Consider the following 128604-nt stretch of genomic DNA (forward strand, 5'->3'; position numbering starts at 1 on the left):
AGTGAACAAAATAAACAAGGGCTACACGTTCATGAAACTTCTGATCTTAGAGAGAGAGAAATACGCCTGTACATACACATATACATAAACACATAGAGAGTAAACAAATGTATTATTTTGGTTCTATAAAGAAAATAAGCAGAAGGCAATATGAGAATGGCTATAGTGAAAGATACTAGGTTTTCCCTGAAGAAATGACATTAAAGCTGTGCCCTGAATAACAAAGAAGCCAGAAGTGCAAAAATTTGGGAGAAGAGGCTGAAAGCGGGAGAAACAACAAATATGGAAGCTCTGAGATGGGAAAAAGCTTGCCTGTTACAGAATCCAAAAAGAAAGCCAATGTGGCTATAGCACAGAATAAAGAAAGGAAGGTGGAAAGTGGTGTGATCAGAAGGGAACAAAAGATCTGGAAGACTCAGTAAAGAGTTTTCATCTCACTCTTAACTGCAGTGGAAAGCCACGGGGATCTTTTCAACAGGGAGGTGACTTGATATGACCTATACTTTTAAAAGATCACTCTAGTTACTCTGTATAAAGTAGATGATGGAGGGAAAGAGTTAAAAAATGAAGTAAGCAATTGGGAGGTACTGCAATTGTCCAAGCAGTGGAAAGGAAGCGATGCAATATACATGGTTTGAGATGGACATCAAGCTTTCCAAACTGATCTCTACATTACAGTCTCCTGGGATACAGATCATTTAGCATCTTCAAAACTCAGGTCACACCCCAGATCAATTAGATCACAATCCTGAGGGTAGGACACAGCTCTCAAAATTTGGTGCTCCCCAGCTGATTCCTATGTGTGGACAAGTTTAGGAACCACTGATACTGAAATGCAGAAAGAGAAGTATTAATGATACTGACAATTTCATAAGCAGTTTGGGGGGATGTTGGTGCTATTAAATGAAATTGGAAAGACCTAGTAAGGAATAGGTTTGGGATGGAGGCTGTTGGAATCAAAGGTTCAGTTTGGGATGTGGAAATTCTTGAGATGCCTGTTAGGCATTGTACTGTATACTTTGTATAAGTGAAGATCACACAGGCAAGGGAGAGGTCAAGGTTATAGTTTTGACTTCAATGTATGTACTTTAGACATTAGTATAGAGATAGCATCGAAGCCGTGAAACAAGATGAAACTACCTAGTGAGTATAGCCCGAGAAAAGAGAAGGAGGGGACTCTAAGGATTTAGAATTTACCATGACCTGCTGTCTGAATGTGCTCGTCTCCTTCACTTTGCCTCGATCCCTTGCCTGCAAAGGAGAATGGTGACTTCCTTTCTGCAACCCACTCTGCAGTGGGTTCCGCATTACCTCTTTCTTTAACCTAGCTACTGAATCTGGTTCTCAAGAGAACCCTTCCCTCTGTTTTCTGACTCCTTCTAATTAGCGTCTTGGGATAATTAGATATCTCAAGGCCTGACTCAACAACTTCCTACCTAACGAGACCCTAACTCTGCTTCACAATGTCCTATATAAAGTGCCGATGAGAACATCCAATGCTGGTCACTCTGCTGGGCAAGCTGAAGAATGAAAAAGCCTGACCTCCCCCAAGCTCTGCCAGCCTCCTGGTACATCACGACTGCCTCTCTCTCAACACATCAATGTGCAGATGATTTTAAGACTCATGAAACCATGTTGTCCCTGCTTCTTTGTGCTAAGCTCCTATGTAGAACTTATTTCTCGAGTTTCTATAGGGTCAAGTTAATGCTGCCATTTTATCACTTTGAATCAATGAAGTCTAGGCATTTGACTCTATTTTCTTAGTTTTCCTGAGAAGCTGCTATACCAATAGCTCTCAGCTCAGCTACAACTGCAGAGCCTGCCATGGGGACCGGCACCTGCCCTCTGTTTCCATTTTCCACTCATTGAATTCAGCTTAGCAGCTGCATCCATTTCCCAACTTTAAACTAATGAACCCATCAGCTATGGTTTCCCCCAGGGCAGCTTTCCAAGGTTACCTTATTACAACACAATATCTTTAATCATATTTAATCATACATTGAGACGGAAAAACAAATAACTCCCATCTGACTATAACGGGATCTCTTTCCATATTATATGTAGCTGTTTAAAGGTCTTCTTCAAAAAGCAATATACAAAGTGTCTCTAGTAGCTTGAGTAATAGTAGAATTATGATATGTAAGTGTTCAGGGGCCTTAGAGGTAGATCAAGAAGTTATTGATTTTCTCTAATTGGATGAATGAGCTAATAATCTATACCCTTGAGATCATCTTGAGGATCAGATTTTCTACTACAAAAAGTCTGGCTTGTTTGAGAGTCACTTCAGCTTTTGGGTAGGGAGAGAAAAGGGAAGAAAGTGAAAAGAATTTTTGTTAAAAAATTCAATCAGTGGGAAAGGTTAACTAATTTACTTAACCATTTTTCTTTTGGAAACAATCCTTCTCAGGATGTGAAAGTAAGAGAGGCCTTTTGAGGACATTTGGAGACCTTTGCAGTTTTCCAGCCAAAAGTCTCTACAATCCTCATCAGTTATAGAACAAATCCCAGTGTGATCCAAATAATCTAAACCTGATTTTTACAATTCCACATCCACGGCGGAGGTGGAAGGCTTAGAAGACTTGTCGGCACACTGGCTTTCCCAAGCCTGGCCTATGGATCAGAGCATGTGGAGATTAACTACACATGTTCTCCATCAGCAGAATCATGCTGCCGAGATGCCTGGCCCTCATCACAGGAGATCTGGTTAATAAAAACCGGTGTGATAAAAATAAGCAGTAAAGCAATATTTTGTTTTCCAGCCCAGCCTTCAATCTGAATGTGGGAGAGAGCATCCAGAGGGCTCTTTCTCCCCAAAACACACATGCAAAACTTTCATTAGTGTCAGTGAGACAAACACGTGTACAGGGAGGAAGACGCCGAGACCCCACAGTGAGCCGTACCAGAGCATAATCTTGGAAACTTGTGAACTGAGAACACGGGGCTAGTCTGATGGTTGTGTACATGGAGGAAATAATGAAACCAAGATTGCTTTACAGGGCTCTTTTATACGCTATCCACATGCATGTACTTATATGACAAATGCAGGGGAAGACCCACATATAAAATAGAAAGGAGAAAATGAATGTGCATTGAGGTGAAAAAAAGAGTGTGTGTGTGTGTGTGTGTGTGTGTGGTGTTTGTTCTCATACACTGCAGGATTATAAGTTTATCATATGTACAAAAAGTAAAGACAGCAATTAACATGATCTAATCCAAACATCTTGGATTTGACCAAGCAGAGGTGTTCCTTGCAAGGCTCATTTACCTACTCCAGAAGGGGAAAGTTGGAATACAGGATGCACTTTAGATTCTACCCAAGGTAGGCCCATGGACCCCTGGGTCAAGATTTGATCCCCTGAGTGACAGCCACTGAAAATGGCTATAGCCTGTAGGAGCCCTTCCCTTGTCTCTAAGCATGGTGTGCATGTGTGCCTAGTCCCTCAGTCATGTCCAGTTCTTTGTGAACCCATGGACTCTGTCCATGGGATTTCCCAGGCAAGAATACTGGAGTGGGTAGCCATTCCCTTCTCCAGGGATCTTCCTGGCCCAGGATTGAACCTTAGTCTGCACTGCAGGCAGATTCTTTACCGTCTGAGCCACCAGGGAGGTCCTCTAAGAATGGCAGGCACTTGCAAATAACGTTTTCATTTGTGCTTTCTCTACACAATGTTAACCGATAAGGCTACTAACAACTGGAGGGTCATGCTGTAATTTACAAATCAGAAAACACTTTGTGAACAGCCTTGACATCCATGCTCTATCAAGGAAAAGAAAAAGCAGCTCCTGTTTGGAGGATGATGAGCACAGACCTGTGTTATGGGAGGTCCTGGCACGTGGCAGGGTGCAGTTACTCAGCTGATGACAGGCATCCTTACAAGTCTGCAGCCCCGAGTTGCAGAAAGTACCCTTCTGCAAATATTAGCAGTCTGCAGTATTGAGGAATATAAGTGAGCTTTTGGAAATGCCTTTAATTCTGAGCTCAATGATCAATCTTGACACAATTCAAGAGAACAATATAGTTTTAAAGTTACACAGATGTGCCCAACAGTTACTTTCTGTTTCCATGTCATGAAATGCATTCTGACAGGGACAGGCAGGAGCTGACTCAACAATGTGCTGTGCACAGTCACTCACTCGTGTCCAACTCTTTGCAACCCCGTGGACTATAGCCCGCCAGGCTTCTCTGTCCACAGGGATCTCCAGGCAAGAATACTGGAGTGGATTGTCATTCCCTTCTCCAGGGGATCTTCCCAACCCAGGGATCAAACCGGTGTCTCTTACGCCTAACCTGCATTTGCAGGCGGGTTCTTTACCACTAGCGCCACGTGGGAAGTCTCAATAATGGTGTTCTCTAATTTGGTAAAGTTGGCAGTTATTAACAGGAAGCATCCCATCAGCTCGTTTTTGTGGTCACATGGGGAGGAGAAGGGAAAAGAAATATCAATAATACAACTGTTACCATTTCTATTGGAAAAGGGAATACCCACTACAGTATTCTTGCCTGGAGAATTCCATGGACAGAGGAGCCTCGTGGGCCCCAGTCCATGGGGTGGCAAAGAATCGGACACGACTGAATGACTGACATGTTCACTGCACTTCATGCATACCAGGCACTCAGCTAAGCACCTGACAGACATTACCTCAACCCATCCTTAGAGACCCACCTATGAGGCAAGTGATCTAACAGATGAGGAGAATGAGGTTTAAGGAGGCTTTGAGCAACTTGCCCAAGATGGCACAGCTAGGGAGTGCCAGATTTCGACCCAACTCTTCATCCACAAACCTATGTCTTTCAATCCTGCTCTGCTGCTTCTCCAATAGAGGAAAGATTCCCTCTCTTTGCTTGAAAGGAGAGAAAGTAAATTAGGTCCTGGGAAGCATTAACAGAATGTTAAATGCCCACACCAGGGAGAGATCCTTTTGCTTTCCTCAGTATTACTCATTCTCCTTAACAATGGATTGCACCTGGATGAAGTTAAAAGTCCTGAATAATTGAAAAGATGATAAATCAAAAATAAATTCAGTACATCGAACTCACTGAACACCATAGCTTAGCTTAGCTTGCCTTAAACCATGCTCAGAACACTTATATAAGCCTGCAGTTGGCGAATCATCTAACATAATACCTATTTTATAGGTAAGTGTTGAGTAAGCTCATGCAATGTATTGAGGACTGTGCTGAAAGTGAAAAACAGATGGCTGTCTGGGTACAGAGTGGTTGTAAGTGGATCAGTTGCTTACCCTTGTGATCCTGCGGCTGTTGCCACTGCCCAGGATCGCAAGACAGTATATGATTATATCATATGCTGCATATCACAAGTCTGGGGAAAAAATCAAAATTCCAAGTATGGTTTCTACTGAATGTGTATTGCTTTTGCATCTTCTTGAAGTCAGACTGCTTAAGTTGGGGACCCTCTGTAGGTGCTGTCTGTGCTCTACCCATAATCCCTCAGGCCTCGTTCCATGTATAAGCATACAAGTTGCTGCCAACACCTGCAACATCCCAGCTCCAACAACTGCAACTGTTTATCTGAAGGATGTCCTTAGGTTGAGGGAGCCTGCTTTGTTCCCACGGACAGCATGAAGTTCTTGGAAATGCACGTCCTCAGTAGGATAACCCTTAACTCATGACTGATGGGTCTGAAGACACCCATAGCCAGCTGGCCAGTCCCTGATAAAACACCAGTGTGTGATCTATACTGATCCAGACCCATTGCTGGATTGAGCCACAATCACCAAGTGAAACTTTCATCACTGGTGTACCCTTGTTTAGCCTCCTTTCCTTCCAAGTCCCACTCTCCTTGTCTCCTGAATTTCTCCATGTGCAACTGAAGTATGGGGAGGAGTTTGTTGTTGTTTAGTTGCTAGGTCATGTCAGACTTTTGTGACCCCATGGACTTAGCCTGCCAGCCTCCTCTGTCCATGAGAATTCCCGGGCAAAAATACTGGAGAGGGTTGCCATTTCCTTCTCCAGGGGATCATCCTGACCAAGGGATCGAACCTGTATCTCCTGCATTGCAGGCCAACTCTTTGCCACCGAGCCACCAGGGAAGCTGGGAGAAGTTTACCGGTAAGAAAAAGAATTAACAGATGACTTAAACCTTATCTTAGTTGAAAATGGTTGCTATTATCAGAAATATGCTATGTTTTTTTTTTTTATTTCAGTCTCAAAAGACTACCAATCAAAATAAATAAAGTAGTTGGGAAGAAAATCACAGCTAGATATAGAGAAGATTTCTTGATTACAAAGGTGACTGAACACTGAAACTGTCTCTCTTATCCTTAAAGACATTTCCAGAGGGAATGGACAGCTACCTAGATTGCCAGAGAGTAATTTTATATCACAATTGAGAGAATGAGTTGGGTTTGAGTCCATGAGTCTTCCCTGTATCTCAGTTTCTTAACCTATAAAGTGGGAGTAAAATGAGACATCTCACCTCATTGTTGTGAAGACTGGGTGAGATTTAACACACTTAGGTTGATAAGCATAACAAGGAATCCATAAGTGGTAGCCATTATTACTGATTTTTATATTTCTAGATGCAGAATGGCCCCTTGAAGTTATTTCAAGTCTATAATTTTATGCCCCTTCCCATTCTTCCCAAAGCTTGACACTGGAAGTAGAATGCCAGGTTCATTCCTATGAAAGTATGAAAAGTGTTAGCTGCTCAATTTGGTCTGACTCTTTGTGACCCCAAGGACTGTAGCCCCTCAGCCTCTTCTGTCCTTGGGGTTCTCCAGGCAAGAATACTGGAGTGGGTTGTCATTCCCTTCTCTAGTATATCTTTCCAACCCAACCCAGGAGTCTCCTGCATTGCAGGCAGATTCCTTACCGTCTGAGCCATCATCCCTACTAGGAAGAAAAAGAACCCAGGAGAGCTTGTGAAAGATGCAGCATCATCACTTCCCAGGAAAAGTGAAGGATTCTAAAGATGAGGGCATCATCAAAGGCAATTGCCAGCTACTGTTCAAGAGAGAGCATTGCCCTAGCAGCTCACCACTTGCAAAAAAATCAATACTCACAAAAGTTAGTAGAAAGGCTGCTGCTGCTGCTAAGTCACTTCAGTGTGTCCGACTCTGTGTGACCTCATAGACAGCAGCCCACCAGGCTCCCCCGTCCCTGGGATTCTCCAGGCAAGAACACTGGAGTGGGTTGCCATTTCCTTCTCCAATGCATGAAAGTGAAAAGTGAAAGTGAAGTCGCTCAGTCATGTCTGACTCTTAGTGACCCCGTGGGCTGCAGCCTACCAGGCTCCTCCATCCATGGGATTTTCCAGGCAGGAGTACTGGAGTGGGGTGCCATTGCCTTCTCCAGTAGAAAGGCAAGTTGCCTATAATCAGGATGCCAGCAATCTGGGGAGATGGTGGACTCAGTGTCACCTAGAAATCATCTCCCAAGATTCTGCTCAACCATGAAAGCTTTTATCTTTTCTTTCTTTTTTTTTTTTTTTTTTTTAGAAAATCGTTCTTTGTGTTGTGCTAATCTTGCAGTGACAAAGACAGAACTCCTAAGTTGTAATGACTTGCATAAGCATCAGAGATTAAAAGCAAATATAGAGTTCCTAGCTTGGAGTGGGCTTCATTTATAATGCCTTACATGGGACCTGACTGAATAAGATCACTTTACATTTGCATTTTCTTTTTTTTTTTTATCTTTTTATTTTTTTTTATTTTTTTTAATTAATTTTATTTTATTTTTAAACCTTACATAATTGTATTAGTTTTGCCAAATATCAAAATGAATCCACACCGGTATACATGTCGTCCCGGTGCACTGGGATGACCCAGAGGGATGGTATGGGGAGGGAGGAGGGAGGAGGGTTCAGGATGGGGAACACATGTACACATGTCAACCATGAAAGCTTTTAAAGGAAAACTAGGAATTAATCTCAGTTAGTCATTGAGATTCGGGTCAGAGCCATCACTATCCCCCACTAAGTACAGATTTGTCAACTTTCTTGTGAGTTTGTTCATGAGATTACTGAAGGGGAAGCTAGGGAAGAGAGCTGGTCATCTGTTAATTACTTTCATTTCTACTTCTTCGATCTATGGAAAGAACCAAGAGAGGAGGCGAGGTGTTGTGTGATCAAAAGATTTGAAAGATATGTTAGAGCCAAAAATAGTAGAGCATAGGGGTGCCTGGTTTAAGGTTGGTGGCAAGACATCCTGCAGAGAGCTCTTTTCCTGCCAAAAGCTGATTACACCTTTCAATAGTTTCACAAAATAAGATCCATTTACTAAGCTTTTACTATGTGCAAAGCATTGTACCAACCATTTCCTTTATGCTGCTTTATTTCATCCTCACGATAGTCATGGGAAGTAGGCATTATCCCTTTCATAGAGGAGAACACAAGCTCAGAAAAGTTAAATAACATTCTCAAGATCAAGTAGTGGGGCCAGACCCAGACCCAGGGCTCCATGACTCTAAACTTCCTTACACTTCATTCCTAGTGGAATTTCAGAGGATACATCACCAGTAAATTGTAATTCCTCTGCCCCATAAAAGCTGGTGTTGGGATGATGGACTATAATCATGTCAGTGTATGAAATATGTACTTCACCTTAAAGAGTAACAGTTATTCAAAAGATAAGAGTCAACTTCAAAAGGTCACTGAAGCCAAGAGATCATTTCTACCCAAGGATGGGCTTCTAAAATCCAAGTGGTCCCTTACCTTATTGTCTCAGCCCTTAATCTTGAAAGAGTCAACCTCAACTGGCAAAACAAAAGCTACCCAATGTTTCCAAATTATTTTTTTTAGAAACTGTTGAATTGCTTGAAAAGTCTGGGAGGAATGAGCCCACTGCAAGCCTCTTTGCATTCAGTCCTTGAATTTCTACAGACTGCTGGCAGATGACCTGAGAGACATGGCCATGTTTCAGGAGGCTTTCCAATTTTTCCAACTGTCCTCTACCCTAATGAGCCTTGAGAAAAATACTGAAAAGTCCATAAGGACACTCTAAGAAGGTCCCTCCCACACAACCCCCCTTCACCTGCCAAAAAAAATGTGTGTTCATGCCAGGACCAGTAAGCAGGAAGAGGGGACAGCCAGATGCCTCTGGCATGAAAACTGGTGCCACAAGTCATTTTCACTTTTACTTCCTGCTGAAATTCTGGAAAACTGGTGTGAGGGTGACCACTCACTTTTGTTAGTGCAGAGCTTGGGAAGAGGGCCAGCATTTCTCCACTGACTTTTTTTAGACCAGAAGTTCCCATAGGAGCCCCAGTGAGCCTCATGCAATTTGCACTAAAGAGGAAATGATACTTGAGAAAGAAGCTATATTCCATTTAAATGTTTTTGAGTAATGGTGGTGGGGATCTGGAAGGTGGGGGAGTGAAGCCTGAATTTGTGCTGAGAATAAGTGAGGGACATTTTAGTCTTTCCATTAAGACAAAGAACTAGTATTAAGACAAGTACAGTCAAATTCCCTGCCCTGTTAGGAATCCATTCTTTTTTACGATGCCATATGCATAGCTTGAGGTTATATTGGAATGCATAAATCTCTTGTGAGCCTCAAAACGTTAAGCTGCCATTGTCCTCATAATTTCATTATCTCAGTTTCTGCCCTAAAACGTTTAACACTAATTGAACACCCGAGGTTTTCCTGTGAAGTTTATTTTCTGAACATTATTGAAGTGCTGTTGATAAAAGTCAGAATTTATGGAGTCAGCACTCCTTAAAATGCCATGATAGATTTGAGTATGATTTTTTTTAGAGCAGGGATATTTTTATGAATTTGCCTGGAATTTCAGTCTTTCAATCATTCTACATAATAAAGCTTTCTATTTCAAAGTGTATTTTCCAAGAACCAATTTACTTTCCTGAACCTAATCTGTCCATCTCCAGGTTCTGGTTGGGCATACGTGGGTACCAGAATTATTTTATATTTCAGGTTGTCCCTTGATGTTTATTTTGTTCCTAATTAAAAATGCTTGACTTTTCCCCACCTATCTACATCCTTCATGCTCTGGTACAGACTGCCTTGAATAATGTAAATATTGATAGTCATCTCACTAATGACTGTTCATTCTTTTTCACTGAAAGAAATGTGTTTGCATGACTTAGAGCTATTAAGCATCCTTTAGTTCTCTAAGGGAAGGAACCAACCGTTTCCTGTAAGTTTCAAAAAATTATAATAAAGAGAAGCCATGTGTTAAATCTATCTCTTGGATATTGTTTGCATTTCAATTAATTTCACATGTCTGTCAGAAACTAACTCAAAGAAAAAGCTATGATAGGTGTCTCTTTTGGATTTGAATTAATATTTAGAATGCATATACATACGCAAACCACACACACACACAAACACACATAATGTATGGTATATACTGTTCAAAAGTGTCATCTTTACAAAGCATATGACTGCATTTTGGCTTCCGAAAATGAAGCAAAACCTTAGAGGTAAGTGTCCATTTCCTGTTTAAAAGAAGTAAGTTGTTCCTGGTTACTATAGTAACTGCCAACAGACTAGCATTTTTCTGTCATTATTATAATATGAAGAGAAAATAATCTATTTTAAATTATAAAGCATGGAGAGGCCTATTCGTCTAAAATGGGTCCTAAACTTACCGAAAAGCAGGAATAAGAGACGTTTGCTACACTTAGGATTGGAACTCCAATTTCTTTGACTGAAATATGGTTTCTGAAGGGCTAAGCAAAGGTAGATTGTTTATCCTGAGGCAGGAAGTACAATGACAAGAAAGAAAAATGACACGGTATTTCCAGCCTAGAAAATAAGTAAAAAATTCAAACCTCCTTTCACAAAGTGATACATAACTAAAAACCTGTTATTGTTTTTAGTATTCTAGAAATGTAGTCTGTCTCATTGTACATGTGCAGTGTCTGCCCTCTATTGCCATTTACTACCATCATCTACAAGGAGTAATTTATTTTACTCATAAAAGAAAAGACTTTCTCTCCCTTTCAATGAACTCTCCCTGTATTCACTCTCCACAACCCATTTAAAACCTTACTTCTGCACAGAAAGTTTGAAAATAAATAACCCAAAATATTAATGATGAGGGATGCTGTATGAATTTTACTTTATATTTTAATGTAAAATTAAAATTCTCTATAATGAATATGTACTTCTTTTATAATCTGAAAACTTTTAAACATGAAAAATGAGATAATGAGGAAGATACTTTTTGAATCACTTATGGGTCCAAAAGACTCTCTAAGAGCAATAAAATAATCTCCACATAACCCATACATAACCAAAACCATATATATCAAAATGTATATGCTATAGCTGGAAAGGTTCTTAGATTTATCACTGTAATATACGTCTGAATATAAAATGTGGAAATTAATGAGTTAGCAATCCATTTTTAAAGGATGAGTTACTGACAAAGGAAATCCCTATTTAGAAGAATCTCCTTCTGTAATAGTTCCCTCCTAGTATTTTCTTGTACACTGGTGAAATGCTGTGCATGAAGCTTTTCCCACACTGCTTTCCCTCCAAAGTTGTTCTCCCATCTGTCCTAGGAATAAGGGGCAGCTGAAGGCTTTCCTACATGGTCCACATTTATAGGGTCTCTCCATAGTGGAAGATCTCACACATTGCCAAAGATTAGAAAAAGGTTTACAGATGGTCTGGTAAGGTAGCAGAATATGCCATCCCAAAATATGTCACTCTGGCGTGAGGATTATTTTGAGCTAAAGGCAATTGAAAAGAAGCAGATATAAGACAATCTCTCTGTCCTCCCCTCCCCTGTTTACTTAAAATCAGAATGTAGATTTTCAAAGGTTTGACCCCTGTCCTCTCTACCAGGAAGGACAGAAGTTTATCACTGGACACTTTAGACCTTTATGAGCCCAGAGGTAACATCAGAGGAATCCACAAGACGACCTTGACTAACTAGCCCTTATCTTCCACCAGTTTTCCTGTACATTTATCTTCTCATATTTTACCACCCCAAGAAACTCAAAGTTCTCCTTTCAGTCACTCCGTTAAAAGCTCAGTGTTGTTTTGTTAAGAGGCTACATCAGCTCAAGTTCTATCCACCCATTTGAGATACTCCTCTCTGACTGCTCCCAAGCTTAAGCACAATTCACATGCTAATACATTTCCGCTTGTTTTTGTTTTGTTAATTTATCTTTGTTAGTCCAGTGTATAGTACCCATGCCAGGGAACCCAAAATGGCAATAGGAAAAAAGTTTTTCTCCTATAGTCTTGAATTCCGTATATTCATATGGTTTATCTATAGGATAACTTCTCACATACACAGTAAGATGTAAACCATTAGTGAAGGCTTCCCCCTGCTTCATATCTCTATACATTGTCTCTGATGTGAGTCCTCATGTGTCTTAGAGTATATAAGACAGGGGGTGGGAGGGAGGTTCAAGAGGGACGGGATATATGTATAATTATGGCTGATTCAAGTTGTCGTATGGAAGAAACCAATACAACATTGTAAAGCAATTATACTCCAATTAAAAATAAAAGTTTAAAAGTATTTAAAAATGTATGGAACAATGCCTTTGTTTCTTACAGTTGGATGATTTTTCTCCAATGTATATTCTCATGTGTGAATTTTGAAAACCCATTATTTTCCCTCAATTTTTCCATCCATGAGGCTTCTTCCCATTCTTAAATGTTGATTGAGGAACAATGTATTAGTTCTCTATTGCTGTATAAAAACATAACCACAAACTTTGCATCTGAGAACCACACACTTTTATTTTTTCACATTTTCTTTGAATCAAGAATCTGGGTGTGATTTACTGGGTCCTCTGCTCAGGGTCTCTCATAGCTGCAAGGAATCAGCCAGGTATCAGGTATCAGGTATCAGCCAGGCTGGGGTCTTATCTTCAGGCTCAGCTGAGGGAGGATCTACTAACAAACTCCTATGGTTGTTGTCAGGATTCGGTTCCTTGCAGGGTATTTGACTAAAGATCTCTGTTCTTGCTGACTATTGACTAGAGGCAGCCCTTAGTTTCTGGCCAACTTGGCCTCTTCAACATGTAAGCTTATTTCATTCAAGGTAGCAAAGGAGAGAGTCTGCTAGCAAGATAGAAGTCACAACCTTATGTAGCCAGATGCTATAGTCTGAATGTTTGTGGTCCCCCCAAATTTGTATGTTGAAATCCTAATCCCCACAGGTGATGGTATTAGGAGATGGGGTCTGGAAGGCTTAAGTCAGGAAGGTGAAAGCCTCATAAATGAGATTAGTGCCTTATAAGAAGAAAGGCTCCAGTAAGATCTGTAGCTCTCTGTCTTCTCCTTTCCACCATGTGAGGATACAATAAGAAGTCTGTGACCCAGAAGACTCACCCAACCATGCTGCACCCTGAACTTGGACTTCCAGCCTCCAGAACAATGAAAAATGAATTTTTTATAAGCTACCTAGTCTATAGTATTTTGTTATAGTAGTCAAAATAGACTAAAACACAGGACACAAAGATGATATTCCATTATCTTTGCTCTGTTCTATTGATAAATCTTTAGATCAGCCCAAATTCAAGAGAGGGTGACTCATTGATAAAGGATCCGCCTGCCAAGCAGGAGACCCGGTTTCAGTCCCTGAGTTGGGAAGATCTCCTGCAGAAGGAAATGGCAAATGACTCTTATATCTTTTCTGGGATAATCCCACGGACAGAGGAGCCAGTGGGCTACAATCCACGGAGTCACAAAAGAGTCAGACAAAACTTTGTGACTAAACAACAAATTCAAGAGAGGGAATTACCCAAAGATGTGAATACCAGGAAGTGGGGGTCCTTGGGGGACATCATAGAGTCTGCCTGCCACATATGAAGAATGACTAACGACTTCCCTACATTCTTTATTTTCATATATATTGAAATTTTCCATTGTGACCTCTGACGTGTACCCCAAAAGGATGAGGGACAATAGAAGGCTTTTCCACATTTAACATGCCTCTTCCTTATGAATACTCAGAGAAGTCCTTAAATATGAGAGACAATGGCAGGTTTGTCCATTCTTCTTAAACTGATAGCTTTTGTACCCAGGTGAGATCTGACATGATTCTCAAGAGAAAAATGATCCATAAAGGCATTTCCATACTTACTGAATTTATAGGATTTTACTCCAACAGAGGTACACTTTAACACAGCAAGATTTGGAAAGTAGCTAAAGTTTTTTTCCACATAGATTACATTCATTATATTCACAGAGGCTCTCCACCTTATGACTTTTTGAATATCTTCCTTGTACTTGTGCTGAGAATTCAATACAAGGACATAATAATATTCTTAGTTTTCTCTTAAAATGGAGACTCACTAATCATTCTTTGTGATTCTTTCTGTTTTCTGTTTATTGGACTTTTTTCTCCATGAATATTCTGCCAAACAACTGACTCATGGCTTTAAGTTGAATCACACAATCTATTGAGGCCAGATTCAAAGTATTTTCCTCCAGCATCACATCTCTGTAGCGATTCCTTTGGAGCAGGAGCCAGTAAAGCCTATTCCCTCTGGGTAAATTTCACGGCTATATCCTCAAAGACCACTAAGTCCACTTCCTGGCCCAAGCTTCTGGAGGTTTCTGTGAGCATCAGTCATAGAGTCCAAGAGGGAAGAGGAAAGAAGGTGAAATGGGGGCCACGTGGGGCAATTTGAAGCCAGATGGAAAACGTTTGGCAACAGAGCACTCAATTTCTTAGTTTGCAATCATGTGGTTATACTCAATTCTAAAACTTTTGATTGCAACTTAGATGATTTGCTTTTCTCTCTTTTTCCACTTTATTCCTCTCTTCTACCTACACCTTTTCTATATACTCCCTAGTGCCATTCTTTGGAGCTACAGAAAGTTATTACACTTAAAAGAATTCTGGTAAGACTTCCCATCCTTTATAGCAGGAATCATTGGCCAAATATGTGATCTCTTGTCCAAATAGGTGTCCATTTGGACAGTGGCCAAACCATATTTGCCGAGAGAACTCTGGCCCACAATCCCCGCAGCCATCAGTTGTGAAAGCTAAATATTAACTTGTGTAGCAACTGGCCGGGAAGAGTAAGGACTAGTCAGTGACTACTACCCACTCCCTGGGCTTCCCAGGTGGCTCGGTGGTAAAGCCAGTGGTAAAGAATTCCCATCTGCCAGTGGTAAAGCCAGTGGTAAAGAATCCCCATCTGCCAAACAGGAAATTCGGATCCGACTCCTGGGTCAGGAAAATCCCCTGGAGAAGGAAATGGCAACCCATTCCAGGACTCTCACCCAGGAAATCCCTTGGACAGAGGAGCCTGGCAGGCTACAGTTCACAGGGTCACCAAGAGTCAGACATGACTTAGCGACTAAACAAAAACAAGCAGTTCCCTATTTCTTGTCCATCCCCCCTTACCCCCACCATTCCAATTTAGAATCAACCAGAGAAAGCCAAATATGCTCCTAAACCAGTCACATAACATGTCCCACTTCCAGGTAGCCCACCTCCAGCTTCTCCATGTCAAAGACCTCAACCAGAATGTACTTGACGCCTTCCACTTTTTTCACTTTAAAGCTTTCCCACTCCCCTGTCTATTTTTTGAATCCCTAATAAAACACAACTGATGGTGACTGACTCCCTTGCTATACTACAGAGAAAGAAAGAGGGTGCTAAGTTGTGTCCAACTCTTTGTGACCCCATGGACTGTAGCCTGCCAGGCTCCTCTGTCCATGGGATTCTCCAGGCAAGAATACTGGAGTGGGTTGCCATTTCCTTCTCCAGGGGAACTTCCTGACCCAGGAATTGAACCCAGGTCTCTTGCATTGCAGGCATATTATAGAGATCTCTGACTAAACAGCCTCTGTTTGTTTATTTCCACAATTCTATCGTATATGTCTTTATTTTCATTATTTCAAACACTGGTTCAAAATACTTCAACCTCAGTTATCCCTCACAGATGAAGGAGACATTGAAATTCAGATTTAGGAAAATTACATTTGTTCTATAAAGTAACAGGACTCCATCATTTCATTACATTCACATGAGAAAACTTTTACTAGAAAAAGGAAGGAAAAGCTTTTCCTTACCTTACTTTCCTTCTGAAAGATCTTTACTGAAATGTATTTCACGTACCATACAACTCACACATTCAGGGTGTACAAGTCAATGTTTTTATTATATTCGCAGAGTTGCATAGTTACTGCCACATGCATGGAGAAGGAAACGGCAACCCACTCCAGTGTTCTTGCTTGGAGAATCCCAGGGATGGGGAAGCCTGGTGGGCTGCCGTCTATGGGGTCGCACAGAGTCAGACATGACTGAAGCGACTTAGCAGCAGCAGCAGCCACATGCATTGTTTTCCCTCCTGAGTTTCAGGATTTACTAGGTTCCATCAGTTCCAGACTGAATAAAATAGTAAAAGCTAACATTAATGGAGGACTGTGCTAAGTGCTTCACACACATTAGCCTGTGGAATTCTAGAGTCAACCCTGTGAAATAGGGACTGTTATTATCACATACATTCTATGGTGAGAACAGCAAAGCACGAAGAGGTTCAGTAACTTGCCTGGAGTCACAGAGCTGATAAGTATGAAATAGGGACTGGCAGTGAGACAGTCCCACTCCAGAACTTGGCCTTAATACCATGCTACAGGTCAACTGAATTGCAACACATTAAAAAAAATTAGTCAAAAATAGAATTTGTTGTGTCTGTGAGGAAGCGTTTTCTTTTCAATTTTATTTTTTCATATTCTTACTTCTAGACATCACCCCACCAATTCTCCTTAGCAGTTGGTCTCAGTGGAGTTCGGGTATTGATAAATGATGTAAATTTCTCCACATCTTCATGTTTTAAAATAGATTTATTCTATCATTTGATTGCTAATTTCATCCTTTTTCTCTTCTTACTCTCTCCTATTAATTTAAAAACAAAATCATTTCAATGATAGGACTCCTACATTACTATTTTCATAGTTATTTCCACTGAGATGACCATTGAACCATTTTTGTTTTAGAATGTTTTCACTTATCCTGACAATAACTAAAAGGCCTTGACTGCATCTGTAAATGACCAAGATAGTAATACAAACAGAAATACTAATCACTTGTATGTTTATGATTCTTTTAACATTTTCCAAACAGTTTTACTTCTGACCTCAAAAGTGTTCATCGTTAATCTAGATATTTCCAAATGGTTCCCATTTTAATGTTGTTTACAGTGAATGCTTCTCCTTAGATGTTACACTCTTAGAGAAAGATTTTGGGGATGGAGGGGCATGAGACACAGAGTGAGGCTTTTGTTATAAAAATGTTATATTCCTCCAACCAGGGCATCACTTCAAGAAGCAAAAATTTTGATGGATAAAAATTAAGATTTTTTGCTTTGTGCTGAGCTTCAAGAAAGGAGGGCCTTGAGAGTGGCCTGCAAGCCGTGTTCAGTGGAGCCTGGCTGAGCTCCGATTGGCATCTGTGCCTTGTTTGTTAAGACGGAGGACAGATGCCCTGCTTACTAACTTCACAGGAGGGGTTATTGGTTGGAAACTGGGTTGGCTGTTTCTCAGTGACTGAATGTGCCTTAGAAGCCTCCCCTTTTATGACTTGGACTAGTTTAGCTGCCAAACTAGCTGCTGAAATTGGCCTAGAGCACTGTGAAATTTGTTCAAACAGCAGCTAATATGCTCACAGGTCCCCTGCCTGCTCTGGACAAATCATAGAGGAATAGCCACGTCCTCTATGCAGTGGTGACTTGTAACGTCCTCTCCCTGGTCCCCACTCCATCAATGTGCAGGGGAGAAAACCATGTCAGCCCCCTCACATGTGCCAGCTGCACTAATCTTGCTGACAGAGAGTTTTGGTGGTAGGCAGGGCTAGGCAGGCAGTTAATTATACCCAGAGTTAATTGAGTGGTCATATTAACAGCCTAGTCTCCTGAGGTCTAAAAGAGGATTCGAAAAATTTCAGTGTGTCAGACCCTCAAGATGAAGTCGAATGAGACATCATGTTCTTTTTGACCTTCCCTTTCAATTTGGGATGATGATTTCATTAATCAGGATTCCTTCCCCACTGTCATTCGCTTCTAATTGACAGACGCTAATTAAAATAGCAAACAGGATCCTCACGGGCAGTTTCTTCTGTGTTTCTTCGGTGACCATTCTGTTCTTGACTGATTTAGAATGGCTCTTTCCCCTCAATTAACAGACAAGTTAAACTTTATATTCCCTTAAATTTTTATTACTCATAATTAGGAAGTGAAAAAAATCATTATGCATTTTACAACTTTAAAATGTAAAAGTAAATTGGGTACTCAAATAATGTGGGACTAATTGCCTAATTGGAGGTGAGTCAGAGTCAGGTGGCATGACAACAGTTTCTGCACCCTGAATCTGCAGAGCCCTTTTCTCCAGCAGCCCAGACCAAACCAACTTTCACAACAGGGAGATGTTTCAAGGGACTTGATTTTAAAATATACCTAATAGTAAAATTGATTCTAAACATAAAACCATTTTACAACAACAAAAATGCTGGCTTTTCTCTTTCTGACTTATGACATGCTGTATGACAGACTCTAGGTCTATCCACATCTCTACCAATGACCCAATTTCATTCCTGTTTATGGTTGAGTAATTGTACATATGTACCACATCTTCTTTATCCATTCATCTACCATTGGACATTTAGGTTGCTTCCATTAACTACTGTTAATAGTGCTGCAATGAACATTGGGATATGTGTGTCCTTTTGAATCATGATTGACCTAGATGTTTGGGATAGAGGGGTAGGAGGGAGGTCCAAGAGTGAGGAGATACATGTATCCATATAGCTGATTCAATTTATTGTATACCAGAGACTAACACAACATTTTAAAACAATTATACTCCAAAAGAAAATATTGGCTTTAATTTTAAAGTCTGCCATATTATTTCCATTTCTGCATTAGATAAACATGGATGTACTCATGATGGTCTAAGTTTCTTGGAGCCAAGCTATGTCTTATTCAGCTTTGTAATCCCATGTAGTCTGAGCTCAGCACACAGCACCCAGCACATACTCAATGACTCAAACTCCAATGAATGACTCAACTGAATCACCCCACTCTATCACTTCAGTTCAGTTGTTCAGTTGTGTCCAGTTCTTTGTGACCCCATGGACTGCAGCATGCCAGGGCATCCCTGTCCATGAACCAACTCCGAGAGCTTTCTCAAACTCATGTCCATTGAGTTCGTGATGCCATCCAGCCATCTCATCCTCTGTCATCCTCTTCTCCTCCTGCCTTCAATCTTGCCCAGCATCAGAGTCTTCCAATGAGTCAGTTCTCATCAGATGGCCCAAGTATTGGAGCTTCAGCTTCAGCATCAGTCCTTCCAATGAATATTCAGGACTGATTTGCTTTAGGATTGACTGGTTTGATCCCCTTGAAATTCAAAGGACTCTCAAGAGTCTTCTCCAATACCACAGTTCAAAAGCATCAATTCTTCAGTGCTCAGTTTTCTTTACGGTTCAACTCTCATATCCATACATGACTACTAGGAAAACCATAGCTTTGATTATATGGACCTTTGTTGGCAAAGTAATGTCTCTGCTTTTTAATATGCTGTCTAGGTTGGTCATAGTGAGAGAGTCATTTCCTAGGCAGGTTGATAAGGAGTCTGCTGCTGCTAAGTCGATTCAGTCATGTCCGACTCTGTGTGACCCCATAGACTGAAGCCCACCAGGCTCCCCTGTCCCTGGGATTCTCCAGGCAAGAACACTGGAGTGGGTTGCCATTACCTTCTCCAATGCATGAAAGTGAAAAGTGAAAGGGAAGTCGCTCAGTCATGTTCGACTCTTAGCGACCCCATGGACTGCAGCCTACCAGGCTCCTTCATCCATGGGATTTTCCAAGCAAGAGTACTGGAGTGGGGTGCCATTGCCTTCTCTGGATAAGGAGTCTAGGGGTCCCCAAGGAGAGAGGGGTCTGGAATTCTCAAGGAGGAAGAAAGGACAAAATTTTTTTCTTTCTCTTCATTCCTTAGGATTATATAACAATAATGTATCCTGCCTGAGGACAGTCTCTGGATTAAGGACAGTCTCTGGATTAAACCTTCTGTTATCTTAAAATGTAAATTATGGGAGTATACCTGGTCTTTACAAGGATGTATCCTGCCTGAGGACAGTCTCTGGATTAAACCTTCTGGCTAATTCTGTTATCTTAAAATGTAAATTATGGGAGTAGGTCTGGTGGGGTCTTTACAACCTCCAGACATTCTTTGGATTCATTGGAGAGTATATAACTTCATTGTTAACACGAGCAAGAGGGTACTCTTTCTGCCCCTTTCTGATGCCTATGTCAGAAGCTTTCTCTATCTCCTTTATACTTTAATAAAACTTTATTACACAAAAGCTCTGAGTGATCAAGCCTCGTCTCTGGCCCCGGATTGAATTCTTCTCCTCTGGGGGCCAAGAATCCCGGTGTCTTCGCGTGCAACAACAACCTTTCAATAGCTTTTCTTCCAAGGAGTAAATGTCTTTTAATTTCATGGCTGCGATCACCATCTGCAGTGATTTTGAAGCCCCCAGACAATAAAGTCTGTCACTTTTACCATTGTTTCCCCACCTATTTGCTATGAATTGATGGGACCAGATGCCATGATCTTAGTTTTTTGAATGTTGAGTTTTAAGCCAATCTTTTCACATGATTGTACTCTGCATATAAGTTAAACAAGCAGAGTGACAATATACAGCCTTGACATACTCCTTTCCCAGTTTAGAACCAGTCCGTTGTTCCATGTCCAGTTCTAACTGTTGCTTCTTGACCTGCATACAGATTTCTTAGGAGGTAGGTTAGGTGGTCTGGTATTCCCGTCTCTTGAAGAATTTTCCACAGTTTGTTGTAATCCACACAGTCAAATGCTTGGCTTAGTCAATGAAGCAGAAGTAGATGTTTTTCTGGAATACTCTTGCTTTTTTGATGATCCAATGGATGTTGGCAATTTATCTCTCATTCCTCTGCCTTTTCTAAATCCAGCCTAAACATCTGGAAGTTCTTGGTTCATATACTGATGTAGCCTAGCTTGGAGAATTTTGAGCATTACTTTGCTAGTATGTGAGATGAATGCAATTATGTGGTAGTTTAAACATTCTTTGGCATTGCCTTTCTTTGAGATTGGAATAAAAACTGACTTTTTCCAGTCCTGTGGTCACTGCTGAGTTTTCCAAATTTGCTGGCATACTGAATGCAGAACTTTCACAGAATCATCCTTTAGGATTTGAAATAGCTCAACTGGAATTCCATCACCTCTACTGGTTTTGTTTGTAGTGATGCTTCCTAAGGCCCACCTGACTTTGCATTCCAGGGTGTCTGGTTCTAGGTGAGTGATCACACCATCATGGTTATCTGAGTTATGAAGATCTTCTTTTGTATCGTTCTTCTGTGTTTTCTTGCCACCTCTTCTTAATATCTTCTGCTTCTGTTAGGTCCATACTGTTTCTGTCCTTTATTGAGCCCATCTTTGCATGAAATGTTCCCTTGGTATCTCTTTCTCGAAGAGATCTCCAGTCTATTGTTTTCCTCTATTTCTTTGCATTGATCACTTAGGAAGGTTTTCTTATCTCGCTTTGCTATTCTTTACTCTATCATTTACCCTTAACTTAATGTTTAGTGCTCTTACATCTGCTTTTAACATTCAGCTACACTTCACATCAGTAACTTGAGCACCAAGGATCAAGGTGGAGATGCTTATAATGGCTTTCCTTAAAAGTGTTGCCTTAGTCTAGTTCCATAAGAAGAAAGCAAAAGTATTAAGTCCTAATTACACCTTACCACAAAAACAAGAGGAAATTAGCCATAAATGAAAGGATTTACATTAAAACGAAATATGCTCAGTAATTGCCTTTAATGGCATTGATTTTTTTTAAAGAATTTTATTAAAATGGGATTTTCATTTCTTAGCCAATCCATAGACTTTTTTTCTCCTCTGATGGAAAATATCAGATTTCAACTGGTTACATTTTGACTCTTAACTATAACAATGCTCTTTGCCTCAGAAATGAGATTAAAAAATTACCTTTGTGGAATTACATATTTAGGAAGGAAAGGGAAGCAGGATGCTGGGGAGGAAAGTAGAATTTCTCATTCTTCATTCTTCCTCAGGAAAGGCCTTGTCATTAAATATCAACAATGATTTCCATATTACATTAGGAAAGATTGCAGTTGCCTGCAACCGCCATGCAGCTAAGGTTTTTCACAACCTTCTGAGAGAACTCAAATTTTCCAAGAACTAACAGGTATTTACACCCATGGGCAACACAAATGCATTCATGGGAATCACACCATTGTATAAATGTCTCAGGAGGCAAGAGAGTGAGTTATCCTGAAAATTGGCCCTGGCTCTAAACTAGCAGCAGGAAATCATTCTCTCCTCACCTAATTCATAGGTGTGTCAGAAGGGTACAGGCCCTGAGATCCTTCAGGACCAGGGGAAGTTTCCATGAGCATTTATACAACAGCTGGACAAGGGAGCAGCAAATATGTGTGAATATACAGCAGAAGTATTCTCTTCTGTGATGGCATCCCTAGAATAAAATTAAGGAGGTTGCCATTGTGGGATAGGGCTTCCCCGGTGGTTCAACAGTAAAGAAACTGCCTGCAATGCAAGAGCCACTGGAGACACAGGTTCAATCCCTGGGTGAGGAAGATCCCCTGGAGGTAGGGTATGGCAACCCACTCAAGTATTCTTGCCTGGAGAATCCCATGAACAGAGAAGCCTGGTGGGCTACAGTCCATAAGGTTGCAAAGAGTCAGACACAACTGAAAAGACTTAGCATGCACACACTCATTGTGGGATGATCCACAACCCCTACCAGTTTGCCTGGAACTGAGGTATTTCCCCAAAAGTGGAATGTAGAATGCCAAACCTGGCAGCCTTGTGCAAGCCAGGATGATTGCTCACCCTGCATTTGCTGATAAAAACTGTCTGTTTATGATTACATGTATTTTGCAGTCCACTGAGTTAGGGCTTTTTAGACACAAAGCAACTCTTCTGGTGCAGAAAGTGAGAGCATTCTTAGATACCACTTTTGGGAATTGGAGTTAGGAGCGGAAACCTCATCTGCTGGGATAAAAAAAGAATATTGTCAGTATTTCCAGGAGAAGAAAGAGTAAGCACTAGTTTTTGTTCTTTTTTTTTTTCCCAAAGTGTTAGTCACTCAGTCATGTCCAACTCTGCGATCCCATGGTCTGTAGCCCACCAGGCTCCTCTGTCCATGGAATTCTCTAGGCAAGAATACCAGAGGGGGTTCCCATTTCCTTCTCCAGGGGATCTTCCAACCCAGGGACTGAACCCGGGTTTCCTGCATTCCAGGCAGATTCTTTACCTTCTGAGCCACCAGGGAAACCAAAGGGCTATTTAAATACAATCAGCACATGAAGGAGCCTAGCGGGCTGCTGTCTATGGGGTCTGCACAGAGTCGGACACGACTGAAGCGACTTAGCAGCAGCAGCAACACATGAACTACCCCAGTGTTCCAGCCATGCCATCTCCTTATCCCAAGGAAAAAAGAAGATTCCCTTACCCCATTCTTCATCTATTTGTGTTAGGTTACATTTGTTTCCTGTAAGCTTGGTCTTAATGTCTATTCAAACTAAATCTCATATACAAATGTTGATGGAGGTACATCAGGTGATTGAAACCTTACCTAGTGAAAGTGGCTTTAGGACTCACCCTACATGAACTTCCCAGCACGCAGTTACCTGACATTGACTAGAGGAACAGCTTGGCAAGCAGATGGATTCAAAGGTTCTTGGTTTAAGATTCCATCCCCTTTGTTATTCTACCTTAGGCAATGACCTAGCCTACGGTCACCTTGATGTGCTTCAGCTGTGGAGCCAGGGTCATTTCTAAAGGCAACATTTTCAGCCTCACTGTATATGTTTCAGGGTTCTCATGTATAAAATGGGGATAATGATAGTAACTGTCCCAGGGTATATGGAGAGACTGCAGTAAGAATGCATGCAGAGGGCTTAGCATAGAGCCAGGTCCATGATGTTATCAATTTTATTACAGAGCATAAGGGACTGTTGCTCTCAACTCCAGGAAGCATTTGAAAAATACTAAGATCAGGGGCTGGGGTGAGGGAGAGATAAATAGGTAGAACACAGAGGATTTTTAGGACAATGAAAATTCTGATACTATAAAAGTGAATATATACATTTGTCCAAACTTGTAGAATATACAACACCAAGTATGTACCCTGGACCGGGTGATTTAATTTTTAGCTACATAATTTTCAGAATTAGTATTTTTAATGGTGTGCATATTTTGGTTCTTAAATTTTTTGCTTCTTAAACTAACAAGATCCTGATCAAACAATTTACTCCTCATTTTCTGTGGGTTACAACCCATGCATTCAAAGAGCAAAACTTTGATTCTAATTTTTACGTCATAGCTCTTCAGATAAAACATTCAATCACTTAAGCACTGCATAAGAACATTATAAAATTTTTATTTTCTAGTGTTCCTCTTACATAATTGTTGATATGGAGATGATCTATAATGTATACATAATATTTAAATCATGAATAATATTGATAATGCCATTTATCATGTTGTAAAAATAGTCCACAAAAACGTTGTCACCTTACATATTTATACCTCTCATACAGAGAGTGACAATGTGCAGCTCTTTTTTGGTTGGATGCCACATCCAAAGACTCACGGCAGTATGTTACATGACAGGTTAAAGCAAAATCCAACAAATAAAAAAACTGGTGAACTTTATTTGAAACTAAATTATATATTTGGTATATTATATACCAATTATATATTTGATATATAATATTTATATATTTTCTAGGAATTTGATATTTGGAGAGAAGAAAATACAGTCAACCCTTCATATCTGCATATCCATTGATTCAATTGAAGGATGGAAATATTTGAAAAAAAGATCCATGAAATTCCAAAGAACAAAACTTGAATTTGCCACTCATCTTCAACTATTTACATAGTACTTACATTATATTTGGGCTTCCCTGGTGGCTCAGACAGTAAATAATCTGCCTGCAATGCAGGAGACACAGGTTCGATCCATGGGTTGGGAAGATCCTCTGGAGAAGGAAATGGCCACCCACTCCAGTACTCTTGCCTTTAGAATTCCATGGACAGAGGAGCCTGGCTGGTTACAGTCCATGGGGTCGCAAAGAGTCAGACACAACTGAGCAACTAACACTACTAAGAATGTACCCTAATGTAAAGTATGGACTTTGAGTGATTATGCTGTGTCAATTTAGGTTAACTGATTGCAACAAATGTACCATTCTGATAGGGGATGTTGATAATGGGGGAGGCTATGCATGTTAGGGGAGTATATGGGAAATCTTTGCAACTTCCTCTCAGTTTTGCTGTAAACTTAAAACTGTTCTTAAAAATGTAATAAAAAAGTAAAATGGAAAAAAATCTACTAAGAGCTAGGTCTTCCCCTGGACCAGCTAAATTACAGTCATTGGAGAGTAGAGAGCCCAGGCTGTGATATGTTTTTAAAGCTCCATGGGTTGATTCTTAAGGGTAGTCAAGGCTAAGAACTACTGATTTTCAGACTCTGCTGGTTGTGGCTTATGTGTTGTTGTTCTGTTGCTAAGTAATGTCCAACTTTTTGTGACCCCATGGGTTGCAGCACGTCAGGCTCCCCTATTCTCCACCATCTCCAGGAGTCTGCTCAAATTCATGTCTGTTGAGCCATTGATGCTATCTAACTATCTCATCCTTTGCCACCCACTTCTGCTCCTGTCCTTAATCTTTCCCAACATCAGGGTCTTTTCCAGTGAGTCAGTTCTTTGCATCAGGTGATCAAAGTATTGGCATTTCAGCTTCAGCATCAGTCTTGCCAATGAATATTCAGGGTTGATATCCTTTGGATTGACTGCTTTGATCTCCTTGCAGTCCAAGTGTGATTTATGACCTAATAGAAATCGGCTGCTTTGTGATGACCAGCCACTGAGCCGCAGGTGATTCTACTAAGTCTGTCAGGCTATATAAATGCAGGTAGAGTTCCCTGACAATGCTTTTCCACTTGACTGCCATCTTAGGCAGGGAGCTTCTCAGTGGGAGTGTCACAGAGTAGGGTACAAAGGCTCCGTAAGGGTTGAGAAAATGTGGTAGCAAATAGGAGGGAATGCTTAGCTCTTCTCAAGTGTTTTCTCAGGTTCCCCTGTTCCTTTAGGAAACAAAGTATCAGGAAGCTGAGCATTCAGAGTTCTGAGTTAATGCTAAAACTGGCCTGGGGCAAAGAGGAGATGCCAACCTGTAAGATCAGACCAAAATTGTAAATAAGCAGTTGAAAAATTGGACACAAATTCAGCATATCTAGGGACTTCCTTGGTAGTCTAGTGCTTGAGAATCTGCCTTGCAATGCAGGGGATGTGGGTTTGATCTCTGATCTGGGAAATAAGATCCTACGTGCCAGGGGCTGGCAGGGGCAGCTAAGCCTGTGCTCCACAGCTACTGAGCCTGTGTGCTGCAATGGCAATCCGGATGATGCAACTAGGGCTCAATGCAGCCAAATAAATAAAATATTTTAAAAATCTTAGCATATCCAGCTGTGGAAGATGCTAGCACAGATTTCTCCTTTCTTGCCTCTAAAGCAGGGGGTGGTTCTGAGTTCTCTTATAAACTTAGAGGGCAATCTCAAGAATGATCACATAGCTTTGGGGGGCTGGCTTAGCCTATTTAGATTGACGAAGGTATTTGGCTTTGCATTAAGCTGTTATCTGCATGTGAAAGCAGTGGTATTTATTTAAGTCAGTCTCTGAGCTTCTGTTTCCCCAACTTTAAAATAGCAGCAGTAATACCTACCCCTTACTTTCCTCAAAGGGAATTTGTGATGATAAACAAATAATGTTCCACATACAACTCAGTTTGAGCTCCTAGAAAGAAATGAGCACAACTTAAATCAAGGTAATATTATTTTCATGAAAGAAGGTGCTGAAACAAGTTAATATTTTGATTCTTATCAAAGTACCATCTTTCTGGACAAAGCTCAAAGTTTCCCAGGAGATATTTCTCTCCAGTATTAGCCAGGAAATCCCAACATTCCATTCCTTCTAATGAGCCACACATTGAAACTTGCTGCCAAAACCCACAAAGCACCCAACAACAGTAAGGCAGCCAAAAAAAGTTCATGTTAACCTTAAAATGAGTTCCAATCTATATCCTGACATGTTTAATAATGTTTCCAGTCTCCTTCTCCACTTTGAAGTGAATGCCTCATTGAGGTGAGCAACCTGTGCTTTTCACACATTTGTGCTTGGTATTGTTTTTCAGGCCACTGACACTTTTCTTCAAGCCTAGTTTAACAGCCCTATGGGGTTGTTGATTATAGGAAATAACGTTGACTCTAGCCTCCCACATGAATCTTAAATACTTCTTTCTTTTCCATACTGGACTGTCCCAGTATTATTATACTGCAACCATCAGGAGGAAGAACTTTTCACATCTCTTTAAAATTTGCCTTTTTTTTCCCTACTTAAGTTCACTATTTCTTTTAACTAACTATTCTTTCCATAGACTCTTATTAGCATTTCAAGCCTGATAATATATTACAGCTCTAAGGCACATCAGATCTTTTGTACAGCCTGTCTTCCAAAATGTTCTCAAGAATTAAAACAGGAGAGCAAACAATGCACTCTAATTTGTTGTAAAATTCTGCTCCACAAAATTAAGACATGCAGTCTTGTTGCAGGAAGGGGAACCCCTTCCAGGGCCCGAAACTGGGTTTTTGTCTAACACTCAGAAATGAATTGTCCGAGGAGACACATGTGCTGACAAAGCAAGAGATTTTATTGGGAAAGGAAACCCGGGTGGAGAGCAGTAGGGTAAGAGAACCCAGGAGAACTGCTCTGCTGTATGGCTCGCAGTCTCAGGTTTTATGGTGATGGGATTAGTTTCTGGGTGGTCTTTGGCCAACCATTCTAATTCAGAGTCTTTCCTGGTGGCGCACGCATTGCTCAGCCAAGATGGATGCTGGCGAGAGGGATTCTGGGAAGTGGATAGACATGTGGTGTCTCCTTTTTACCTTTTCCAACCTCCTCTGGTTGGTGGTGGCTTATTAGTTCCATATTCCTTATCAGGATCTCCTGTCATAAAACAACTCATACAAATGGTTACTATGGTGCCTGACCAGGGTGGGCGGTTTCAATCAGTGTGCTTCCCCTAACAATCTGACTAAGAGCTGGAGGGGAGGGAGAGGCAGAACTGTGGGGGAAGAAATAAAACGTGGATATTTTTAAACAGTTGGGAAGACAGTTTCTGTTAGGTCCATACCATTTCTGTCCTTTATTGTGGACTTAACAGAAGCAGAAGGTATTAAGAAGAGGTGGCAAGAATACCCAGAAGAACTATACCAAAAGGATCTTCATGACCCAGATAATCACAATGGTGTGATCACTCACCTAGAACCAGACATCCTGGAATTTGAAGTCAAGGGGACCTTAGGAAGCATCACTATGAACAAAGATAGTGGAGGTGATGGAATTCCAGTTGACCTATTGCAAATCTTAAAAGATGATGCTGTGAAAGTGCTGCCCTCAATATGCCAACAAATTGGGAAAACTCAGCAGTGGCCACAGGACTGGAAAAGGTCAGTTTTCATTCCAATCCCAAAGAAAGGCAATGCCAAAGAATGCTCAAACTCCCACACAATTGCACTCATCTCACATGCTAGCAAAATAATGTTCAAAATTCTCCAAGCCAGGATTCAACAGTACGTGTACCGAGAACATCCAGATGTTCAAGCTGGATTTCGAAAGGGCAGAGGAGCCAGAGATAAATTGCCAACATCCGTTGGATCATCAAAAAAGCAAGAGTGTTCCAGAAAAGCATCTACTTCTGCTTTATTGACTATGCCAAACCACTGACTGTGTGGATCACAACAAACTGTGGAAAATTCTTAAAGGGATAGAAATACCAGACCACCTGACCTGCCTCCTGAGAAATCTGTATGCAGGTCAAGAAGCAACAGTTAGAACTGGACATGCAACAATAGACTGGTTGCAAATCAGGAAAGGAGTATGTCAAGGCTGTCCATCATCACCTTGCTTATTTAACTTATATGCAGAGTACCTCATGAGAAATGGTGGACTGGATGAAGCACAAGCTGGAATCAAGATTCCAGCCAATGCTGAAGTGGTAAAGAACTCTCCTGCCAATAAAGGAGGTATAAGAGATGCAGGTTCGATCCCTGGGTTGCAAGGATCCCCTGGAAGAGGGCATGGCAACCTACTCCAATATTCTCACCTGGAGAATCACATGGACAGAGGAGTTTAGAGGGCAATCCATAGGATCATAAAGAGTTGGACACGATTGAAGTGATTTAGCATGCATGCACACACAGTAACAAAATACTGTAAATTGGGTGGCTTAGTCTGAGATCATGATGTCAAGGATTTGTTACTTCTGAGGGTTCTGAAAAAAATCTGTTCATAATCCTCTCCTACCATTTGGTGGTTTGCTGGCAATCTCTGACCATTCTTGCCTGAGAGACACATCACCTTCATCTCTGCCCTCATATTGACACAGTCTTGCCTGTGTCCATACCTATGTCCAAATATTCCTTTCTATAGGGACAAGCTGGAATCAAGATTGCCAGGAGAAATATTAATAACATCAGATAAGCAGATGATACCATGCTTATGGCAGAAAGAGAAGAAGAACTAAAGAGGCTCTTGATGAAAGTGAAAGAGGAGAGTGAAAAAGTTGGCTTAAAACTAAACATTCAGAAAACTAAGATCATGGCATCTGGTCCCATCATTTCATGGCAAATAGATGGGGAAACAATGGAAACAGTGACAGACTTTATTTTGGGGGGCTCCAAAATCACTGCAGATGGTGACTTCAGCCATGAAATTAAAAGACGCTTACTCCTTGGAAGGAAAGTTATGACCAACCTAGACAACATATTAAAAAGCAGAGACATTACTTTGTCCACAAAGGTCCATATAGTCAAAGCTTTGATTTTTCCAGGAGTCACATATGGATGTGAGAGTTGGACTATAAAGAAAGCTGAACACCAAAGAATTGATGTTTTTGAACTGTGGTGTTGGAGAAGACTCTTGAGAGTCCCTTGGACAGCAAGAGGTCCAACCAGTCCATCCTAAAGGAAATCAGTCCTGGGTGTTCATTGGAAGGACTGATGTTGAAGCTGAAACTCCAATACTTTGGCCACCTGATGTGAAGAACTGACTCATTTGAAAAGACCCTGATGCTGGGAAAGATTGAAGGTGGGAGGAGAAGTGGACGACAGAGGATGAGATGGTTGGATGTCATCACTAACTCAACGATCATGAGTCTGAATAAACTCCAGGAGAGGTGATGGACAGGGAGGCCTGGTGTGCTGCAGTCCATGGGGTCACAAAGAGTCAGATACGACTGAGTGACTGGATTAACTGACTGGAAAGTCAGTGAGGGAGAAGACAGGCAGAGATATTCATACAAAGAGAGCCTAGACAATGACTGGTCTTCCCTGGTGGCTCAGACTGTAAAGAATTGGCAGTGCAGGAGATCCAGATTTAGATCCCTGAATCAGGAAAATCCCCTGGAGAGACAAATGGCTACCCACTCCAGTATTCTTGCCTGGAGAATCCCATGGACAGAGGAGCCTGTTGGACTATACAGTCCATAGGGTGGCAAAGAGTCAGATACAACTGAGTGACTGACACTTTCAGTTTTCTGACAATGATTATTTGGTGGACACAGTGCTGTTTTGCAGGGCTTCCCTGGTAGCTCAGTGGTAAACAATGTACCTGCAAGGCAGGAGACATGAGTTCAATCCCTGGGTTAGGAGGATTCCCCTGGAGGAGGAAATGGCAACCTTCTCCAGTATTCTTAATGGGAAAATACCATTGACAGAGGAGCCTGGTGTGCTACAGTCTATGGGTGGCAAAAAAGTCAGACATGACTGAGCACATCCTGCTTTAGTGGGGTGATTCAAATAATTACAGTATCATCATGCTCTTCGTGTATCCACTTGGGGGAATCTCCAATCAGCAGCTGGTGATCCACTGGTGGATGTCTAAGTTGCTGTTAATCACTGGAATCCTTCTGTCCTCTTGCTCTCCTGAATGCTTTACAGTTTCAGTAGGAAGGCAGTGGAAATGACAAAATGTCCACTAGAATGTACTCTCCTCAAGGAAAGTAGAATAGAATTCAATATCCATACATATGGTAACAGTATTTCAATATTCTTCTAAAGAGCCACTTCCTTCTGTAGATCCCGTGTTGTTTGGATGGGACTAGAACTAAATCCATCAAAGCTTTGCATTCCGCAGGAATGACTATATGGCCCGATGACAGCCAATGAGATACATGAGATTCTGCGTCTTTCCTGGAGGTTATGGTCAGTGGCAGGCATCATGCCCTACAAGATTCTTCCTTAAAAATGGTCAACATTTTGGAAAGCAGAGGTAAGAGATTAAAAAAAAAAAAAAATTAAGAGACAGAAGCTAGAGGGAATTCCCTGGAGGTCCAGTGATTAGGATTCCATGTTTCCACTGCAGGTGGCTGTGATTTGATCCAGGGACAGGGAACTTAAAAAAAAAAATCTGGGATCTGATTGACATCACCTGAAGACAGGTCAGCCAATGTCTTATATTGTTACGTGAACCATAAAGAGTCAATCTAATATAAAGAAAGTTCAGTTCAGTTCAGTTGCTCACTAATGTCCAACTCTTTGTGACACTGTGAACCACAGCATGCCAGGCCTCCCTGTCCATCACCAACTCCCGGAGTTTACCCAAATTCATGTCCATTTAGTCGGTGATGCCATCCAACCATCTCAACCTCTGTCGTCCCCTTCTCCTCCTGCCCTCAATCTTTCCCAGCATCAGGGTCTTTTCGAATGAGTCAGTGCTTCACATCAGGTGGCCAAAGTTTCAACTTCAACATCAGTCCTTCCAATGAACACCCAGGACTGATCTCCTTTAGGATGGACTGGTTGGACCTCCTTGCCATTCAAGGGACTCTCAACAGTCTTCTCCAACACCACAGTTCAATTCTTCGGTGCTCAGCTTTCTTCACAGTCCAATTCTCACATCCATACATGACCACTAGAAAAACCATAGCCTTACAAATTGTGAAATTATTTGTTCTAGCTCTGTGAAGAATACTGTTGGTAGCTTGATAGGGATTGCATTGAATCTATAAATTGCTTTGGGTAGTATACTCATTTTCACTATATTGATTCTTCCAATCCATGAACATGGTCTATTTCTCCATCTATTAGTGTCCTCTTTGATTTCTTTCACCAGTGTTTTATAGTTTTCTATATATAGGTCTTTAGTTTCTTTAGGTAGATATATTCCTAAGTATTTTATTCTTTCCGTTGCAATGGTGAATGGAATTGTTTCCTTAATTTCTCTTTCTGTTTTCTCATTATTAGTGTATAGGAATGCAAGGGATTTCTGTGTGTTGATTTTATATCCTGCAACTTTACTATAGTCATTGATTAGTTCTAGTAATTTTCTGGTGGAGTCTTTAGGGTTTTCTATGTAGAGGATCATGTCATCTGCAGATAGTGAGAGTTTTACTTTTTCTTTTCCAATTTGGATTCCTTTTATTTCTTTTTCTGCTCTGATTGCTGTGGCCAAAACTTCCAAAACTATGTTGAATAGTAATGGTGAAAGTGGGCACCCTTGTCTTGTTCCTGACTTTAGAGGAAATGCTTTCAATTTTTCACCATTGAGGATAATGTTTGCTGTGGGTTTGTCATATATAGCTTTTATTATGTTGAGGTATGTTCCTTCTATTCCTGCTTTCTGGAGGGTTTTTATCATGAATGGATGTTGAATTTTGTCAAAGGCTTTTTCTGCATCTATTGAGATAATCATATGGTTTTTATTTTTCAATTTGTTAATGTGGTGTATTACATTGATTGATTTGTGGATATTGAAGAATCCTTGCATCCCTGGGATAAATCCCACTTGGTCATGGTGTATGATCTTTTTAATGTGTTGTTGGATTCTGATTGCTAGAATTTTGTTAAGGATTTTTACATCTATGTTCATCAGTGATATTGGCCTGTAGTTTTCTTTTTTTATGGGATATTTGTCAGGTTTTGGTATTAGGGTGATGGTGGCCTCATAGAATGAGTTTGGAAGTTTACCTTCCTCTGCAATTTTCTGGAAGAGTTTGAGTAGGATAGGTGTTAGCTCTTCTCTAAATTTTTGGTAGAATTCAGCTGTGAAGCTGTCTGGACCTGGGCTTTTGTTTGCTGGAAGATTTTTGATTACAGTTTCAATTTCCGTGCTTGTGATGGGTATGTTAAGATTTTCTATTTCTTCCTGGTTGAGTTTTGGAAAGTTGTACTTTTCCAAGAATTTGTCCATTTCTTCCACGTTGTCCATTTTATTGGCATATAATTGTTGATAGTAGTCTCTTATGATCCTTTGTATTTCTGTGTTGTCTGTTGTGATCTCTCCAAAACCTCGAATAGCCAAAGCTATCTTGAGAAAGAAGAATGGCACTGGAGGAATCAACCTACCTGACTTCAGGCTCTATTACAAAGCCACAGTTATCAAGACAGTATGGTACTCGCACAAAGACAGAAATATTGATCAATGGAACAAAATAGAAAGCCCAGAGATCAATCCATGCACATATGGACACCTTATCTTTGACAAAGGAGGCAAGAATATACAATGGATTAAAGACAATCTTTTTAACAAGTGGTGCTGGGAAAACTGGTCAACCACTTGTAAAAGAATGAAACTAGAACACTTTCTAACACCATACACAAAAATAAACTCAAAGTGGATTAAAGATCTCAACGTAAGACCAGAAACTATAAAACTCCTAGAGGAGAACATAGGCAAAACACTCTCCGACATACATCACATCAGGATCCTCTATGACCCACCTCCCAGAATATTGGAAATAAAAGCAAAAATAAACAAATGGGACCTAATTAAACTTAAAAGCTTCTGCACAACAAAGGAAACTATTAGCAAGGTGAAAAGGCAGCCTTCAGAATGGGAGAAAATAATAGCAAATGAAGCAACGGACAAACAACTAATCTCAAAAATATACAAGCAACTCCTACAGCTCAACTCCAGAAAAATAAATGACCCAATCAAAAAATGGGCCAAAGAACTAAATAGACATTTCTCCAAAGAAGACATACAGATGGCTAACAAACACATGAAAAGATGCTCGACATCACTCATTATCAGAGAAATGCAAATCAAAACCACTATTAGGTATCATTTCACGCCAGTCAGAATGGCTGAGATCCAAAAGTCTACAAGCAATAAATGCTGGAGAGGGTGTGGAGAAAAGGGAACCCTCTTACACTGTTGGTGGGAATGCAAACTAGTACAGCCACTATGGAGAACAGTGTGGAGATTCCTTAAAAAACTGGAAATAGAACTGCCTTATGATCCAGCAATCCCACTGCTGGGCATACACACTGAGGAAACCAGAAGGGAAAGAGACATGTGTACCCCAATGTTCATCGCACCACTGTTTATAATAGCCAGGACATGGAAGCAACCTAGATGCCCATCAGCAGATGAATGGATAAGAAAACTGTGGTACATATACCCAATGGAGTATTACTCAGCCATTAAAAAGAATACATTTGAATCAGTTCTAATGAGGTGGATGAAACTAGAGCCTATTATACAGAGTGAAGTAAGCCAGAAAGAAAAACACCAATACAGTATACTAACACATATATATGGAATTTAGAAAGATGGTAACAATAACCCTGTGTATGAGACAGCAAAAGAGACACTGATGTATAGATCAGTCTTATGGACTCTGTGGGAGAGGGAGAGGGTGGGAAGATTTGGGAGAATGGCATTGAAACATGTATAATATCATGTATGAAACGAGTCGCCAGTCCAGGTTCGATGCACGATACTGGATGCTTGGGGCTGGTGCACTGGGATGACCCAAAGGGAGGGTATGGGGAGGGAGGAGGGAGGAGGGTTCAGGATGGGGAACACAGGTATACCTGTGGCGGATTCATTTCGATATTTGGCAAAACTAATACAATATTGTAAAGTTTAAAAATAAAATAAAATTAAAAAAAAAAAAGAATAGAAAAACCATAGCCTTGACTAGATGGACTGTTGTTGGCAAAGTAATGTCTCTGCTTTTGAATATGCTATCTAGGTTGGTCATAAGTTTCCTTCCAAGGAGTAAGCGTCTTTTAATTTCATGGCTGGAATCACCATCTGCAGTGATTTTGGAGCCCACAAAAATAGTCAGCCACTGTTTCCACTGTTTCCCCATCTATGTGCCATGAACTGACAGAACCAGATGCCATGATCTAAGTTTTCTGAATGTTGAGCTTTAAGCCAACTTTTTCACTCTCCTCTTTCACTTTCATCAAGAGACTCTTCAGTTTTCTTCACATTCTGCCATAAGGGTGGTGTCATCTGCATATCTGAGGTTATTGAGATTTCTTCCAGCAATCTTGATTCCAGCTTGTGCTTCTTCCAGCCCAGTGTTTCTCATGATGTACTCTGAATATAAGTTAAATAAGCACAGTGACAATATACAGCCTTGACATATTCATTTTCCTACTTGGAACCAGTCTGTTGTTCCATGTCCAGTTCTAACTATTGCGTCCTGACCTGCACAGGTTTCTCAAGAGGTAGATCAGGTGGCCTGGTATTCCCATCTCTTTTAGAATTTTCCACAGTTTATTGTGATCCATGTAGTCAAAGGCTTTGGCATAGTCAATAAAGCAGAAATAAATGTTTTTCTGGAACTTTCTTGCTTTTTCGATGATCCAGCAGATGTTGTCAATTTGATCTCTGGTTCCTCTGCCCTTTCTAAAACCAGCTTGAACATCTGGAAGTTCATGGTTCATGTATTGCTGAAGCCTGGCTTGGAGAATTTTGAGCATTATTTTACTAGCATGTGAGATGAGTGCAATTGTGTGGGAGTTTGAGCATTCTTTGACATTGCCTTTCTTTTGATTTGGAATGAAAACTGACCTTTTCCAGTCCTGTGGCCACTGCTGAGTTTTCCCAATTTGTTGGCATATTGAGTGCAGCACTTTCACAGCATCATCTTTCAGGATTTGAAATAGGTCAAATGGAATTCCATCACCTCCACTTGCTTTGTTCTTACTGACACTTCCTAAGGCCCACTTGACTTCACATTCCAGGATATCTGGCTCTAGGTGAGTGATCACACCATTGTGATTATCTGGGTTGTGAAGATCTTTTTTGTACAGTTCTGTGTATTCTTTTTAACATCTTCTGCTTCTGGTCCATACCATTTCTATCCTTTATTGTGCCCATCTTTGCATGAAATGTTCCCTTGGTATCTCTAATTTTCTTGAAGACATCTCTAGCCTTTCCCATTCTGTTGTTTTCCTCTATTTCTTTGCATTGATTGCTGAGGAAGGCTTTCTTACCTCTCCTTGCTATTCTTTGGAACACTACATTCAAATGGGTATATCTTTCCTTTTCCGCTTTGCTTTTTGCTTCTCTTCTTTTCACAGCTCTTTGTAAGGCTTCCTCAGACAGACATTTTGCTCTTTTGCATTTCTTTTTGTCAGGGATGGTCTTTAACCCTGTCACCTGTATAATGTCACAAACCTCTGTCCATGGTTCATCAGGCACTCTATCAGATCTAGTCCCTTGAATCTATTTCTTACTTCCACTGTATAATCATAAGGGATTTGATTTGGGTCATACCTGAATGGTCTAGTGGTTTTCCCCACTTTCTTCAATTTAAGTCTGAATTTGGCAATAAGGAGTTTGTGATCTGAGCCAAAGTCAGCTCCTGGTCTTGTTTTTGCTGATTGTATAGAGCTTCACCATCTTTGGCTGCAAAGAATACAATCAATCTGATTTCGGTGTTTGCCATTGGTAATGTCCATGTGTAGAGTCTTCTCTTGTGTTGTTGGAAGTGGGTGTTTGCTATGACCAGTGCATTCTCTTGGCAAAACTCTACTGGCCTTTGCCCTGCTTCATTCTGTACTCCAAGGCCAAATTTGCCTGTTCAGTTCAGTTCAGTTCAGTCGCTCAGTCGTGTCTGACTCTTTGCGACCCCATGAATCGCAGCATGCCAGGCCTCCCTGTCCATCACCAACTCCTGGAGTTCATTCAGACTCACATCCATTGAGTCAGTGATGCCATCCAGCCATTTCATCCTCTGTCCTCCCCTTCTCCTCCTGCCCCCAATCACTCCCAGCATCAGAGTCTTTTCCAATGAGTCAACTCTTCGCATGAGGTGGCCAAAGTACTAGAGTTTTAGCTTTAGCATCATTCCTTCCAAAGAAATCCCAGGGCTGATCTCCTTCAGAATGGACTGGTTGGGACTCTCAAGAGTCTTCTCCAACACCACAGTTCAAAAGCATCAATTCTTCAGCGCTCAGCTTTCTTTACAGTCCAATTCTCACATCCATACATGACCACTGGAAAAACCATAGCCTTGACTAGACGGACCTTTGTTGGCAAAGTAATGTCTCTGCTTTTGAATATGCTATCTAGGTTGGTCATAACTTTTCTTCCAAGGAGTAAGCGTCTTTTAATTTCATGGCTGCAGTCACCATCTGCAGTGATTTTGGAGCCCCAAAAACTAAAGTCTGACACTGTTTCCTCTGTTTCCCCATCTATTTCCCATGAAGTGATGGGACCAGATGCCATGATCTTCGTTTTCTGAAAGTTGAGCTTTAGCCAACTTTTTCACTCTCCTCTTTCACCTTCATCAAGAGGCTTTTTAGTTCCTCTTCACTTTCTGCCATAAGGGTGGTGTCATCTGCATATCTGAGGTTATTGATATTTCTCCTGGCAATCTTGATTCCAGCTTGTGCTTCTTCCAGCCCAGCGTTTCTCATGATGTACTCTGCGTATAAGTTAAATAAGTTTTTTGACTTCCTACTTTTGCATTCCAGTCCCCTATAACTAACACCTATCTTTTTTGGGTGTTAGTTTTAAAAGATCTTGTAGGTCTTTATGGGACCATTCAACTTCAGCTTCTTCAGCATTACTGGTTGGGGCATAGACTTGGATTACTGTGATATTGAATGGTTTGCCTTGAAAACGAACAGAGATCATTCTATCATTTCGGAGATTGCATCCAAGTAAGTACTGCATTTCAGACTCTTTTGTTGACTATGATGGCTACTCCATTTCTTCTAATGGATTTCTGCCCATGATAGTAGATATAATGGTCATCTGAGTTAAATTCACCCATTCCAGTCCATTTTATTTCGCTGATTCCTAGAATGTCAACGTTCACTCTTGCCATCTCCTGTTTGACCACTTTCAATTTGCCTTGATTCATGGACCTAACATTCCAGGTTCCTATGTAATATTGCTCTTCACAGCATTGGACCTTGCTTCTATCATCAGTCACAACCACAGCTGGATGTTGTTTTTGCTTTGGCTCCATCCCTGCATTCTTTCTGGATTTATTTCTCCACTGACCTCCAGTAGCATATTGGGCACCTACTGACCTGGGGAGTTCATCTTTCAGTATCCTATCATTTTGCCTTTTCATACTGTTCATGGGGTTCTCAAGGCAAGAATACTGAAGTGGTTTGCCATTCCCTTCTCCATTGGACCACATTTCGTCAGACTGTCCACCATGACCTGTCTGTCTTGGGTGGCCCCACACGTCACGGCTTAGTTTCATTGAGTTAGACAAGCCCATGGTCCATGTGATCAGATTGGGTAGTTTTCTGTGATTGTGGTTTCAGTCTGCCTACCCGCTGATGCCCTCTTAGCACCTACTACCTAACTTGGGTTTCTCTTAGCTTGGACGTGAGGTATCTCTTCACGCCTCTTCAGCAAAGCACAACCGCCGCTCCTGACCTTGAACGTAGGGTATCTCCTCTCAGCCTCTCCTGTGCCACGCAGCCGCCACTCCTGTGGTTTATTCACTCCATTTCCCCAGAACCTAATTTGGCACATATTTGGCACCAATGAATACTTATGAAATGGTGTCAATTTTTCAAACATCCCTGTCAGCAACATAACTGTTCTTTCTCATCTTCACTCAGCACTTTATTTGTAGGATATCCAATTCCCTCAGCCAGCAGGGAAGAAAAAGCAGTGCCAAGACATTGAGGGAAATGAAAACTGTATTTCCTCATAAGACTGGGGACTCTCAGTTCCCACAGGCCTAAGACACCACCATGAACAATAGGACAACAGTTACTTAGTGTCTTCACTCATCTTTGAATTTTCCTGTCCAGTCTTCACCAGCTGAAACACTTCCCTCCTCATCACACATTGGTATTTTACCACAAGATCAAAATAAATTTCCATTCATTTTAGAAGTCGTTGCTCAGCCATTGAATCCTGAGTTTATTGACATTTGTATTTTTGACTTGGATTCCTCTACTAGCATATTGCCAAACAACTAACCCAAAAGAACATTTTTATAATAGAGCACTTGTAACTGGGAGTTGGGGGAATTTACAGAGAATCAGAAGCCTTAGATTTTGTTCTCAGTTTTGCCAGAGAAGTCCAGAAAAATTTACAAAACCATCATTTCACTCAGTTTTATTTTTTTCCCCATGTCCTAGAGAAACAGAGCTAGAAATATCTCAGTGTAGAATAGCCATGCTGATTTGGCCATGGGAGGACACTATATGAAGAAAGACTTAAATATTAGGGCTTCAGTCTGTAAAGATAATACTGGATAAACTGAACACTGATCATTAAATTCTAGGGTACCAGGAGACACATATTGACTTTGTAAGGGGCACAATTAGGTATAGCAAAGGAAAGTTCTATTTTATGTAGCAAGAGTAATGTGTTTGGTTTTTTTTTTTTTTCTCATGAATATGAGATCCATAAATGGATTAAGAGGAACTATGGTGATTTGTGGTATATTCCACAGAGAGAGAGAAAGCTGGATTTGATTAATCTGGGTCTGACTCTAAAAAACCTTATGTTTATATTCTTTATCTGGCTATAAAATAAATTCAAGAGCCCTAACAAGGACTTTGTTGCTGAGGCTCCGAGAATACTCAGCAAAATGAAGGCATAAATGGAAATGCTACTATCCTGACATGCAAACTTTGAGAGGCACCCAGCTTACCACCCACTCCAGTACTCTTGCCTGGAAAATCCCATGGACGGAGGAGCCTGGTAGGCTGCAGTCCACGGGGTCGCTAAGAGTCAGACACGACTGAGCGACTTCACTTTGACTTTTCACTTTCATGCATTGGAGAAGGAAATGGCAACCCACTCCAGTGTTCTTGCCTGGAGAATCCCACGGACAGAGGAGCCTGGTGGGCTGCCGTCTATGGGGTCACACAGAGTCAGACACGACTGAAGCGACTTAGCAGCAGCAGCAGCAGCAGCTTACCACTGCTTACTAGTTGGAAGGTCCTGAAAACCTATCTGTGCCTCTTTTTCTTCATCTGAAAACTGGAAGGTAATAGCAACCACCTGGATTAGATTTCTATTGTTGCTGTCACATCTTATGGTTCTCAAGGTCAGAGGTCAGAAAAAGGTCTGACTTGGCTACAGAGAGTCGGCAGGGCTGCATTTCCTCTGCAAGCTTGAGGGGAGAGGCCATTTCCTCACTTCTGTTCAAGAAGCTGCCTGATACCTCAGTTCATGGCCTTCTCCCATCTTCAAAACTGCAAACATGTCACTCCGACCTCTGCTTTCGTTGTTGCATCTTTTAATCTGACTCTGACCCTCCTGCCTCCCTCTTTCATTTATAGGTCCCTGGTTATTATGCTGGCTCACCTAGATAACCCAGGTTAATCTCCCCATGTAGGATCTTTAACTTAACCACAGCTATAAGCTCCCTTTGCCACATAAATGAACATATTGTCAGGTTCCAGGATTTGGGACATGGACATCATGGAGGGGGAATGGGCAATATTTCTATTTGCCATATGGCCGAGGGTTGAGAATAAAATGAGACAGTGTTCATAGTAAATTTAAAACAGTGTCTCAAAAGTAATAAGGATAAAATATTAATGCTAGTTGTCATCACATCCATTAGCAGTTCATATTATTAATTCAGGCTTTCTCATATGTACAGATGATCCAACTTTTCATGCTTTGAGACAAAGTTCATTTTCCTAAATAAAATATTCTTTTCTTCCCCATATTTCAGTCTTCTTTGGCTAAGACAACCTATGGACAAAACCAGCCCAATCTCCATGCTAACCAGAGACCCCTTAGTCACCTGTCCTCTGCACTAAGCCTCCTTTGATGAAGAACTCTGAGTCACACAGGAAGTTCATTCCATTCAGAAATGGCTCTGCTTGTTAGAAAGGGCTCTCCTGGGTTTGAACTGATCCATCTCCTTGTGTTTTCTCCACAGATCCTAGATCTGTAGTCTGGCCAGAATCTCTTCCAATATCTCTACCATGTTAAAGCTCCTTAGATGACTAAGGATCATATAACATCCCTGTTCCATCTTCACTTTTCCAGGCTCAAGGTACATAGGGATTCCTTAGTGTGACACCTTTGCATCTGAAATTAGAATTCAGAAATGCTTGTGATACTACAGATTTTTCTGAACACTCATCAGTTATTCCCCTCCCTTCTCACTCTCCTTAACTCCAACCTCTGAAGTTATAGCCAATCTTCCTACTATGACATACTCTACTTAAGATCATTATGAAAGTATTTTACAATAATAGTGGCCATTATTAGTATATGTCTGATTCTTCTTTCTTCTAGAGTTTGAGAAATTATTTTTGCTTTGTTTTTCCAGTGTTTTATACCACCATGATAAAGTTAAGGTAAATATAGTCCACTAACTAACAATTTGTCATTTCAAACAATTTCAATAAATTGGCTAAAAACTGGCTCTTGTACACACTGCTGATTAAAGTATAGCTAGATGCAACCTTTGTAGAAGGCAACATATGAAGAGTCTTTAAAACATCACATCTTTTCTCAGAAATTCCATTTCCCAGGACTTATCCAAAGATATGACAAAAGACATATTTATGGAAAAGGATGTTTATTATAACGTTGTTTATAATAGCAAAAGGAGAAAAGGAAACAGCCTAAATGTCCAACCACAGGGAATTGCTTAAGTGAATTATGCCATGTCATATGAGCAAGCACTCTTTTAAAGTATGTGAAAGGATATTAAAATAGTCAGTATTAAATTAAAAAAGGAAGGATGTTAAAGAGAATATACAGTCTGACCCCAGTTTGTGAAAACTAAAACAAAAACACCATGAACAAAAGTAGGGGTAGGGAGGGATAGAAAAAAGACTTGATGGAAATATCCCAAGATAGCAACAGTGGTTGGCCTTTTCCAGTGGCTCAGTGGTAAAGAACCAGCCTGCAATACAGGAGCCATAGGAGATTTGGGCTCAATCCCTGGGTCAAGCAAATCCCCTAGAGGAGGGCATGGCAACCCACTCCAGTAATCTTGCCTGGAGAATCACATGGACAGAGGAGCCTGGTGGGACACAGTCCATACAGTCACAAAGAGTTGGACACGACTGAAGCGACTTAGCATGCATCAACAATGATTATCTCTGCCTAATTTCTATTCTCTATTTTATAACTTTAAAATCTACATAATGACCAACTTTTCTTATTTTTATATACAGACATTATTTCCTACAGCAGTTTTAGGCTTACAGCAAAATTGAATGGAAAGTACAGATTGTTCGCATAATTATCTCCACAATATATTCACAGCCTCCAACATCTGCACTAGAGAGGGGAAGGTAGAGGAGGAGGAGATGGAGGAGATGAAAGGATATCTGGCCAGCAGAATGTGACCTTGATGGAAGACCTCATGGATAGAGCCATGAAAACAATCACTGCCTCAGTGTAGTGGTCACCTCTGTGGGTCTATAATTAACTACTTAATGGCAGTCCTGGGGTCACTATTGGTCAATATTGCCAGGTGTCAGTGTCAGACTTTATTTTTTGGGGCTCCAAAATCACTGCAGATGGTGACTGCAGCCATGAAATTAAAAGATGCTTACTCCTTGGAAGGAAAGTTATGACCAACCTAGACAGCATATTCAAAAGCAGAGACATTGCTTTGCCAACAAAGGTCCATCTAGTCAAGGCTATGGCTTCTCCAGTGATCATGTATGGATGTGAGAATTGGACTGTGAAGAAAGCTGAGTGCCAAAGAATTGATGCTTTTGAACTGTGGTGTTGGAGAAGACTCTTGAGAGTCCCTTGGACTGCAAGGAGATCCAACCAGTCCATTCTGAAGAAGATCAGCCCTGGGATTTCTTTGGAAGGAATGATGCTAAAGCTGAAACTCCAGTACTTTGGCCACCTCATGCGAAGAGTTGACTCATTGGAAAAGACTCTGATGCTGGGAGGGATTGAGGGCAGGAGGAGAAGGGGACGACAGAGGATGAGATGGCTGGATAGCATCACTGACTCGATGGATGTGAGTCTGAGTGAACTCCAGGAGTTGGTGATGGACAGGGAGGCCTGGCGTGCTGTGATTCATGGGGTTGCAAAGAGTCAGACACAACTGAGTGACTGAACTGAACTGAACTGAGATGATGAACTGGATGTACACCTGAGAAAAAGAAGTTGGGGCTTACTGGGCACCTTTTGCTTGATGGTCACAGTATGTGACCATGATGACCTTCCAAAAGTATTAGTTTCTGTTTCATTTCTGCTTTCCCAATATCACACAAGTTTCTCTTGATCAACTCTAGCTTAGAATGATACAGGTATGGGAACTGTGAGAAACATGGTTCTCAGCTTTAGCCTAATTGATAAAATCTGATACAACATAATTATAGGGTGTATATCTTTTTATTTTGGGGTGTTTGGTATGTAGATATGTCATACAAACCACAGCTTGCCTCAGAAAAGCTTGCTGGTCACTATATGTGGCTCAGTCCTGTCAGGAGATGGCGTCTACTCCAAGAGTCTCACACTTTTATCCCAAGATTGACATGGGTTTGCAGAGTTTCCAGAGTTACGCACACTTCTTCCCTCTTCTCCATGCCAGACACTTCTGAACACGGTTCCCTTCCCTGTTGGAACACACATGAAAGCTACACCTTGATTACCTAAGTGAGGAAATCACATTTTTTCTCTGCTTTCCAAAGATCTCCCTAAGGTTTTGATGCCATCCTGCCTAGGACCTTTCAAAACCATTCTTTATACTTCATAGAGATGTCTATTAAAACAGGTCCTGGAATTTTCTTATCCAGATCAGATCAGATCAGATCAGTTGCTCAGTCATGTCCAACTCTTTGTGACCCCATGAATCACAGCATGCCAGGCCTCCCTGTCCATCACCAACTCCCAGAGTTCACTCTGACTCACGTCCATCGAGTCAGTGATGCCATCCAGCCATCTCATCCTCTGTCTTCCCCTTCTCCCCCTGCCCCCAATCCCTCCCAGCATCAGAGTCTTTTCCAATGAGTCAACTCTTTGCATGAGGTGGCCAACTACTGGAGTTTCAGCTTTAGCATCATTCCTTCCAAAGAAATCCCAGGGCTGATCTCCTTCAGAATGGACAGGTTGGATCTCCTTGCAGTCCAAGGGACTCTCAAGAGTCTTCTTCAACACCACAGTTCAAAAGCATCAATTCTTTGGCACTCAGCCTTCTTCACAGTCCAACTCTCACATCCATACATGATCACAGGAAAAACCATAGCCTTGACTAGACAGACCTTTGTTGGCAAAGTAATGTCTCTGCTTTTGAATATGCTATCTAGGTTGGTCATAACTTTCCTTCCAAGGAGTAAGCGTCTTTTAATTTCATGGCTGCAGTCACCATCTACAGTGATTTTGGAGCCCAGAAAAATAAAGTCAGCCACTGTTTCCACTGTTTCCCCATCTATTTCCCATGAAGTGATGGGACCAGATGCCATGATCTTCATTTTCTGAATATTGAGCTTTAAGCCAACTTTTTCACTCTCCACTTTCACCTTCATCAAGAGGCTTTTGAGTTCCTCTTCACTTTCTGCCATAAGTGTGGTGTCATCTGCATATCTGAGGTGATTGATATTTCTCCCAGCAATCTTGATTCCAGCTTGTGTTTCTTCCAGTCCAGCATTTCTCATGATGTACTCTGCATAGAAGTTAAATAAACAGGGTGACAATATACAGCCTTGTCATACTCTTTTTAGTATTTGGAACCAGTCTGTTGTTCTATGTCCAGTTCTAACTGTTGCTTCCTGACCTGCATACAAATTTCTCAAGAGGCAGATCAGGTGGTCTGGTATCCCCATCTCTTTCAGAATTTTCCACAGTTTATTGTGATCCACACAGTCAAAGGCTTTGGCATAGTCAGTAAAGCAGAAATGATCCAGCGGATGTTGGCAATTTGATCTCTGGTTCTTCTGCCTTTTCTAAAACCAGCTTGAACATCAGGAAGTTCATGGTTCACATATTGCTGAAGCCTGGCTTGGAGAATTTTGAGCATTACTTCACTAGCGTGTGAGATGAGTGCAATGTGCAGTAGTTTGAGCATTCTTGGCATTGCCTTTCTTTGGGATTGGAATGAAAACTGACCTTTTCCAGTTCTGTGGCCACTGCTGAGTTTTCCAAATTTGCTGGCATATTGAGTGCAGCACTTTCACAACATCATCTTTCAGGATTTGGAATAGCTCAACTGGAATTCTATCACCTCCACTAGCTTTGTTCATAGTGATGCTTTCTAAGGCCCTCTTGACTTCACATTCCAGGATGTCTGGCTCTAGGTCAGTGATCACACCATCGTGATTAACTGGGTTGTGAAGCTCTTTTTTGTACAGTTCTTCTGTGTATTCTTGCCATCTCTTCTTAATATCTTCTGCTTCTGTTAGGTCCATACCATTTCTGTCCTTTATCGAGGCCATCTTTTGCATGAAATGTTCCTTTGCTATCTCTGATTTTCTGGTTCACAATTAAAGCACAGGCTATGGAGACAGGCATTCTGAAACTTAATCCCTAGTCTTCTAATAACTAGCCATGTAATCTTAAATCATTTTACCTCCTGGGCTACAGAATATTCATTTATAAAATAGTCTGGACTTGACTCTCAGAACTCTTCCCTCTCTAAAACTATGTAAACCTAGTAGGGAAACTCTGTAAGGCAGTAGAATTTCCTTTCTGATAAAGAGCAGGATATGGGAGAATTCAAGGTGATTTGTGCGTGGTAAAGAACGATGCATGGGTTAAACGGAAAAATAAGCAAGTGTCAGTGCTCTGCTTTGCAGGCTCTTGGTTACTGTTTTGCTCTCAGAGAAGCTGGGTACTGCAGAGATCAGGAAAATGAGGATTATCTTTGCTCCTTTGTGACTGACAGTGCTGCAGGCTATGACAAGCACTCTTTCATTGCAAGACTAGATAACAATGGAAATAAGACATCCTCTACTTTTTATCAAATACAATATTTGCCATCTCTTGTTAGGGAACATGATGCAATTAAACTACCAATCTTACCCTCATACTCACAACTTGTTCAAACAAAACGTTAGCTGATACTTTAGAATCTCTGAGGCAATTCTCAAAGTTGTAAAGGTTTGCCTTATTCTGTCCTGTGTCCAACTTTCAGTTTAAAAAATAAATGAGAAGGAAGAAGGTTTTCCTTGATTGCAAATTCATATGGGAGGTTTTAAATTTTTTGCAGACAAATTGCTTTAGGTACATCGACTTCCTCATTTGTGTGTGGCTAATTGGATTGCCTGATTAAAGGACATGGCTATTGTTCCAAGATGGCAATTGCCAGACTGGGGTCCTCTGGTGGCTGGAAAGGCTTCTGGTGTGTAATCATACACCTCTGATTTGATGTGATTAGTGGTGTCTAAAGCCAAAGGAAAACCATGAGCCTTCTGAAAGCAGCTGTACTGGTACAGACAGTCTTCCCACAGGGTCAAGGACTTTCCAGAGCTCTGTAGAGCCTAGATTCAGAGTCTTACAAATAACTTATTGGATCAGGAGAGCTGCCTAGTGCAGGCATGCCCCACTGTACAAACTTTAGGACCCCGTTAATGAGTGCTGAAGAATTGATGCTTTTGAACTGTGGTGTTGGAGAAGACTCTTGAGAGTCCCATGGACTGCAAGGAGATCCAACCAGTCCATTCTAAAGGAGATCAGTCCTGGGTGTTCACTGGAAGGACTGATGCTGAGGCTGGAACTCCAATACTTTGGCCACCTCAAGCGAAGAGTTGACTCATTGGAAAAGACCCTGATGCTAGGAGGGATTGGGGGCAGGAGGAGAAGGGGAGGACAGAGGATGAGATGGCTGGATGGTATCACTGACTCGATGGATGTGAGTCTGAGTGAACTCTGGGAGTTGGTAATGGACAGGGAGGCCTGGCGTGCTGTGATTCATGGGGTCACAAAGAGTCGGACACAACTGAGGGACTGAACTGAACTGAATGCTAGGATGTCAATAGGCTATCCAGCTTCCCTGGTAGCTCAGTGGTAAAGAATCTGCCTACTATGCAGGAGACATGGGTTTGATCCCTGGGTCAGGAAGATCCCCCAAAGAGGAAATAGAAACCCACTCCAGTATTCTTACCTGGGAAATTCCATGGACAGAGCAGCCAGGCCAGCTATAGTCCATAGGGTCGCAAAAGAGTAGGCTAACTCTTAAAGACTAAACCACCACCACCTAACTGCTAGAGGTCCTAGTTGCTTGAGGATGCCACACAATCTTGGTACCCTTGGCTATCTTTATTAAGCCATTCTTCATTAAACTTAAAATTGTTGAATTTATTAAACCAACAGCTCTAAAAGATGTTTCATTTACACCTCCTCCACTGATGCTTTGATGTGAAATGCTATTTGATCTAGATCCATTTTAAGCCTCCAATATACCAATACATGAGAGGGTAGCCTATCTCAAAATAAGGACTCAGTACATCTGATTTTGAACTATCCCATTTTTTAACCCTAATTTCTGGTATCCCCAAATAACAGTCAAGAGGATATAAGATATTACCTCAAGCAAAGCTAAAATTGCATGTTTTAAATTTTTATGTCAGGAAATGCAAAATTAATACTCTTCTTGTGATATTGCTCATTAATACTGTACTTAGACTAAGCTATGGTTTTAATGGCCTAATTCAAAAGAGTAGAAAATTTTATTTTACTTAATTTAAATCATTTAGATGTATGAGCTCTTTTATTTCCACTGGCATTTTTTCACATTAAGTGTAATAGGGAAGTAGTTCATCTCATACTCTCTCGGAGAACATAAACTCTTGATGGACTGAAATGAAGGGGAGCCTCTGAATACTTATGACATAATGAACTGAATGGATCAGGAGAGCAGGGGCATGGACATGATCCGACCCCTGACTCGCAGGTAGTGGTTTTCAGTATGACTCCCCCTTCAGAAGCTATGAAATGGGCCACAGCTTGCAAGAGCAACAAGATTTCAGAAACCTGGAGATGGTGATGATAGATATTCCAAACTGCTGTTAAACCTGACAAAGGAATAGACCAAGAATTATGGAACCAAGCCCCGCAAGCACTAGGCCCAGCTTCTAGTCAAAAGACAGTCATAATCTCCAAAACAGAGCAGGGTTATGGCTTAGGAAGTCTGATCCCTCCTCCCAGCCCTGCTTTTCTCAGTTTTCTCATCTATCATATGAGGCTCCTGGGCTGGAAGACCCCTGATATCCCTGCTAGATCTGTTAATACTGCATTGATAGTCAGAGCCTCAGTGAAGCTGACTGGGGTTCAAGACCAAACTCCAGTCCCACTGAAATTACAGAATGTGATGGGGAATGCCAGGTTCCCAAGTAGTGCTAGTGGTGAAGAACCCCGCTGCCAATGCAGGAGACATAAAAGAAGCAACTTCTAACCCTGGGTCAGGAAGATTTCCCTGGAGGAGGGCATGGCAACCCTCTCCAGTATTCTTGCCTGGAGAATCCCATGGACAGAGGAGTCTGGCGGGCTATAGTCCATGGGGGCACAGCGAGACACAACTGAAGTGACTTAGCACCCACGCACAGTGAGGAATGCTCTCCAGGGAGCACTCAGCTACTTCCTGCTTAGCACTTCCACCCTCCACCCCCAACACACACACACACACACACACATACACACACACAGTCTCTGGGAAAAGGCCAGAACTGCATAGACAGATTTTCTCCAGGGCACCAGGCAAGGTGGAAGACATAGCGGGTCTTGAATGCCTTGTGTCTAAAGGAGAAGTACAGAGGAGGAGATGAGGGAAAGGCAGGGAGTGTGACCAGCAGAGAGCCCTTGGATGAAGAGCCAGTGTCTCCTCTCTTAACGATAGGGACTTAACGACGGTGGCTGTGATTTGGACAGGTATATTTATTTGCTAGGGCCCCAGGTGGCACCAGTGGTAAAGAACTCACCTGCCAATGCAGGAGATATAAGAGATGCAGTTTCGATCCCTGGGTTGCCAGGATCCCCTGGAAGAGGGCATGGCAACACATTCCAATATTCTCACCTGGAGAATCCCATAGACAGAGGGGCCTAGAGGGCTACAACTCATAGGGTCACAAAGAGTTGGACATGATTGAAGTGATTTAGCATGCACACACACACAGTAACAAAATACTGTAAATTGGGTGGCTTAGTCTGAGATTGATGCTTTTGAAGTGTGGTGTTGGAGAAGACTCTTGAGAGTCCCTTGGACTGCAAGGAGATCCAACCAGTCCATTCTGAAGGAGATCAGCCCTGGGATTTCTTTGGAAGGAATGATGCTAAAGCTGAAACTCCAGTACTTTGGCCACCTCATGCGAAGAGTTGACTCATTGGAAAAGACTCTGATGTTGGGAGGGATTGAGGGCAGGAGGAGAAGGGGACGACAGAGGATGAGATGGCTGGATGGCATCACTGACTCGATGGATGTGAGTCTGAGTGAACTCCAGGAGTTGGTGATGGACAGGGAGGCCTGGCGTGCTGTGATTCATGGGGTTGCAAAGAGTCGGACATGACTGAATGACTGAACTGAACTGAACTGAGTCTGAGATCAAGGTGTCAAGGGTTAGTTCCTTCTGAAGGCTCTGAAAAAAAAATCTGTTCATAATCCTCTCCTACCATTTGGTGGTTTGCTGGCAATCTCTGACCATCCTTGCCTGGGAGACACATTGCCTTGATCTCTGCCCTCATTTTGACACAGTCTTGCTTGTGTCCATACCTGTGTCCAAATATTCCTTTCTATAAGGACAAGCTGGAATCAAGATTGGTGGGAGAAATATCAATAACCTCAGATATGCAGATGACACCACCCTTATGGCAGAAAGCGAAAAAGAACTAAAGAGACTCTTGATGAAAGTGAAAGAGGAGAGTGAAAAAGTTGGCTTAAAGCTCAACATTCAGAAAACTAAGATCATGGCATCCAGTCCCATCATTTCATGGCAAATAGATGGGGAAACAATGGAAACAGTGACAGACTATTTTTGGGGGCTCCAAAATCACTGCAGATGGTGACTGCAGCCATGAAATTAAAAGACACTTACTCCTTGGAAGGAAAGTTATGACCACCCTAAACACCATATTCAAAAGCAGAGACATTACTTTGCTAACAAAGGTCCATCTAGTCAAAGCTATGGTTTTTCCAGTAGTCACATATGGATGTGAGAGCTGGACCATAAAGAAAGCTGAGGGCTGAAGAATTGATACTTTTGAACTGTGGTGTTGGAGAAGACTCTTGGGAGTCCCCTGGAGTGCAAGGAGATCCAACCAGTCCATCCTAAAGGAAATCAGTCCTGAATATTCATTGGAAGAACTGATGCTGAAGCTGAAACTCCAATCCTTTGGCTACCTGATGCGAAGAACTGACTCATTTGAAAAGACCCTGAGGCTGGGAAAGATTGAAGGTGGGAGAAGGGGATGACAGAGGATGAGATGGTTGGATGGCATCACACCAACTCAATGGACATGAGTTTGAGTAAGTCTGGGAGTTGGTGATGGACAGAGAAGCCTGACGTGCTGCAGTCCATGGGGCTGCAAAGACTGAGACACGACTGAGCAACTCAACTGAAATGAATAAGGACATGAGTCCTATTTGATTGGGGCCCACTCTAATATTGTTTTCACTTCTGTAAAGACTAATCTTGTTGCAACCTCTGTAAAGACTATCTCCAAATAAGAACACAATCAAAGGTACTGGAAGGTAGAACTTCAACATATGAATTTTGAGAGGAATGTAATCCAACTGACAATGACAAGCAAGAGCTGGACACCATACACCTGAATGGGCAAGATCATATTTCCAGAAGAACATGGCCCCTCCATTGTCTTTTTAGGCAGTGGATGAAGGGAGAATATATACTCATGTTAAACTGTTCACAAGGGAGTTTTGGGATGTAGAGACAAGTGTTGGAGTAGAGATGAGAAAAAGACATGAAGCATGGTTGTTGGTGGTTTCCATGTTCCAAGATGGAGATTGTAGACACATGGACCATATAGGAGTGAAGGGAAGGCTCAACGCCTGGATGCACTGAGGATGCTCTGGCCCACAAGGCTTCAGAACCCCAGGCCTGATTTGAATCCTGGCTCTAACATTTACAAACACTTTGACTTGCACAGAGTCTTGTAAACTCTCTTACCTTGTTAGTTAGTTAGTTCAGTCGCTCAGCCATGTCCGACTGTTTGCAACCCCATGAATCACAGCACGCCAGGCCTCCCTGTCCATCACCAACTCCCGGAGTTCACCCAAACTCATGTCCATTGAGTTGGTGACACCATCCAACCATCTCATCCTCTGTCATCCCCTTCTCCTCCTGCCCCCAATCCCTCCCAGCCTCAGAGTCTTTTCCAATGAGTCAACTCTTCACATGAGGTGGCCAAAATATTGGAGTTTCAGCTTTAGCATCAGTCCTTCCAATGAACACCCAGCACCCAGGACTGATCTCCTTTAGAATGGACTGGTTGGATCTCCTTGCAGTCCAAGGGACTCTCAAGAGTCTTCTCCAACACCACAGTTCAAAAGCATCAATTCTTTGGCGCTCAGCTTTCTTCACAGTCCAACTCTCATGTCCATACATGACCACTGGAAAAACAAAAATGAGCATGGTGGTACCTATCTCATTAGTTGGGGTAATTTAATGAAAATATGAATGTAAGGAACCTTATTTTGTTCCTGAAACATCATGAGTGCTCATTCACATTGCACTAGAATTTATGGGACAGTTATCCCAGGAGCATAGCTAATGTAGGACTTTTCCTGAAGGTAAATATGGGAAAGTGATTCCCAGGGTGTCTAAGTAAAGACAAGTTACCCAAAGCAAGAATATTTTGAATATTTATCTTAAGGAAACAGGCCACCTGGAGAGACAGACATTCATCACAGTTAGGTCTCCAAAATTGCTTGTCTTACTTCTCCAGGTTCATTTTGAAAAAGCTCTCTTCTTAATATTTTACCTTTTAAATCAGGGCAATTACCTTTATAGTCTCACTTAACAGAAACTTGTGTTTTACTTTCTTTAAAAAGTAAATCCTTCATAGTTTTCTATCCTTGAAAATGGTTAGTAACCCTATTTTAGTTAAAAAAGTGTACCCCTTAATGTGTTTAAAACAATGAGAAATGCATCATATTTTATAACAATACTAAGAGGACTTATGGTCTACTTTTTATTCTTTATGAAAATATGCAAATCTTCTTCTTTGAATTTTTAAATTTTCTTTGTTTCCATGTCAAGCAGCCATTTCCAAGTTTCTCTTTCCCAGATGGATGTGTAAAATTTAGAAAGGGATTTGAAAATCTTTTTTACTAATAAAAGCAATCAGAGCTAATACTCATAAGGACAAATAACTGAGAAGATGGATGATGTGTTTGGTATCTAGTCATATTTTATTGAGTGCATTCCATGTAACTCTATCTTGCCTTCCTTTAAATAGAAAATAAAAGAAATAATTGCGTGAAGGAAAGACCTAGTAAACATTCATACCAGAAGCCATGTGACATTCAAACCTAGTTTTCTAGGCAGTTTGGGCCTCAAATTGTGGTTTTGCCTAAAGACTGTAGAAAACTCGTTAATTCTGTGTTTCAGAAGTATGGCAGAAGATTTTGTGTAAATGTTAAGTAAACTCATTTATCTTCTCTTTTTACACATCTATGTGAGGTTTAAATGCAGAAATGGATCATGGATCTAAGAAAATGAATACTTTAAATCATGTTATATACATAGAGCTTAGCTTTTTCTAAAGCAGTTTCAAAGGCACTCACCCATTTTTTTTACCTCCCTCTTGCCCCCCATTTTGGGGCTTCCCAGGTGGTGCAGTGGTGAGGAATCTGCCTGCCAATGCAGGAGAAGCAGCAGACACCGTGCCCCCACCCTACCACACTAAAACTTCTCTCACTGAGGTCATCTCTAAGGCTAAATCCAATGGGCAATTTTCAGTCTTCTTACATCTCAATAACATTTCGTGCTCTGTTAACATCCTCTTCTCAAAACATGCTCTCTTTTTGGTTTCTAGAATACCACAGTCTACAGCATTTCTCCAACCTCAATGGCTTTTACTTTACAGTGACTTTTTTTTTCAGGTTCTACTCTTTTTCTTTTATATCCTTTTGATGTTTATCAAAGTTGTATCATACATAATTTTAACAAACAGCCCTACAAAGCTTCTAGCGCAAAATGCAGCCTCTGATTCTCCCCTGCTCTCCTCTCCCCACTCTTAAAGATATTTGCTTTGATATTTGTCTCCATCTTTCTAAATAGCATGCTATTTCTGGATCTTTCCATTTTAGATTTCCAACCTCGGAAGATGAGTATTTAACTCTTTTGTACTCAGATCCTCTGGAGAAGAGAACGGCAACATACTCCAGTATTCTTGCCTGGAGAATTCCGTGGACAGAGGAGCCTGGCGGGCTACAGTCCATGGGGTCCCAAAGAATCAGACATGACTGAGCGAGTGACTAACCCTTTCATTTTCACTTCACTCTTCTCTTGCCACACTCTCACTCCTTCTCTCTATCTCCTATTTCCTTCTCTTTTATCACTTATTCTCAAGAAATTATAGCATAAATTTTGATTAAATCCATAATTAGTATTTACATTATTACAAGTATGCAAGTATTATTCATGCTAAATTATATTATACTAAGATTATAATTTCTTTTATGTACAACTTTTTTGTTTTCTCTGGTATTAGTAATAATTGCTGCACTTTCCCCCTCTAAGTTCACTAGCAGCTCAGCAGTAAAGAATCTGTCTGCAGTGCAGGAGCTGCAGGAGACCCAGGTTCCATCCCTGGGTCAGGAAGATCCCCTGGAGTAGAAAATGGTAACCTACTCCAGTATTCTTGCCTGGAGTATCCCATGGACCAAGGAGCCTTGTGGGCTATAGTCTATAGTGTGGCAAAGAGTCAGACACAACTGAAGCGACTTAGCACACATAACAAGGAAAACTTCAAATCTCAGTGGTTTAACACAGCAGCAGTTTATTTCTTAACAGTAAGAAATTCAGTGTAGGTGTTCCTAATTGGTGGGAGACCCTTTCTGGGGTGAATCAGGAACTCCTGCTCCTTCCACCTTGGTGCTCCTCTATCTCCTGGGTCTTAGAGTTTCCTGTCTGATTCTTTATATCTGCAGGCATGCTAGGTTGAGATAAGCCTAGACAACTAAGAGAAACACTTCTATAAGACAAGTTGGTAGTATGCGTAATTTCATCCATAGCCTATTTGTCGGAATTCAAAGCATACACTTTAAAAGTGAGTTGGGTTTCAGTGAACATACTGCTGTCTCTGTCATCCCAATATGTATTTCACTCTTCTTCCCACAGATAAAACATCATCAGTCCTTCTACTAGGGTACAACCACGCAGCCCTAGTAGTCCCTATTTCCTTATCAAAGAACAAGATCCTCAGATAATACACAGTCTGCTGTCGGGTTCAGTTATGACTCCTCAAGGTCTAAGAACATATGACCTAAAAATGTAAGTAGTTTTTTTGCCCTCACTCCCCCAATACACACACTCAATAGACAATGAAAGAGGAGGAAAGCTAAGAGTAGAATGCACAGAGCAGTCATTGCCATATAGCAATTATGGAATCCGGTGGGTGGGATTTCAGCTCCTGGGTATTAGCATATTCTTCGCTTAGACCCCGATTCTGTTCTTCAGAAAGAACTCCTTTGTCCATTGTTTTCCATGCCTCTTTATTCTGTCCTCTGGGAAATTCTTCCTTATTCTATTATTTTCCATTGACACACGTGAAGTAAGTGTGAATGGATGTCTTCCTTGGGGACTGCATAGGTTTTACACACAATTTCTGCTTGGGGGTTGCTTCAAGACTCACTAAATAGTCATAGGCCTTTTGAGGCTAGGTTTATCTAGATATCCTATCTAGATGTCTTTGACAATACAACTCCCTTAAAAATGTATTCGATTTTGAATCTATTTGCTGCCAGTCATTTTCCTGTACTTTCAGAATTGATTTTTAGATATGGTCCTTAATCCTGACTTCATTATATCCCCTGTTTCTCTCTCTCTCAACTCACAGGAACTAACTGGAAGCCATCTGCACCCAGAGACTTAGATGGCATGGTAACATCTTTAATGTGGTCTTTGTTCTAAGGTTGAATTGTTTCAGTGAACTGAGAATTCTTACCCTCTTGAAGTCTAGGAATATTTCACCCTCAAACAGTCCATCAGAAATGTAAATCTTTATGTGTAAGTACATCGAGGAACCTCTTTTCATGTTTTTTCTTGAAGAGCTCACACCCGGAGCCATGCTCTACTGCTTCATTTGGGACTGGTTACTCCTTAGTCTTGTTGCACCAAAGGAAGCATGGAGATCTCTCTTCATATTCACTCCAGAAACTTCTTTTTCTTGCTGATGTTTTAAAGCCCCTGTATACTGGACCCCATTATCAAGGTCTGGGATCTGATTTTACTCTCCTTATAAGGCAGTAAGTAAGCCTTACTAATGCTTAACGTTGACCTATTACTAATGTTTAAATGACTATTGGAAGGAAACAAGACTCCTGGGTCAGAAACAAAGGACTGTACTAATCATAGCGCAGCAAGCAGCATGAGCACCATGCTGTGTCAGGTCCCCTTGTCCCAAATCCAAGGAGGCAGCATGTAGACACACAGGGGAATGCCAGGCACACAGTGAATAGCTTTACAGGAGACTAGGAACTTGTTTTATAGCAAACAATAAGCAAGGCCACTCCTTGTCCTAGAGGGACACATTGTCTCATCTGTGAAGGCTGCTTGCTGAAGACATAATCCTGAGACATGGCCCTAGTGAAGATGGATCAAGGTCTTGCATTCTTGGTGAAATTAAAAAGGATGTGCAGGAACACTTAGAGCCCATGCAGATTGCCTTTCCCAACACCCATATGTGCTACACCCAGTCTATGAACTTCCCAGATTTTGCTAAACAATATCTAGCCCATAGGAAGGTTATTAGGGTTAATAGCAAGGTAAGGACCAGATCTGTTTTCCAACCATTGAATCCCTAGTGCCTATCACAGTGCATGGTACATGGTAAGTAATTGATTCATAATCCAAACAAGCTAGGAGACTTAAGCAACTCACTTTATGAATGAGTTTATATTCTAGAAGCTCAGGTAAGCTATATACACACACATACATACACAAACATTCTTTTGGAAACACAAGAATGGAACTCTTTTTTAAAAGAGTACCCACTTTTTAATACTGAACATTTGTCATGGTCCCTTTTTTCTCCTACTCAATTCTTTAATCTCCAGTGCCTCTCATTGAGTAAAACTTAGCTTAGAATAAACTTAGTTTAGAATCCTTATTTGCTTGACTTTGAAACCTGCGTCTTTCCCACTATGTTTTGTCTGTCATTTTATCTTACTGGAAATACCATCAACTAAAAGTCTAATTGAATTTCTAGACTAGTCTTAGTAATTGCCCTAATGCATTGGTTCTCAAACAGCAGTCCTTTTGCTCTCCAAGGGAAAACTGGCAATGTCTGAAGACAATCTGAACGGTCACAGCTAAGGTAAGAGGTACTACTAGAAACTAGTGGGTAGAAGTCAAGGACGCTGCTCAACATCCTACAGTACATAAACCGCCCCCTGCCCCACAGCAGCAAAGAAGTACCCAGTCCAAAGTGTCAATAGTGCTGAGGTTGAGAAAGACTGCTCTAGGGGTATGCATGAATGAAGCCCCTCCATACTTGAAATGCTGCAGACCAGTTCTTGTGCTTGCTGTACAGAAATCCATTATTTTCCCAGTTTTCCTCCATCCTTTATTACTTCAGAAACTTAAGTTTCTCTTTTCCTTAATGATAAAGTCATGGTTTCTTCTTCTTACCCTTTATTGCAGCACTTTTGTCTTTATTATACAAACAATCTCTAGAGAAGAATATAAATTAAAGTGGATTAAAGATCCACTACTATCCCAAGGATCCCCCATGACTATCTTATCCCTGTCTTGCAGCTGTATACATACCTCACTGTGTGGTCTGATTTATTACTCTCTACTGTTTGGGTAACAGGGACATAGTAGGCGTTCCATGACTATATCTTGCCTTATAGAGCAGAAGAATGGAGTTTGAGGTTATTTCTAAAGAAACCTAGCCCACCAGTTTGACCCTTTATTCAAATATTGGATCCACTCAAACCCAAAGTCCCTGGAAATTTAGGAGAGTTAACCACAGTAACTTAAATGGATGTTTCTGGATGTGTATTTAGGCTGAGTCAGGAAGCAATATAAACTATAATAATCCACCACCAGATAAGTCCTATTCACACAGCAACCTGACCTGACCTAAGTCAAGGTAAACAGGTAAATCAGTACAGGAAAGTCTGGCATGTAGGCTTAATTTCCAGACCTAAGAGATTAGAGATGAGTTTAGCAAGAGGTATAAGCACAGACCTACAAACATATACAGATTGCTTTTAAGCCAGCCGACAGAATTCCTTTGCCTCATCAGCTTATTTGCCAGCTTGACATCTCAAAGACTGGTTTATATCACCTCTTGAAAAGTATTATTACCCTGAGATTTTTCATTTATCAATCACAGTAGAAATTAAATGTTCAATTAAATATTCCACCACATGGCAGGCTAAAATCTAGCCCAGAACAGTCCAGCTCTCCCCTGGCTTCTCTCTTCTGTCCACGTAGCATACTGGTCCTTCCCTTGGCCCCACTGCATTTTTGATTTTCTTAAACACTGTTCTGGCACTCACTCCCAGCAAACCTGCTCTCTCCCCTCCAGCTGCCAACTCCTTTCCCCTGCTACCACCCTGTTTTCTGGCTCCAAAGTGATCCACTCAGCAATCATCACGACTCATAATTCAAGGGTGTAACTCCACATCCAGGAGCCATGAACTGTTTTTCCATGAAAGGATAGTTAGTGCTGGAGCTTATGCCTTGTATTACAGGAAATTACATCAAGCATTAATTTAACTTACAGGTTCTCCAACTTTCTTAAGGAGGAAGGGAAAAGGGAGGTGTGAGAAGAGGAAAAGAATCCATAAATAGATTTTTGTTGAAACATACCAGAAATGGAGCTTGAAGTGCCAGCAGAGTGTTCCAAACACCATTTTTTTTTTAATGATTTTCCATGAATGTTAAAAGTGAATCCAGCAAATAGTTTATTACTGGAATTGGAGTTTGTCTGATACGACAGTTAAAAGGCTACTCTAGCCTCCCATAACTCAAGGGGCTGAAGCCTAAATGAATGGAATGGGAAAACTGATGGCAAGCTGAAGAAATGGGTTTTTCCAGGCAGCAACATATTTCTCAAAGCTCTGAGACAGATAGGAAGTGAAGATGGATGAAAGACCAAACCGGAAAATAAAACAGTCACCTCCTTTAAGAGAAGAGGAGCTATTTTTAATACGTTTATCTTCTAAGGAAAGTGGTAAAGGATAACAAAAATTGAACATTGTACTTAAAAGCTCAGTAACAGCTTGTTCTCATTTGGTTTAATTTAGTCCACTAGATTAAGTACCACGTCCAACTCCCATACAAAATTGTCATGAGATTTTACTAGACCGAATCCCGACTTTTGTTTCCTCTTTTTCAGAGTGTGCCTTTCTCTCCTTGTCTTCCTCTCCCCGCTCCTCCTGCCCCTCTTCTGCTCCTTTCCTGGACACCAGATCCCAAGTGATGGAAACTAGAGTGCTACTAAACTTTAAAGAAAAATTCCAAGTAGCTGAAGCCATTCCAGTGAAGGATTATGAAAATGAGTGCATATGAAATGGTCCCTAGGGTCCTACTGTTACAAGGAATTGCTCTTCATCACCTCTCCCCTCACCCTGTCTACCCTCTAGCCTGCCCTGGAAAGACATTAGAAATAAAGTAAACAGTAAAGGCTATTTGATGACAAGTTTTGAAAAATGAAGAATTTTGGAATTGAGGAGAGGGGTGTGTGGATCAAGATTAGACAAAGTTGAAGGGCAATGGGACATATGTCTGTTGGCCTATAGGGAATCCCACAATTTCCACATGTTAGCTGCTAGGAGGAGGGTAAGGATTGGTACCAAACTTTCCCAAGCATCTTGACATCATGGGATAGATCTAGTTATCCTTGTGTTCAGTCTAGTGTGGGAAAAATATAAGAAAAGGAGAGAAGAAAAATACTTGTCAAGTTTGTCTGAAGACAGTATCATGAATCCACTTTGGAAAGGTTGAAAATCAATGTACAAATAGTTTGTCTTATTGTACATTTTTGTAGGCCTCTTTAAATATTTTTTAGAATAGCATATATATTTTTAAAAATTAATTTATAAAAAGTAACCTTTATTTTTATTGATGAAAGAAGTATTAGTTAAAGAATCAGACTACCTGGTATCTCTATTCAGATCTTGCTACTCATAGAAAGTAACCTAACCTTGGTCATCCTCTCATTCCTGTCTCCCTAATACTCCTTACCTAAATCTTATACAGTAATATTTACATCTGTAGCTAATTATCTCTTAATATACTTGTGTCTCTGTCCATAACCATAAGCTTTCCAAAGAAAAGGACCATTTTTTTCAGCTCAGTAACTGCCTGACATAATAGGGATTTTAAAATGTTGAATAAATGAAGCCTCTGCATCTCAATCTCCTTTCTTATTCCCCATTAAAGAGTGCTTGTGAGAATAAAATGAATGAAGGTAAGTAAAAGTGTCATTAAAAGGCAATGTATCACCAGAAATCACTTAGAGGAGAATGACAACAAGATAAATATGGAATGTGAGCAGATGAAAGGAAAAAAATACTTTAAAGCCAAATCCAACTGACAGCCCATTGACTGTCACCACAGCCATCTTACGAAGGTCTCATCTTACAAAGCTGAGGAAGACGGGACCTGAAGCTACCAAAGGCAAAGCACATAAGTGATTATTACTCATTGCATTTGTTCTCCCTGCTGCCCAATTTATGAAACCAAACTTGTGTTGTTTTTGGAAGTCTTCCTATCCTGATGATCCCAGTGGATGCACAGGAACATATACCTCTTCTTTGACTTGCGTTTGAGGTTGATCTAGTCCAGATGGAAAATTCTTCATAGACATTTTAAAGTATTCCATCTGTGAAGCAAACAAAAGAAAGTAAAAGATAATGAACTATATGAAAGCTGAATTACCCATTAAGGGGGTTAGACTGAGGTCTGATAGTGGATTAACTCATTGTGTGAATGCCACAGATAATGCTGAGAAATACACCTTCTTTCCTCTGCTTGCCCTTTTGAGGGTCATTGAGATTAGGAATGTCTTTTCCAGTGGTGGAAACATACACTTCCAATATATTATGTAAGTTAAATAATATTTTTAGTGGGCCTTTTAAGTCTCTTCTTTCTTTATGAGTTAGGCAAGCTTCTTGATAGCAGTGTGACCATGGGCAACTGGGTTTTTGTTTGCTTAATTTTAATCTTTTGATTTTCAGTTTCTTCATTTGTAATAGGGGATAGTATACTTACCTCACAAGATCATAAAAAAATAAATGACAAAAGCTTCTTTAAGTGGCTTAGCAGAGTACACAATGCCTATTATGCTTTCTGTATGATGATAGTAGGGTTATCAGGCTTCTGTCAATGTTTTAATATTACCATACATTGTCATTTGTTTATGCATTTTGCATTCTGCTCTGTGTTCACCACCTCAGTACCAAAAAGCAAAAAAAAAAAAGGTAATTTCCCCAAAGCTAATGGGCCACTGGTTTCCCAAGGTGATAAGAGGATAGCTAAAAACTGTGACCATCAACAGTATTGATGATAAGCTGAGAAAGACATTGTTAAAACACAGTGGTGCCCACACCCAAGAAAATAGCCAAAATTTAAAAGCTGGCTTAAAACTGAACATTCAAAAAGCTAAGATCATGGCATCCAGGCCCATCACTTTGTGGCAAATAGATGGGGGAAAAGTGGAAATAGTGATAGATTTTATTTTCTTGGGCTCCAAAATCACTGTGGATAGTGACTGCAGTCATGAAATTAAGACACTTGCTCCTTGAAAAGAAAGCTATGACAAACCTAGAGAGTGTATTTAAAAGCAGAGGTAGCACTTTGCCAACAAAGCTCTGTGTAGTCAAAGCCATGGCTTTTCTGGTAGTCATATATGCAAGAGTTGGGTCATAAAGAAGACTGAGCACCAAAGAATTGATGCTTTTGAACTGCGGTGCTCAAGAAGACTCTTGAGAGTCCCTTAGACAGCAAGGAGATCACACCAGTTGATTCTAAAGGAAGTCAACAGTGAATATTCATTGGAAGGACTGATGCTAAAATTCCAATATTTTGGCCGCCCGAAGTGAAGAGCCAACTCATTGGAAAAGACCTTGATGCTGGGGAAGATTGAGGGCAGGAAGAGAAGGGAGTGACAGAGGATGAGATGGTTGGATGGCATCATCAACACGATGGACGTAAGTTTGAGCAAACTGTGGGAGATAGTGAAGGACAGGGAAGCCTGGCATGCTGTAGTCCATGGGGTCACAAAGAGTTGGACATGACTGAGTGGCTGAACAACAAAAGAATGATGACACCAAATTTTGGAGAGGTTGTGGAGCACCTGGAACTCTCATCTTTCACTGGTGAAAATGTAAAATGGTACAACAGCTTTGGAACACAATCTGGCAGTTTCTTTACACATTTAAATAAACACCTTCCCTGTAACCCAACAGGGCCACCCCTAGGTATCCACCCAAAGGAAGCAAAACCGTATGTTTACACAACATACGGCAAATACACGACAAGAATGTTCATAGCAACTTTACCCATAATGACCAAAAACTGGAAACAGACCAAATATCCATCAATAGAACAGATAAACAAACTGTGGCATATGATGAATTACCACTCAATAAAATAGAGCCAACTACCAGTTGTTAAATAAATCTGAAACATACTGCTGAGTGAAAGAAGTCTTGTACAAAGCAGAATATATGCTATTAGTCCTTTAGTATGACATTTTATAACAAATGAAACCAATCTATAATAGAAAAAAAGTCTCAAATCAGTAGTTGTCAGGGACAGGAGCAGAATAGGAAATGTTCTGGAATGTAATTTTCTGTCTTGGTAAAAATTAGAGTTGCACAAGTATATGCATTTGAAATACTCCACAAGTGTAAATTTAAGATAGGTTTGTTTTATTGTATGTATATTTTATATCAAATAAAAAAACTAAACAAATGCCAAAGCCTAATTACATTCAGGCTTCAGTATTTGGGGAGAGATACACATGCTGATATCTGCAATCTATTTTGAAGTTCATCAAAAAATCATCAAAAAATAATATAACTAACAGATAGATGGGGTTTAGATGGATGGATAGTGATAAAGCTGAATAAATATTAATGGGAAAACTAGGTGATAAGTGTACAAAGTTCACTGTAAAATTCATTCAACTTTAATGTATGGTTAATAATTCTTGAATATTTGACTAGTTTTGAATATTTGAAATGTTGGGGAAAATATAGTGGGGGCAAAGTACTTTCCTACCTAGAGCACTAATTCTTTAACTTTCCTTTGTATTAAAAGATCCTGCTCTATTAAACGGAGAAAGCAATGGCACCCCACTCCAGTACTCTTGCCTGGAAAATCCCATGGATGGAGGAGCCTGGTAGGCTGTAGTCCATGGGGTTGCTAAGAGTCGGACATGACTGAGCAACTTCCCTTTCACTTTTCGCTTTCATGCATTGGAAAAGGAAATGGCAACCCACTCTAGTGTTCTTGCCTGGAGAATCCCAGGGACAGGGGAGCCTGGTGGGCTTCTGTCTATGGGGTCGCACAGAGTTGGACACGACTGAAGCGACTTAGCAGCAGCAGTAGCAGCTCTATTAAAGGAAACTGTTCCTATAGTGTATGAAAAGAAGAATATATAAAATGTATACTAGCTCAGAGGTAAGGGAAGATGACCAAAGATAGCGCCTCAAAAAGCCAGAGCTAGCCAAAATTGGGTGCCCTTTCACCACCTTTGCCCTTTCGTATTTCCTTCTCATTTTCCTACTGGTGTGGTGGTGCCTATTGACTAAGAAGGGTCTTGCTTTTTTGTCTGTTAAGAAAGACCTCCATCTCAATATGAAATTGGTTTGAGAGAGAAATTGGAAGATGGTACCAATTTGCTTCGGCAGAGACAAACCTTTAAGTGAAATCAGCATGGTGACAGATTTGTGCCCTTACTACAAAGATTGAAACAGCTGTATTGCAAACATATGCGTGTATGCTAAGTCGCTTCAGTCATGTCTGACTCTTTGCGCTTCTCTGTCCATGGGATTCTCCAGGCAAGAATACTGGAGTAGGTTGCAATGCCCTCCTCTAGGGGATCGTCTCGACCCAGGGATCAAACCCATATTTCTTATGCTTTCCACGTTGCCAGGGAGGTTCCTTACCACTAGTGCCACACTGCAAACACACCCACGTGTAATAAACACTGAGGAAAGGAAAAGTGCTGTTTCTCACTGGGCCGGAGTAAGAGCCATGTATAAAAAAATGGTATTTTCTTTTTGTTAATAGAAACTGGTTTTCCATTTTTCCACATTAAGACTGGCTGGAATGGTTATTTATAAGGCCTAAGTCCAGACCAAGTAGCCATGTGCGGATTTTGATACTTCTTGTTTAAAATTTATAACAAAGTAGAAAAATATATTATTTGAAAACAAGATGAAATCTCAAGAAAGGCTGTATCAAAGCAATATAGTTTGTTTCTTAGAGCTGTCATAGGATTTTCCTTTTCATAGATGAGCATGGGATCTGCTTATTTTGGCAGAAAGGAAAGGAAAGTCAGGCAGAATTGAAGGAAATGATCATATCAGGGTTATGACTCCATAATAATAAATGGTCTGACAACACTTAATGTTAGTGAACACATGAGTGAAAGTAATTAAGCATAACTGTTAATTTTGCCTTGTATAAGTTCTAGAGTAACCACTTTCAGAAGACGGAACTTCTGCTAATGACTTCAAGGAGGCAGCCAAAGAGAATTTTCAAAGTTCAATAGCTTTCCACCAGCCTTTCTGGGAAGGTAACAGAAAGTAGCATGGCCGTCAGATATGAATACCATTTGAATCCACATGTCATTCAAGAGAGCCTCAAAACCAGCACCCACTTGGCAGAAAATTTATCTGTTCAAACTTTCTCTGCTCAACTCTAGCACTTTATTAAAGTTTCTTAACAAGAATTAAGCTATTAAATCCAATTATAATAGCTATAAGGGCAGAGAGTCAGAGGTTTAATTTTTCATGTCCACCTGAAGAAGAGAAAAATATGATACAAGTGCTTTTTTTTTTTACTTTTCTGAAGATGGAAACATAAAAACATTATTTTAGTCTATTGCTATTTGCTTTTCCTCATTTTGAAGAGAAGCCTTTTAGAAATAAGAATGATCATGAAAAAAATACACATGGTCAAGAAAAATTTTAACTGTTAATTCTCATTAACAGTATAAGAAATATAAATTAAAACAAGGGACTAGTGTTTTTGTCACCTATCAAACTGGTAAAGATTTAAAAACTGGCAAGAGAATGAACAGGGCATTCTTAAAAACAGCTTATGTGTAGGAATGTACATTTGCTATAATCTTTTGCTACATAACTTTGCTGGTGAGAAGTCTTAGTAATGTGGATTAAGAGCTTATAGGTAGTCTTGCTAAATTTTTAAACTAAATTAATAATCAGAGACGCATAGGATTTGTTTTTAAAAGTTTATTGCAGAATTTTTTATAGTAGCCAAAATTGGAAATAACCCCAAAGCCTACCCTTAGGGGATTGTTAAGAAAATTATGGTTACATCCATATATGGAAAGAGTGTGCAAAAATTATGACTTCTAAGAATATTTAGTCATGTTTATAATATACATTAAGTGAAAAGAAAAATCTGGATAGAAATTGTACTTAGAGCAGCATCCAGTTTTCTAATATATGTATACACGCATTGAAAAATCCTCCAAGGGTCAATATTTGTGTATGATGAAGCTTTGGTGATTTTTGTTTTCTTAAATTGTCTGTATTATCTGTATGTTCTACAATGAGCATATTCTGCCAGAGAACAATGAATCAATACTTTGAATTATACAAAACAGACTTTGTGCTTTGTTTTGGATCTCCCAGGCCATTGTCAGTCAATTCAGTTGAATGATGGGACAATTCAGTGAAGAAAAAAATATCAGGCAACCTGGTTGGTTGGCAGTTTGTAGACAAAGAGTTGGCTAATTTCCCATACTTGTAATTTTTCAACTAGTTGGTTTGGCATCACATAAATACAGCTAGAGTTGGAACATTTGAAAGTGAAAAAGCTTTAATGCCAAAAATCTCTTAGAACAAATTGAAAAAAGATGAACACTGATTTTTTTTTTTACTACAGTTTCTCTCATACATAAAAATGAGCTAATAAACCAAATCCCCCATCACCACCAGCTATATTTTGAGCATTTTAACTGTAAATGTAGTTCTTAACCCCATCTGGCTGCAGAAGCACTATTTGTAAAACTGAGAGGAGTGCAGTGGGGAGGTGAAGGGGTGGTGGGAAGGGTGGTTCATGAGAAAATGTAAAGTTATCTTCAGGCAGGACTGGAATTCTTTGTTCTAAATTTTCCCCTCAATCTATTGTGTTGGTAGTTCTTGATTGGTGACCTTGAATAGGTCAAATTAACCATCATGGTGCTTACCTTCAAGAGATCAGCCAAAGGACTAGCAGGAATTTCTTCCTTTTGTTCCTTGCAATGTTCCCAGTGACTAAAACAACCCCTGGCATGTAGTGGGCACTCAAACAACTACTGATCAAAATAATCAACAATCCAATTGTTAATTGGATTAACAATTAAAAAGTTAATTCTGTAACTTTCATGCACTCCTTTAGCGTAAAGCTCTGGAAGACCTAATTGAGTCAAAATTCCCATTTATAGATTAAAAACCTTAAGTTGATATCAGTAATTTATACTTTAATCTGATGAGTTTCAATAACTTTGGAATGGGTTATGACAGCGCAAGGGAGTTCAAGAATGGTTTCAGGGCACTTAAAAGCAGACAAGGTATTTGGCTCCCCTGGTGGCTCAGAGGTTAAAGCGTCTGCTTCTAATGCGGGAGACCTGGGTTCAATCCTTGGGTCAGGAAGATCTCCTGGAGAAGGAAATGGCAACCCACTCCAGTATTCTTGCCTGGAGAATCCCATGGACAGAGGAGCCTGGTGGGCTACAGTCCACGGGGTGGCAAAGAGTCAAACACCACTGAGCGACTTAACTAACTTAACTAAAAGCAGAGAAAGGGAGAATGTTTGGGGGTATACAAAGCGTCCATCATATCTTGAATTAAGAAGAGGGTCTTGGTAAATATACAAGAAGATGGGATTGTTTTGACAGTAAATTAACCCAAAATCTTGCCAGATGCTCTCCCAAGTCATATCATTTGATCCCCACAATCATCTTTCCAGAAAGACATTTCTTATTTCCATTTGGCAGATAGGAAACTGAGACTCAAACTGAACAATTTCCTGAAGACCTAACAGTGAGAAAGTGGAAGAATATACCTGTATTTGACTCCATAGCTTCCAGCAATGGAAGAAAAAATTAAATTAAAAATGACAGACAGGGAACGCTGTAAAGATTTGGCTGTCTTCTTAGTTTTGTTCAGAGCTGCCAGTTCCATTGCACAGGTGGGAATCTCAACAAAGCTGAGCAGTTCAGGTGGGTTCATGACAGGAGAAATTCCGAGAAACACTGAGCAGACAAGACTGCTGTAAGCCCACAGCCACATTATCTTTACAAATGCTGAACCAGGGCTATACCAGCCTCCCGGGCAGTAAAAAAAAAAACGTCCTCCCCCAGCATTTCTAATAGCCTTAAATAAATACTGTGAAGTTCCAAGTAAATATCCAGAAAGCAAAAGTTGAACTGAGAGCTAAACAACCTTAAATTATTTAAATTCCTGAACATCAAATAAAAGACCCAGACACTAGGTAAATTAGTGGGATGTTTACACATCAACTGGATAATTTTTAATCTAATTTGCAGGGGCATTTGGGACACCACTGACCACATGAAATAAATAAAATGTTGTTTTAGATTCAGATGATTAGAATTCTTTGAAAAGATCTGCTTTATTATACAATACCTCCCAGCAAAGAAATACCACTTGAGGAGACAACGATTGCCAAACTGGGGATTATTTGCAGAATGTACATGGCTGAGGATAATTGTGTATCATATGAATCTTATCACTACCCAGAAAGCTCAAAGAAGCTTTCCTGGATAGTAGCTGAAAGTGACATAAATATGATTTAGAGTACTTTTATTCCAGGGAGTAATTGTGCACCCTGGCCAGCAATGGAGAACTATAAACAATGTCTGGGAAGACAGAAACAAATGTCTTAAATTTTAGTGACTAAAAAAAGTTTGTGAAAGAATATCTGAAGAGAACAAGGCTGCTCTTGAAATCAAGAGTGAAAACTGACCACTCCTTCAAAAGGGCAGCTGTCCAGACAAGGGTTTTGAGAATTGGAAAGTTGGACTCAATTCAGACAAGCTTCCTCATTTCTAGAGCTCTGGTTTCCCCCTGCCAACAGAAAAGCAAGGCATACATAAAAATAGGAAATGTGCACTTCTCAGCAAGGCTTGCCAGCTTGCAGTGTTCACATGTTTCAAAGAAAAGGTCATAATGGATGATGGCAATGCTATATCATCAAGAGAGAGAATTGCAGTCTGTACATGTTTCAGAATAATTTTTAACTTTAAGTACATAAGTGGGATATGATGAAAGTTTGCAGCAATGGATTATTAGGTATAATTTTAAAGTATCGATTTTAAAAATTGACAATATTATAAACCAAGAGTACACAAATATACATATTTAATGTCAGAATTCATGGGACTGGGTCTCCAGGTCAGCCATGCTCTAGTCAATAAGTATTGATCAAGAATTATTATATGCATGTGCATGCGTTCCCAGTCACTTCAGTCATGTCCAACTCCCTGTGACCCTATGGACTGTAGCCCACCAGGCTCCTCTGTCCATGGGATTCTCCAGGCAAGAATACTGGAGTGAGTTGTCATGCCCTCCTCCAGGGGATCTTCCCATCCCCAGGGATCGAACCCAAGTCTCCTGTGTCTTCTGCATCACAGGTGGATTCTTTATCACTGAGCCACTGAGGAAGCCCAAGAATTATTGTATGCTTGGACGAAATTCCTGCTATGAAAGATGTGGTATTCTCAGCTGTAACTCCAACCCACTGATAAGGAGGAAGGGAAGACAATGGAAACTCGAGTCAACTATATGCCAAACACAGTTCTAATGAGGCAACCCTTTAAAGGAGGTACTAGAATTTCTATTTTATGAATTAATTGTGCATGAAAATAACTGGAAAATGATATAATATAGAATATAATTAAGTCTTATGTTGAATATCTTGAGGTTCTATAGTTTATGATTCTTAGGAAATAGTATGGAACATCCAGAAAAGATGAAATTATTATTTACTAAAGTGACTACAAATGACATGATGAAGGAGCTGGTGCTTAGAATGTATTTTAAAGTAAAGGTCAGATTGGAATAGATGAAACAATGTCTGGATGGGAAGAGGTTGGGAATTAGGGAAAGTGTTAGTTGCTCATTTGTGCCTGACTCTTTGAGACCCCATGGACTGCAGCCCACCAGGCTCCTCTGTCCATGGGATTTTCCAGGCAAGGATACTGGAGTACTTTGCCATTTCCTTCTCTAGGGTATTATGAGGGGCAAGAACCATATAATCAAAAGCAAAAATCCATTAAAAAAAATAGCATATAGGTCGAGGTGAATCAACTTGGTGGCCAATTTGATAGGAAGAGAAGATTAAGGAGAGCATTGTTGTTGTTGTTCAGTTGCTACTGCTGCTAAGTTGCTTCAGTCGTGTCCGACTCTGTGCGACCCCATAGACGCCAGCCCACCAGGCTCCCCCGTCCCTGGGATTCTCCAGGCAAGAACACTGGAGTGGCTTGCCATTTCCTTCTCCAATGCACGAAAGTGAAAAGTGTAAGTGAAGTCTCTCAGTCGTGTCTGGCCCTCAGCGACCCCATGGACTGCAGCCTTCCAGGCTCCTCCATCCATGGGATTTTCCAGGCAGGAGTACTGGAGTTGGGTGCCATTGCCTTAAGTAGTGTCCAGTTCTGCAACTCCATGGACTGTAGCACGCCAGACTTCCCTGTCCTTCATCGTCTCCTAGAGCTTGCTCAAACTCATGTCCATTGAGTCAGTGATGCCATCCAACCATCTCATCCTCTGTCATCCCCTTCTCCTCCTGCCTTCAATCTTTCCCAGCATCAGGGTCTCTTCTAATGAGCTGGCTCTTCACATCAGGTGGCCAAAGTATTGGAGCTTCAGTTTCAGTGTCAGTCCTTCCAATGAATATTCAGGGTTGATTTCCTTTAGGATTGACTGGTTTGATCTCCTTGCTGTCGAAGGGACTCTCAGGAGTCTTCTCCAACACCACAGTTCAAAAGCATCAGTACTTCGGCATTCAGCCTTCTTTATGGTCCAAATCTCACATCCATACATGACTACTAGAAAAACCATTGCTTTGACTAGACAGACTTTTGTTGGTACAGTAATGTCTCTGCTTTTTAATATGCTGTCTAGGTTTGTCATCGCTTTTCTTCCAAGGAGAGCACAGTAGAATAAAATTATGTAGAAGTATACTTAGATGAATGCTTAGATTCTGGTTGATCCAAAGAACAAGGGAAGGCCACCGTAAAATCTTGAGACCAAATGATACTATGATTCAAATATTCAACCCATTATGAGCTCATTTCTAATCATGGAGGCAATCCAATTTGGGATGGCATTCAGGACACGACTGCCTAGACAATGATATCATTACAGTGATGTTTTATGAAGACATCACTGTGTCCAAAGATTCATGCATAAACAAAATCTGGAACAGAGAGATCACTAAATTCTCTTTCATCGTGGAGACAATGGCTTGATCTATGGTTGCAATAGTAGACACAGAGACTAAGAAAAGCTTTTCAGCTAATTTAAAGGAACAATGTACAGGACTTTGTGATAGACAGGAGATGGCAGAGAGAAAAACATAAAAATGACTCCCAAATTATCTTGTTGGGGAAAGATAGAACCTCTAAGCAATGTAGCCATAAGTTTAGAAGAAAACACATAAAATTCAGCTCTACTATGCCAGCCCAGCGTCAATGTTTTAACTGATAGACTTGTTCTCCTGTTCTAACTCAGAGCTGGGGGCAGGAAGAAGAAATAGACAGTTGAAGGAACGATGAGTAGCATTTACCTTTTAGTCCATATATGTATCTTTCTCTAAGGGAACATGAGGCTAGGGTGGATTGTATTGCAGAGATTATGTACCTATATGTGCCCATATCAACAAGTGATCAAATGTTAGTGTAACTTTCATCCCACTTTTGACTTCCAGAATCTGTCACATCAACCTTGGGCTTTATAACCTACTATCAGTGTCCTTACCAACACCAACCACCCTTGCCTTCTTTCTACTCATTGCTATCAAATAGGAGAATATTTATTTGAGGACAATTGGACCTGTAGAAAACATTTTGTTGAATTAATAAAGTAATGCTAAAAGCAAGAATGGTGATCAAAATTGAAATGGTGGTCCTCAATAGTGCACTGTATGTCTTTGCATCAGATGCTCCAATAATGGTTGAGTGCTGGATGTAATATCTGCCACAGAATCAGAGCACAATAAATAAATAAGCTAATTTTCTTATTTTCATTTTCTTTTTGAGTTTATATGTTGCCTTGGCTTGAAAATATCCAAAGGCCTCTATCATTCTGGCAGAATGGAAGCTAACCTGATCTTCAGATGGCTGTGAACATTCTGCAGCACAGTGGAGTGGAAGAAGCATTTGTCTCAGGAGACCAGGTCTGAGTCCAGGCTTTGCCTTGTAGTACCTGTGGGACTTTTGGACAAATCACTTCCTCTCTCTAAGCCTCTATTTCCTCAGCGGTTCAAGAGGGGGCTGGATCAGGAGAAATCTCAGGCTTATTCTGCTCTAACGACCTCTGAGTCTATGCAAGCTGGCTGAATGTTACCTTGAGCCCTGCCCAGAATATCCAGTTGGCTAAAATTTCTGCTCTGGTCTTAAAATATGACTTAGTAGGATTTTCTTTTCATCACCTGACTTATGTCATTTGAAGGTCATCTGTGACCACTAGAATGAATGCGATTTTAAGCCCTTAAAAACAAAAATGATAATTATTCAGTGACATCATCAGTATGTCACCCATGAGTTTTGCCACATTGGCTATATGATTTGGTAATAATTATCTGCAAGACTCTTTCACAGGAAACACCTGCTGAGGTGTAGGTCAGCCCAGCTGCTCTAAATATGAAACACTTCTTCTGTTCCTGTCCCTGCAGAAATAGAGATAAGCAGGGCAGACTCTCAAGAAACCTCAAAGCCCCCAGCTTCCCCTTCATTCTCCCTTTCTTCCGTCAGGGTCTGCCATCTATTCTAGCCACTGCACCTTTTATTGTATTCCTAGATAGAAATGCAAAGGAACCACCATTAGGACATGTCCTTCTACCCAGTTCTATCTAATTTAATTGTCCTGGTCATATTTGATTTTTAATATTTTTTTCTTTCATATTAAAAGAAATAAAAAGTTAGTTGCTTTTAATTTAGTTGAGATTTTCCTCAGTGGGAAAACAGTGAGTATGAAGAAATGGGTAAGAACATAATGATGGTTTTAGGTCTCTGTCTCATGCTGTCTCCTACCGCGCACTTTCCATCAACTCTGGATCAAGAATTGTGTCCCTGTGACCCTGACTTCTCTTCTCTCCCCACCTCCTTGAAGTCAACTGTTTTCCTTTCAACTTTCTGCTCTAAGATGCCCAACTATTCATCCCCCATCCCCACGTTTCCCCCATCCTCCTGGGGTTCCTCGTTGGCTTAGGTTCTGCTTTGTCCACACGATGGTAATAGCACGATCCACTCACCTGTTCAGGGAATCAACAGTCTCAGACCTTAAAACTATCATAGCTTCAAGCCTCCTGGAGAGCATGCTTCTGGAAGATTAGTCTTTTAATAAATAGTTATTTTATTAATAATTATGAAATACTGATTGGGTGTAGAAACATGGCAGCAAATCAAATGGGGAGTAGGAGAGGAAAGCAGATCAAAGACCCTTCAGGAGGGTGTAGAATAGGATGGGGGCATGTGATGTGCTAAACCAGTGTCCCCCCACAAAGTTCAAGTCTACCCAGAACCTCTGAATATGACCTTATTTGACAACTGAGGCTTTGCCAATGTAATCAAGTTAAGATGAGGTCATCCTGGGTTGCTGTTATTGTTGTTCAGTCACCCAGTTGTGTCTAACTCTTTGCAACCCCCTGAACTGCAGCACACCAGGCCTCTCTGTCCCTTACCAACTCCCAGAGTTTGCACAAGTTCATGTTCATTGCATCGGTGAGGCTGTCCAGCCATCTCAGGCTCTGATGACCTCTTTTCCTGCCTTTGATCTTTCCCAGAATCAGGGACTTTTCCAATGAGTTGTCTATTTACATCAGCTGACCAAAATACTGGAGCTTCAGCACCAGTCCTTCCAGTGAAATTCAGGGTTGATCTCCCTTAAGATTGACTGGTTTGATCTTCTTGGGTGGCCCTACATGGCATGGCTCATAGCTTCATTGAGTTATGCAAGCCCCTTCGCCATGACAAGGTAGTGATCCATGAAGGGGCATCCTGGGTTAGGGGGTTCTAAATCCAGTAGGACTGGTGTCAGACAGAGACATGCAGGGAAAGCACCATGTGACAATGGAGGGGAGACTGGAGTGAGGAGAGCCAAGGTGGGGTCAGGATTGCTGGCAGTCTTGTGCAAGCTAGGAAGAAGCTGTTCTAGCGCCTTTGGAGAGAGAATGGCCCTGCTGTCACTCAGTTTGGGACCTCTAGCCTGTGAAACTACAAGAGAACAAATTTATATTGTTTTAAGCTGCTAAGATTGTGATAATTACAGTACCCCCAGGGAATTAATACAGATTATCCCAGTGACTAAGTACTGGCAGGCAAACAAATTCCTGAGAACCTCACCCCTGGGCACAGGAGGATGGAGGATCTGGGACCAAGGATCCTCAATATTCAGAGTCAAATCCAAAGACTTGCTCTTCTACGAGTGATATCAGAGTATAATAGTGTGCAAGGAAAGATGATGGGAACACTAAAGACCCTGAGTGTTACTGTGATAAAGAAAAAGAGAACAAGCTGAAGAGGAAAAAGACAAAAGAAAAGAGATATGGAGAAAGGCAGGATTTTAGAGAAAAGTGATAGCATTGGTAGTGACTTTATATCAATAACCAGAGTCAAAGTAGAATGAGGAACAAAACATCAAAATTTGACTCTACCAAAATCCAAAGATACAAAACCTGCATAAAAGAATATTAATTATGCAAACTGCTTACCATTTATGCCTAATGAACTTGTAGCACAATAACAATTACGTGTACTGTTAAATGTTAGATTTAAATTATTGTAAATTTTATTTGATCAAAGCAGTAAACTCTATGCAAATAGGCTTTATAAATAGTGATTCCTACCACATGGTCACTAGCTCCACAACCTTAAAAAAAAAAACAACTGTAGGTAACAATGCTTCATATCACTCAGATAAGTACAGAAAACAGGATACAATATTGTGCTACTTATGGATTTTACCACCCAACCCTAGATTTAATAAGCATTAGGAAAAAAAAGAAGCGTGTTATTATGTGTCAGAGTGCTTATTGAAAGAATTTACCAAGTTTACAGGTGTGATACACTCTATAGAATATTCCTTGACGAAGATAAAAATGCCTGTTATGTGTTTAACCGAGGAACATTAAGCTTTCTCTGGCAAACCTCTGGCATGTCCACTGCCTGAATTTTAACAAAGACGGCTTGACGCTGCTGTGTGCTTGCTTGTGTATACCCCAGTCTCACATACAAAATAAGGTCTCTTTTCATGCTCCCACCAAGACCTAAGAAAAATATCCTGCAACTGTGAATGCACAGCCCTGTGTAACTGTTGGGGTTCAGCTGAACTTTGTCTCTTTCATTTTGAGACCATGAATGGTCCCACAGATTTCCTCTCCCAAACACGCTAGCTTTTTGTGTTTAATGATCAGTCTGGATTTAAACAAAATGCAATGTGTTTTTAGAGATATTTGAAACTAAAATAGGAAGTCTCGTTATCGGTTTATTGGTCTGTAACCAGGTTCTTTCCTGTAGAGAGATGTTTTTAAGGTTCAATGTGAAACCCACAGGTAGCGGCTCCTTTTCCAAGGATGGGATGTTGGTGCCCTCTTGAGGAAGAAGGGAAAAGGCAGAGGATAAAGAAGGGAAGGGAATGGTGGGGAAACAGAAAAGAATATTTAGATAGCTTGATGCTTCAAGTCGAATCTACCTCAAAGGACAATTGGGTTTTGGCCAAGAAGGTGGCCAATGAACTTTTTGCAGTTTTCTCAGCACAAATTCACATATCTTGATATTTATAAATATAGCCTGCTTTGCTGCTGCTCTTTTATTTACAGTGTGTTTTCCAAGGTAATGCCATTTTGATGAAGCAGTGCTTCCCTGACTTTCATATAGTTCATGGTCAAGAACAATTTTATATGATTAAATCCACACTGTCACTCTGACAGAATATTGGCCATCAATCCACTTCTATGCTAACTTGTGAATCACAAATCTCAAAAGTCTCCATCTATTTTGCCCTCCTTCCCTGGTTCATACTCTGGTTTAATCTAACCATGAAAATTCAGTAATGTTACTCTTTCCTTGCTACTCACTTTTGACAAGTTCCTAATCCTTTGTCTCACAACTCTTTGAACACACGAATTTTCTGCCCAATTTTGATTCCAGGAGTATGAGCTTTGAGAATATTTTTTATAGAGGACAAATAATATGTTTAGTTACCATCTCCACCCTCAACCTCCAAATTTAAAAAAAAAAAAAATCCTTTTAAGAGTTTTCTTGAAAGAAAATTAACTGGCTAATGAACCATTCCAGACAATTGAAGAGATTCAGAGCATTTACCTGATTTGTTTCAATAGTGTGTTAGCAACAAACCCTCTGGGTTCTAGTCTAATTCTGTGGAATGAATCTTGCCTCTACCCCAATCCTAAGCACAATTGCAGGCTTAGAGCCACCTGTACCTATTTCTTGTCACTAATTTTGCATTATCTTAGAACTGGTCAAGACAAAGATGCAAGCACGTTGGCTTCCAAGAGACCACATATTCTAGTAGATCAAAGAACCTGCTTTAAAATTATGTAATCTGAGTTCTAATTTCCTCCTCTGCCACTTTTTAATTACTTACATTTCAGCCAGATTGCTTTAAGCTTTCTGGCCCCATCTTCTCATCTGTAAAATAGGCATGGTCAGAGGATCTTCCTATGCTAAGAAACCTGGGTCAAGATTCCCAACACAGACCAAGGCTACTTTTTGGTCATTTGCTATGTAATAATTATTTCTACATCCTGGGACACATCAAATTTACAAAACGATCTTGAGAAAAGCAGAGCTTGAACCATTTCATTTCAGTAAAACAATATTAAAATAAAATAAGGGAATTAGCATAGACCATGGAGTGGCATAGGGCGTTCTTTAGCTTTGTTCTGAATTGCCAAGTTTTTGCATCCTTGCTGCTCTGTGACAACCTCTCAGTTTGCCCCAAGTGAGAAATTACAGCTTGATTTCATCAGTGTGAGTCTTCTTCGATGTCACAGGGAAGCAGGTCACCCCAAGAGAAACGGACTGTGTGTTACACACTGTACTTTTTTGTGGACAAACATATTTTTGCCTCATCTACCTACGAGGGAACAGGTTTTGGGGGTAGAGGAGGTAGTGACAGACATATATCTCAATCAGAGGCTTGGAAACCTTTATCATTTAAGGAAGGATATCAGCTTTCTGAAAACCCAGGTCATGGAGTGTCTGATTATTATGTAATATGACCTCAAGTCAAAATAAAGGAAGCTTGCTCTGAAAAACCCTTGTGACTCTATTATTTGTCTCAAAATTCTGAACCTCCTGCTCACTGTCACATAAAAAGAATCTATTATCACTTGGAAACTGAAAGGCATCTGCCCCTATTTTGGACCAAAAATTCCCCTCAAACTTCCCACGGAGAGTGGTTGTGAGGATTAAATGAAGTAACGTTATGAAGTGCTCAGCCTGGGGTCCCAGATATGACGTATTCAGTAGATATCTGTCACTGTCTCTATTGATCATCTCATCTCTGGTTCTTTTGCAAATATCTTAGCAAGTAAAACAAAGAACTAAGTTTTTAGCCTAAGCTGATCTCCTGGGCACTGTGCTCATGGGGAGATATTTGTCCAGGGAAGGACCCTGCAGGGACAAAATGTTTATCCCTTTAAATCTGAGCAAGATCAGACGAGAGGATCAAGTGTTTCCCATAGCACTCACCAAGACGAGTCCACCTCTGTCCTGGCAGGACCTGTGGCGACATGGGCTCCGGGGTCCTGCCACTGAGATTCCTAGAGGAGTCCTTGACGTTGTCCATGGCCACGCCTCCTATGCTTGTCTCTATCTATCATTAGGCTCTTTTCCTAACAGGGCCAGAAGGAATCCCTCTTTAAATCTGTCAGAATTTCCTTTCCTACCGATTATAGAGATAAATACCTCGAGAACTGTACACGTTGTTCCATTCAAATGGCACAGGATGTTGATTATTTTATTAATGCAATTCAGAGTTCTTAGAGAAGTGTCTTTCCATGAATCAGATTTTTTCCCCCATTTTAAAAAGACAAAATTTTTTATTATTATTATTTTTTCTAGAAGCCCATATAGATCTGCCTTAAATCTTCTAGAAGTTGAAATTGGTTGAGTTTGAATACAGCTTAAAGCTTATTTCCCTCAATTTAAAAAAATAAAGAGATAGGAAAAGGCAGACAGACCTAAAATGTATTTTGATTGAAGCCAAACTTGATTGAATCCTGTTTACAATGAACTTGGATGATGTTGCCTCATTGTTCAGTGTATTACTTTTACATTAGTGTTCTGAAAATAAATTACTTGGTCAAAATAAATAAATAAAACATATTTCCCTCATACTATTATTTGCGAATGTATTTTTTGTCCCTTAGGCTTATTGCTTGAAAAGACCAGGTTTTATTGATAATAAGAAATGTTCCGTGGGTTAGTATAAAAATGTTCCAAAAGAAGATAGATCACAAAAAGCCTACTTGGTGGTAGTTTTGCTATCAGTGACACTTGAGGCAGATGCCCAAGACAACAGGACAACTACCTTCCGTTTTTATACTAACTCACAGGATGAGTCAGATGTGAAGTAGATGAGTGTATACTGAGATGTGAGAGGTCAAGCATAGCAAAAGTGGACGTTTCCCACCTCTACCTGCCCTGCCTGTTTCTTATAATTATAACCCACAAAATCAACAGTTTTCTTTTGCCTTCAGTGGGTTCATTAGCTTACAAAGGCACCCTTGAAATTTCAAGTACAATCAAGTGCAATTGCAGTTTTCACTTAAGCAATATGTGTGTGAATGAGGATGTGACAATGGGTTAAGACTTGGGTTGTTTTTTTTTTAAGAGATTCCAGTATTACATTTTAATCATCTCTCTGCTTCTCACATGTTAAAGACAAAGATCCAACATCTCAATTTTCAACATTTTTCAACATCTCAACATTCTCTCCATTGACTTGATTACTTTGCAGTCCCTATAATGTGGTATCTTCATCACTCAAAATTGCTGATTACATGTATATATTCCATTCCATGGAAATATTTTTTGAGCTAAACCTTATGTTTCTTAATGCTGGATAGCCAGAAAATAAAATTGGTTAACCAGAATCATTTAGATACCATCCATCACAGAGACTAACCAAGGCTAAAGAATGCTATTTTAATACTTTTTAAACTGAGTCCCAAATAGATTGCTCAGTCTGCAGCCACAGACTCCAAAATATGAACCAAATATGAAAACATTTTAACTTTCATGTTTTAATGATAAGAATGTTGTTGGCATTAATATTTGAACATTTCAGCATACCTAGTTCTGAAAGCTATGTCATGGCAGGCTCAGAATCCACTGGCAGACTATAAATAAAATCTTTCTATAAATATACTTCATGCCAAACTACCAGCAGAATACATTTTTCATCTTCTAAACAGATGGTATAAGAGAAAAATCATGTATGTATATGATTAATCAAATGTGCTTTTGCTGATAGAATTTTCATTACTGTTACCAGCATGGGTTTTGTGAAATTTCTGCATGTTATATTTTCTTTTGAGAATTGTTTATTTAAGGAAACGATTAATATAAATGAAGATGGAAAGATGATAGGCCTTAATATGTGTGGTTTCTTTAAGGTCTACTGGGGCTGGGATGTAAGGGCATTTTCGTACAAAGACATATCTAGGCAGCTCTTTCAGGTCTGTGGTTAATTCATGTGCTTAGGCTTCCAGCTTCTTATTCTCCCATCCCCTATCCCAAGCCCTCACTGGTCATCTGCCAGAACTCTTATTCAGCTGAGAAGTTAGTCTTTATGATTGATACGAGACACTGAAAGCAGAGAAGAATGCTTTACTGAGGGAAACACCAGGGCAAGGGATTTTGGCATATTATAAATAGCATAGTAGGGAATGGGACTCCTCTACATTCAGATCATCAGGGTTTATACCCAGTCAACCACTATGGCAAAGAGAGTGGTTGCTCACCTCCATATCTATTCTATTTCTCCTTGTATAGAACACTACAAATTTTTATCTAAGCATATCATCATCTAGAATAAAAGATTAATTCTTCAAGCCCCCTTAGTAGCTATGCGAAGCCATAGGAATAGTATGTGGCCTGGGGCTAAATTTTAGCCAAGATTTAAGTAAGGTAGGTGGCTTATTTTTTGCCCTATGGCTTTTGTCCTACTTCTGGATTGTCTTGTATGTGTATGTGATGGCTAGAACTTCAGCAGCCATTTTGGACCATGAAATAGAAGTGCTATGCTTAGATGATGTACAGAAATTTTAGATATGGAGTCTCTGAAATCACTAAGGAACTACCGTGACAACTCACGTCTACCTCCTGTTAGGCTTCTTGTATGTGAAAAAGGAACAAGGAGCAATGTTCTTATTATACTGGCTGTGGGCCTTTGGCAAGTTACTTAACTTCTCAACATCTTAGTTTGCATACTTATGAAATGGGGGTCAGAATGCCACCTAACTCAGGGGGTTGCTGTGGGCGCCAAATGAAATGACATGCAAAGTACTTAGACTAGGAACCTGTACATAGAAAGTACTTAACAAACTGTCGATCTTATTAAGGATACCTGACATTTTAGTATCTAACAGTCAATTTCAACAAATGAAAAGTGCCCTGGGAAGTTCCTCAGCCTGTTATTATTTTTAAATGTTCTAAAGTGTAAATTTCGAATCATGTCTTCTGAAGAGGAATGAGTCATCTATCTAGGTGGGGACTCTGGCATCTGCCTCCATACCACTTTGCTGCCCTTTGCTCAGACAGTAAACTCCCTCACAGTATGACTAAAACATTGTTTTTTCATGAAAACAACTCTGAAAAAAAGGCAAATATCAGTGCTTGTGACAGTAATAAAGAAAATATTAAGAAGCATAATAAGAGAGCAAAATGAAATTTCCTAGTTAGAAAATTAACTTTATGCTAATGGTTCTGAATCGTGCCGTGAGTAGAACCACCACATGCTCCATGCAGAGAAAGCTATAGATTAGAAAGGTCATTTCAAACATGAGCATTTTCAGATGGCTCTCAATGCATCATTTACAAATGTTAAAGACCTGGTCTTGCATATGATCTGCAATCAAAATATCCAGGCAACACAAGGATTAAAGCTAAAGAATTAAAGGGAAATAGAACCTGCAGAATGATGACACAGGGCAGATCCTTTGGGTTACAAGAGTTCCGTGAGTGAAGAAACTATTTTTATTGTATTCATTCCACATACTCGGGCTTCCCAGGTGGCACTAGGGTATAGAATCTGCCTGTCAATGCAGTAAACTTAAGAGATGTAGGTTCGATCCTTGGGTCGGGAAGATCCCCTGGAGGAGGGCATGGAAACCCACTCCAGTATTTTTGCCTGGAGAATCCCATGGACAGAATAGCCTGGAGGGCTACAGTCTATAATGTCACAAAGATAGGACACGACTGAAGCGACTTAGCATGCATCCATATACATAATCTTCAAAAAGACTTGTCTTTTTATAATAAAAAGCACAGAATTAATGAAACCATCACTATTGAGACAAAGGGAGAAGAATCATGAAAAAGAGTAGCTGAGAGGAAGGAATAGTTATAATCAGCTTGGTTCCCAGCCTAGGGAAGTCACTTTCTGAGATTTCACTTGGATGAGAGGTAAGGCTTGGAGAAGGTCCACTGAGAGCAGGAGGAATGGCCATGGAGCTGGATCTCTCCCACTTGCCCCTCCAGACATTCAAGCCACCCTTTTCACTCAGCCCCATGCCCGCGGAGGTTGACCTGCTTGACCATGCTCAGTCTCCCCAGTTATCTGGTTCACTGGTTGGGTTCAGCCAGTGGTGAGCCCTGGCAAAAGATCAGAGGAAGATGAAAGATTAAGACCATAGTGTTTATTCTCCAGTTTCCTTCCTGTGAGCTTGCTTGAGTTGCCTGAATCCCTAAATCAAAGCTTAGTCCTCCTCCCAGAATAGTCTGTTCTACATGACTCTTGCAGGTTCTCAAATGTTCTCTCTTCCCTTGAGTCCAAGATAAGGATGCTATATTTAACAAAGACATATAGGTTGGTCAGTTAAATGTGAATGTCAGATAAACAAATATATACTGCAATATGTGCAATATTGGGGGTCATACCTACACTAAGAGATTATTTATTGTTTATCTGAATTTCAAATTTAACAGAGCATCCTGTATTTTATCTGGCAATCCTACCCCAAGGATAATGTCAGCTGCTAAGCCCAGGTTCCTGCTGATTTTGCTCCATCCTAACCACGCCTTTGGAATGAGTCCCTTTGTCTATAAGCCATCCTTGAGTTATTCACATTATTGAGATGTGAGTGTGCCATCTGTTTTCCCTCAGGATCCTGATACAGTCATCATACCCCTTAGTTTCTCCCTGTCAAGGTTATTTTCTCTCAACCACCTCTTGTAGGTTATTTCTTTCAGAAGATTTTCACAAGGGTTCTATGACAGACAACCCAGTGAGATTGAAAGGAGATCTTTATCCTCCGGAAAATAGATGATGCAAAAGTGGCAATGCTGACATTTTGTTATGAGACTTAAAAACCCCTATTTAAATCCTTGTATCAATGCATCTGAGCTTGGCTTTCCCTGAAAGTAGAGTCTCCCCTGGAGGAGGGCACGGCAATCCACTCCAGCCTTCTTGCCTAGAGAATCCCATGGACAGAGAAGCCTTGAAGGGTGGCCATAGTCCATAGTGTCACAAAGAGTCAGACACAACTGAAGTGTCTTAGCATGCACGCATGCAAAGTCTGAATCAAAGGCTTGCTTGCAGGTAAGTCTTTCTGAATGTAACCTCAGGAAGCAGAAGTGCAAGGCAGAGAGAGTGAAACAGGGAAAGAAAGCCAGTGTGAGGACGTGCCATTAAACTGGCTAAGGATAATTGGTGTTTGATTGTGCCAAGACCATATGAAGTTCCTCATGAATGTGACAGACTCTATCCAGGGGCTCAAGGGAGAAACATCTATCAAAGCACCTGTCCCTCAGTTGCCAAGACTGACCTCATGCATGCCCTGCATTTCCAGTATAAATATTCAGGAATGCAGAGCCAGTCTCTGAGATTTCCATGCTGCAAAATCAGAGAGGCCTCAAGGGGGGTGGGGGGGGGAAATGAGAAAAGTACTTGGCATATGCCCAAAGGGCAGGGCTGTCCAGTCTTGACTCCTTGAAGGTGGTCAAAGCCTCCACAGCACTGGTTGAAACCAAGAGGATTTTTGAAGTGGTGACCAAGATGTCTCCCACACCCAGTGGAAGGCCAGTCTACTTCTACATGGAGATGAGATACATGTTTACCCAGAGACATGCAGGACATTAACAAAGACAGTCAGAAGCTAATGCTTTTGAGGAAACCTGTCCTTTCTCAGATGAGGTCACTAGAGGAATTGCCACAGTTGGCAGCAGCTAGAAGTCAGACACTCTCAAGAACAGAATATGCTTGGGAGGAGCCTACTTAGTTGAGAGGAGACAGGCTGACCTCCAATTTGAGACCTAAGCTTGTGAACTCATGGACTGCAAGCTGGCTAGGCTCCTCCATCCATGGGATTCTCCAGGCAAGAATACTGAAGTGGGTTGCCATTTCCTTCTCCAGGGAATCTTCCCTACTCAGGGATCAAACCTGTGTCTCCTGCATTGGCAGGTGGCTTCTTAACCACTGAGCCGCCAGGAAAGCCCTAACTTGAGACCATTGCCTGTCTACTGTGAATGGTTATGGCATTTGTGGGATGCCTCCAAGTGGATATACATGGGAAATTCAAAGCTTATCCAGTACGGCTGCAGTTAAGGAGGAATTTACCCCCGTTCAAGCACAAGAATTTTAAACTTAGACTGTATTAGTCCTGAATATCAGAATTAATGCTTTGTATCATGACAGGTAGTTTCTGGGTGCAAACTTGGTAGAGTCTATCTTCTCTGCCCTGGAACCTCATGTTTTCATGATAAACATGAGTAACACGGAGCATCACATCCAATCACCTCTATCTTTCCCTTGTTTTGCCAAGAACATTTATGAGAAAGAAGATTTCAACTCTATACAAGCCATTGTTCTTGCTCATCCCTGAGCCCAAACCACTTTCGTGGTCTAATGAAAAAGGCAAACACTCACTAGGAAGGCAGAAAACTCAATGGTTAGATATGGGTACAATTAAAAAGCATTATCCATATAATACAATTTATTCATAAGTCACACTATAGCTCACAAAGGTTTCCCAGGTGGCACTAGTGGTAAAGAATCCACCTGCCAATGCAAGAGATACAGGTTTGATCCCTGGGTGAGAAGATTCCCTGGAGTACGAAATAGCACCCCACTCCAGTATTCTTGCCTGGAAAATTCCATGGGCAGAGGATCCTGGTGGGCTATAGTCCGTGGGGCCGCAAAGAATCAGACATGACTGAGAGAGTACACTATAACTCACAGGCCATCCAATGGCTTGCAGTGGGGAATCCAAAAGTTCTATTATGTCTGTCACTTTATAGCGTGTGTTTGAAGGAGGACAGCTGGCAACCCTCACATCCTAGTTTAAGATATAACTACTTCTCATATAGTAAGCTAGAATAGGGCTTCTAATTATACACCGTGTAAGCTGTATGTTAGTTCAAATTATTATCAGCATGTATATAATTCAACTTTTCACTTTGTGGCAAATAAAGAAACCTGACCAGTATTTGCTTCTCCATATGAAATATACTAACATGAAACAGCCACAATAATTTTAACCTGTTACTCTGCTCACGATAGTTTAGCATTTCAAACTTCATTCTTACCCAGACACTCAAAAAATCCTTGAAAATTACTAAAATTAACCTGTTAAATAAAAAAGAGGGGAGCAGGAAGAACCGAGGCTTAAAAATACTAAAAAAAAAAAAAAAAGGAGGGGGTTCCACTTCTTTTCACATTCTTCCAGCATTCAGAGAAGTTGAAAATTATATTAGCCATCAAATTATATGACCTCAAAGATTTGAAAAAAATTAAGTCCCATGCACCCAAGCAAATGATCTTTGAACATATCAATAGGATAGTGCTCAAATCAAACACATACACAGAGTTTCACTTCAACTGCTGTAGTTAACTGACAAGTCTACAGTGATTAAGAGTGCGTTTCATCTGCAGTAAATTTAAATCTGACTTTACCTTTCCTTTCCACCAATACATTGCCAATAGATTGCTCCTTCAAAAACTGTACATCCTAATAAAGCATTTGAATGAAACATGAGTGAGGGCACCTGCATACAGTCTAAGGACTGAATAAACCTTTGAGTATGATTGGCATATCTTTCATATCATTTCAGAGCACCCCAAACATCATCCTTTCCAAATGCTGTCAAGTCATATATACCTCGCTGATCAATTATGAAGGTAAAACATTCAGATTTGGCCCCTCTGTGGTCTGTGCTGTTGTATTTCTTTATAAGCCTAGAACTGTGTATTAACAAAAATGGCAGAGAAATTTACCAAACTGAAGATTATGGTGAAAGGGGAGAGAGAGGAGTGATTTGGAGGTAAACTATCATCAGACAGAAGTGGTGCTACAGTAAAAAATGTTTTGACTCACTAATAAGTGATGTGACTTAGCAAGTGCTGAAGGGAACTTCAGAGATTGATGAGTTCGTTTATGTCTGGTGAGGACAGAATGTTGAGCTGAGAAGCAACATTTGACTGCCTCCCCAAAGTGTCAGCCTTCCATGACCCAAAAAGTCACTATCATAGGGTGTGAAGGCTCTGGCCATATACTTTTTCTTCCTGCTGCTTGGTAACATGAAAGGAGCAAAGGGTTGAGTTGGGGGCGAGAAGGAACTTGCAACAGGAATTTACTTGTGACTTCTGGCCCCAACTATAACATGTACAAAGTTTGGAAGTCATTACTACTACTCTTATGACAAAAATCTCTACAAATTAAAAATCAGTGACTTTTCTTGGCTGTTACAGGGAGCTTAGGTTGCAGGGAAACTGCCATCCTAAAATCTGGAGAGATGGGGGCATTCAGAGACACACAGTCATGATCTTTTCTATCAGCCAAGAACAGAAGCTCCTGGAGCCATAAACTGGTTGTTGTTTTTAGTTGTTGAGTCATGTCTGACTCTTTTGCAACCCCATGGATTGTAACCTGCCAGGCTCTTCTGTCCATGGGATTTTCCAGGCAAGAACACTAGAATAGGGTGCCATTTCCTTCTTCAGGGTATCTTCCCAACCCAGGGCTTGAACCTGTATCTCCTGCTTGGCAGGTGGATTCTTTACCACTGAGCCAGCTGGGAAGCCTCCATAAACTGGTAGAACACTTAAATGACGGATTGTTAGAGGCTGAGTGTGGAGTAATGTGAGAGTGAGAAATTCCCAGGAGTCATGGTCTTAGAGGGGGGCCCTGCACCTTGATGAGTTTTCCTTCCAAGAACCCCACTAGATCCTCATAATGAAAATCTGAGAAAGATACCCTCTAGGCTCTGGGGAGGGGAAGAGTCATTATGAAACACACCAGAAGCTTCTCCATAGCAGAGACCTACTCTCTAAGGGGAAGACTGTGCCAGAGCCTTATCCCCACCCACCACCCCCGAGGGAAAAGCATTCCTTCCTTCCCAATCCCCTGGAGCCTTCCTGTCTCACTTGAAGAAAGAAAAACACAAAGTCAAAGGGGTCAGAGCTCCAAGGCACTGGATTGGAAAGGAGGGGGATGCCAGGAAATAAAAACTAGACCTCTGCAGAAACACTTGTGAGTCACAATTTCAAGACACAAACTCACTGAAAGACTGAGATTTGATTGAAGTGAAGTGAAGTCGCTCAGTTGTGTCCGACTCTTTGGGACCCCATGGACTGTAGCCTATCAGGCTCCTCCATCCATGGGATTTTCCAGGTAAGAGTGCTGGAGTGGATTGCCATTTCCTTCTCCAGGGCATCTTCCAGACCCAGGAATCAACCCCGGGTCTCCTGCATTGCAGGCAGACGCTTTACCATCTGAGCCACCAGGGAGATTTGATTAGAAGAATATAGAATACACCCCGTTGTCCTCATCTTGCTACCACTCTAGTATTACAACAACTGAAAGAGCTGTGAGACACAGATTCTTTCTGAAGAGGAGCACTTTGGAATCTTAAAAAGTTTTGTGGTCTCGTAGAGCCTGAGTCCTGTCACAGCAGCAGAGAGTCTTGTGGATCTCTGTCCAGACTTGGAGAAGGTTGATTACTAATCTTGTTGGCAAACAGAACACCATGGTCCTGTGGAATCTACCATCATGTGGTTCTGTAGAGGATCTGACAACAGAATATACCACTGCAACAAGTCATGATAGACAGAGAGGGAAAGCAGACATGAACAATCTTGCCTATTCCTCGTCTCCTAGAAATGGGCCTGCAGTTCTCTGATACAAAGAATTTCAGGCACAAAGTTGGTGGCTGTCCTATGTCACTGACGGAGCTTTCTCAGGTATTAGTGGACTGGCTTAGATGAGTCACTGAAGAAATTTCTTGCCCTGCTTGCCATAGCTCATTGATTGTATCAGGAGAAGCCTATAAGATTAACTGCACTTTTGGTCATATATATGATTCCACTGATGACCTAGACAGTCTTCCAAGGTAATAGAAATAAAGTAGAAATAAACAAATGGACATAATCAAACTTACAAGCTTCTGTATGACAAAGGAAACCATGAAGAAAAAATAACCTATGGACTGAGAGAAAATGTTTGCAAATGATGCAACCAACAAGGGCTTAATTTCCAAAATATACAAACAGCTAGTACAACTCAACAATAAAAACCAAACAACCCAATCAAAAAACGGGCCGAAGGACTAAACAGAAATTTCTCCAAAAGAGACATACAGATGGCCAACTGGCACATGAAAAGATGATCAACATAGCTAACAACTGGAAAAATGCAAATCGAAACAACCAGATACTACCTCACCCTGGCCAGAATGCCTGTCATTTAAAAGTCCACAGATTACAAATGCTGGAAAAGGTGTGGAGAAGAGGAAACCCTCCTACACTGTTGGTGGGAATGTAAATTGATGCAGCCCCTATGGAAAAAAGTATGGGGATTCCTCAAAAAACTAAAAATAGAGTTGTCATATATGCCCTAATATATGGGCATATATGACAATATATATAGGGCAATATAACCCTAATCCTGGGCATATATCCAGACAAAACTACAATTCAAAATATGCATGCACCCCTATGTTCACAGCGGCACTATTCACAATAAACCTGCAGGACATGGAAGCAACCTGTCGATTGACAGATGAATGAAGATGTGAGATATATGTGTATATGTATATATATACACACATGTGTATGTGTGTGTTTAGTCAGTCAGTCATGTCCAAGTCTTTGTGACCCCATGGACTATATATAGCTCCCCAGGCTTCTCTGTCCATGGAATTCTCCATGTAAGAATACTGGTGTGGGTAGCTATTCACTTCTCCAAGGGATCTTTCTTTCCAACCCAGGAACTGAACTTGGGTCTTCTGCATTGCAGGCAGATTCTTTACCATCTGAGCCACCAGGGAAGCCCATATATATATAATGGAATGTTATATATATATATATATAATGGAATTACATATATGGAATATATACATATGAAGAAATGCTGTATATATAATGGAATACTACTAGCCAGTCATTGGAAGGACTGTTGCTGAAGCTGAAGCTCCAATACTTTGGCCACCTGATGTGAAGAGCTAACTCATTAGGAAAGACCCTGATGCTGGGAGATATTGAAGGCAGGAGGAGAAGTGGACAACAGAGGACAAAATGGTTGGATGGCATCACAGACTCAATGGAAGTGAGTTTGAGCAAGCTCCAGAAGATGATGAAGGGCAGGGAAGCCTGGTGTGCTTCAGTCCATGACGTCACAAAGAGTCGTGGGGTCACAAAGAGTCGGACACGACTGAGGTACTGAATAACAACAACTCAGACATAAAGAGAATGAAATACTGCCATTTGCACCAACATGGATGCAACTAGAGATTATCATATTAAGTGAAATAAATCAGAAAGAAAAAGGCAAATACCATATGATATCATTTATAAGTGGAATCTAAAGTATGAAACAAATGAACCTATCTACAAAACAGAAACAGACTCATGCACAAAGGGAACAGATTTGTGAATGCCAAGGTGAGGGGAGTAGGGGAAGGATGGATTGGAAGTTTGGGGTTAGTAGATGCAAACTATTATACATAAAATGTATAAACAATGAGATGTACTGTACAGCATGGGCAACTATATTCAATATTCTGTAATAAACCATAACGGAAAAGAATATGAAAAAGAATATATATATACACATACACATATATACATTTTATATATATATATTTGAATCACTTTGCTATACAGCAGAAGTTAAAACAACTTCGTAATTCAACTGTGCTTAAAAAGAAACCTGAAAACCCAGATTGCTGACCTCAGCAATCTAAACTGGTTCATCACGGAAAGTTCTGAAGAGAGATTTCTAGAGTTACATGAGCAAGATGCTGTTGATTTAGCACAAAATGCTGAACTTGCAAATGTTTCTCAGGTAGAGCAGCTATGAAGTTCACGAGGTTCCTGAAGCCTCTTGAGAGGGTAAAGTCAAAAGAAATTGAAGGCAAAAGCAGGACAATGGATTATGTAGCAAAGTTAAGTGCCAGTGATTTTACACTTTAAGGTTTTTTTATGAATATTTTATAGAATATGATTTTTCAAATGGAGAAAATGTATCTTGCATAATGGGATAGGATATTTTGGCCTTAAGGCTGTTATATTGCTTATTTTTAAATAACTGACAGCTTCCCTGAGAATGGCTCAAGCAGTAAAGAACCCGTTTCCAATGCAGGAGATGTAAAAGCATGGGTTTGTTCCCTGGGTCAGGAAGATCCCCCTGGAGGAGGGCATGGCAACCCACTTCTGTATTCTTGCCTGAAGAATCCCATGGACAGAGGAGCCTGGCAGGCTACAGTCCAGAGTCGCAGAATCACACATGACTGAGCACACAAGCACACAAATAACTGACACTAAATTTCATAGAGGAAATTGTCTTTAAAGCACAGTGAGTTTTACAAAGCCCTTAATCCAATGATTTTTACACTCTTTTTTTTAACCTCTGAAATTCCTTTTTGTCCTTAAAAGTATCACAAGAAATTCCAACCTGTAAGACAGTGTCATTTATTCACCAAATATCTACATTCCAGATGTTGGGTTAAGCACTGAATAATGGGTAGAGATCACTCAAACTCTGTCCCTGGCGAAACCAAGAGTGTTTCAGGAGCCCCTCCCAACTCCTCTGCTGAGCCTGTCATCTCCTGCCACAGCCTTGGTTTTCCTTGAGCTGATCCCTGGTCTCAGCCCACTCCTTCATTCAGAACTAGGTCAACAAGATCAGAAGGCAAACCATTCATGTCACCTTTTACCACTTAAGTATCAGAAAGTTCAATTGCACCCATTTCTTTCCTCTTGCTTTAGACCAGAAATAAAATCACAAGTTGCCCACCTTCCTCTTTTCAAAAAAATGATTCCTCCTACACCTGCCTTCATAATTCTGTTGCTTTGAGTGGAGGCACACTATCTTTATTTTTACTTTCCTGGTACTCCCTTCACACTGTCACCTTGCTTCTGGAAGAAAATCTGTGTGGGAGGATGAGAGCAGAGTTAAGTTGGCAGAATGAAGAAAGCAAATCATGGTCCCTGTGGTATAGCACAAGACTGGGGTGCAAGAGTACAAGATGCAGAAATGGGATTATAATAAAATTACCAGGAAAGAAAGTCCAAGAGTTGGAGTTCAAGAAAAGAAGAAAAAGCCACCCACTGAGAATTGTGCATGATAACCAGGGCATCAGGAATGGAAGAGTGCTGTCAATGAGGGGAAGCTATAGTGGCTGCTGTTGTTGCTCAGTAGCTCAGTCATGTCCAACTCTTTTTGACCTCATGAACGGCAGCATGCCAGGCTTCCCTGTCCTTCACTATCTCTCAAAGTTGGCTCAAACTCATGTTCATTGAGTCAGTGATGCCATCCAACCATCTCATTTTCTGTTACCCCCTTTTCTTCCTGCCTGCAACCTTTCCCAGCATCAGGGTCTTTTCCAATGAGCTGGCTCTTCACATCAAGTGGCCAAAGTATTGGAGCTTCAGCTTCAGCATCAGTCCTTCCAATGAATATCAGGGTTGATTTCCTTTGGGATTGACTGTGGCTGTGGGGTGACTGAAAGAAATTTATATAAATAATAACATGTCTATAGGAAGATGCTTTCTTTGTGGGTGATCTCTTGTCTTGCCACCTTTATGATCAAAGAACCACAATTGCTGGTCAGATTTGACATTGAAATGGAATACAATATAATAACAAAACACATTAACTGAGCATCTACCTTGTGGCAGGTACTGTGACACACACTGAGGGTCCAAGGGACTGAGAGTTACAGCCCTGACTCCCAGGAGCTCTGTATCTGCAGAGGGAAGACCCACAAGCCAAAAAATATGACATGAGTGTGTTAATCGACCACTTTGCACTCAGCTAACTCTGAGCCAGGCATTGGGCTGGACACCAGGAAATACAGGCCTATAACAACAGATACATTTCTTCAAGTCCTGATATATGTGGTACATGGGGGAGGAAGCTGATCAAAATAATTACAGAAGCAATTCTAGAACTGCCTCTGTTACAGGGCAATGAAAGTGAGGCCTGGGAGCTCTAAGAACCTGCCGTGGGGCATTTGATTGAGTCAGAAGTCAGGGAAGGCTCTCCCCAGGTGAGATCTAAAAGAATACTAGGGGTTGACTAGGCGAAGAGAGGTGAAAAGAGCCTTCTAAGCAGAAAAAATAGCCCTATCAAGGTCAGGGAGCCATGGGAGGCATTAGAGTACAAGATTGGTGAGGGGGATGGGACCTATACAAGAACTTGAAAGCCATACAGAGAAGTTTTATCCTTATTCTAAGCTAAATGGGGAGTCATAAATCCTTTGCTGGTGGTGGTTTAGTCAAGTTGTGTCCAACTCTTGCAACCCCATGGACTGTAGTCTGCGAGTTTCCTCTGTCCTCTGTTCATGGGATTTCCCAGGCAAGACTACTGGAGTGGGTTGCCATTTCCTTCTCCAGGGGATATTCTTGACCCAGGGATTAAACACGGGTCTCTTGCATTGAAGGCAAATTCTTTGCCAACTGAGCCACCAGAAAATCTGAAAGCCATACAGAGAAGTTTTGTCCTTATCCTAAATGTAAATGAGGAGGAGTCATATAAATCCTTTATGAAAGTTCTATGTAAGAAGCACTGAGGCTACAGAGAGGATGGAATTAATTCTTCCTGAGAGGTGGGGAGGTCTGGAAAAGCTATCAAGAAAATGTGACATTTGGGTTGGAACTTGTCAGATGAGTAGGTATTTTTCTAGGTAATATAACTGGATAAAGCCATCCCAGACAATGCCACTGAGAAAAGGAAAAGCGGAATAGGGAACTGGCAACATTTGAGAAACACGGGGCAAGGCACATGATATTCTGGTTTGTTGGTGGTGGGGGCTGGGCTTGAGGGTTACTGAAGGGAGAGTTAGGAAGCAATAAACTGAACTTGGTCAGTTGAGGCATTTTTCAGAAGTGAAAGCATTTGTCAGAAATATGGAGAAGAGAAGGAAGAACGGGCCTGAAGGGACAAGCCAAGCCAGCTGGCTCAAAGAAATATTGAGCTCGTCTTTTCTTATTCCTGCCAAGAATTATCTTCTCTCCCCTTTTTAGGTAGCCAGGTAGACAAAATTGCCTCCACCATCAGATTAGGTGTCTGTGTTCTGAGAATCTGGCTCTGGGTGGGGTTGTCCTCAGAAAGTCAAATTCCCAGCAAGCTACGTTCTCATTTGTGTACCCTGTAGTTAGTCTCTGTCCCTTCACCTTGATCCCAGTGTCTGATTGCCCAGGTTTTTAATCTAGGGTTCTCTTGATCTTGTGTCATATGGGTTCTGCCTTCTTACTTTCAAGTTTCTTGTTCCTGGTGCTTGATCCTTCCCCTTGACTTCTCACATTCCTGGCCTGTCATTTTCTCACGGCCACATCTGACCTCTTTAGATTCTTAGGACCAGTCAGTACCCCATGGAGCTTTTCAATGCCCTCTCCACTACTTTCCCTATCAATTGCCCAATTCAGTCCTTCCTAGTCAATTTTTCCCTTTTACCACCAAGGAACCAGCCATGTGGTGCCATGCTTGAACCCACCTAAAATAAGAGCTGTCATGAGTTCTTACTACTTCCCAGGGATCCTATTGCTACACCATCCTGTCCTATTTTAACCCATTCACTTCCACTCTTTGAACAGTCCAAGGGCATTTAGCACTTGAAACATTTCAGGTGTGAATTGCCACCATGCACCAGTGTCCCCAGCATTCAGTTAATGACTAAATCGAAGAAACAGAAAGCTGATGCTGACATACTTGGCTCCACATCAGCTTCCTGATTCTGAGAAGCTGAGTTAAGTTGAGCACTTTCTTTTTAAAATAAAATGGGGCTCTGTTTGGGTCTCATGAAACAATGTAAGTAATGTGCTCATTTCACTGGCTATCACACAGGACACATTCATTTAAGGATTACTACTATTAAATATGTTGGCAGCAAAAATATATATCACATTATTTTATTTCATATTTTCCTGTGATTAGATTATAAGGCCACACTGGCTTATAAGTCAAACAAGAAGTAAATGACTTAGATCAGAAGTCAGCAAACTTCCTATACACAGCCAGAAAGTATTTTAGGTTTTGTGGGCAATGTGCTCTCCGTCACAACTACTTCTTGCTGCCCCTGTAGAGTAATCAGCCTTTGTGCATGCGAAGTTGATTCAGTCATGTCTGCCTCTCTGTGACCTCATGGACTGTAGCCCACAAGTCTCCTCTCTCCATGGGATTTTCCAGGCAAGAATACTGGAGAGGGTTGCCATGGCCTCCTCCAGGAGATTTTCCCGACCTATGGATCCAACCCATGTCTCTTATGTCTTCTGCATTGGCAGGCGGGTTCTTTACCACTGCTGCTGCTGCTGCTGCTAAGTCACTTCAGTCGTGTCCGACTCTGTGCGACCCCAGAGACGGCAGCCCACCAGGCTCCCCCGTCCCTGGGATTCTCCAGGCAAGAACACTGGAGTGGTTTGCCATTTCCTTCTCCAATGCATGAAAGGGAAAAGTGAAAGTGAAGTCTCTCAGTTGTGTCCGACTCTTCGCGACCCCATGGTCTGCAGCCTACGAGGCTCCTCCATCCATGGGATTTTCCAGGCAAGAGTACTGGAGTGGGGTGCCATTGCCTTCTCCACTAGCACCACCCAAATAGTAAATGAATGGGTATGTGTTCCAATAGGTGTGTTCTGACAGTAGCAAGAGTTTGCTGGTCTCTGAAGTACGTGGTGGCCAGTATTACAATATTGACTAATGAATTCATGAATTTATTTATTTAATGATAGTTACTGAGGACCTACTATGTTGGGTGCTAGGCACACGATGGTAAGACAAACATATTTCCGGCTCCATAGAGATGACAGCTAAGTGGAGGAGATGGATGTTAATCAAATAAGCACACATATAAATAGAAAATGGGCTTAACTGTTTGCAATAGCTGGGACATGGAAGCAACATAGATGTCCATTGGCAGATGAATGGATAAGGAAGTTGTGGTACATATACACAGTGGAATATTACTCAGTTATTAAAAAAATGCATTCGAGTCAGTTCTAATGAGGTGAATGAAACTGGAGCCTGTTATACAAAGTGAAGTAAGCCAGAAAGAGAAACACAAATACAGTATATTAACACATACATATGGAATTTAGAAAGATGGTAACAATGACCCTATATGCAAGATAGCAAAAGAGACACAGATGTAAAGAACAGATTTTGGACTATGTGGGAGAAGGCGAGGGTGGGATGATATGAGAGAATAGCATTGCAACATGTATATTACCATATGTAAAATAGAAGACCAGGGCAAGTTTGATGCATGAGGCAGGGCACTCAAAGCTGGTGCTCTAGGACAACCCAGAGGGATGCGGTGGGGACATGGGAGTGGGGGTTCAGGATGGTGGGACACATGAACACCCATGGCTGATTTATGTCAACAAAAACCACCTTGGTTATCACAAAAACCACCACAATATTGTAAAGTAATTAGCCTCTAATTAAAATAAATAAATTAATAAACAATTAAAAAAAATAAAGTGCGCTTAATCTGCCTGCCAATAAAGAAGATGCAGGTGACCTGGGTTCGATCCCTGGGTCAGGAAGATCCCCTAGAGAAGGAAATGGCAACATACTCCAAAACTCTTGCCTGGGAAATCCCATGGACAGAGGAGCCTCAAGGGCTACTGTCCATAGGGTTGCAAAGAGCCGAATGCAACTAAACAACTGAGCACACATAAAGTGACAAGTGTAATTAGAGGTATAAAGAAAAGATACATGGAGCTATTAGACTATCAAAGAGGCATTTATTTACTTGTGTGTTTGGTGGGGGTTGGTTAAAGAAATTACTCTAAGGAAGTGTTGCTTGAGCTGCTCTCTGAAGGGTGAGAATAAGTTAGCTGGATTGAAGATGTAGTGGAAGGGTTTCCCAGGCAAAGGGCCAAATGTGTACAAAGCCCTGTACGGGGGGGAGCCATGGAATATCTAAAGAATCGGGACAAGAGTGGTATGGCCAAAGCACACGTAACATAGGGATACGTGGGTTAAGATGTGACTAAGCAGCCTTGCTGAGGACTGTGATCTTTAATCCAAAAGCAATGGCAAGCGAATAACCAGCTTTAATGCACGATTGGATTCGCCTATTGGAAAAAAATATCCCTTCAGTTGAGGCACTGAAAAATGGAGTGGAGGGGGACATATAACATTGCAATAAGAGAAATTTCCAGTTATGGCCAAATTATTCTCTTTAAAGAGGGAGAATGGGTGGTTTGATGATTTGCAAGTAAAATTGCTTCTCTGCATCATGGAAAAATCTTTTAAACTCTTTCTGGTGTGTGGAAAATGAAGAAAAAAATGAAAAATTTTATTTCATCAGTGCCAACCTTTTTATCTTCTCAGTGTTTCTCTTTCAGCAGCAAAGAACCAATGAATTTGCATAAAAGTTTACTCACACACAGTTCTGGGGACCTACTGACTCAACTTGTTTTTCAACTTGACTTATTTTCCACACGTGAAACATTTTGGCTCAGACAGCAGACAGGTTGCAATAAAGTGCTCCTCTTGATTGAACTAAAGTATCATTAATCAAAACAATTGAGAAGTAAATCAAGTATTTTCAAAGATTAAAAACTAATACCCATAAAATGAGGTTCAAAACAAAAGAAATCATGTTTTTAGGCTTCTTAAATTATTCATATTCCTTCTAATGGCACCAAAAACTTACAAGGTCTAGTAGAGTAGTTCTCAGCTGGTGGTGGTTTTCCCCCCCTGGGGCACATTTGACTATGTTTGGAGGTATTTTTGGATGTCACAGCTTGGAAGGGAGGGAGGTTGCTACTAACCTATAGTGTGGAGAGTCCAGAGATGCTGCTAAACATCCTTCAACACACAGGGCAGATCTCCCCACAGCAGAGCTTTTTGAACCGAAGTGTTAACAGTTGAGAATAGGGTGGAGAAACACTAGTCTAGAAGAATATGAATCCACTAACTTGCTTCAATTCTGTTTGTTCCAGGTAATGCTATGAATCTTTCTTTTTTTTTTTTTTTTGTCTTTTTTCTTTCTTTTCTCTTTTATTTTCTACTTCTCTTTCTTTTTCGTTTCTTCCTTCCCCCTTCCTTTTCTTCCCCTCCTTCTCTCCCTCTCCTCTTTCCCCTCATCTCCCACCTCTTCTCTCTCCCCCTCCTCCTTCTCCTCCTCCTCCTTCTCCTCCTCCTCCTTCTCTTTCTTCATCATCATTGTCACCGTCTTTGCTAACCCACCTGGTGTCTATAATCTGAAATGAGAATCCTCAGCTTTTGCAGAAGTCATAAACAACCTTATGGATGCATATCACCTCCACCCCAGGGGGTAGATTGAAATCCGCACGTGATTGACCCGGTTTGACTCAGTTTCTTTTCATAGTGACTTGTGTCTTCAATTTGTCAATCATTATCTCGCTAGGACTCAGTCATCCCCTTGCATCCATTCCTAGCCCCTCTCCTCCACCATACAGCCTTTTAAATATGCAATTTAATCTTGCCAATCTCCTATTTATTAAAAAAAAAAAAAAAAACTTCGCTGACTTCCCAAGGGGAAGATTAAAAGCTTTATTGGCCTCTGAGACCCTGAATAATCTCTCTCTGCCCCACCACTTCCCAATTTTTCAGATTCATCTCCTACCACTCACTCCAGCCATGTTGGACTCTCTTAGCTTTGAATATGCTATGTTCCGGTCTACTTCACAGGCTCTTCCCTGTATGGAATGCTGTTCCCTTTAGTTAGTTAAATAACCTCTCCTTAATCTTCAAGTTCCAACTTAATCATAATTTTTCAAGGAAACCTTCTCTGATTCCCAGACTAGGTAAAAAGCACCAGATCACTTGAGAATATTTATTTATGTGTTATCTTTTGTTAGTGTTGATCTTCTCCATCAGACTGTAAAGAAAACCATGAGTGGGTGTTCAAAAAGAATATTGCATTTTTTACTGTTTCAAAGAATTCTTATCTTTTATCTGTAACCACATGTCATGGACCTAATGTTTCCTCTAAGAAAATAGTGGACTTGGGTAAAATAATCCTGACATCTCACTTTAGCACAGAAAGTCAAAATTATCCATCTTAACACAGAGCCATTTACTAGGATATCTTTGCTGCCCCATCTTATGTTCTTCTGGACCACTCTTAACTTTAGGCATTATGACAGCCAACCAGTTAGAGTACCTTCACCTTAGTTGCTCACATATCTCTAACTTTCAGCCCTGGGACTGATGCATCACAGGACACCTTGGGCAAGCTGCCTGGACTCATGCATGTGCAGCTTGGAAGTACTAGGGATTTGGCACCGTGTGGGGAAACTCTTGGTCAGTAGTTGACAGGACTAGTGTTCTCCCACCAGTCCTATTGCCTGGGCAGACCATTCTGAAACATATTCTAAATCTTCTTCAGAAGGTCTTGGCTAGATAAAGTCCTAGCAGCCTACAGAGATGGTCAAGCCAATAATGCATCCTTAAATTGGATTTCCTATCTTCACTCTTTCCTCAATCCATCACTCATGCTCTTTAGGACCACTTCCAAAACAATCTATATATAAACACTTCTCTTGGGCTTTCATTTTTGTGGGGGATCCAATACAAGACAATGACATTGGATGTTCTGGGAGTCATGTAGTAACAGCTATTTAATTGCACAGTAAGTGAATTCCACTTAGCTCCAGAAATCTAGGATCCATCTGTAGTAAACTAAATGATGGTATCCCAAATCTATATCCATGTCCTAATCTCCAGAACCCATGAGTATGTTACCTTGACATGATAAAAAGGACTTTGCAGATATGATTGAGATTAAGATCTTGAAGTAGGGAGTTTATCTGGGATTATTCGGGTGGTGCCTAAAGGTAATCACAAATCCTTATAAGAGAGAGTCTGGGGGGTCAGAGTCAAAGAGAAGACCATGTGGTGTTGGAAGCAGAGAGTGGAATGATGACTTTGAAGATGGAGGAAGGCACCACAAGCCAAGAAATGCTGGCAGCCACCAGAAGGTGGAAAAGGCAAGAAGATGAACTTTCCCCTGAGGCCTAAAGAAGGAAATTTGATTTTAACCCAGTAAAACTGGCTTTGGGCTTCTCATCTCCATACTCTAAGAAAATAAACTTGTTTTAAGCAACTACGTTTGTGGTAATTTGTTATTGTAGTCATAGAAAACTAACAGTCTACCCCTTTTGAAAGTAATACAATTCAATGATGCTTTTAATAAAAATAATAGTAGCCGCTAATATTTATTAAGTCAACTACATATTGTGAGTCAGATTCTGTGTCAATAACTTATTCTCTATTCTTCCCTAAAACAACCTTATAAGGTTGTTACCTCTACTATCCATCATGATGAATATCATTCTATGATGCTCCAGAGGCCCCTCCTCCTCTCTCCATCCTGGAAGGTGGTCCATAGAGACTGACTCAGCTGGCTCCCTTGATCTCTGGCTTCTACTTGGGTTTGGCCTGTCAGAGGCAACAGCAGGAAATGTGGAGAGAGGGTTGACAATAAGGTCTCCAACTTTCTCTCTTTCCCAGGTTATTACAGGTTGACTGTATCCCTTTCCTAAGATCACAGGTCATGACAAGTAACTTCTACAGAGAATTTATTTTTCAGGTCCTTGCTCCTGCTACTGTGGGAATTATCCCATCACTTCTTGCTTTTCCCGAATCTTGTTCACACTTCTGTAAATAGCTTTTCATTAAACACGCCTTAAATTACCCAGATTGTATGTGCCATCTGATTTCTGCCAGGACCTTGTCTGATAGTTTCCTTAGCTGTAAAATGAAGATTAATGCTCAGAATTGTTAAATAGCTCACACATTTCATGCAAGTATAAAATAACCAAAGACTGAGAGGGTTCATCTACTTTTGCTGCAATGGGGAGCACTGCTGATGTTCTCCCAAATTTGAAGAAAAGAAATAAATACATTGTTGTTAATTTTGGGTCTATTGATCACAAGCATATTTAATCTGTTTGCATTTTAATCATGCTATCTCCTTTAAATGTGGTGTTCTCATTTTTTACATTCACTATTGGCTATTTTTTTTTAATAATGTATGCAAATTTTGTGAAAATATATCATTGTCTATCTTGTTTTGATCATCTTGACACCACATTTTCCTGTTACACAAACATTTTAGAGTGTGGTTTGTCCTCAAAGACCATGCCAATCTAAAGGAAATGTTTCTGTGAGTTGTCTGAGTTCTCTGTGGCCATTTTTGATGAAGTCTGCAATTCTAGCAGCTGTGTCCTAAATTAAAATGAAGATGGGCATTTCTCCAGAGATGGACCAATTCATCAAGAACCCATCTTGCTCATAATATAAAACTTTAATAATTCAGCTCTACTAGGGGGCTAGCCAGGCTGAAACATGTTGTTTAAAGAAATATGGTTCAGTGGCTTTGAAATACAAACAAGAACTTGAACTAGGTAAATAGAATGTAGCCAAGCATAGTTCTTAGGAAATCTGCTTGAATGAATAGCTAAGAAAGATTTATAATTGGTGCATCAATTATTTCTATGGGACTGGATGTTTTTATGATGCTTGAGGGTACTTGAAAAGTTTGTTCTCATAAGTAATTTAAACATTCCCCTTGAAATACTGCTTGCACTATTAATTTGTTTAGCAAATTAATCACAGAATCATAACATTTTAGAGCTGAAAGAGGCCTCAGAGAAAATCCAATGCACTTCTCTTTCTGCAAACAGTGGCTTGCATCATTCTTAGTTGTATGCTCACACTACAAGGGCCAGCCCTCTGCATACTCCTCAATTCAGCTGGAACTCCCAAGGCACTTGCTCTCAGAGGGGGATCCAACATAACTGAGTGCTTGACCACAAACGGAGATCAGGACATGTCATAAGTGAGGATATATAATGCTCCTCTCACTGATCCCCCAGAAGAAATTCCTGGTCCTCCAGACAGAAACTTTGTTCTGCTTTACTCTTCCCTAGCTTTTTTGCCAGGAACTCAGCATCCCCCGTCACATACCTTCCCAGCCACTTCCACTATGGAAGGCTCAGAGGAGGACCAACTCCTCAGTGTCTTGCCTTGCTAGTCTTCTTCCAATCTGCGTGCTCTCTCCAACCCTCTGAAACCCCTGCTCCAAAATGGCTTTTGCCAAGGCCATTCATAACAAAATTCAAGAGTTACATAACTTGACCACTTCTTGGTAGCGTTTGGAATGGCTGACATTTTTTTTTTCTTGAAGCTCTTTCCTCCCTTGGCTTCTAATGCAGTGAGTCTCCCCTGGTTCACCCCACCACTCTGATCATCCCTTCCCAGTACCCGTTGTTGAAGTTCCAGGTTGCTGTCATCTTCTCGTCTCATACTGCAGTTCTTCTGGGAAATCAAATTCAAGCCACCACTTTGTCAACTACTCACAGGCTGTTAACACTCATGCTAAGTCCTTGGTGGAGATCTTTCTCCTGAGCTCCTAATTACCTGTCAAATACCTTCTGAAGTTCCACAGCTCTTCAAACTTCACAGACCCCAAACAGAGCTATTCTTCCACTTAAATGACCTCCCCACTCATGTTTTTCCCTCTGTAAATAACATTATCATTGGGAGTTTCTGGATCAGTCCATGAGTGCTTCCCCACTGCTTCCAAAATTAAATCCAAGTTTCTTAGAACAACATATAAGGAAAGTCTGAATCACTGAGTCACTGCATAACAATTTCATCTCTAATAACTCCCTGTTAGCCCTCACATCCACTCCAGCTAGACTGTCCTTCTCTTAACCCTCAAACAAACACTGACTCATATTCAGAGTCAGTTTAAGAATTGTCTCTTCTATACACTGTTCCCCATCCTGAGATAAAGCTCTTTGTCACCAATTTCTGCCTCTCTGGAAGATTCATTCACTCCATGTGTGCCTTATCTATGACACTTAGCTATTCATTGTCCTAAGATAAGATTCTGAACAGTGTTATTGTCATTAGAATTAGGAAGAAAGAACAGGAATTTCAAAGTCACGAAGAAGAAGCAACAGTGTCCAGAAGATTAAAGTCATCACAATAAGGATGAACTAAGTAACCAGCTTCAAAAATGGGAGATGTTCAGAAATTTTCCCTCACTGAGACTTCTTTGTGTAAGATGCTTTCCTGGAAATGAAATGGCTAAATGGGTCTGTTGGAGCAAAACAACTTAATTGTGGGTTTTCTCCCCCCTCCCCTCTTTGGCTGCTGAATTCTAGAAACTGACTTTGAGTGCTGCCAGTCACAACCCTGATAGTAAGGAGTAGGAAGGGGAAGGATGTAGATAAGGGAGAATAAAGATGCATGTTTCCTTATCTGATGTCTTCAATCTTCTAAGGCTAGACACGGGGGAGGAAACAAGCTGAATGACACAAGATGCCAAGAAATCACAGGTGAAAAGGAGCATTTCACAGAACCAGCATCCTAGTGATAGATGTAGGCCGGCATGGTAAGACGGAGAAAAGGATTCGTCTCTGTTCATTTTGTCCACTTAGAGTTAGGATGCAGTACTCCATGACCCGTGTACCCAGCTATTTAGCCAAATATCTAGAAATCAATAAAATCTCCAAAGATTCTGCAAGTCACACAAGTCTTTGCTTGCTTGCTTGCTTTCAAATTAACTCCAAGACCTCAAATAGCCACAGCTACGGAAATCAGAGTTCTGGCAGCAATAAAAAATAAGTGTTGATACGGCAGTCAGTCCCCATACCCTATTGTATACAAATGTTTATTTTACTTTTCATCCCTGGGTATTTAAATATGTCACATGTTTTTGTCTAACTTGTCTGAACTTCTATACAAAAACATATGAAAGCAGGTCTCTCCCATCTAAAAGTACTTAATACATGATTTCCAGGTTAGAAATACAAGAAAATTCTGAAATCTAAACTGGGAAAGTGAAAGTATTCACAATTGTGATTCTCAGATGAAGTCGTTTGTAGATTTCTTCCATTAAGTAGCAGGATGAATTATCTACAGTGAAATCAACAAAAGCTGGTGGCTTTTTTGGTATTTTACTGAGGAAAGGGGAGGAGGCTTCATACATGATTAACTTTATCTGGTTGAATTGAGAGTTTTCTGAATGATTAAGAAACTAGGACTTGACTAAGTCAGAAACCATGTGGTCCATAACAGAACGCCTCCTAAAGAAAAACAACATAAATTTCCAGATGAAGCAACAATATGACTCGTGTAACTGTATAATCAAGGCAAGAACTCCACTTGCTTTCAGTTCTGGATAAAGTCCCTGAACTGAGGCCACTCCAGGACAAGGGGGTAAAACGTGTTCTTGGAGACTTCATGGAAAGAAAAAAATTCTCTCTTGAAATTGAGCCCTCCGGTTTATTTTAATGATGTCTCCATTTTCAAGTTGGGTGAATAGAAGAGAGGGAGGTGAGCTTTGAATTGCTTGCTTTGCTAATATAAATGGCTTTTACTTGTTATATTTTTCTAAAAAAAAGGAAAAAAACACAATTCTCACAAGTGGAAAGGGGACTCAAATTTTATTGAGTCTCCCATGGGCTAGACACTGCGAGAAAGTTTCTTTCATATTCATTCTCACTTTTAGAAACAGTCATGATAATTTCAGAATTCTGCTGGCATAGCCACCACTGACTGAGAACTTCTGTGTGTCAATGAGTGCTAAGCCTTTTATTCAGGTCACCTCATTTTCAAGGTTTCCAAGATTCATCTATCTTGTAACATATATCAGCACTTCATTCTTTGTTGTATTATCTTAAAATAAAACTAATTCAAACTTGTGAAAGATAACTTCTGTGTCCATTGAATAGCCTTTCCTTGAAAATGATTTCCACACAATCAAAGCAGCCCTCATGTGAAGACAACCAATATTATATTTTGTAGGAGACACATAGCGTTATGCGTTCTCCATAACCTTCTTTTTGATCTCTCAGTCCAGTTGACTTGGGAATATATCACTCATTTGTAGAACAAAAGCTAAAGGACCCAAAGATCCCAGGCTTGTCCTAGCTCCTGCGGGAAGACAGGCCAGATCAGGAGAAATTAGGTTGTTTAAAGTCTGTTGGCCCTTGTGTGTTTATTACCATGCTAACTATCTGCTCCAAGTTTGGGGCTTCCTATGAATTCCACTTCTGATTCTTTTGTACCATTATCTAACCTTCATGGTACAAAAATTTAGGTGAGGTGACCACCATGGGATTGAACACACCATTTCTACCGATTTTTCTTCATTCCTTTATTAGATAATATGAGAGATTCATAGCATTGGAAGCAACCTCGGCATCCTCTATTAAGAGGCCTCTGAAGGCCATACAACCAGTGAAGCAACAGATCTGATTTTAGAGCCCAGGGAGCAGGTAGTTTTCATGGTGAACAAAAGATAATATGGATGAACTTCAGAATCAAAAGATCCAGCTATAAATCTCTATTCTGCCACACCTTGGCTGTGGGAACTTGTGTAACTTAACCTACCCAAGCCATCTCCTCATGCAGCTATGACTATTCAATAAGACAACAGGTATAAAGTGCCGAACACTGCGCTTGTGTAGTTGAAAGTATTGATCAATGTCAATTGCCATCCTTTTCAGGTTAGAGCTTTTTGGTTCCTTTTTGATTCAGAGCTTTTTGAGAGCTCTTTCCCAGGGAATTGACCAAAACTCATTGGTTTCCATTGCCTTCTCTACTTCCACACAAGGTCACTTGGCTGCCTAGGGTTACAGCTCCCTTCCACGTGCTGTTACCTGAGTGTCAGTTATTACAAAGCCAGACGGTGCCTTGCTGGGCTTTAGTCCCGAAGCCAGCTGTCATGTCAATCTGTTATGGTTGTCCCGCCCGAAGAAGCTCTGGGGGGCCCCAGGAAAGTATTTTGGATGGAAAGTAAAAGTTTATTTTTCCTGCTTTGTAGTTCCCAAGGGTGAGAATGAACCCAGAATGTAGTCTGAACTCCCTTTTTGGCCCTAAACACCTTACATTCTCAAATGCAAACTGCTGCATGTAATTGAATCCTATTGTAGTCACAGTTTTCCCACTACAAAATATTGTCTTAATTTTAACTAGCATGCTTACTCCTCAAAATCTAACTGAGAACTTCCCACGATACCCAAATGTCTTAGTTAAACAAACATGTAAGCTTGCAGTAATAGTTGTTTCAAACATTTTCCTTTTCCACAGGTTATCGACCAGGGTATTTTCACATTTTGTTACTTTCCCAGATACTGGTCTAACTGGTTTCTGAAACATGTTTTCCTCACCTTACAATCTTTTACAGGCCTGGCCCTGGCAGGCTTACTGTTCGATTACAAACTCCCCCTAAATTTCCTCAAGGCTGTTTCAGAGCCTACTCCAAAACTCTGCCTTCTCATCACTTCTGCTTCAGCCACTTGGAGGAAAGACAGAAAACAAATGTTGAATTAATTAACTTTTGGAGGAGCCCACTATATAAAAGCTGAGCAAAGTTCTGTCATTTTAGGGCTGACCTAATGTGAACTACTTAACATTTCAAAGCTTCAGTTTCCCCTTCTGATGAATAGCATCCATCATATAGGTGGTTTTGAGTAATAAGACAGAAAATTAATATAAAGCATTTGATGTAGTGTCTAGCACACATAGGGAGAAGGCAATGGCACCCCACTCCGGTACTTTTGCCTGGAAAATCCCATGGACAGAGGAGCCTGGTAGGCTGTAGTCCATGGGGTCTCGAAGAGTTGGACACGACTGAGCGACTTCACTTTCACTTTTCACTTTCATGCATTGGAGAAGGAAATGGCAACCCACTCCAGTGTTCTTGCCTGGAGAATCCCAGGGACAGGGGAGCCTGGTGGGCTGCCGTCTATGGGGTCGCACAGAGTCGGACACAACTGAAGCGACTTAGCAGCAGCAGCAGCTAGCACACATAAGCAAACAACTAATAAAGAAGGCCGAGCGCTGAAGAATTGATGCTTTTGAACTGTGGTGTTGGAGAAGACTTTTGAGAGTCCCTTGGACTGCAAGGAGATCCAACCAGTCCATTCTGAAGGAGATCAGTCCTAGGTGTTCATTGGAGGGACTGATGCTGAAGCTGAAACTCCAGTACTTTGGCCACCTGATGCGAAGAGCTGACTCATTTGAAAAGACCCTGCTTCTGGGAAAGATTGAGAGCAGGAGGAGAAGGGGACAACAGAGTATGAGATGGTTGGATGGCATCACCAACCCAATGGACATTGGTTTGGGTAGACTCCAGGGGTTGGTGATGGACAGGGAGGCCCGGCATGCTACGGTTCATGGGGTCACAAAGAGTTGGACATGACTGAGCGACTGAACTCAGCTGAATATTGGCTCTTAATATTGTTGTTCAGGTGATCAGACAACAAAGAATATGATGATATATGAAACCTATCCTCTACCCTTAAAGAGCTCACAGGATGCTTGAGATGACAAGACATGATCATGTGACAAGACTTGATCACATGACAAGACAAAAGCATTGATGCTGCTAAGTCGCTTCAGTCGTGTCCGACTCTGTGCGACCCCATAGATGGAAGCCCACCAGGCTCCCCCGTCCCTGGGAGTCTCCAGGCAAGAACACTGGAGTGGGTTGCCATTTCCTTCTCCAATACATGAAAGTGAAAAGTGAAAGTGAAATCGCTCAGTCCTGTCCAACTCTAGCTACCCCATGGACTGCAGCCTACCAGGCTCCTCTATCCATGGGGTTTTCTAGGTAAAAGTACTGGAGTGGGGTGCCATTGCCTTCTCTGACAAAAGCATTAGCAAAATCCTAATAACAAATGTGATGCTATTATTTGTCAGATGAGTGAGGGACAGAGCACTACTGTGAGCTAGAATATAACCTGGAAAGACTTCAAGTTGATAGAGGAGTAACAAGCTAGGTGTTGATGGATGAGGTGCACTCAGATAATGAGTGGGGAGAGTATCAGAATAGGACAAACAGTAATAAGCAACCTTCTGAAACAGGACATGTTTAGAAGATTATTAATAACAGGTTAGTAGAGCATTCGTGCCAATGTGGGTTGGAATCAGACTCAAACAAGCATTGTTAAATGTCCATTGTAGACATCTGAAGTTTTAAGCCAAAAACCATGGAAGCTTAATGTGGCGGTGGTAGGTGTGGTGGGTTTGGGAGGGAGAGATGAGAGCAGAATGAGTATAATGTTAAGGTCATCTAAATTTAAGGTGACGTGCAGAGATTTGGGTGGCTGTCCAGCACCCCATGGAAAGGGAAGCCAGATCTGAAAGACAGACATCCAAGGGGAAGAATTGTGTCCTAATTGAACAGGCAAGGGCAACATGGAGTAGAGGTGTTATGCAAGGACAAGGGAATCACAGAGTACTTGGAGGTTTTCATTCCAGGAGGCAGGCAGGAGAATGGCACATAGTATCATTAGCAAAAGATGAAAGTCACACATTCAGTCATTTTTTTCAATAATATTAATTCTGCACTGTCTGTGTCAGATCCTGTGCCAGGTCACTGGGATTCGGAGATGAACAGGGCAGTCGTTGCCTTCCAGGAAATAACAGTCTAGTCAGAAAGGGAAACTAACTTGGGGAAGAAATATAAATGTTTACTCATAAGGTGACAGAGCTGAGAAAACATATATGTCACCTAGAGCACTCCTTACCTGAAGCAAACTGTAGAGAAGAACACTGAAGTCCAAACAGGTTAAAATTTACAATTCTAGCTACTGTCAGAGCCACGCCAGAATGTGAGCCCAGAATTCTGTTTTTCTGAAGGGAAAGTGGTTGGTGAACAAAAGTGGAAAAGTGGGGTTATAATCCAACAATTGACTTTCTTGCTCATTTGATTCCAAAGGACAGCTGGACCTTGATTTGGTCTTGAGCTTGACCTGTGGAAGTGTTAGATCTTGAATGAGGAAATCTCAAAGGATATGTTGAGAGGAAGGAGAGGAGCATGTGAGATCCTCTTTTCTAGCTCCACACTCCCAGTATAGAGAAGGCAAATGTTTGCAGGTCTGAGGCGATAGCTCATTGTGGCTTTGATTTGCAGTGCTATGGTGATTATTGATGTTCAGAAATGTTTTATGTACCTGTTGACTTTTGATATGTCTTCTCTGGTGAAATGTTTATTCAGGTTCCTTGCCCATTTTTTTAGGCAGGTTTCTTTGTTTCTCTATTGTGTTGCATGACTTCTTTATATATTTTGAATATCAGCCCCTTACCAGACACATGATTTGCACATATTTTCCCCCATTCTGTTTGCTGCCTGTTCATTTTGCTGACAGTTTCCTTTGCCAGACAGATAGATGATTTTTAGCTTGATGTGGTTCCTTTTATTTGCTTTTGCTTTTATTGCCTTTGCTTTTGGTATCAAATCCAAAAAAATCATCACAAAGGTCTATGTTAAGGAGCTTACTCTGTTTTTATTCTAAGAGTTTGGTAGCTTTGGGTTTTATGTTCAGGCCTTTAGGCCATTTTGAGTTAGTTTTTGTGTGTGGTATAGGATGGTGGCCCATTCTTTTGCATGTGGCTGTCCAGTTCTCCCAGCACCATTTACTGAAGAGACTCCATTGTACATTCTTGGCTCTGCTGTCATAAATTAACTGCCCATATGTTCATGGGTTTATTTTGGGGCTCTACATTCTCTCCCTTTGATCTACATGTCTGTTTTTACGTCAATACCACATGTTTTGGTTACCATAGCTTTTTAATATAGTTTTAAATCAGAAAGTGTGATGTTGTCCACTTTATTCTTCTCAAGACTGCTTTGACTATTCAGGGTCTTTTGTAGTTCATACAAATTTCAGATTGTTTGTTCTCCTTCTGTGAAAACCGCCTTTGGAATTTGGCCTTTGCTTTGGGCAGTATAGACATTTTAATAATATCAACCCCTCTAATCCATAAGCATGGGATATCTTTCAATTTATTTGTAGCATCAGTTGTTTTCACCAATATCTCATAGTTTTCAGTGTACAGGTCTTTTACCTCATTGGTTAAATTTATTCCTAGGTATTTTAATCTTTTGCTGTTTTTTTGATACAACTGCAAATGGGATTGTTTTCTTAATTTCTTTCTGATAGGTCAATATTCATGTATATAAATGTAATTGATTGTTGTATATTGATTTTGTAGCCTGCAACTTTACTGAACTTGTTCATTGGTTCTAATAGGCTTTGTCAATGGAGTCTCTAGGATTTTCTAAATATAGCATCATGTCATCTGAAAATAAAGACAGTTTTACTTCTCTATTTCTGATTTGGATGCTTTTTATCTCTTTTTCTTGCCTACTTGCTGTAGCTAGAATTTTCATTACTATGTTGGATAAAAGTGGCAAAAGTAGGTATCCTTGTCTTGTTCCTGGTCTTAGGGCAAGAGCTTTCAGTTTTTCAGCATTGAGTATAATGTTTCCTGTGGGCTTGTCATATGCATCCTTTAATATATTGAGTTATGTTCCTTCTATACCCACTTTTTTGAGAGTTTTTATCATGATGGATGTTGAACTTTGTCAAATGCTTTTTCTGTCTCTATTGAGATGACCATATCATTTGTATCTTTTATTTTGTTAATGTAGTGTCTCATATTGATTTTATGAATGTTGAATCATCTTTCCATTCATGGAATAAATTCCACTTGATCATGTTGTATGATCCTTTTAATGTATTGTTGAATTCGGTTTGCTAATATTTTGTTGAAGGTTTTTGCATCTATATTCCTTAGGGACATGGTCCTGTAATTTTCTTTTCTTATAATGTCCTTATTCAATTTTGGTATCAGGATAATGCTGGCCTCATACAATGAGTTTGAAAGTGTCCCCTCCTCTACTATGCTTGGCAGAATTCACCAGTGAGGCCCTCTGGTCCTGGGCTTTTATTTGTTGTGGGGTTTTTGATAACTGACTCAATCTCCTTACCAGTAATCAGTTGGCTCAGATTTTTACATCTTAATAATTTATTCTTGGTAGGTTATATATTTCTATGAATTTATCCATTTCTTCTAAATTATCCAATTTGTTGGTACATGATTGTTCATAGCAGTCTCTTAAGATTCTTGGTATTTCTGTGGTATCAATTTAATGTCTCCTCTTTCATTTCCAGTTTTACATTTTTGAGTCCTCTCTTTTTTGGTAAGTCTAGGTGAAAGTTTGTCTATTTTTTAATCTTTAAAAAAAAAAAACAGTCTTGGTTTTGTCGATCTTTTCTATTATCTTTTAGCCTCTGTTTTTATTCATTTCCACTCTTATCTTTGTTACTTCCTTCCTTCTACTACCTTTGGTCTTCGTATGTTCTTTTTCTAATTCCTTGAGGTAAAAAATTAAGTGTTTATTTTATATCTTTCTTGTTTCTTAATGTACATATTTATCACTGAACTTCCTTCTTAGAACTATTTTTCCTGTACCCCAAACACTTTGTTGTATTTCCATTTTTATTTGTCTTGAGATTTTTAAAATTTTCTCTTCTGATTTTTCTCTGACCCATTGATCTTTCATTGGTAGCATGCTGTTTAATCTCCACATATTTGTGAATTTTGAGTTTTCTTCTGGTAATTGATTTCTAGTTTTATACCATTCTGACAGGAAAAGATGCTTGGTATGATTTTTAATCTTAAATGTATTATGATTTGCTTTGTGGTCTAACATATCTATCTAGAGAATGTTCCATGTACACTTGAGAATGGTGTATTCTGTTGCTTTTGGATGGAATGTCCTATAAATGTCCAAGTCCACCTGGTCTAATGTGTCACTTAAGTCCAATGTTTCCTTATAGATTTTCTGTCTGAATTATCTGTCCATTAGTAATCCCCTACTTTTATCATATGGCTGTTTATGTCTCCCTTAGGTCTGCCAATATTTGCTTTATATATTTAGGTTTTACTGTGTCAGATACATAAATAGCTACTAATGTTATATCTTCTTGTTGCTAGCCCAGAACCCTTTGTCATACTGTTCCACCGCAAAGTCCTCACCATCAAGACCACATCCTTGACATTCACTCCTGCATTGCCTTGTGACATCATTCACAAGGTTTCAAACAAGGGAATGTGATCCATGGCAATCTGTGAACTGTGAGGGGGAAGGTAAGCTATTGCTACCTCAATTCTCACGTGCTGGTGACTTTTTTGCTCCCCAAAGAGTCTAAACTTCCAACGACCATACATTCAACCTCTGCGAGAATGAGGACATCATCTACTATCCACATGAAAGCCTGTCTCTTCTCTCTCCCTCACTGGCTATACAAAAACAGTTCTTGAAGTCGCGGCACTTCAATTCTTCAATGTTGCCCAAATTGGTTATTTCACTTACACCGCTGCCACTGTTGCCTCAGTCCAAGTCTCCACTGCAGCTGTCTCCGAATTTGCCGCCTCCCTCACTACAATCCCATCTTTTCCATTCTCCCATCACATGTCACTCCTCTCCTTAAAAACCACCAATGCTTCTTCACTGACTACAGAATGAAGTCCAGTCTCCTCAGTATGACCAGCAGTTCTTTTCCTTCCAGAAGTCCCTGGCCCCTCCTACCACACCAAGTGCTCTATGATCCCTTGGGGTGTTTTATCTGAACACCCCAAGAATTTCATCCCCTTATACATTTGCACATACCATATAGCGGTAGTGGTTTAGTGACTAAGTCGTATTCAACTCTTTGCATCTCCATGGAGGAGCCCACCAGGCTCCTCTGTCCATAGGATTTCCCCGGCAAGAATACTGGAGTGGGTTGCCATTTCCTTCTGCAGGGGATCTTCCTGACCCAGGGATCAAACCTGTGTCTCCTGCATTGGCAGGTGGAGTCTATATTGCTGAATCACCAGGGAAGTCCTGCACATATTCTGCTGCTTTTTCTCCCTCTCAGTGTTAGGGAAATTTAACTCTATGTTTCAATTCCTAACTCAAAAATCACCTCCCTTAAATACACACTTGTTTTATTTTTTTTTAATTTATAACACTGTAACAAAACACCATAACGAAAAAAAAAAGAGGATATAAATCTGATCTTAGCCTCCGTGGTGGCTCAGTGGTAAAGAGTCTGCCTGCCTATGCAGAAAACACAGGTTTGATCCCTGGGTCAGAAAGATCCCCTGGAGAAGGGAAAGGCAACCCACTCCAGCATTCTTGCCTGGGAAATCCCATGGCCAAAGGCAACTGGTGTCCACAGTGTCACAAGGAGTCAGACACGACCTGACTGAACAACAATAAATGTCACATACAGAGATACACACTATATAGCAAAGTGAAATATAGTCTAAAATTTAGCAAATGATCTGGAAGTAACACAAAGACAGGAGTCATGTTAGGCCACAAGATGTTGTCAAACAATCCTGCATGTCTGATAGCCCCTGAGTCGTTCACTTTAGCCTCTGGGAGGTCTTTGGGGGTCTTTATGTGTCTTCCTTCTTTCCTAGACTGTGATTCCTTGAGGAAAAGAAATTCATCTTATTTCCCTATTTTCAGTTTCTCAATGTCTAGCACTTGTTAAGTACTCATTAAATGGTTATTGGAAAATGAGTAAATGAACATTTCAGTGGCTATCATACTCATCTTTATATTCCCTCCCAGGACTGAATAATTTATACATAATGCATAAAATGGAGAGAATTCAAAAAGAGATTTCCAAGCACATGGAATATGGCCATCCTCTTCAGGGAAAATAGATTAATTTGGGGAAATGTATTGAATATCAAGAAAGAAAACTTGGAAAAAGAGCCAGTGAAGAAGAAAAACAGAGAGTCAAAAAGGAAGGAGCAGTAGGGGGCAGGGAAGACAGGGCCAGTGATGGGTCAATAGCTATGAACTTTTAGGCTCAGCTAGCTCTTGTTGAGCCTGATACATTTTGCATTCACTCTGCCCACTATATGTGCTAAGTCACTTCAGCCCACCAGTTTTCTCTGTCCATGGGATTCTCCAGGCAACAATACTGGAGTGGGTTGCCGTTTCCTACTCCAGGGGCCCACTATAAGTTTGGTACTAAATAGACATAGTCATGTCAGAAGTTGGACAGTGGGAAACTTTCAAGTCCCAAGTCAGAAGCCCAGCAGGGTAAATGACTTCCTTGTCCTCAGATTTAGTTTGTGCTCCATGTGAACACACCATACTATTTGCTGTGTTTTTGTTTATATCAATTTTAACCACTTCTGGCTACCTTTCCCTCAAACTCTAGAGCTGTTGGACACACCGCTTTTTATCTACATTTACCCACTCTGGTTGTTAACTCTGGAGAATAGGCATTCCTTCCAGATGTTAGTTGATCTCACATCTGTTTAGGTGTTCTAGACTTCCTCATGCCCTGGGATGTAGGTAACACATGGGGCTTCCTATGTAGTCCTGGCAAATCTCATCTAACTCTTCAAACGTGTATATGCCAACCTAGGCAGTTTACCTGGCTCATCTCCTTCATTCTCATCCTCCTCCCCATTCCCACCCTTGGCCTCTTTTGGCCCTGACAGACTTCAGAGATTAAAATGCTCTTTGTCTCTTGGAGTAAGTTTTTAAAGGTACTAGAAAAGAAGACTATGTAGCTTTTTTATTTTCCAATATAGCTTTACTTAAAATCACTATAAATTGTTAAAAGACTGACAGCTTGTAACAAAAGACAGTGATTACAATGAAATACTCTTTATAAAAATCTGTGCCATGTTTTGTGGAAAATTTCATCCCAATTTTTCTGATTTTGAAATTGCTCGCTTATAATTGCTATTTAAGTCCAAGAAGCATTGAAACTGCCATCTATAACATTTTTAAAGGTTGTTTGTTTGTTTTACTTTGAAATCACTTAAAAGAAGTTTGTACCACATATATTCATATTCTGCAAACCTAAGAATTAAGTGGCCACTGATTCAAACATATTACCCACGTAGAACTGCCATAAGTAAAACTGCTTGTTTTAGTTTGCAAAGTCATTCCTTTCAACTCATTCTAATTGGGTCAATCCCTTTCTTTTCATCTAACTTTCAAGATGGAAAAAAGTTACAATATAAAATACTAAAAAATGGGGAAATTGGCACTTTATGATTGAAGAAAACAGACTACCTTTTCCCTTAGAAAGCTGTCAAAGTGTAGAAGATGGAAGTAGAGAATCTCTTGTGACTTGGGTGATTTTTGAAAGCTTGGGAGCTTTCAGAGTTTCCCAGAAATTAGAGAAGTAAGCGACAGAGTGCCTGACGATGCAGTTTTAAGAAGTACAGACCTTACCAAAAAATAGAAATGTATCTAGCTGATGAAATTTATGAAATTTTACATACAACAATGGTCATCTCACCCACCTGGGAAAATGAAGAGCTGAAGTACATGTTTTCAACAGTGAACTGATAGGCTCTGATAATCTACAAAATGTTCACCATGTAAGGTCTTTAAAAAAACACTGAAATTCAAGTGCTGGGAATGGAGCTAAAGATTCTAAAATGCTAGAAGGGTAAAAATTATAGTACTAGAAGCGACTTTAGAAACTATTTTGTAAATGAGGAAAATGAGACCTTGAGTGTGTTTGACTGGCAGTGAAATGACTACTCAGTCACTGTGAAGATAAATGCACAGACAAAAGGCAACATGCTTTGAGAAATAAGAAAAATTACATGCAGAGGTTAAATGCGATTGGGTATAATTGAGATGGGATGCAGCAGTTCATCTGCAAAAACCCCCAAGCTTCAATCCACACTCCTAGCTTCCTCCCCCATGAGTACAAAGAAGTTGGCAACAATGAAAGTGGTAATATAAAGAAACTTAAAAATTCAAAGCTAGTGATAACTGTGAGAAAATGAAGAGGTGTGAGGTGTGAAAGCCAAAAAGCTCACAATAATTATGAGAATAGGAAATTGACTAATTTTAGACAAATTATTGGTGAAAATTGTATAATCACATTGTAAACTTTCTTTCAAGCATGTGATTAAAAAGTGTGTCCCAACGTATTTTTAAGTGTCAGTTTTGAATTCAGGTTTGTCTTTTTTAAAGATTCTTATGTTAATTTGTTCTACAGCAACACTAAGTACCACTTCTTTAGAAAAGCAAATTGTACCATGGGAAAAGTGCTTAGCAAGAGCTTATAGTTTGTTCTTTGTGGGGGTGGCAAAGTTTCTTGGGTGTAGGCACCAGAACTCAGTCTCATTTTCTCTCTAAGCATGGTGTCCTAAGTTTGTTATGCCTGTAAGTAAATAGGGCTCCCAGATGTCTCCCACAGCCAGCTGTGGCTCAAGGTGCTTTTCAAGTGAGTTGGGTGGGGTATTTGAAATTGTAATATTAAGTGCCTCCGGGCACCAGAGATTGCTGCTGATAATAAAGATAATGAAAGGAGGGGAAAACCCAGATGACTTCAAATAAGCCTAAACTTCAAAAGTTTCAAGACTTAGAAGCTGGTAATTTGAGGTAAAGATCTTTTGTGGGTTGAACTTGACTTAATTAATTCCCTGCCCCTACCTTCACCAATAATGCATTAAAGAAAGGAAATTGAAATTGTCTCTTGGAAATTGGATAAAGGAAAAAATTAGGTCCATTTGGCCTAAAGAAGAGAAGGTAGAGACAAGGTTTACTAACCATCTTCAAGGATATAATCCTCATGAGAGGATTAGTGGACTTGTCCTAGAGGTGTTCAGTAATAGTTACTGAATGAGCCATTTTCGTTAATGGCAGGAAGAAGTTAGTTTAAATTTCAACAAATAAGAAAGACAGTCTAGTGAGAACTAATGAAAAATAACTATATAGGAAACATCCACCTCTGAATATTTTAGGAATAGATAAGGCAGGAAGATAGATTACACTTTTTCCCAAGATCATATCATATTTGAGTTCATCAAAGTTCATCTTAACATAATAAATGGCCTTGTAATATCTCTAGGATTATTTCAAGGGAAATTAATGTATTTGTCTATGTGCTCCCAAATTCCTACAATAAGTTTTACACATGGAAGAGAGAAAAGCTTTCTGTGGCTACAAACTTTCCTTCCTGAGCCTACAAACAGCAGAGAAGTTGAAATGAGAAGCCTGGGAGGAAAGGAGAGATGAGAGTGCTCAGAATCAAAGAGGGCCATCTCAAACCCAAGGAAGCACTTGACTGCCAAGTCAAAGAAGATATCAGTGACTCCACTTCCACCAGAGCCCAAACTGCTCCATAGGACTTCTGGGAACACCAATTACAAGGTGAATATATCAGCTGCCAACTCTGATTGTCCTACACCATATTATCTGATCCCAAGTTTCTGGAACCACTGTCACCCCTTAGGAGATCATCCTTCCTTGCAAAATCCCAAGTCAAGATAGGAAACAAACTTCTCAGAGTTGATTTCTTATTAAATTGGTCAAGATATATTTTCTAAGCTTTTCCTTTTCCTCTGAAGCTACCAGACTTTCTAACCTAGGGAAGAATAATGATATCTGATAAAAACTCTCAGCTATCAGTTCTCTAGAAGATCACCAGAAAAACTTATTAATCAAGCAAACTCAGACTACTAAATGCATTGAAGTAACAGAGGACACCACTTTGAGAGTCTCAAAATAGAAAATTGAGATAAATTATCCATAGTGTTTTAGGGCCTAGACAAGATGACTTTAAGGTAGGTCTTCCAAGGCAAGAAATTGGCTGGGGCTGGGCAAAGTTTATGACAAAATAAGTTAATTTAGTAGGCACAGTAGGCAAGGTTGTTAAAGTAGGTCTTGATGAGCAAGCTGTTAGAAGTAAGTTATAGAGCTGACATTACAGGTTGGGTTCTCCATAAAGCAGATCCTGGGGCAGTTTAGTATTTCAGATGGTCATTAGGGTGTGTCCTTGAGATCAACAGCTGTGCAATAGAGGTGGGGGAAGGGGCAAGCCAGAATGGCCAGGAGGGAAGTCAACCTGTGATACAGTCTCCATAATCTCAGAAAATCCCCCATAGTGAGTTCTACATATTTAAAATGACTCATCAGAAACGTCCTTTATTGGGCCATGTCACTGGATATAGGTTACCCCTGGAAGGAAGTTATGGTCAAGGCAGCTTTGATGAAGTAATTAGTGCTCAACTGCAGCTGAGGTGATCTTGGAAAGGAAAGACAGAAAAAGACATTCAGCCAATAGCATACCTAGCAGCTAGGGTAGAAGTCTTAAAGAGGGATCTAGACAAAGTGGTCCACAGTTTCATCATATTCTCTAATCACACTCCCTGAATAAGTATCTATTATTATTGCTTGGTCTGAATACTGTCTAGCGTAGGAGTAGGAAAATATGTCTGATCTCATTATTGTGTAACATCAGATCAGATCAGATCAGTCGCTCAGTCGTGTCCGACTCTTTGCGACCCCATGAATCACAGCACGCCAGGCCTCCCTGTCCATTACCAACACCCGGAGTTCACTCAGACTCACGTCCATCAAGTCAGTGATGCCATCCAGCCATCTCATCCTCTGTCGTCCCCTTCTCCTCCTGCCCCCAATCTCCCCCAGCATCAGAGTCTTTTCCAATGAGTCAACTCTTCGCGTGAGGTGGCCAAAGTACTGGAGTTTCAGTTTCAGCATCATTCCCTCCAAAGAAATCCCAGGGCTGATCTCCTTCAGAATAGACTGGTTGGATCTCCTTGCAGTCCAAGAGACTCAAGAGTCTTCTCCAACACCACAGTTCAAAAGCATCAATTCTTCGGCGCTCAGCTTTCTTCACAGTCCAACTCTCACATCCATACATGACCACAGGAAAAACCATAGCCTTGACTAGATGAACCTTTGTTGGCAAAGTAATGTCTCTGCTTTTGAATATGCTATCTAGGTTGGTCATAGCTCTCCTTCTAAGGAGTAAGCGTCTTTTAATTTCATGGCTGCAGTCACCATCTGTAGTGATTTTGGAGCCCAGAAAAATAAAGTCTAGGAACAAGGAATTAGGACAGTTTCAGTTTTCAAAACAAGTTCAACTTCTGTCCTCCCCACATGAAATTTGTCTGGATCTCAGAGAAAGAGGTGCTTTTCCTCTATATATCAGTTGGATCCTCTATCCATCCATCCTCAACCCCTTTTCTCCACTCATGTATTACATGTGTTATCATTGTACCCTATGCGTGTCCCATTGCCCCTCACCTCTGATAACTTTTCTGCCAAAAGTTAATTAATTAATTTTGATTTATTTGGGCTTGTAGATCTGTATATAATCATCTGTCTTCCTTTCATCATCAAATGGCTTCACTTTAAAAAGAAATAAAAGATAGTTCTTACTGGCTTCATTTCTCTTACCAACCCTTCCAATTCTACTTTACTCTACTCTACTTTATGAAAACTACCCATTGGGAAGTCATTAGTAAGTCTCCCTTGATATTTACAAGATTTGCTCAGATTGACCACCTTCTTAAAACTCACTCTTGGCTTTTCGCTTCTGCAACTTTTCCTTCTGCCTCTGACATAATCATTTCTTTGTCTTGTTTTTTGTTTTTCTTTCTCTTCATTATCTGTCTCAAAAACAAAGATAGTTCCCATTTCTCTCTCTTTTCTGCTTTAGCCATACTTTCCTAGTTGTTGATCTCTACTCATATGAACAGCACCTCCATGTGAATAATATATTGTTTTCTTCAATATCCAGTTGCCAACTAGAAATCTAGAAGTGATTCATTTGTCAGCACCCCAAACTCACCGTTTCTATTAGCAGACTTAATGTATACTCCTTCAAGCGTACAATTCTCATATTTCCTATCTATATCCTCCCATATATCCCTATTCTATACAGAATACTGGAGGAGAAAGTGGCAACCCACTCCAGTATTCTTGCCTAGGAAATCCCATGGACAGAGTCGGAGCCTGGTGGGCTACAGTCCATGGGGTTGCAAAGAGTAGGACACGACTTAGTGACTGAGCACATACAAAATATAGTCCTGCGTGGATCAGCATTCAGTGAGGGAAAGAGAACACCACGCCAATTATTCCAACAGAGAAAATTTAATACAGGAAATAATTTAAATAGACTTTGGAGGATTGAAAAGGCAGAGTAAGAGGGGATTCTGAGGTAACTCAAGACAGTAAGTCCAGAAAGCAGCTACCATTTGTAGGGCTGTTGGAACAGAGGGGAAAAGTTTGGGTTATTAGAACCTAGAATCTTGGGTCTGAGGAGAGGTCTCTGCCTGTCTGGCACTGATGGCTCAGGAAATCAGAGGAAGATCCTCAGGATGACAAGATTCAAACCCCAGTGGAGACGGTGCTACGTGGGCTGGTGCTCACATCACTAAGGCAGCTCTATTAGAGGCTGATTCTAGAAGTATGGGAAGAAACTGGAAATCAGAACCCACTGCAGTTTCCAGGGTACAGAACCATTGTAATGACCCTGATGGGAACAGCGATCAAAACACGAAGGAGCATGTGCCTTCTCCCTGCTCCAGATCTCACAGGGAGCAGAGGGAAAGCAGAATTGTGATTTGCAGAGTCCCAGTCCCAGCATCCCAAGAGGACAAGTTTATAGCTCAGAGGTGACAGCTTAATGAATATCAGCTCTGGTGCCATAGTCTTCTAAGCCAGGGATCAGCAAACCACAGCCCACAGGCTGAAAGTCTTAGTAAATAAAGCTTTACTGGAATACAGCCTTGATTGTTCATTTATTAATATGTATTGTGTGTAGATGCTTTCATGCTAACTGTGGAGAGTTGAAAATGGCATGAAGTCTGTATGGCCCAAGCAGCCAAAAATATGATTTTGTCCTTTATAGAAAAAGCTTGCCAACCTCTGCTCTAAACTTCCAAAGCTGAACAACTGCATTTTTTTTTTAAATTAACTGCACTTCTTTCACCCTCAATAGATCTATCAAGCTACATGTCTATGATATTATTTCTCCTTCTTGACTGTTTCCTCAGACATTATCTCTCTTCTTGGTTATCATCTTTCATCTGCCTTCAGTCTATTTACATACAGCTATAAGATTATTTCCTTGGGCTCTGCAGATGGTGACTGCAGATATGAAATTAAAAGGTACTTGCTCCTTGGAAGACAAGTTACGACAAACCTAGACTGCATGTTGAAAAGCAGAGACATTACTTTGCTGACAAAGGTCTGTATAGCCAAGGCTATGGTTTTTCCTGTGGTCATATATGGATGTAAGAATTTGACCATAAAGAAGGCTGAGTGCTGAAGAATTGATGCTTTTGAAATGTGGTATTGGAGATGATTCTTGAGAGTTGCTTGGGCTGCAAGGAGATCAAACCAGTCAATCCTAAAGGAAATCAACCCTGAATATTCATGGGAGGGACTGATGCTGAAGTTGAAATTCCAATACTTTGGCCACCTGATGCAAAGAGCCGACTCATTGGAAAAGACCCTGATGCTGGGAAAGACTGAAGGCAGGAGGAAAAGGGGACGACAGAGGATGAGATGGTTTGATGGCATCACCAACTCAATGGACATGAGTTTTAGCAAACTCCTGGAGTTGATGATGGCCAGGGAAGCCTGGCGTGCTGCAGTTCATGAGGTCGCAAAGAGTAAGACACAACTGAGCAAGTGAACAACAACAACTAGATTATTCTTCGTAAAATTTGCCTCTGGAAATGTTTCTTCCCTGGCCAAATACCTCCATTGCTTCCGCTTTTTGCTAAAAATAAAAAATCTAAAGTCATTCTCATGTTTGGCTCAAACTACATTTCCTGGCTTGTTTTCTACCACTTTCATGCACCCTCAGATCAATGAATTGTCTCTAACAAACTCTACTCTTAATATCTTTGTGATTTGCACTTACATCTCTGGTTTAACATAATTAAAAATAAAAAACACCTCTACTCCACACCTGAGTTAAAATCCAATTGAGAAAACCAACTCTCAACTGAGTATGGGAAAAAGATCAAAATGTTAGATTTATTACAATGAAAGCTAAGGTACAGTATGTGGTGTATGCAAGAAAAATGGATTACTGATACTCTTTACTATCTCTCATTCACATACCAATTAGACCTTTAGGAAAGCCCACTCAAGGAGAAAACTTTGATCTTCAAAATAAAACAATATCCAGGACCTCTGCCTCCCACTGATGTAGGATAGAGAGGACATGATAGAAATTAGCACCCAGGGCTTGGAACTTTGTGATAGATCAGCTCCACTAAATGGATCAGTGTGTACCAATGGATGTCTCCTACCATCAGAAAGGATGGAGTAGGAAAGAAGACAGGTAAATGATGAGGGTGTTAATTAAGGACTCCCATATAAAATTTAAAGCAAGAATAGGGGAAGGGTTAGTTCCTCCAAATAGTCCCCATTTTTTCTCTCTTCCTCTGGGATTCATCATGAATTATGTCAACGAAAACAGTGATCATTCTCTGAAAGGGAGGAGACCAGCTGTTGATCAAGGCAGTCTTATTTCCACCTTCATGGGTTGCTTCCTTAGTATCACCTATTGATCCTTTGGTAACCTTCTGGGGAAGCATAAAAATGCTCCAGACAGTATACTAATGAGATTAACTCCAAATCGACACTGTATCCAAGGCTGAGACTTTGCTTCTTCTTCTATTTCCCATCCCAAATGATGCCCAACTACACTGCCCACTGTAGCTTACCAGAGGTTAGGCAACACAATTAAAATGCTACACCAACATATTTCACGCAGAAATTTCCAACAAAATAAAGATGACAGAGCTTTGCATAGAAACTCCCTCCCACTGTGAAATTCCCAGAAGAAATTGAAGTCCAAATATTAAATTCTCTTGCAAGTTAAGGTTCAAATAATTTAACATGCAAAGAATTAACATCCTTAATTCTTCTTCTCCATATTGCAAAATGGCTCTGTGAGAAGGCCTTACAAATAGCTGTGAAAAGAAGAGAAACGAAAAGCAAAAAAGGAAAGATATACCCATTTGAATACAGAGTTCCAAAGAATAGCAAGGAGAGATAAGAAAGTCTTCCTCAGTGATGAGTGCAACGAAATCAAGGAAAACAATAGAATGGGAAAGACTAGAGATCTCTTCAAGAAAATTAGAGATACCAAGGGAACATTTCATGCAAAGATGAACACAATAAAGGACAGAAATGGTATGGACTTAACAGAAGCAAAAGATATTAAGAAGATGTGGCAAGAATATACAGAACTGTACAAAAAAGATCTTCATGACCCAGATAATCACGATGATGTGATCACTCACCTAGAGCCAGACATCCTGGAATGTGAAGTCAAGTGGGCCTTAGGGAGCATCACTACGAACAAAGCTAGTGGAGGTGATGGAATTCCAGTTGAGCTATTTCAAATCCTGGAAGATGATGCTGTGAAAGTGCTGCACTCAATATGCCAGCAAATTTGGAAAACTTAGCAGTGGCCACAGGACTGGAAAAGGTCAGTTTTCATTCCAATCGCAAAGAAAGGCAATGCCAAAGAATGCTCAAACTACCGCACAATTGCACTCATTTCACAGTCTAGCAAAGTAATGCTCAAAATTCTCGAAGCAAGCCACGCTTCAACAATACGAGAACAGTGAACTTCCAGATGTTCAAGCTGGTTTTAGAAAAGGCAGAGGAACCAGAGATCAAATTGCCAACATCTGCTGGATCATGGAAAATGCAAGAGAGTTCCAACAAAACATCTATTTCTGCTTTATTGACTATGCCAAAGCCTTTGACTACATGGATCACAATAAACTGTAGAAAATTCTGAAAGAGATGGGAATACCAGACCACCTGACCTGCCTCTTGAGAAACCTGTATGCAGGTCAGGAAGAAACAGTTAGAACTGGACATGGAACAGACTGGCTCCAAATAGGAAAAGGAGTACATCAAGGTTGTATATTTTCACCGTGCTTATTTAGCTTACATGCAGAGTATATCATGAGAAACGCTGGGCTGGAGGAAGCACAAGCTGGAATCAAGATTGCCGGGAGAAATATCAATAACCTCAGATATGCAGATGACACCACCCTTATGGCACAAAGCAAAGAAGAACTAAAGAGCCTCTTGATGAAAGTGAAAGAGGAGAGTGAAAAAGTTGGCTTAAAGCTCAACATTCAGAAAACTAAGATCATGGCATCTAGTCCCATCACTTCATGGGAAATAGATGGGGAAACAGTGAAAACAGTGACAGACTATTTTGGGGGCTCCTAAATCACTGCAGATGGTGATTGCAGCCATGAAATTAAAAGACACTTACTCCTTGGAAGGCAAGTTATGACCACCCTAAACACCATATTCAAAAGCAGAGACATTGCTTTGCTAACAAAGGTCCGTCTAGTCAAGGCTATGTTTTTTCCAATAGTCATGTACGGATGTGAGAGTTGAACTATAAAGAAAACTGAGCACTGAAGAACTGATGCTTTTGAACCATGGTGTTGGAGAAGACTCTTGAGAGTCCCTTGGACTTCAAGGAGATCCAACCAGTCCATCCTAAAGGATATCAGTCTTAAATGTTCATTGGAAGGACTGATGTTGAAACTGAAATGCCAATACTTTGGCCACCTGATGCGAAGAACTGACTCATTTGAATAGACCCTGATGCTGGGAAAGATTGAAGGCAGGAGGAGAAGGGGACAACAGAGGATGAGATGGTTGGATGGCATCACCAACTCAGTGGACATGAGTTTGAGTCAACTCTGGGAGTTGGTGATGGACAGGGAGGCCTGGCGTGATGCAGTCCATGGGGTCGCAAAGAGTTGGACACGATTGAGCAACTGAACTGAACCGAAAGGATTTAAGCTCAGATATCTGGTGGAGTCTATGTTCTTTTGACTACTACTGCCTGGGATTTTTATCACTGATATGGGCATCAATTTTGTTTTTCCCTCACATTTAAAGAAGTCTTACTTTGATTGTTACAGCAGCACTGCACATGAAATTTAAAACAGGACAAAACTCAGACCCTAGAAATTTCATCTCAGGCAAAACTGTGCCCTGAACACAATACTTAGTCTAGACTCATGTTCATTTGTCCAAAGATCATGGCAATGAATCTGTGGTAATGAAGGGCAGTCAGAGTGGAGAAGTTCTCAATTTTAGTCGTGCCAGGATGCCGATCAGCTGATGTCAGTTATCTATAGTTCATGACTATGAACTTAAGCCCACCTGGACAAATTCTCTTAAGAGATTAATACTACATCTGAGAAAAAATCCAAAAGCATACTCTCTTTTTTCTTGGAGAGAAGTGCTGAAGATGCAATAGCCGTCTTTAAAAGGGTAGAAATTTATAGTGGTTAGAGTATTAGTCACATGGTCTTATTTCCATTTCCCGTTTGAGTTTTGGGGTAGTAGAAGATAGGAGCTGAGTCCCAGAAGCCAGGGATCTGGCTTTCATTTCCACTGACCATTTCATTCAAAACCAGTTTTGGGCCAGACTTCTCATGTGTGGTTAGAAGGAAGAGAGATCTTGGATGAAGAAGAGGGTTACACCAGTGTTTCCTAGGTCAAGAGCAGAGAGGGGTGTTGAGAGAACACTGGCTCTGGAGGGCAGGTGGGGGTTTGGAGGTGGGGACAAGTCCTGGTGAAGAAGGAGAAGAAAGAAAAGGAAAGTGAAATCGACAAAAGGGCCCCAATAGAGTCTCTCCACATGCTCCCCACCCTTCCTCTTTCTTTGTCTTCTTCAGTCTTCCTCCATGGGTGGAGAAGTTGGGAGATAAGAGGGGTGAGTTAATGTTTAGGGAGAGGATATAGGGTTTGTGAAATTGAGTTGTGTAAGATAAAACAAGTGGGAAAACAGATAAGCAAAGGAAATAAAAGGTACAGTTTCTAGTCTCTTTATGATACTAGGAATGTTAACCATGAAAAATTATTTTACTTCTTTAGACCATCAACAAAGTTGGACTGTGGATCCTTGTAGATTCTGTGGTTGCAGAGCCTGTGGAGTTTCTGTGGTTATTCTGTTGAGCTTTATAAATATCTTTTCTTGTGATCAGATTTGATATCTCAGGCCTCACCTTCACACATGTAAAATTGAATATTCTAGACATTTTAAAATCTGGACAGTGGGATTTCTATAGCATTTTGCTTAAAATTCAGAAATTAACATAAAATTCCTTTAGGATAACAGAGTGGTATTAGACAGGGACGAGAAGGATGGAGAGGCATTTTGGTTATTTTAAATCACTCCTTTGGTCCTCACATACCAAGAGGGTTTAATCTCAAAGTACTGTTTGGGAAACGTTAGGCTGAATTCAAGCTTCAACTGGACGGCAGTCAGTGGTTCCCATATTTCTCATGTTCATTCACTTGGGTTTCTTTACGTTAAAAGAAGAATGCTTCCCAGAAATCGCCATTTTTCTTGACTATTGCTAGGAAATAAATTCAAACCCCATGGCATTTAATATATATCATAGGATGGAGGAAAATAGAAGATCCCTACCTTGATTTCCATTAGAGTGGAAACTCTGACCCAAAATAATTTAATTAATTCTAGCCCACTTCCCACATTAATAAAGTGAACAGATATTAAAAATTAACATCAGCTTCTTTTAGGATGCTGGCAGGCACTTCCAAAGGATGCAAGATAAAAACTTATTTCATAGTGGTGAGGACCAAATGACTCCTGGCTAAGTGAGGCAATTGAGTCTTTTCTTAATCTGAGCTTAAACTATACTGATTCCCAAGCATAGTTTGTTTTGGGGGGATTTGCTTACTTTAGTCGGAGAAGGCAATGGCACCCCACTCCAGTACTCTTGCCTGGAAAATCCCATGGACAGAGGAGCCTGGTAGGCTGCAGTCCATGGAGTCGCTAAGAGTCGGACACAACTGAGCAATTTCACTTTCACTTTTCACTTTCATGCATTGGAGAAGGAAATGGTAACCCACTCCAGTGTTCTTGCCTGGAGAATCCCAGGGACAGGGGAGCCTGGTGGGCTACTGTCTATGGGGTCGCACAGAGTTGGACACGACTGAAGCGACTTAGCAGCAGCAGCAGCTTACTTTAGTGGACCAATTAGTAAACAAACCACTGGGTTTACAGCTCCTTTTGGTGGATGTAATGGAAAGGAAATTGGACTTGACAAAACTGTATTCACTATTGCCCACTGGACTGAAACCGATTCTAGCCCATCCTCCTTCCATCTCAGCACCTGCTCTGCAAAGAGTAATGAACTTCAGCCATCCAGTTAGCTGAAGCCTAAAACTAATCACAACACTAGGGCCAAGAATAGGAATATTGTCCACTGGATAGGGAAAGAATCTAAAGAGGCAGTAACTGGAGCTTTGTCAAAGAAGGGTTTGAAATTTCAGAAAGAGAGAATTAAAGAAAGGGGTAGGGCATCCAAAGTATACAGACTCAAGTTGAGAGTGAAAGGAAAAGTTCATAAGGGATTCCCCACCCCCGACACCCTGATGGTTAGGGGACTATGGAAGACAGAATAATGGGCTAGGAAAGATATCCCAGTCTTAAGCCCTGAAATCTGTGGATAACCTTCCAAGGCAAAGGGGACTTTGCAGACATTTGCAGATGCCATTTGGTAAGGATCTTGAGATGAGAAATCATCCAGGTGGACCCTCAATGCAATCACAGGATCCTTATAAGAGAAAGGCAGAGGGAGACTCAACAATGGGACTACAGAAGCAGAGATTGGAGTGATGACAAACCAAAGACCACTGGAAGCACTGCAAAAGCAAGAAAATGGATTCTTCCCTGGAGCCTCCAGAAGGACCAGCCTTGGTCCATCCATTGACCGTAGGCCAACAAAGCTGATTTTGGACTTCTGACCTCCAAAACTCTAAGAGAATAAATTTATGTTGTTGTAAGCCACCAAGTTCATGATAATTTGTTACAGCAGCCTCAGGAAACCAATACAAGGACAATGTGAATTAGGAAGAAAGAGCTATTTTTCATGTGTTGTGAATGGGAAAGTGCAAAGGGGAAAAGGAAGTGATGGGCAGGCTGCTTGGAGAAGGCTCTAGGAGAAGAAAGGAGGGGGCTACTGCTTCCAGAGCTGCCCCCAGGCGTGCAAGAGGCACTGATGAGGAGGACAGGGTTTTTTTTAATGACATTTTTTCTGTCCTTTGTGAATGAAACCCATCCCCATTTGGGCATGTTCTCAAAAGACTGGAAAGATATTTTCAGTTAACGTTTATTTCTGATGCAATGTTATGTTTTTCAATGCAATTCTGAGTAAGCTCGGAGATATCTGGGTTTTATCCTGGGGGTTTTAGAGAATGTCTTTGATGTTTTGGACCTAAAATGGGGGGGGGGGAGGTATTCAACTATGTCTTCCTAGCTTAGCTCAAGAGAGCATTTCATTATGACTTCCAAAGTAAGGGAATAATAATGCAATATAGTGTCATGTCCATTAGACAAGCTGCAGTCATTTTGGACCATGACCCATAATTAAAGCCAAAAGGACAGAGTAGAGAGAGACTGTATGGAGGAGAAGTCACAAATAGGGTTCAGTGTTTCTGGCAAAGAACCATACATAGATGCCATTATAATCTTCATGTACATGAAAACTAAAAACTCCCCCATACAAAATGAGATTTGTTTTTTTTTTTCCCCAAAATGGCTAAATATAATTTTTGTATGTTAAAGTTTACAGAGTCCTTTTGAAAGGACTTGCTAGAAAGGGAATGGGGGGCGGATAATGATATTACATACAGGAAAGAAAAGAGACTAGCTGGCCCAGGAGTGCTTGGCATGGAGAAGTACAAAGGTATCTAGATGTGTCATGGCAGAAGGAGAAGCTGTTGAAATGTTAGTCAATGGCTAAGTAATGTCTGATTCTTCAGTCCCCTGAAGGAGTCCCCAAGGAGGCAAGGCTTCCCTGTCCTTCACTATCTCCCAGAGTTTGCTCAAACTCATGCCCATGGAGTCACTGATGCCCTCCAACCATCTCATCCTCTGTCACTCCCTTCTCCTCTTGCAGGGCTGTGAATTCAGTTTCTGTTAGTTTACAATTGTATTTAGTTTTGTTTCATTAAAAAAAATATTCAGCCAGGCAGCTCCCTTTTCCACAAGCCTTTTTGAGACTTTAAAATTATTGTAGAGAAAAGATTCTTTTCTATATTATAAAAAACAATTATCCAACACAGTAATATTGGTACCTGTCATTTTTCCACTTCTGTTGAACCCAGCCTCAGTGGACACCCTTTCTTAAGGACAGAGGTCAGTAACAGACAACCATGGTTTGGTGAAGGCTTTTATCCAGCAGAGATCAGGAAATTGAAATTGAAAACTTTCTTAAAAAGCTCTATGCTAAGGAGACTTGGAAAGAAAGGAAGATTTTTAGTCATGGTTAGAGCAGTCCCTGAAATGAGAAAAGAATGGATTGACTTGGAAGACAAAAAAGTAAGAATCCACAAGTGTTGGTTTTAGGGATAATTTTTGGGTTTGTTGATAGACACTCTTATTGCCTTTAGATGGATTATATGGCAAAGTGGAGAATAGCTTAGACTCATATTGAATCACAAACACTAATCAGCAAGAGAAAAATAAAAGGTGGCATAGAGTGAACGACTTCCCTTTAAATTCACCAGCGTCTTCTCACTGAAAATATAGACTATGGGAGGGGAATTAAATGTTGATATTGATGCAGTCACCCTACTAGAAAATTTCAAATTTCCCTGTTTCTCATTTTCACAGAACAAAGGTTGACAAGCAGGTAGGATGAGCATAGCCTGTCTTCCATGGCACGAAGAGAAATGTTATGTACCCAATACAAGAGAAAAATTATAAAACAGATTGGGAAATGGGAAGACGATTTAGAGCACCCAAAGAACAAGTGGTCCCCTCACATAAAGAATGTGAATGTTACAAGGTGGAGAAGTGTATTCACCAGAATTCAAGATGATACTTCTAAGCAAGGAGGTCAGATCCTAGGAGGACTCTGTGTCCCAGGGCACTGGACACAGTGGAAGGGAGTAGAAGGGTCAACAGATTGCAACTTAGTGGTTAAGTGAAGAGGGCAACAAAGAGATTTTTCCAAAGGTGTACAGAGTCAAGGAACAAACGGGAGAGGATGAAGCACCAGTTACAAGCAACAGTGGGAAAATAGGCTTTCCCTAGTCCTGGAGGATCAAAGGCTATCTAAGCTGGAGTTACCCCAGAAGCCAAAGCTGAGACAAGGATGCTAGGGCAGGAAGTTTATGTGAGAAGTGAAGGAGATGCCAGTAGGGATGTAAGCAGGTAGACAGGGAAGGAATGGCTGCCAATAAAGTGTATCAAATTGAACCAGTAGTCATTGTAGGCAATCAGAACTTAACACAAAGGGCAAGCTCTGGGAGCCTGTAAAAAGCACAAGCCATAGGTTAGACATCCCAGGCCAAGGGAGCCACTGTGGCCCCCAGTTGAGGATGGAGAAACCACCCAGACTGGGGTGTTAGAGCCCAAACAGAGTTAAGGGGGCATCCATGGGGTAGGGGCATCCATGGGGTGGGAGGACCCAGCATAGGGAGTGAGAACCCAGACAGAAAGAGGAGGCTATCATGTGGTGGGGGGAGGAGGTGCAACCAAGATGGGAGATTGGTTTCATTCTGGGGGACTGATCAAACAAGTGACATATTAAAGATAATAAGAGTCATATTTCTCAATGTCATAAGAGGAACAAATAATAGAAAGGAATAAATCTAGAATGAACTTTGTTGTGTTGCATTAGAATCAAAGGCATAGGTGTGAACTCATGAATTTCAAAACAGCAGATGTGGGTATAGAAATAAACACAATTGTAAATGTGTATATGTATGCATATAATGTATGTATATATATATATACACATATTTATATCCAGACCTAGGTATACATGTTATATATGCATGTATATTTGCATCCAGGCTTCCTAGGTGGTGCTAGTTGTAAAGAATGCGCCTGCTCATGCAGGAGACGTAAGAGACATGGGTTCGATCCCTGGGTCAGGATGATCCCCTGGAGGAGGGCATGGCAACCCACTCCAGGGTTGGAGAATCCCATGGTCAGAGGAGCCTGGTGGGCTACAGTCCATAGGGTTGCAAAGAGTCAGACATGACTGAAGCAACTTAGCATGTCCAATTTGTATCTACACACATACACACACATATATACACACACACATATTTACATCTACATTTGTGTATATGTGGGTATGTGTGTCCCATTTCTGTCCAGTAAGGATCCTGGAGCAAGGAAATCCCAATAGGAATGAATACTCACTAATGCTTAAATCTTGGCTTCTAAAAACCATTGTCCACTTAAAGAGATCAGGGATCCGTGGGGAAACAACTGATTTCAGCACTGTGGAAAACACGAGCTGAGCCTGGGGGATCTTGTTCTGCCAGAAAGCAAGGAAGTGCTGAGAAGATGATGGAGACCTGGTTGAAAGACACCAGAGCCAGTTTGAGTAGGCGCCCACTGGCCAAGGATGGGACAATTCAAGCATCAAAACAGACTAAAGATAGTAATAGATGTTTGCCACTGAATAAAACA

General features: G+C 40.7%; 1 long non-coding RNA gene across 2 annotated transcripts; it reads left to right on the forward strand.

Annotated features, from left to right (window-relative positions):
* Window positions 1-25918: 25918 nt before the first annotated feature.
* On the forward strand, window positions 25919-71751 carry LOC147377992 (uncharacterized). 2 transcript variants are annotated; one of them, XR_015151220.1, is made up of 6 exons: window positions 25919-25982; window positions 54500-54652; window positions 55218-55387; window positions 68232-68422; window positions 68967-69117; window positions 70857-71751. It is a non-coding gene; the product is annotated as an uncharacterized LOC147377992 (long non-coding RNA). The 2 variants fall into 2 exon arrangements; XR_015151218.1 differs by lacking the exon at window positions 68967-69117.
* The last annotated feature ends 56853 nt before the right edge of the window (window positions 71752-128604 follow it).

This window comes from Bos grunniens, chromosome 2, assembly GCF_055505025.1.
Source record: "Bos grunniens cultivar Pamir isolate PY7600 chromosome 2, Bosgru_T2T1.0, whole genome shotgun sequence".
In the NCBI taxonomy this organism is placed as follows: Eukaryota; Metazoa; Chordata; class Mammalia; order Artiodactyla; family Bovidae; genus Bos; species Bos grunniens.